General features: G+C 40.2%; 3 protein-coding genes, 1 long non-coding RNA gene and 1 pseudogene across 13 annotated transcripts; 4 read left to right on the top strand and 1 right to left on the bottom strand.

The window, feature by feature from the left end:
• The first annotated feature begins 24,975 nt into the window (after positions 1 to 24,975).
• Gpr173 (G protein-coupled receptor 173) lies at positions 24,976 to 48,548 on the top strand. Of its 10 annotated transcripts, XM_004873497.3 has the most exons (5): positions 24,976 to 25,911; positions 34,452 to 34,536; positions 38,152 to 38,248; positions 45,762 to 45,888; positions 46,190 to 48,548. In XM_004873497.3, exons 3-5 carry the CDS (start codon positions 38,201 to 38,203, stop codon positions 46,978 to 46,980), a joined length of 966 nt encoding a protein of 321 aa, XP_004873554.1. In that variant the 5' UTR covers positions 24,976 to 25,911; positions 34,452 to 34,536; positions 38,152 to 38,200; the 3' UTR covers positions 46,981 to 48,548. The 10 variants fall into 10 exon arrangements, with proteins under 10 accessions (XP_004873554.1, XP_021106885.1, XP_087045778.1 ...); XM_021251226.2 differs by lacking the exon at positions 38,152 to 38,248; XM_087189652.1 differs by lacking the exon at positions 38,152 to 38,248 and having other exon boundaries at positions 24,983 to 25,911; positions 40,159 to 45,888.
• A 2,147-nt stretch (positions 48,549 to 50,695) lies between these two features.
• On the top strand, positions 50,696 to 57,116 carry Tspyl2 (TSPY like 2). The gene is made up of 7 exons (XM_004873498.4): positions 50,696 to 51,636; positions 52,975 to 53,052; positions 53,156 to 53,267; positions 53,349 to 53,494; positions 53,620 to 53,714; positions 54,026 to 54,714; positions 56,407 to 57,116. Exons 1-7 carry the CDS (start codon positions 50,857 to 50,859, stop codon positions 56,532 to 56,534), a joined length of 2,028 nt encoding a protein of 675 aa, XP_004873555.1. The 5' UTR covers positions 50,696 to 50,856; the 3' UTR covers positions 56,535 to 57,116.
• Positions 57,117 to 61,839: 4,723 nt separating this feature from the next.
• Positions 61,840 to 105,800, top strand: LOC110347297 (uncharacterized). Its single transcript, XR_002391829.2, has 3 exons — positions 61,840 to 62,060; positions 62,179 to 62,253; positions 101,430 to 105,800. It is a non-coding gene; the product is annotated as an uncharacterized LOC110347297 (long non-coding RNA).
• Positions 84,325 to 85,260, bottom strand: LOC101709286 (protein sprouty homolog 4-like). The gene has a single exon (XM_004873499.3). It carries the CDS (start codon positions 85,222 to 85,224, stop codon positions 84,325 to 84,327), a length of 900 nt encoding a protein of 299 aa, XP_004873556.1. The 5' UTR covers positions 85,225 to 85,260.
• Positions 105,801 to 119,497: 13,697 nt separating the features above from the next.
• On the top strand, positions 119,498 to 121,511 carry LOC101725060 (ADP-ribosylation factor-like protein 2-binding protein pseudogene; annotated as a pseudogene).
• The last annotated feature ends 10,967 nt before the right edge of the window (positions 121,512 to 132,478 follow it).

Genomic DNA, 132,478 nt, shown 5'->3' with positions numbered 1-132,478 from the left:
GGTGTGTGTGTGTGTGTGTGCTGTTTAAATACAAAGAAATATGTTATATGTTTGAAAGAAAACAAGGAAATGCCCAGAATACACTGCAGTGGTAAGCTGGGACAGGAGCAAATGTGGAAGAGAACGGCCTGTGCAGTCCAAGTGCTGATGTACTAAAGGAGTCTTCTACATCCGGCCCATAGTCACATATTATGTGAGTAACTCTTTATAAAGCAAGATCTTGTGATGCAAACAATGCTACATCACAGAACATTTCTGATCAAGGGTATGTAGAGGTGTCGAGGAACAGGCTTCTCAAATTTACAAGCCCCAGGGACCAGACAGTTAATGTACGTAAGAGAACTCAAGTCATTTATAGCTGTGGAATGGGTATGATAAATGTTCTCTGCCAGTCAGACTCTGTCTTGGTTACTTTCTCATTGCTGAGACAAAATACCCAACACCCACAAGTTAAAGGAGGAAAGTTCAGAGATTTCAGTACATAATCAACTGCCTCCAAGACTGAATGGTATGGCACAGGGGCATCACAGAGGAGAAACAGTTCATGGCAGGTAGGCAGGAGGTAGCAAGATAGCAAGCAGTAGCCTGCTTTCTTTCTGTCCCTTTATATTCCATCCAGGCTATAAACCTATTGACTGGAGCCACCTACACCCAGGGTGGGGCTTCCATTATCCACACCCTTAATCCCACTATTACACCCTTATCCACATTCACACACTCTAATTCAGCCTTCGAAATCCCCCACCTATGGCCACATGACGCTTTGGGGGAACATCTAGATACAATCTATAACAGACTCCAAAGTGGGTGCTAATAAGAAGATGGGCCTGGTGCAGACTCCAGATTTGACACCCCATCTGAGGGACATCTAGAAGGTAACTATTGACAATTATCCTTATGCAGGAACAAGATCTCCATATGGTCAGAGTTACTGACTTTTCCTAGAGAATCTCAAAGACTGGGTTCTTGTCAATATCCCATTTTTAAAATATAATAGAAACAAATTAAATAGATGAAAATTGTGGTTCACTCCACCTCTGTATAAGTCATATGTCTGGGAATGGGATTGGGTCTGGGGGCTCTAGTGTGAGGCAAGAATTTCTGAAACTCTTTTGGAGCCCTTTTCGAACTGTGCAGGAGTTCAGGAAACGCCAGTGAGTGAATGAATGAATGAATCAATTGATCAATCAATTAATGAAATCAACAGATAATCATTCATACCTGGAGAAGGGTTCCTATTCTCAGCCAATGATGTCCCCTGTGATGCTCACCCCTGAGCCTTATTCTCTCCTGATCCTAGGGTCCTGGATCAGCCCTCCAATCCCCACCATCTAGTAGGCATAACCACTTGCCCTCTGACCCCTTTCTTCCTCTTGTTGTGTCTTCCCAGCACTCATGGTCCACAGCAAACTAATCTGATTCCTTGTCTTAGTTTTCAGCCCCAGTCAAGATCTCTGTGAAATGGACTTTTCCATGCCCTACCATTACTCCATCCCCAGAAATGGTCAGGAAATTGGGTTTTCCTGAATGCAAATCCCAGCTTGTCCTCTTCTTATCAGCTGTGTGACCCAAGACCATTTCCTACCCTCTCTGTTGCCTCTGTCTTCTCCACTATGAAATAGTGTTAATCTTACAGGTTGCAGTGAAGAGTAAATAAGATCTCAGTAAGACTTTTCACAGGGTTTGGCACAGAATAAATATGTGATAAACATTAGCCAGTATTATTACACTTGTGTCATTGTTATTGTTTCTACAGATGTTCTATTTTAACTGTCAACTTCTTTAATACTGATAACATTCCTGAGGGGTGGTTATTTTTATTAATTATTTTACAGGTAAGTAAACTGAAAGGTACTGTGTGTCAGCTATCTAACTTACTCAAGCCAGAGGAGAAATGCCAGTACTCACACCCAGATCTGTCTGGCCCCAGAGCTCCTGACGACGACCATTCCTTTACCTTCTCTGTGCCTCAGTCTTCTTCACTGCCCCTTATTCCAAAACAGTGTCCATAAAATCTTTTCTTACACCAATGTCTTCAAGACTTCTATCTAACCTCTGTTCCAGCTGATTCAGCGTTTCTATTTTAATATTTAGATCTTTAATCCATTTTGATTTTAGTTTAGCGCATGGTGAGAGATATAGGTCTAGTTTTAATCTTTGACAAGTTGAAACCCAATTTTTCCAACACCATTTATTAAAGAGGCTATCTTTCCTCCAGTGAGGGTGTTTGGCTCCTTTATCAAAGATGAAATGGCTGAGTGTGTCTGGAGTTGTTTCAGCATCTTCTAATCTGTTCCACTGGTCCTTGGGTCTGTTTCTTTGCCAGTACCAGGCTGTTTTTATCACAGTAGCTTTGTAGTATAGTTGCAAGTTGTGGATTGTGATACCCCCTACCATGTCTCTGTTACCTAGAATTACTTTTGCTATTCTGGGTCTCTTCTTGTTCCAAATGAATTTTTGGATTGTTTTCTCAATGTCTGTGAAGTATGCTGCTGGGATTTCAATTGGGATTGCACTGAATCTATATGGCACTTTTGGAAGTATGGCCATTTTTGCTATGTTGATCCTTCCTACCCAGGAGCAGGGGATGTCTGTCCATTTTCTGATATCATCTTCAATCTCTCTTTTCAAAGTGCCATAGTTTTCAGAGAAGAGGTCTTTGATTTCTTTTGTTAGGTTGATTCCTAGGTATTTCAGTTTTTGGATGCTATTGTGAAAAGAATTGTTTGCCCTACTTCTGTCTCGGTGAGTCTGTTGTTCATGCAGAGGAAAGCTATTGATTTTTGTGTGTTGACCTTGTATCCAGCTACTCTACTGAATTTGGTTAGTAAGTCTAGAAGACTTTTGGTGGAGTTCTTGGGGTTTTCTATATAGAGTATCACGTCATTTGCAAATAATGACAATTTGACTTCTTCATTTCCTATCTTTATTCCTTTTATTTCTTTCTCTTGTCTAATTGCTGTGGCTAACGTTTCCAAAACTATACTGAACAGGAGTGGTGATAGTGGACATCCTTGTCTTGTTCCCGATTTTAGTGTGAAGAACCTCAGTTGCCCATGAACTAGCACAAACAATCAACAAGTGTGATCTCTTCTTATTAAAAAGCTTCTGCACAACAAGAAAAACCACAAGCAGTGTGAAGAGACAACCCATAATGTGGGAAAAAATCTTCACCTGCTGTTCCTCAGACAAAGGTCTACTATCTAGAATACATAAAGAACTTCAAAAAATCAGACCTCCCAAATTTAAATACCCAGTCCAAAAATGAGCATCTGAAATGAACAGATATTTCTCAGACAAAGAAGTAGAAATAGCAAATAAACACATGAAAAAATGTTCAACATCACTGGTCATTCAAGAGATGCAAATGAAACAATGCTGAGATTCCACCTCACTCCAGAAAGGATGGCTGCTATCATGAAATCAACCAATAACAAATGCTGGCGGGGCCATGGGGAAAGAGGAACCCTGCTCCACTGCTGGTGGGAGTGTAGACTGGTGTAACCACTGTGGAAATCAGTATGGAGATACCTCAAAGAACTGGGACTGGAACTCCGATTTGACCTAGCTATTCCCCTGCTGGGTATCTTCCCCAAAGAATTAAAAGAATCCTACCACAGTGATATATGTGCACCCATGTTCATAGCAGCACAGTTTGTAATAGCTAAAACTTGGAAGCGGCCCAAATGCCCATCAACTGGAGACTGGATCAAGAAAATGTGGTTTTTTAATAAAATGGAGTACTACTCAGCCATAAAAAAATGAGAAATTAGAGACATTTATAGCTAAATGGATGCACATTGAGGCAATACTCTTTTTTTTTTTTTTGTACCAGGGATTGAACTTGGGTCCTTGCGCTTGCTCAGCAGGTGCCAGAACCACTGAGCTGAATCCCCAGCCCAGGCGATACTCTTAAGTGAAATAAATAGGACACACATGTGTTAATACTGAATAGTTTCTCTAGTGTGAGAAACTGAAAGTGTAAATAAGGACGAAAAGGTATAATAGATAATGTGAAACAGGAAGAAAAGGGGCAAAGGGGAAGGGGAATTGGGAGGGGTAGGGGAAAGGAAAGAAGGGAATGGGATTAATATGAGAAAATGAAAAAATGGAAACAAAGTCTTTGTAAATAGGAAGGGATGGAGGGGTTGAAGAGAGGGCATGGGAAGAGGGAAAAATAAGAACCAAGAGAGACTATGTAAAGGTGCAAATTTCCAAAGATGAATGTCATTATATTGTATACCTAAAATGTACCAATAAAATAAAATTTAAAAAAATAAACAGTGTCAGTGACAGCAGTAGCCACTGAGGTCACAGAGGTAGCCAAAACCAAACAAATACCCCATCTGCACAACCCCTGAAAAAAAATGTGGCCTCTACCACATTCTGAGAAAAAACTAGATATTGAGTACATTCAGTCTCAGTGAGTCATTCCTCTCTGTTAATGTCCTGGGGCTGAGGAACTCCATTCTGTAGGTCCTATCTTCCAGGGGCCTCTGTGGGATCAGCCACCTGTGGGATTATCTCCAAAGCTGACCTGAGCAAACCCACTTCTCCCTGCACTGCTCTGTGGGACATGCTGAGGCCTCCTGTTCTAGGGAACTTCTGCCCCTGGACCAGCTGATCCTTAATGACCTCCAGCAATTAATCATTGCAGAAGGAAAGAATGGTAAAATTGAAGACATAATAAGATTTTTTTAAGTATGCAAAATATAGACCGTACTAAAAAAAAAAAAAACTATACAAAATGAAGATCACAATGGGGAAAGAAGCGTAGTAGAAACTAAATGGAGCAATATGAGCTATAGGACAACTTCAAGTAGCCTAACATACACATTACTGGAGTTGCTGAAGGGAGGGAAGCACAAAAATATTTATATAAATAATAACTGAAAATTTTCAAAAATTGATCCAAATCATAAATCCACACATCCAAGAAACTCAAAAACCCCATGTATAAGAAACATAAGGAAAAATACACCAAGGCATATAATAATCAAAATGTTGGGCCGGGGATTTAGCCCAGTGGTTCCGTCGCCTGCCTCGCAAGCGCAAGGACCCGAGTTCGATCCCCGGTAACAAAAAAAAAAAAAAAAAAAAAAAATGTTTAAAAACAGCAAAAAAGAAAAGAAAATTCATTATGTAAAGTACAACAAAGACCAAAATCACAGCACACTTCTCTTCAGAAACAATAGTAACCCCAAAACGGTGGAACAACATCATTATTGTAAGTGAAAGAAACTATCAAATCAAAATTGAAAACCAACATAAAATAATTTTCAACAATGAAGACAAAATAATGACTTTTTAGCCAGAGACACCATTCTTACAATTAATGCACTGGGCTGTGTACATATGATATAGAGCCTTATTTTGCATTCAGCGCTCTCAATATTATCAAACTGTTTCATCCTAAGTAACCTAGTCTTACAAAAATTATTCAGTTTGATACTGATGTATAGAGAGAAGTTGTTTCCTGTAAAAAAAAATGTAATTTAGAAATCTCCAATTTTGCTCTGGGAAGATAGTTTCCTGGTGTACTAACTGACCATCTGTACTAATTTCATTTTTGCTAGAGATTTCCTTGTTTAGATTATTGTTATCAACACTCTTACTTCAAAGGAGTCAGTGACCCTCTTTGACATCCTCTTCTGAATATGGACAAAACTTTTTCTAGAAGTTTCTTTAGAATAACAGAGTTAGATATCCACACTCACAGTATTAAATTATCAGGGAAAATAGAGTTCAAAATGCCCTCTTTAATGGTATACTCACCCCAAAAGATGACTTTTTAGAGATATAAAGGTAAAAGTATTCAAGGGCAAATCTGCAGTATTAAAAAACTGTTTTAAAAGTCCAACAGCCAGAATTAAAATATCAGATGGAAATTCAGATGTGTATGAAGAAATGTGCACCAGAAATGATAAATATGTGTTAAATATAAAATACTCATTTTTTTATCTTTTAAAATAACTTAAAAAGTTAATTGACAGTTTAAAAAAAGTTAATGATAGTTTAAGGCAAAAATAATACATAGTGGAGTTTAAAGTATAAGTACAAGTAAAATGTCGTTGAGCATAGTGATGCACACCTATAATCTCAGCTACTTAGGAAGTTGAGATGGGAAGATTGCAAATTGGAGTACAGCTCAGGCAACATAATGAGACCCTATCTCCGAAAATAAAAGAAATAAAATGTATTATAACAGAGGCAAAAAGCATGGAAAAAGTGAAATGGAATAGCATAGTTGTAAAAGTCTTATGTTCTATCAAAAATGGTGTAAAACTAAAAAGTCAATTGTGATAAATAATAGATGTATGCTATAACTCCTGAATCAACTACTAAAAATCAAAGTACATCAAAGAAACCAACAAATCAACAAAGGAGATTAAAGGGAATCGTAAAAATACTACATTAATCAAAAACAAAGCATAGAAAGAGGATAGAGGAAGTAAAGACCAGATGAGACAAATAGAAAATAACAAAATGGAATATGTAAACTCAAACATACCAATAATCACATTAAATATAAAAGGCCTAAATGCCCCCATTTAAAACAATGATTGTCAGATTGGTTTAAAGAGCAGCACTCAACTATATGCTGCCTAAAAATAACCCAATTTGAATGTGAAGACACAAATACAAATAGGTTAAAGTAAAAGGATGGGCCATTCAAAGGTTTCTACTTCCAGAAGGGTGATACAAGGAGCTCTGTAGACTTATTTACCACTAAGACTAATAAAAATTGTTTTTAAAAAACAAAGCTCAGTGGGATTATGCTCAGTGGTTCCGTCGCCTGCCTAGCAAGCGCAAGGTACCAAAAAAAAAAAAAAAGCAATTAAAGTTTCCATTAAATCTCTTGAAGGCCTATGACAAACATTTATTCAAGAAAATCTAGTAAATCTCACTAAGAATAATGAGAGTCCATGACAGTTGAACTATGATCTACTCCATCTCCTAAACTCTCAGCTCAAGTTTTAGAGAATGTGAATAAAGAAAAAAGATGAGGCTCCCTATCAATTCAGCTTTCTGTCAAAAGATACATTATCTCACTGAAGGAGGTAAGATGCCAATATTGTGTGTCTGAAATTTCAAGGGCTCCCTTCCTTCACACAACCCTGACTCAGCCAGTGGAAACCTTATCCCAAGCATAACAGGCTGAGAAACTAAAGCACCAAGAGTCTTCACCCAAGGTCACTCAAAATGTGGTTTCTGTTGAGAAAACCAGAGGCTACCCAACCTCCTATCCCCATCCCATTCCCACCTCCATGCCTGGAGCAATGACTCAGAGATCTTACTCTGGGCCAGAGGCAGTCCACAAGAAGAGAAAGCTCCAAAATTATCCCCAAAGAAACCAATTTTATTTGAAACAGAGTATGAGGACACTCAAACTTAAGGGTACTCTAAAAAACAGTGACAATTTTGCTGGTAAGCAATTAATAGCCTAGTAGCTCTATGAAAGCAATAAGCAAAACGTAGTGGAGGTTCTAGCGACAGAAATTAAGCAAGGAAAGAAAATTAAAGCCACCTAGATAGGAAAAAAGAAGCAAAACAATCTGTATTTGCAGATGGCATGCTATGGTGTATAAAGAATTCCAAGGAGCCTGGCATGGAATCACAAGCCTACAATCCTACCACTCTGAGAGGCCTAGGCAGGATTTTTCCAAGTTTGAGCCTAACCTGGGCAACAAATTTAGTGAGATACTGTCTCAAAATAAAAAATCAAAAAGAGCTGGGAATGTGGCCTGGTACGAAAACCCTGGGTTCAAGCTCCACTATGAGAGGGAAGGAGGGAGGGAGGGAGAGAGAGAGGGAGAGAGAGACTCACATTATCTGTATCAAGAAAGACTACAGATGCCACAGACTTTAAAAAGATGAATATTATGAATAATGTTGTGCTTACAAATTTGACAACTCAAATGAAATGCATGTATTTCCTCGATACATAAACTACCAAAGCTCCATCAAAAAGAAATCAATAACGCAAATAAACATATATCTATTAACAATTGAATTTGTAGTTAAACCTCTTTCTTAATGAAAACCTCACGCCAAATGACTTCACTAATAAATTTTACCAAACGTTTTTGTTTGTTTGTTTGTTCATTTGTTTTGTGGTGGAGTCTTTCCTTTGTTGCCTAGGCTGGTCTCAAATGCTTGGGCTGAAGCATTTCTCTTGCCTCAGCCTCCCAAACACCTGGGACTATAGGCACACACCACAATGCCTGGCTCTCTGCCAATATTTAAAGAAATAAAGAATTTCTACACAATCTTTTTGAAAAAGTTTAAAGGGAAACAACATTACACAATCTATCCTAGGAGGCCAAAATTAAACTGACACCAAAATAAAAAAAAAAGAATTTACAAACCCTGGGTTCAAGCCCCAGCACCAGAAAAAAAAAAGATCAACATACCAAATCAACTGTATTTATATTCATTAGCATTACCAATCAGAATTTGAAATTTAAAATATCATTTACATTAGCATCACAATACATAAAATACCAAGGAATAAATTTGAGAAGAAATGTGCAAGACTCATGTAAAGAAAAATCATAAAACATTGCTAAGAACATTAAAGAAGATATTGTACGTTCACAGACAGGAAGTCTCAACATTGCTAAGACACATGAACTGAGAAGCTTATTCTGAAATTCATATGGAAATGCAAAGAGCCTAAAATAACCAAAACAATGTTTTGCAAAAGAACAAAGAGAATTTACACTACTTGATTTTCAGCTACAGTAATCAACATGAGGTGAAATTGGTGTAAAGATTTGTGACAACAAAAATCAATGAAATATCAAACTTGGATGCAACAGAAGCCAATTTGAACATTCTTCAACTTTGGTGCTTGGGAAGATTTTTTGACCCCATTGTGAAGAAGAGCCTTTGAAAAGGTCATAATATCACAGTTCAGAAGAAAGGAACAGAGTTAAGTAATGGAGAAAATGCCTTCTCTTGAAATGGATCTATTGGTCTCCATAGATTAGATGGTGAACATCTAATAAGACAGTTTATTAGTGGTGTGTGCTTAGTAAAACAGGTGATGTTAGAGGACATAGAATATTTCTTGGACTTTAGAAAGTTAAAGGAAGCATGTAAGTGTGGTCGGTCACAAAATAAAGTTGCTGAAGTAAGCAGAAAACAAGAGAAATTCTCAGAGAATGCAGAAGAAAAGGCCAAAGAAATTAAGATATGAAAAGAACAAAAGAGATGTAGAAGGCCATACAATCTATTCGTACTAGGAATTCCTTAAGCCACGGACAAAAATGCAAATGAAGTTGAAACAATAATTAAGGAACCAACTGAAGAATACTTTTCCGAGTTGAAGAACAAAGTAGGCCTGGTATTTTGAAGGCTCCCAGGGTACCTTTACAATTTAATGAAAAGAAACAACACTTAGACATATCATGGTGACTTATTTAAATTTCAAGAATAAAGAAAAAATTCTGTAAGTATCCAGGCAGAGAAAGCAGGTTACCTATAAAGGGACAAACATCAGACTCACCTCAGATTTTTCTCTTGCATTTCTAAATGCCAGAAGACAGTGGAACAACATCTACAGAGTTTTAAGGGTAAATAATTTTGAACCAAAAAATATATACTCTGCCAAGTTAGTATTTCTGTATAAAAGCAACTGGAAGACATTCTCAGATACCAAGGGATTAAGAGAGTATATCAACCAAGAACTTTCTCTATTGCAGGCAAATTAAAAAGAGTAGGGAAAAAAAATAAATAAAAAATAAAAAGAGTAGGGAGACAACTGCATGAAGAATTTGATTGTAATTATTAAAACTAGTTAAGAAGCATGAAGTCTAAAATTGTTACATAGAGTAATAAACCTAAATGCAAAATAGATTTGTAAGATAGATCCAAAATTTTCTGTTTATTTAGTTTTAAATTGTCAAAGAACATGCCATGTATTCACTGCACTGGGCAAATAAATACTGTTTTGTTTTTGCCATTAATATTATAGATAATGATGCATGTTGTTAGGCCAAATTCATGTTAGATAAAAGTGCTTTATCACTGTAGATAGGACAAATACAATAAAGACATTCTATTGTTAATCTGACAAAATTAGAAAATAGTATAATTTTGTTTCCTTTTTTAAAAACTAGCAAATTCATAATGTTAATACTAATAATGTAAGGAGAAAATACTCAAAGAACTGGTTGGAGAGGGATGGATATGTTTGAAATACCAAATTGGGAAAACCAGTAATTGTTCATATAAGTCAATTTGTCATTGAATTGTGGACAAAAATAGATTTACACATTTCAAGTTCCTGGAATAGAAAACAAGTGGAAAAGTAAGAAAAAGTAAAAGAAAACTACCAAGAAAGCATTAAAATATGCATAATATTGATAGATATTGATAGAAGTAGAGGTGAATTATATTCATAAACTTGTTAAATTGCCAATTAATAAGATTCAAATTGAGTTTAAAAAATCAACCTCTGGGCCCAGGATTTAGCTCAGGGGCACAGTGCCTGCCTGGCAAATGTGAGGTCGTCAGCACCTCACAGTCAGTACCAGTGCCCCCGCAAAAAATGAACCTCTGATCTGAGATAGTCACATTTGTATAAAACAAAGGTTAAAAGGGTTTGAAGGTAATAGAAATTCTCTAGGTCGTAGAAACAGAGAGCAACATTTTTATGAGGCAGAAATATGGATATTACAACATATTTCACATTTAAGAGACTTTTTGAGGCATTCATATGTAAAATTTTTGTTCAGTATCTTGTGGGGAGTAGTTTTAGTGTTGTAAACTGATATAGATGCACATATTTTAAAACGCATTTAAAATGAGTGCATTTTATGTGCCTAAAATTCATTGAGCAATCCTTCCATTGGCAAAAAAGAATATTGAAAGTATTAGCAGAAAAGAATAAAAAAAGAAATAGGTCCATATATATGTGGTTAATTGATTTTCAACAAAATTATAAGTGCAATTTAACAGGGAAAGAATAATCTTTGCAATAAGTGGTGCTAGAACAATTGAGGGGCCTTATGCAAAAAAAGAACCTTGTAATTACATGAAAATTAATGCAAAATGGATAATAGACCTACATGTAAACCTAAAACTATAAAATATTATTAAAGAAAACATAGGATGAAGTCTTAATTACCTTTGATGTGGTAAAGATTTCCTAAGGAGGACACAAAAGGCATAGATGTAAAAGAAAAATTAATAAACTTAGACTTCATCAAATTAGAATTTTTTCTTCAAAAAGAGGGTTATAAAAAGAAATAGGCAGGGAAAAAACCATTTGCAAAGCATATTTTTTAACATATCTTTACAATACATAACAATTACATTCATCTTGGAAAATTGGTGTATATATATATATATCTATATGTATCATCTTGATGGAGTTTACACCCCCTTCCCTTCTTGCTCTCCCTTCTCCCTCCTTCCCTAGATCCCCTTTCCATCTTTACAACCTGCTTCCCTGTTTCTTACCATCTCTCTTTTATTTTACTCTTTAAATTATTTGTATTTTGAATCTCTTATATTAGAGAAACCATTTAACCTTCTGCGTCTGATTTTTTTTTTTTTTTTTTTTTTTTTTTTGATACCGGGGATCAAACTCAGGACCTTGCGCTTGCGAGGCAGGCAGTGGAACCACTGAGCTAAATTCCCGGCCCTGTGTCTAATTTATTTTATTAGCACTATGCTCTTAATTGTTCGGTTTTTGTTTTTGTTTTTGTTTGGGTACCGGAAATTGAACTCAGGGCCTCGTGCTTGCCAGGCAGGCACTGTCCCACTGAGCTACATCCCTGGCAGCACTGTGCTCTTAAGATCCATCCATTTTCCTACAAATGACTCAAATTTATCCTTTTTATGTTTGATATATATATATCACATATATATATATTATATTTTCTTTACCCATTCATCTATCGATGGGCATATGGTCCCCTTCCATAATTTAGCTATTGTGAATTGTGCAGCTATGAACATGGATATGCATGTAGCACTCTTTTGGGTAGACAGGTTCCTTTTTCTCCACAACCTGGACAGCATTTTTTTTTTTTTTTTGGAGACAGGGTCTCACTATGTAGTTCAGACTAGCCTTGAACTTACTATGTAGCTCAGGCTGGCCTCAAACCCACAGCAATCCTGCCTCTGCCTCCCCAGTGCTGGGATTACAGGCGTGTGCCACCACACCTAGCTGAGCATTTGTTGTTTTTTGAATCTTTGATAATAGCCATTCTTACTGGAGTAAGAAGGAAGCTCAATGTTTTTTCATTTGCATTTCTCTAGTGGCCAAAGATGCTGATCATTTGTTCATGGGCTTTTTGGTCATTTGTACTTATGAGAAGAATCTACTCTTTTGCGAGGGGTGTGTGTGTGTGTGTGTGTGTGTGAATTGAGTTACGTAATCTTAGTTTGAAAGGCAGATTTTTGCATTTATTTTTTGTAGTTTTTCCTCATTTAAAAAAAACTCATTAGTTGGGCAAGTCAGATTTATGATTATTGTACAAATGCACAAAGTTGAATAAATTTATTAAAATACAAAGTACATTCCTTACATTCATTTTAATTGCCCATTTTTATTGTCTTTTATTTTGGAAGGGTCAAATTATTTTGAGTTCTTTATATATTCTAGATATTATTAGTTCTCTGTCCAGGAGTAGCTGGCAAAAACTTTTTCCATTCTGTAGATTGTCTCTTCACTCTGTTGGTTGTTTCCTTTGCTATGCAGAAACTTTTAAATTCAGAATAATACCATTTGTTGATTCTTAGTATTATATCTTGTGCAACTGGGATTTTGTTCAGGAAGTCCTAGCCTATGCCTATGTCTTCAAGAGTTTTACCATTTTTTTCTTCCATCAGGTTTATATTTATAACTGGGTCTTTGGTTCATTCTTATTTGACTTTAGTACAGGGTGAGAGATATAGATCTAAATTCATTCTTCTGCGTGTGGGTAACCAATTTTCTTAGCTTTATCTGCTAAAAAGGCTATCTTTTTTCCACCATATGTTATTGGCCCCTTTAAAAAAAATCAGATAGCTGAAGGTGCTTGGGATTGTTTCTTCATTTCCTATTCTATTTCATTGGTCTATATGTCTGTTTTTGTGCCAGTACTATGCTGGTTTTGGGGGGTTTTTTTAATCAGTGGATGGGCATTTGGGCTGTTTCCAAGGTTTAACTATTGCACACTGTACTGCTAAAAACATGTGTGTGCATGTATCCCTGTGGTATGATGCTTTTAATTCTTTTTTTTTTAATTCTTTTATTGGTACATTTTAGGTATACAATATGTTTACATTTATCATTGGGTGCTTGTACCTGTACATGATGTATCTTGGTTCTTATTTTTTCCCCCATTACCTGTGTGCCCTTCACCTCCTCCACCCTTCCCTATTTACACAGATTTCGTTTCCATTTTTTTTTCTTTTCTCATAATTTTTCCTTTCCCTTCTATGCTGTTTTTATTATTGTGTCTTTGTAATATAACTTGCAGTCTGGGATTATGTTTCCTGTTTTGCTCTTGTTATTCAGGATTGCTTTGGCTATTCTGGGTTTCTTCTGTTTCCACTGAATTTTACAGTTGTTTTTTCTAGTGCTGTAAAAAATGCTGTTAGTACTTTTTTTTGGTACTGGGGATCGAACTCGGCACCGTGCTCTTGTGAGGCAGGCGCGGAACCAAACTGATAGTATTTTGATTGGAATTGCAAAGCATATATCTAATGAAATACTTGCATAAAGAATATATAATCCTGAAAATCCAATAATAAGAAAATAATACAATTTTTCAAATGGGCAACAGATATGAAAAGATTTCACTAAAGAAAGTATACAATGACAATTTAAGCACATGGAATAATGCTCAATATTGTTTGGTCATTATAGAAATGCAAACTGAAACCATTGTTAAGTACCACCACAAACATTAAAATGCCTTAAATTAGAAAGATTGACTATACCAAGTTTTGACAAGAATGTGAATGAACTGGAATTCTCCTACACTGCTGGTGAGAGTGAAGTGGTAGGGCCACTTTGGAAAATAGCTTAGCAGCTTCTTACAAAGTTAAACATAAATCTACCATAGTGGAACCCAACCTTTACTCTCCTATGAATTTTTCCAATGAAACTGAAAGCATACATACATACAAGGACATATGCACAAATCTTCATAACAGATTTATCTATAATAGACAAAAGCTAGGAACAACCCAAATGTCCATCAACTGGTGAATGGTTAAAGACATTATAATATATAAATACAATGGAATTCCACTCAAGACTAAGAAGGAATTAACTATTGACACACAACTACAAGGCTAAATCTCAAACTAAATTTACTCAACAAAAGACACAGACTAAAAAGAAAGCATACTGTATTATTCCATGTCTGTAAACTCTAAAAAATGAAATGATAGGTTAATAGATCTGAGAACAGATAAAATATGGAATGTGAAAGATAGGAGTCAAGAATAATTCTAAAAATGTGACCTGGGAAACCACAAAGATGGTTTCCAACATGATAAGGCAAAGAATTCTGGAGGCACTGGTTTTAGGAGTAAGATCAGTTTTGGGGAACTCAGTTTTGGGTGAGCTGAGTTTGAGAAAACTTAATACACATTCAAGTGGAGATGTTAACTAGGAACTCGGAAATGAGAGTTTGGAGATCAGGAAAGAGAAATGGGCTGGAGACACGAATTTGGGAGCTTGATTCTAGAACTTTCACTTTTAACTATTAATATGTGTCACTTCTTGAATTTTCTATGGCTTCCTTACTGGTCTTCCTGCCTCCTGCTTTTATTCCCTCCTGTGCATCTCCCCTGCTTTTCCTGCTAGAGAGATCTTTCTCTATTGCAAAATAAGGTATTTGATGCCTTTGCTTAAAAAAAAAAAAGGTGGAGGAGGAGAGAGAAAATCCTTAGTTCTGACTTCCTAATTCAGCACCGTAGGACATATCTTTTGCCTCACTGTTATGTCTTGTACTAGAAGTCCCCACAAAGACTCATTCTGTCACAGGTGGGTCTTTTCAGAGGTGGTTGGATCTAGGGTGTGTGACTCAGGATTAAGGATGTGATGCAGGGATTAAAGGTGCGACGCTGGGATTAAGGGTGCCCCATCCTTCGTGTGAGTGCTACCTGCTCAAAAGGCGGGTAGCCAGGATGGAATATAAGGACAGAAAAAAGGCCTGCTGCTAATACTTCACTGCTTTGCTGCTTTCTGCCTGCCCTGCTTTGCCATGGACTGTTTCTCCTCTACAATGTCCCTCTGCCGTGCCACCCTGCCTTGGAGCCAGCTGAGTATGGACTGAAACCTCTACAAACTGTGAGCTGAAATAAACCTTTCTTCCTTTAACTTTGGGTGTTAGGCATTTTGTCTCAGCCAAGAGGAAAGTAACTAAGACACTCACCATCTGAGTCTTTGCCTTCCCAAAATGCTAGCAGTTCCTCATGTTCTCCCTGCTGTGCCTGAAATCTCTCTCTCTCTCTCTCTCTCTCTCTTCATATTTTACTTGGAGACTCACTATCTTGTGACCCTTCAAAATTCAGCTCAAATACCTCAGATTCATGTAGACACATAACTCCAGATGTGTAAATCTCAGTGAGAGCTTACACTGCAAATTTTTGCCTCATTTGTCTGTCTCACCTGTATCTTCAGATTACATCTTTCTTCTTTTACAAGCTATGTATGTACAACTCAAGTTCTCAATAATGCCAGTGAACCAAATTTTTTAAATGGTGGTATACTCACATGATGGAATGCTATGTCTCAATAAAAAGATCTGTTCAGTCAACAGAGTGGGTAAATCTCACAAACATAAAACTAAGTAAAAGAAGTATATATTCTATTAGTTTTCTATTTGTATAAAATGCAAAACCAGGCAAAACTAAACCATGCCCTTAGACATCAGACTAGTCAGATGAGGGAATGATAGTTCTCTGAGTATAATTTTTGTATAGTTTTTTTTTTTTTGAGACAAGGCCCTTCTATGTAGCTCAAACTGAGCTTGAACTCGCTATGTAGCCCATGCTGGTCTAGAACTCATGGTGATCTTCCTGCCTCAGCCTCCTAAATGCTGAGATTACAGGCATATGCTGCCATGCCTGGTTGTAATTTTTGTATAGTTTTGAATTTCAAAATCATGTTACTGTTTCACACAATCAACAAGGATGGAGGAAAACAAAATGAAAGGCAAATAGAAACAAAAAAGCCTATTTTAAATAAGTAATATTACTATAGTGAAAAGAAAAAAATCAAGAGTATGAACAGATATTAAGCTTTAGTCCCCGGCTTTATTTTTCACAGTGGTGTGAGTTGCCAATTCTGAAACTACTGAATGTGCATCATAGGACTGAACAAATAATTAAATATATCGTGGGTGATGGAAATAAATTTCTCACTATCAGAAAGAGGAGCTAAAAATATTCAATGTATTTAATATATTCAAAAAACAGGAAGGCTAAAATGAACTTTGTGTTTTAGAATTAGAATTAGAATATCAAGTTAAGCTCATTGTTTTTAAAATGCTGCATAGATTAGATATATAGATGACAGATGATAGGTGGATGGAATGATAGATAAATAGATGTATATATGTAGGCATATTCTAGCTCTGTTCACTGAGAAGACCTGGATACAATGACTGTCTAGTAGCAAGAGTGCACCCTGTGCCTGTGTCTTGGTATGTCTACCAAAAACAACCAAGCCTGAAATGCAAAGAAAGTCTGGAGCACCTCCCTGTTCCAGGAAAAAAATGAAGTGCTCAAAGAGTGCAGGAGCATAACAAAAAACACAGAAGCAAGTTCAAAAGCCTTCCCCAGAGCTGGAGGTGTAGCTCAGCAGTGGCGTGGTTGCCTAGTATACTGGGCACTCTGGGTTCCATCCTCAGCACTGCTAGAACAAAAAAGTAATTCTAAAGTAAAAATGAGGGCCAGGGATTTAGCTCAGTGGTTCCGCCGCCTGCCTCAAAAGTGCAAGGACCCGGGTTCAATTCCCAGTGCCACAAAAAAAGTAAAAATGAATGTAGCAGTCAGTGTATAACCTATTGAATAAAATGAGAATCCATAAATCCATCTAATAAAACTGGGTAAATGAATACATAAATGAACAAAACTTTTCCTGATTGTAGAATGTGAACTAATAAATGTAGAAGGAATAATAATGGAGTTTAAAAAGCACCATTTGGCACCCACCAAAGTAATCGTTTCAAGCATGTGCAGTGGAATTGTGAGAGAGTGAGGGGAAATTGTGTCTTTTTATTCCATACACTTCTGGGCTGTTCATGCATCTCTTAAGTCTCACAATGTGTGTGTGTTCTTATGCATTACTTGTGTAATTAAAATATGCATATTCTTTTGATATGCCAAGGGACAAGTGTTTGTTGTTGTCAGTGCTCGCTGCAAGATAGTAGAGATAAATAAATCACACTGAGGTGGCACCCAGGAACACTGTCTCCTGAGAGACAGAGATAAGAGAGGGAGCCCTAATTAACTGTGACACTGAAAATATACTGGAACAGGATGATAAGTAGGATCTTGCCTGACTACCTCAGTACAATGCTGGGAACATAATGAGTACTCAATAGACGCTTGCAGAAGGTATAAGGCATTACATCTAGTCTGATACTTGTCATAAGAAAAGAAGAATGCAAAGTATCTTATGTAAATATCTATTGGATATATAAGTATCAACATAGAGATAAACACTGGAAGGATAAACCAAAAATTAATAAAAGTAGTTACCTATAAGGGAGGGGGTATAACAAGGTATAAGGGCAAGACGGAAGTGACATCTCCGTAACTAAGCCTTATAGAGCTATATAGTTGAGACCTCGAAAAAAAAATATTTTGCATATTCAAAAATCAAAATTCAATTAAAGTTTTAAAAATTAACCTCTAAACATTGAGAATAAACTGGAATGAAGAAAACAAACTATATCACATTGGTGACATAGCTTCCAGAGATGATAGATGTACTATTTCCAGCAACTTTAGAACACAGTGTCTATCCTTAGTGCATATCCTTAGTGCAATGTATTTAAAAAACAAATAGAGGGCTGGGGATTTAGCTCAGTGGTTCTGCTGCCTGCCCTGAAAGTGGAAGGACCTGAGTTGATCCCCGGTACCAAAACAAACAAACAAACCAAACAAACAAAAAACAAATAGCACTACTAGGAAATCTTAGACTTCTTCCAAGAGTTTAACTGTTGGTAGCTGGGCGTGGTGGTGCATTCCTGCAATCCTAGCACTCGGGAGGCTGAGGCAGGAGGATCGCCACCAGTTAGAGGCCAGCCTGGGCTATATAGTGAGTTCAGGGCCAGCCTGAACTACAAAGGGATACCCTGCCTCAAAAAATTTTTAAAAAGTGTTTAACTGTTGGTAAAAATATTGGTTTTATTACTTTAATGCAAAGAAAGCATTTTTATGAACTGAGATTTTCAGTATAAAAGCATCATCTATGAATAATAAAAATTTTTAAATTATCTAAACATCTTGGAATATTTATTTTGAATTGGAACTATCAATATGATCCAATGACACTTCTGTTTCTCTCAGAAAAGATTTCCTTGTCCTGTTCATTGGAAAAACCCAGAAGCAATGTGACGTCTAGTATCAATGAGCACACTATATCTTGGTGCCTAGAAATATCTCGACTGAAAGAAACCAGAATTTCTTGGAGAAATGGCTGATTCAAGGTCTGGAGCAGGAAGTGTCCAACATGAGGCAGGGGTATCTTTTCATAACAGAAACCAAGAAAACTACCAAAACTACTAGTGTCATGTCAAAAATATACAGGAATAAACTTGAAAGGGTCCACAATGGCCAAATATGATGCATTTGAACAACAGAGTAATGATTGCAATGGATTGAAACACACCAAATATTTTTAAAAGACCAAACATAAATTCATAATGACACTAAAAACAAGAAGCAAAACAAACAAAAACTCTTCATTTGAATTACTGGTAAAAACTAAGGCTTCAACTGCTTGCTTGCTTGCTTGCTTGCTTGCTTTTTTAAAAGTTTTTTGAGACAGGGTCTCACCGTGTAGTCCAGACTGATCTTGAATTCACTATGTAGCCCAGGCTGGCCTCGAACTCATGGCGATCCTCTTGCCTCAGCCTCCAGAGTGCTGGGATTACAGGTATGTACTACCACACTCAGCTTCAACTGCTTCATCTGTTAATTAGCATTTATAATGACAGAATTACATAGTTAGCTTGTCTTTCCTGTATGAACTATATTTGGAGGTAGTAAAATAACCCAAGTTGAAGGAAAGCTTTATAGAAGAATGCCAGTTAATAAAAGTAGAAAAGAGATGGAAAGATCACAACTTTGCAAGTTGTAATTAAATAACTGATCCAGGCAACAATCACCAATAGAGGAAACCATTAGATGAAAGTTTGATGGGGAAATTTACCATGAAAGAATCAGGCTATTGACTCACTGATGAATCTTAATGTCATTAAAAGCAGGATCACCAGATACTATGTGCTACCTAATGTAATAGGAATTTCACAATACCATCTATGAAGTATTCTTGCAAAAATAAAATAATAAATAACCTGAATGCAACAGAGCCTAACTTGCATCTCCAGGAAAAATGGGGAGTGAAGAACATGTTCAATACCAGCATAAAATGGCAAACAGACAAATCAAGAAGCTGGATCCTTCCACAAGCTTCATCAATAAGTACTTGGCATAAAACAAAAAAATGGAAAGAGAAAACTTACTGTAGACTAGGAGGCATATTGAACAATTCAATTCAATTGAATTTATTTATAGTAATAGAGATTGAACCTTGGGCCTTGCACACACTAGGCAAGCACTGTATCATTGAGCTACACCCCAGCTCCCCACCTTTTTCACTTTGAGACAGAATCTTGCTAAGTTTCTGAGGCTGGCCCTTACATTTGCAATCTTTTTGGCTCAGCCTCTTGAATAGTTGGGATTACAGGTGTATGCCTCCATTAGAATAAGCCCACTATAAAAAGGCATTTAATTACGGTGATAAACAGGATCGTGGATTTACTGTTATTAGACATTAACAAAGAATTGTTGTGGTGCTTAAATGTAATAATGGCATAGTGGTTTTATTAAAATATACCATTTGTATAATTGCATATTAAAGTACACAGGAATGTGATGTAGTATTTGCAACTTGTTTTAAAAATATTTCAACAAAAGAAAAAATGTAAGAAATGAAACAAATATGATAGAATCTTATTCATTGTCCAATCTGGATAATGTGTGTAAGTGTGTGTGTAGTCATAATATTACTCTCTGTACATTTCAAATGTTCACAGTATTTAAAATTACAGTTCTTCAATAGGTGAGTGGGTACACTTTCTCTAAGAAATTTTTCAGAGTAAGTTGGAATGGAGCATTTTTTCAAGGCTCAGGTGAAAATCTTGTTTAGATTCAGTAACTAGCACAGTTAAAATGGATGAGAAATGTACAAACCATTCTCAAATGTTTATATACCAAGTAGGAAATTCCTTATGATAAGAATGTGTTCTTTAAATAAAAGAATCATTAATACTAAGAATCCTGGGTACCATTAATATTCTATTTCTTGAGCTAAGCAGTGGTTATATGGGTGTTCACTTTATAACTATTTGTTAGTCTGTATAAGTCTTAAGCACATTTCCATTTGTATAGTATATTTCACAATTTTAAAAGTTGAATTTTTTTTTGCAACAGGGTCTTGCTAAGTTGTCCAGGCTGGCCTCAAACTCAAGATCCTCCTGCCTCAACCTCCCAAACATCTAGGATTACAGGCATGTGCCACTTGGCTTAAAAAGTTGAATTTTTTTTAAAAGTAGTATTGCAGAGTAAATCATGACACTCTTTCTTCAACTCTGTGCAGACTGGACTGGTTAAGGAGAACACAGCAGCCCAACAGAGATACTTTGCCCTCCTGGTGGCAGAAAACAATCGTTTCAGGAAAGGAATAGAAGGAAATAAGCAATTTCTTAAATCCTCTAAAACAAATTTATCTCCCGGCCTGCTCAGAGTGCTAAACAGAAAGGCACAGGCAGAAAGGAACTGAGCTCTTCCATTTCTATAATGTTGGAATGGGTTCAAAGCAAAGGATTGTGGCTATAAGTGTATGACTCAATTTCCCCTGTCTTCTCCCCACTTTGCCTGTTGGCTTCTATGTGCTCTTCCATGGAGACAAGCCTTTTTAAAGAACCCTTTTCTTCCAAAGCCAGGGGAAGAAGGCTGCTCCAGGGGTGGGGGCGATGCTCATCTTGCCTCTCCTACCTCCTATGCAAGCCATTCCTTTTTCATCTCACTTTCTCACCACTGCCCACAACCTCACCAGAAGAATTCTTTCTCCTGAGAGTCTTGGAAGGTCACAGGTCTAGCCTAACTTGGAGCAAACAGAAATTCCAAGAATCCAGGTTACAATCTCTGTTTTTGTAACAAAGCCTGAGATCCTTAGCCTGGCATTTAGGGCCTGAGCCTTGCATGATAAACATGTCTCACTGGGTCACACAAAATTGCTTCCACATGCCTCAAACATATCTTGCCTTCTGGGACCCTTCAACCCTTTGTACAGGCTATTTCACCCCCGTAGGTACCTTTTTTATTTAATTAAGAGTTACTTGCTACTGATTATGTCTTGACACTGTTCTGAGCACTTTACAGATATCCTCTCCTTTACCCTTAAACCCCTAAGCACTATTACCACTCCAGTTATTATTACTCCAATTTATCAGATAAGGAACTTGATGCACAAGGAAAATAAGAGGTATGGATTTAAACCCAAGCAGTCTGGGCCACAGTCAGTGCTCCTAGCCCCTAAATGTACTGCCTCTCAAACCTCTGACTCTCTTCCACTTCTTCCCTACTTATCTTGCATATGAACACCTCACCTCACTCTGTCTCTGACATGTTATTTATTTCCTTCCTATTCATCTAGTCTTGCTTTTTTAAAAGAAAGTATCTCATTATGTAGTTCAAACTGGCCTTTAACTCATGACAATCCTCCTCCCTAACCCACCAAGTGCTTGGATTGCAGATGTATGCCACCACACCCAGTGGGTCCCTCCTTCTATTTATCTAATTTGCTCCTTTTCTGAAATTTTTGATAGATTTCTAGTCTTTTTTATAATATATGAATTTAAAGCTTCAAATTTCTCCCTAAACACAGCCATAGCAGCATCTCATGGGATTTCAGAAGTAATATTTTCATTATCAATCTAAAGTATTTTCTAAATTTCATTGTGAATTTATCTTTGATCCATGGGTTTTCTCCCTCTCCAAAGCATAGTACCCAAACTTTAATGGGCATAAAAATAACCACCTGAAGTTCTTGCCAAAATACAAGCTTTACAGCTCCAACTCAAGCCTACCAGATGAGTATTTCTGAAAATTGACCCTGAGGAATCTACATTTCACAAGCTCTGAACAGGATCCAAATACAGGTACATGTGTACCAAGCCCACAGTTTGATAAGAGCAGGGTTTCCTAGGAGCAGGGGAGCAAGTCTGATTCACCTGTATCATCAGTGCTGAATACTGCACCTACATAAAACTGTGTTTAACAAATGAATGGACCAATATATGAGGAAAGAAACAAAATAAAATAAAATTTCTTCCATCAAGAGAATTGGAAATGAACAGATATTTCTCAGACAAAGAAGTAAAAGCATCAAATAAACATATCAAATAATGTTCAATATCACTGATCATTGGAGAGATGCAGATGAAAACAGCATTGAGATTCTACCTCACCCCATCTGCTGCTATCAAGAAATCAACCATTAACAAATGCCAGCAGGGGTATGGGGAGAAAGGAACCCTTCTCCATTGTTGGTGGGAGTGCAGACTGGTGCAACCACTGTGGAAATCAGTATCAAGATTCCTTAAAGAACTAGGATTTGAGGTTCCATTTGACCCAGCCATTCCCCTGCTGGGTATCTTCCCAAAAGAATTAAAAGAATCCTACCACAGCGATATAGGTGCACCCATGTTTAGAGTGGCACAGTTTGTAATAGCTAAAGCTTGAAAACAGCCCAAGTACCCATCAACTGGAAACTGGATAAAGAAGATGTGGGGTTTTTTATAAAATGGAGTACTACTCAGCCATAAAGAATGAGAAACTAGGGACATTTACAGCTAAATGGATGCATATTGAGGCCATACTCTTAAGTGAAGTAAATAGGACACACATGTGTAAACACCAAATAGTTTCTCTGGTGTGAGAAACTGAAAGTGTAAATAAGGATTAAAATGATTAAAATGAGTAATTGATAATTTGAAATAGGAAGAAAAGGTCCAAAGGGATAGGGGAAGTGGGAGGGGCAGGAGAAAGGAAAGAAGGGAAAGGAAGGGCCGGGGATTTAGCTCAGTGGTTTTGCTGCCTGTTGCGCAAGTACAAGGACCCGAGTTCGATCTCAGGTACCAAAAAAAAACAAAAAAAGAAGGGAAAGGAAAAATTATGAGAAAAGGAAAAAACGGAAACAGTCTTTGTAAATAGGGAGGGGTGGAGGGCTTAAAGGGAGGGCAGGGGAATGGGGAAAAAATAAGAACCAAGATACGTCATGTACAGGTACAAGCACCCAATGATAAATGTAAATGTATTGTCTACTTAAGATGTACCAATAAAAAATTTAAGCAAATAAAAAGATAATTGAAATTTTTCATTGCTATAAATTAGAAGAACCACTGCAGCATCATTTGACCTCAATTTAATCCCATTTGGGTTTTTGTTGTTCTGGGTTTTGTTTTTTTTTTTTTTGCTTGTTTTTTCTGTTTTGGTTCAGACAGGGTCTCTCTATGTAGTATGGGCTCTCCTTGAACTTACTATGAAGCCCAGGCTGGCCTCAAACTCACTATTGATCCTAGGCTGGGCTCAAACTCATAGCAGTCCTCCTGCTTCAGCCTCCTGAGTGCTGGGATTATAGGTGTGTGCCCCCATGTCCAGTAAGGTTTTTTGTTTTTATTATTGTTTGGTTTTGGGTTTTTTGGGTTTTTTGGTTTTTTTGTTTGTTTGTTTGTTTTTTTGGTACCTGGGCTCGAACTCGGGTCCTTGCCCTTGCGCAGCAGGCAGGGAAACCACTGAGCTAAATCCCCAGCTGTTTTGTTTTTGGTATCCTGAGACAGGATCTCTCTATGAGGTTCAGGCTGCCCTTGAATTCACTATTTATCCCAGGCTGGCCTCAAACTCACAGTAGTCCTCCTGCCTCAACCTCCTGAGTGCTGAGATTACAGGCATGCACCACCATCCCTGGCTTAACCCCATTTAGAACTAATATTTTTTCCTTGTCTTCATATCTCTGCCCACCCTGTGTTCTCACTTATCCTATTATACTGTCTGGAAACATGGCCCTGAGCATAGGTTCAGACCTGTCCACTGGCCCAGAGAAAGTAAGGGTAGCACAGGAGAGATCTTGGTAGAGGCTGTTCAGAGCTGGGCACACTAGCTCCTCCCCACCCCCAGGCCCTGCCCATAGAACCCCATTCCAAATAAACTTAACCTATCCTACCTCTCAGAGCCCTAAGCACCCCTCCCATCCCAAAGCATCTGAGGAGCATTCACTGCATCTCTGTCCTGACCCAGACCCCAGAACACCCCTATGCCACACATCCTCTGCACTCCTTGGCCACTTCCTCTCCCTGCTTCCACACGTGCCATTCTCCAGCATTTCAGAAAGGCCTGAGCCTGATTCACCCAGCCAGGCAGCACAGCCGCCATACCAACACCCCCACCCCAGTCAGCCAGCTAGCTTGGCTCTGGGCCTCTCCAGCCTCCTTCTCTGCCCCGCCCCAGGGAGGACCAGGCTGGTGGGAGTCTCCCTGCCTGCCACTCTCTCTCTCTCCCCCTCCCTTCCTCCCTCCCCCTCCCCTCCCCCCCTCTCCCCCTTCCTCCCTCCCCCCCTCTCCCTCTCTCTCCCCCTCTCCCCCTCTCCCTCTCTCTCTCCCTCCCTCCCTGCCTCCCTCCCTCCTCAGCCCACCCCTGAGGCAGGGACCGTGCAAATCGAGAGGGGGGACAGCCAGGCCGGGTGGGGTCCAACTTAGGGTCCAGGACTCCCCGCTGACGCTCTATCTAGGCTGGGTGTCCCCAGCATCTTTGTATCTGAATTTGTGTGAGCCAGATGATACTCAGGCCCAGAGAAATTCTTCCGTCAGGCCCATGGTGCCCTCCTCTTGCATCAGGACCCCCCTCGAATGCTCTGAGCCACCCTCCTCAACCCGGATCTAAAACCCGGGACACATCTATCAGGCCAGCCTCTCTCCACCCCACCTCCTCTTTCTGGCATCCATCCCCTCCCCAACACCTCTGCTGCTGCCTCTGGCTGTGGACCGGTACCTCTTCCCATCCCCACCAAGCCTGGGGAGCCGGGGGAGCCTGGATGAGAGACACCCCCCCAACCTGGGGCTCCCCCAAGCAGTGGCCTGTGTGCTCCCAGGGAGGAGCCTCGGTCCCTGAGCATCTGCTAGAGGCTTGGCAGAGGCCCTGCGGGACCGGGACCGTGTCTTCTGAGGACAAAAGGCGGCAGCCCGCAGGCAGACGGGACCGGGTGGGGGTGGGAGGACCAGGCTGGCGGACCAGTGCTTGGGCCAGCCTTGGCCCCCCTCCCAGCTTGGCTGTGGCATGAAGATGGGGGTGGGAGTGTGTAGTGAGGAAAGCACCTGCTGGGGCTCCTACCTGCCAGCTAGTTGGCCACCCCAAGGCTGTGTGCTGCCCACTTGGTGTTCCTCAACACTCCCAGCCCTGCCCAGTGCACCCCTCCGGTGCCTGCTTCCCCTGATGCCTGCGGTTTAGACCAGTCCGGCTGTATCCAGGGCAACAGAAGCAGGAATGTGCAGGAGTGTCACTGGCGGCCAGATTACTGACGGTCCCACGATGTGGCCTGGGCTATGTTTTATCCTGGGTGAGACAGCTTGAACCCCTTTTCTGGATTCCAAGACAGCCAGATCTCAGGTAAGCAGTCAGCATCCCTCCACCGAGGAAGGGGTGGCTGGAGCTTCTTTTCTGTCTCTCCACACATATTTCAGTCTCCATCACTGCCATTCTCTCTCTCTCTCTCCCCCTCCCTCCCTCCCTTCCCTCCTTTTCTTTCTCTCATTTTGTTAGCTGCTCTTTCTCTTTCTGCTCCATCGCAAGGAGCTACTTGAACACCCAAGCCTAGAGACTTCTTATGTTTGCTCATCTTCCCCAATCCCAAATGTCCCATGAGAAAGGGAACCACCACCTGTTTACCTGCACAGGGTCTGGGTTTTTTAAAATTTAATCATTGTGGTCATGTTTGTGCACGAAGCTGTGTTAATATTTCTTGTGTGCTAGCAGTGGAGGGATGCTTGGGACCCCAGCTGTGGTGTTCCCCTCAAGATGCCTGCAGCTGCTTCCCCTCTCTCTTTCCCTCCCTCCTCCTTCACTCTCCTCCAGGTTCCTTGGCCTGTTTGCAGCCCGTGTGTGTGTGTGTGTGTGTGTGTGTGTACATACCTGCATAGTAAACAGATGGGTAGATATGACAGGGAAGCTGCCAGACTACCCCCACTCCTTTCTACCTTTCCTTCCTTCCTTCCTTCCCTCCCTCCCTCCCTCCCTCCTTCCTTCCTTCCTTCCTTCCTTCCTTCCTTCCTTCCTTCCTTCCTTCCCTCTCTTTCTCCCCACAGGTAGCACAGACTTTTGCTCCCTCACAAGGGAAAATATGCTGTGTTTCCCAGCTGGGGAAGTCACTGTAGGGCTAAAGGAAGGTGAGGTGGGATGGGGAACACTTAGACCCTGTGCTGCCTGATGGCTCTGAGGGGACAAGGACCAAATCACATGACAACCTGGGTCTGAGAGGGGCCAGGTACAGCATGGTTGTCCCCAAAGTGTGGGGCCCAGCTTCTATCACATGGATGTCTCTGTTTCAGATGCCCATGTTGTGTCTGGGACCTCCAGATCTTATGGCCTTGTGCATGGTGCCCAGAGGTCCCCTATACCTAGAAAGGCAGAAAAACCTGGTACATGGAGAACAAGGATTCTACAGGAACAAATCCCTCAACTACTAGCTCTGCAACTCTAATGGAAGCATGCCACTTATTGAACCTCAATTTTCCCGTCTGTCAAAGAGACTGGTCAATCTTCTTTCATTAGTGTGTGGGGAGATCAAATGAGTTGTTGCATGTAAATAAGGGATGTGCATAGAGGTGGCACTGAAAGAATGTCAGTAAAGCTCATGATCAATATTGTTATTAATTGTTTCTGATTAACATTGCTGTTGATCATTTGGGGGAGGGGCTCTCCAGGGTCTCAGCAGAGATCTGGGAAAGGCAGAAGGTGGGCAAATGGGGGGATGGAAAGTGGAGGAAGGCAGAAACAGCTCTGTGTTGTTACTTCTCATTTGTGGACTACGATAAGAAATAGATGTAGGCAGTCTCCCATCCCTACCCCACTCCAGGCTTCCTTCTCTGCACCTGCCTCTGTACACACACACACACACACACACACACACACACACACACACACACACACACACAAAGGCTTGAGCCCCTGTGAGCCATCAGAGGCCTGACTTGCATCCTGCTGCATTCCTGGCCCTGATAATGTATGTGTCTCTGTGTTGAGGGGAGATATGGCAAGAATTTGGCCTGTGGTCAGTGGTTGGCAGGGCCTAGAATCAAGCTGAAGCTTCTGAGATCATGGCTTCAGGTAGAGCTGGGGTGTGGCCCATGCAGCAGCCAGACCTGTGGGAGATGGATCCCAGGGAGTTGCTCACCTAGAGCCTCGGGTGGGGTAAGAGTGGGGCCTGCTGGCTGGCTTTTGGGTGTGGAGATGTGGTGGAACACTGAGTGAGGGGTCAGGAGCCAGGGGAAAAGCAGAGGAGGGGAAAGACTGAGTCCCAGAGACCCTTTCTATGAGAACAGGGAGGGCTAGGGCCTTGAAGCATAGACTTTTTTGAAGAGGCATTTGGTGTGGAAGGCAAAGGGCATACATAGCCTGTGGTCTGGGGCATCTGGGGCATCTGGGCCTGCATGTGGATGTATATGTGTGATTGAAAATGTATGGCTGTGTGTACAGTCTGTTTGTGTGTTATGTCTGTTCATGGGCATGTGAGTGTATATAAGTCTCTGTGTGTGAGTAGGCCATGTGATGGTGTGTGGGAGTGTGGGGGTGTGTGGGAGTGTGGGAGTGTCTGGGTAGGCTGGTGTATGTACAGAGGCGTAGGTATGACTTTGCATGTCTGTCTGGGTGAGCAAATGGACATGTTTGATTCTGACCCAAGGGTGAGTGGGTTTCTCTGAGCCTATAGGCCTGTTGAATGTCTGGTTGTATATGTGTGTCGTATCAATTTGCCTTCGAGTATATATGTCTTCTTATATGTGTATGAGGGTGTGGGTTTCAGAATGCTTAGGTATTCATGTCCAACTAAGTGACTGCCTATTTCTATTTGATTGTGCATGTACATGTATGCCCACATGTGCTTATGAATGTGTATGCATCTAAATGGTATGTTTGTGCATTTAAAGATATGTAAGTGCATGCTCATTTATGTAGGAGAGGGTGTATGTATATGAATATACTTGTATGGTATGTGGTGTGGGTGTGCCTGTCATGTATTTATGTGAGTAAGCCTGTGTGTGAATGTCTGTGTGAATTTTCTAGCATTTCAAATTATTTTATATGTCTGTGTGTACATGCTTTGAGTGCACACTGTGTCTATATCCAATTAGGGACATGTGAGTACAGGTGACACACTAGTATAAAGAGAACTAATTGTGTGGTTAGAGGAGGCTGTATGAATAAAAATACATTTTGTGAACATGCTAATGTATGCATATTTGACTATGTATATGAGTAGAGCTGTGATGGTCTGAGCTACCATATATTATACACACACATTCTCATAAGCCTATGTGCATAGATAAGTAGGTACATGTGTTTACATGTTTAACTCTGTGTATACACCATTTTGGGTGAGTGCATATCTAATTATGGTATGCATGAGTAATTACATTTCATAATACTTAGGTGCATGTGTCTCATTATGTGTTTTGTTTGGACTTCTGAGTGCGAGTGTGAATGTGTTTGAATGTGCCTGAGAATGACTGTGCATGCATATGTGGTTATATATGATAGTATATATGAACATTTGACTATGTGCATATAAACACATGCATATGCCTATGTATTATACGCATCTAATAGTGTGAGTGAATATCTGAATGAACAAGTGTGTGAATATATCTATTTATATAATTCTAATTATTTTTACTTGTGTGTTTGTATTTATCTTTATTCTGGATCATATGTTGCAGAACAATGTATGTACATATTACTCTCAGCTGATAAGAGTGAGTATGTGGGTATGTCTATATAAGGAGGTCTTTGCATGTGTCTGCAATGAGTGTGGCTCAATCCTGTGCAAATGAGTAGGTGTCTGTGGAATATGTGATTCTTCTTTCATTTGTGTGGTTTCTCATTATGGATGTGTGAATGTACATGGTGTGCATATCTGGATGTGGTAGTGTGTTTTGCAAGTATATTTATGTTTCCATATCCAAATATGTGCATATAAGAATGAATAATGTATACACCTATGTCATGGGAATATACTCATAGATGTACTTGCTCAGCTTTGCATACAAGTCTATGTGGTAGAATGTCTGTATATGTATACATCATCTCATTTACAAGAATGTGCCTGTCTGGCTGTTTGTATGTGAATACACCTATACAGGTGTGTGTATGTGTGTGTGCAAATATACTTGTATGGTCTAAGGATGTGTGCAGACATTTGGGAGCTTGACTTTCTGTGTCCATGCTTCTTCATCATCCCCTTAGGTGTGATTCAGAGTCTGCCTGTCGGTGGAAATGTGAAAGCATGTGTGTATACCTGCATTTGTGAGTGAATGTGTGTCATCCATGAGCATTATGCCATATGAATGTATGTTATGCACCTATGCCTGTGTTTAAGAGTAAATGGATGTATACATGTGTGACCAAGTACAATGCATGTGTGCGTTGCTATGAGTGTTCCTATGTGTATGGGTGACTGAAGGTATTTGTGCATGTGCCTGTCTGATGGTGATGAGAGAGACTTGGTCTTGTGCAGATGAGCCTTGTAACTGAGAGGGTGATAAGAAAAGGTTCTTATAAATTTTTGTGACTCTGTATGCACCTAAGGATGTATTTATATGCATGTCTGAGAGTCAGCGGTATTCTGATAGACTACATCTGTTTGTAACAACGTGTAGACATCCTACATATTGACAAGCTTTGACATCTGAACAGTCTATGACCCCTCTTCTGGGGCCTTTCTGACCTTGACCATGTGCTAGACTTTTGTGGGGTTTCTCAGGATAATTCCTGTCATTATTCATTTCCAAGAAGTATGGATCAGGCCGGGGATTTAGCTCAGTGGTTCCACCGCCTGCCTCCCAAGTGCAAGGTCCCGAGTTCAATCCCCGGTACCAAAAAAAAGGTATAGATCAATCATGGTTGATACCCTATTAAGGGAAGGGGGCCTACGACCTCTTTAGAAAAGGATTCATTGAAACACAAGGATCTCCCTTCCCTTCCCCTCACCATTAAATCCTCATGGAAAAATGGTATTGAATAGTCCCTAGGATTGGTAGTTTTCATAGAAAGCACCCAAATTATGCCATCCAATTTAGATGTGAATGCATATAAATAAATGAAGATTTTATATATATATATATATATATATATATATATATATATTCCATCCATCTTAGGAAAGGGGGGGTGGGGAGAGAGAGAGAGATCGATCCTGGGGAGAGATTAAGGGAGAATGAGTTGTGTGTGTGTAAGAGAGCATGGGTGTTTCTGGGTAGGATGTGCATTGAGATATTTGGTTTTATTTGGGGGGGGTGAATATGGGTGTATGTAAATCGATCTCTTTGGGTGGAGGGTGGTATGAATGACAGTTTGCATTGATTGGGGGGAATATGTATGAAGACATATATTTATATATATATTTGAGGGCCTATGGTATGGGTATATTTTGGTGGTGCAAGAGAGTATGAGGTTATTTGAATAGCATATGTGTTTGATAGTGTTGTGTGCTTAAGAGAGACTGTGGGGTCCAGGGATTTAGCTCAGTGGCAATGTTCCTGCCTCACAAGCTCAAGGTCCTGAGTTTGATCCCCAGTACTGGAAAAAAAATAGAGAGAGAGATTGTGGGTTTTTCTGGGTAGATCATGAATATGACAGAGTATGAGTGTATTGGTATATGGGATATTCAAGTGTGGTAGATGGTAGATGGTGCATATCCACATGTGTTAGAGCACAGTGTTTTCAGCAATGGAAGTGTGTGATTGGGTGATTCTAGATATGTGTAGGAGAGAAAATTTGGGCATGTGTTTAAGTGCATGTGTATAATTGGGTGTGTCCATGGATGGTGTGTGAATGATGGAGGGTGTATATTAAAGAGTATGAGTATATGGGGATTTTGTGTGTGGAGTGTAGGCAGATCTGAATGATGGTGATTAAGAGGAGGGATCTGGAGTATGTGTGTGTGTGCATGTGTGTGTGTGTAAGAGAAAAGATAGATGTTTCTGTGTGTGGTAGCAGTGTGAACAGGGATGTGTCTGATGGAAGGGGTGTGTATGTGTATCTAGCTGCAGTATGAGAGTTTGGGTTTAACTGGGTTGGGGAAAATGTGGGTATAGTGAAGGTGTGAGTATGTGTATTGGGATGATACATATGTATAAGATGTGGATATGTCTGGATGGTGTGTGAAATTGTGTGAATATACTTGGGCTGTGTGTGACAGTGTATGGGTATATGTGGGGTGGAGTAGGTTTGAATTTGGGTGTGTTTGGATGGTGAGCAGATGACAGCATGGGTATATTTGGGTAGCAAAGTATGTAATAAGGTGTATGTGAATGGTGTCATGGTGTGTTGTGAGAGCTTTTGTTGTATATCTGGGAGGAGAGTGTAAATATGTATGGACATAGGTGTGGATGTGGGCATATGTGAATGTGTGTGTAACTGGATGGAGTGTGTGAGTTTGGGGCACATCTGGGTGAGAAGTGATATGGACAGGATGACAGCATTTATGTATTTGGGGATAGGGTGTGTATGGTGTGGCGCACAGATTGGGTACATGACAGTTGGATGTATCTGGGTGGGAAGTGTGTGTGGATGTAGACTTATTTAGATGGTGTGTGTGGATTTAAGTGGATCTCAACGGTCTATATGGGATGAATCTGGAGAGTGGTATTGTATGAGAGGGTGGATGTATCTGAGGGGGGCTATGTTTAATGTGTATGTGTCAGAGTGAGAGACAGAGAGAGAAACAGAGAACATGAGAAAGTGTGGGTGTACGTATGGATAAAATTTGCATACAAGTGTGGGTTCTCTGAATGATGTGTAGGTAGATGTCCAAGTGATGCGTGTGTGCATGTATTTGGTTTGGGAATTTGAGAGTGTGAATAACTGGGTGGGGTGTGTCTAAGTGTAGCGTCTTGCAAGGTATGTGTTTGAGCTATTTGGGTGTGTCTTACTACTGTATAGGGATGCTTGGGACAGGTGTGAGGACTCTGAGTTGGGGGCATAAATTTGAATGTATCTGAGTATTGTATGTGAGAGTGTGGGTGTATTGAGTTGGAAATTTGTATAAGTGAGGCTGTATGTAGTTGGAGTGCCTGTGAGTGTAAGTGTATTTGAGGCACATGTATATGAGAGTAGGAGTATTATTTAGATGGGATGTGTGTGAGAGTGTGGGTGTATTGGTGTCGGGTATATGTATGAAAGTGGGTGTATCTAAATGGTGTATGTGAAGAGAGTATGTGTATACAGTGGTACCTCAGGTCATGAACACTTGTTTGAGAACAATTTGGTTCACAAACAAAAGCATTTGGCAAAATTTTGTTTTTGTTTGCAAACTGTACAGTGGGTGACAAACATGACCGCAGCCATCTTTCACACACAAACACAAATGTGGCCATCTTTTCCAAAATCGTGGAACAAATGAAGTTTGTGAACTGAGGCACCACTGTATCTGGGTTGGAGCATGTGAGAGTGTAGATATATTTAAGTAAGATGTGTGTTCTTCTCTCTGGACATTGTGTGACACAGAGAGAAAGGGTGTGTCCAAGTGGTGTAGGTATGAGAGAATATATAGGTAAGTGAGGGGTGTGAACAAGATGGTGAATGTATCTGAAAATGTGGGAGTATCTGTATGTGTGTGGATTTATCTGGATGCTTTGTGTGCTCAGTAATGTGGGTATGTCTGGGTTGCATTTGTGATTCTGGGGATGTGTATGAATGGGTATGTGTTTCCTTGGGCATATATATCTCAGGTGAAATGTCTGTAATGTGAACATGTCCATGTTTGCCCATGTATGTGACCGGGTGTGGGGAGGGACACTTGTACCTCAATGTGTCAGTAAATGGAGCTGGCTCATGTGTGCACATGCTTGTGCTATGTATTTCTACATGTGAGTAAATTAGATATACAAGGTCTCTCTGGAGACAGCCTTTGGATTTGAATCGTAGTTCTGCCATTTATAGCGAGGTGACATTGGGCAAGTCACCTAAACTCAGCAAAGTCACAATCAATATCTTATCTGTAATGTGGAGGTAACAATACTTTCTTACCTCATAGGGTGTATGTGTGTGTGAGCACCTGGTTTGCTTATTAAATGGTGTAAGTCTGTATGTGAATAAAAATTTAAACCTTCATGTACACACATGCCCATTTGCACCTGTCTCTGTGTGCTAGTGTTTCTATGCAATGTGACTAGCTGTGAATGTGTTAGAGCATTCACAATCCAGCATCCAAAGAAAGTGAAATCTTTGTATGGCACACTAGAGTAAAATGAAAATGATTTAAAGGTACTGGGGCTTGGTTACATTTTTTTCATATTATGCAACTGTGGAGAAAAAACAAAAATGCAGAGTTTTAGACATTAAATACTGAATTTGTATACAATTTTCTTTTTTTCTTTTTTTCGGTACCAGAGATTAAACTCGGGACCCTGCGCTTGCGAGGCAGGCACCGGAACCACTGAGCTAAATCCCCAGCCCTTGTGTACAATTTTCAAATAAAATCTTTTCAGAATTTTTTTCATGACACACTTATGCTCACTTCTAAGACCATAATTTTTTATTCACTAATACAAATTTGTAGGGGTCAACATTCATAGCCATTTCTTCTGAGCTTTTGGTCATGAGTGCCTAGGTTTATTTTATGGTCATTTCACTCATTTGTGATCATTTTAATCTTTTTTTTTTTTTTGGTACTGGGAATAGAATAGAACTCAGGACCTTGCACTTGCAAGGCAGGCTCGGCGCCACTGAGCTAAATCCGCAGCCCAATTTTAATTTTGATTTGGTAAGCTGGTTAGTGCTGAGCATAGATCTTCTACATCAAGGTATTGTACTTTTTGGTGAAAATGCAAACCAAATAAATGAAATAAATAACAACTGGTAGTTTCTTTCTTTCTTTCTTTCTTTCTTTTTTTGGTACTGGGGATCGAACTCGGATCCTTGTGCTTGTGATGCAGGCGGTGGACAACTGGTAGTTCTTGCACAATATAAATTTCCATTATGGTCTGCCACTTCCTGAACTTGAAAGCTATGTTGTTGAAGGTAAGACCCATTCCATGGAGGTTGTTCAAACACATTTTGGCCTGAGTCCTCTGTAATTAGCTTGAATGTGTGAAACATAGATGTCTGCTTCTACAGATCAGCAAAGTTCACCTCAAAAACATAAGTTAGGGGGGCATTGAATAGGACTGCTATATATGTGTGTGTCTTTCTGCCCAATAATCAGAATTTGAATAAATCAGTCTTTCAGTTTTATGCTTCAAAGGGAGGATTCTTCTTTAAATCTACCACCTCTTTCTTTTGTTTCAATCAAATGTAATGTTGAAATTCCTTCTAACACTCATGCATTTTTTTGGGGGGGGATACTGGGGATCGAACTCTGGTCCTTGCACTTGCGCAGCAGGCTGCGAAACCACTGAGCTAAATCCCCGGCCCTACTCATGCATTTTTAATCCAACAGAAAAATTTCATTTTGAATACTTCAAAATAATGATGGAGATTTTTCCTAAGTAGACACAAACATTGCTTAATACATCTTAGTAAATCTTCTTTTGCATTCAAATTGTAACACCAAGTAAATATCACTCAGGGAACCATACTCAACCTCACTTCTCCTAAATTGAAATTTTCCTTCAAATCTACAAACCTTGTCAGTACTGCATACTCCAAATGCAGTATTTTTAAATGTTTTTAAAATTTTCAATATAGCTTTATTCATGTGCTCAAAAAACCATTTGTTGACGCCAATAAGCATCAAATCTGCAAAGTAAGACTCATTCTCAAAGAAATGCTTAAATTTTTTTTAGCTCATAAATTGTTTATAAAATTCCCACACACTGGACTGGCAACATAAAGTTAGAAGTTTTCTGGTGATGGATGATATTTCAACTTAGGAGACTGGGATTTAAAATCTATGATCTAAAAGAGAAAGTAAGCTTCTGCTAAGAGTGAGGGTAAAGATTTGCAGACTTTCAGTAAAAGAAGACTTGTAATGACAAAGGTGGAAGAATGGAGTACAGTATATGAAAATCAAGAAATATGTTAAAGATAAATGAGAAAATACTGACAATGGCATGAATTAATGGAAAACCCCTAATACAAGGGTCTCTCCAAGTTGCTAAGTTGCCCAGCCTGGGTTCAATTTTGTGATCTTCCTTCCTCAGCTTCCCAAAGTTTGAGGATTATAGTATTATGTGTCACTATTTAGAACCAATAATTACTGTGTTCTCATGTATGAGTCACATGGATCCACATATTCCCTATCTTCCAGTGCGCCGGGGTCAATGGTTATGCACGGTTACAGAACAGACCAGTCTGGACATAGTTGGAGAGCTGGAATAAAGAAAAAACTGCAAAAAAAATTGAGTAGGGCCTTAAATGAGAAGAAAATAAACCTCCCAGAAGGGATGGGATCTCCTAAAGGTCTCAGAATCCAGCGAGAGGTGCTGTCCTTCCCTTGCCCCTCCTGCACCCCCAACCCTCAACCTTATCCCTTAGAATGACGTAATTAGAAGACCCTTACCAGATGCCAACACCTTGATGTTAGATTCCTAACCTCTGAAGCTGTGAGAAATAAGTTTCAAATTTCAAATGGAATATGTTTAGAGCAGTATAAATAGGATAAAGACAATATCCAATATATTTTTTTAAAGGATACATATGTAATGTCTCTCCATCAAGTCAGCATTTGTGAAATCTCAGGTTAAGCAATGGATTCGGAGTAGAGAAACCAAAGAAAAAAAACTTATAGATACCATTTGGGTTTTTTGAAAACTCTAGGGTAATAGACCTCACGTTATGAAATGCTTTTAAATGTTTGTTGATGTTTCATAAGGCTATTTAGTTCATTTGCTGATATTCACAATTATTTGTGTATTTGCTCACTTTCTCCCCCCCCCATTAAGTTTATTGGTACATTTTCGGTATAAAATACAGTTACATTCATCATTGGGATCTTGTACCTTTACATGAGTCTCTTGGTTCTTACTTTTTTTCCCCTTCCCTTACCCTCCCTTCACCCCCTCCACCCTTACCTATTTGCAAAGACCTTGCTTCCATTTTCTTTCCTCTTCTCATATTTTTTCCTTTCCCTTTTTTCCTTTCCCCTACCCCTCCCACTTCCCCTGCTCTTTTAGACCTTTTCTTCCTGTTACACAATATCAGTTATACATTTTTAAAATTACAATATTAAGATCTAGGAGACATTACCACAGATTTTACAGAATTTAAAAGGATATAGAAAGCATATTACAAAAATCTTTTTTGAAATAAATTCGACAACTTCTAAGAAGTACCTTGGAAGACAAATTAATGAAACTAATTCTGGAGGAAATATAAAATTTGAATAGCACCTATTAAAGAAAGTATATTCCTAGCTTGAAAACCTACTTATATGACAACAGCAGGCTCATAAACATTTTAACTGATAAATTATATCAAACATTTAAAGCAGAAAAAAAGAAGGAACACTTCTCCCCTCATTTTAGGAACTCAACATTGTGCTAATCCTAAAACTGGATAAAGATAATAGAAGAAAAAAGTATGAACATAGATAGAATTTTGTTTAACAAAACAAACTATTGGAAGTCAGATCTGGCAGGATGTAGAAAGTGGTTTTGTTATAGGGATGGCAGTGTTGGTTCAGCATTGGAAGATCCACCCCCAAAAGTCATCATTTTAACAGAGGAAAGGAAAAAGCCATATGATCCTGTCACTAGTTGGAGAAAAAGTATTGGACTAAATTCTACAGCTGTTCATGGTAAAAGCTATCAGGAGACTAGAAATAGAACAGAACCTTCTCAACAGATTAAAGACATGTACTCCATACTTCCAGCAAGAATGCCTTATATGAATGGAGAAGATACAATGCTTTCTCCTTAAGGTGGGGAACAAGGGCAGATATGCTTACTCTTTATCTGTCCATTAAACTTTGAAACCTAGTCCCCACCAAAATAGTCTGGCAATAAAATGACACAACTAGGATAGGATTGGCATGGCAGAAGCAAAATCTTTATATGTAGATGAAATGATCATCTACAGAGAAAATGCTAAGAAATCTCTAGGAGCCTCTAGAACTTGTACTTGAATTTTTGCTCACTTTCACATATGAAGCATTTGTTACCTGTTTGAAAACACAGTACAGAGAAAAATACAGATATGAATTATCTTCCTATTTACCTTTCAATTCTGAAGGATATTTATTTAAATAACAAGTTCTGTCTTGATTAGAGGACATTGATGATCATTAATTATTAAAAATATCTTACATTTCAAGTCTCATCAAGAAACCAAGCTCAACTTACTCTGTATTTCAGGAATGCATGCAAATTTTACTTCCTTTAAAAAAAAATTCCCACACACTTAGGCTTAAATAGCAGAGAAAGGTTTACAGATCCCAGTTCTTCACAGAAAGCTGAAACACAGGTGGGGATTATCTTAGATTTAGTTAAATACACCCAGCATTATTTTCTGTGAAAATTAGACCTACAGGTAAATTTTTACAGGTGAATAAATCTCTGTGTTATCAAAACAAACTTTCTGCCATCACAACAGGAGCATCAGACTTAGGCAGAGATTCCACAATTTTTCAAAATATTCATGAATCAATTTGCATATTTCAACCTTAGTTTATTTCGGTATTTCTTGCATTTCTCTTAGGGCTTCTAACTAGAACTGTGAAGTAAGCACAGTCAGAAAGCATCCACAGATGCATCAATATAAAAATGAAAGCTTTTTCCACTCAACAATCTTCCAGGTTAGTGTCTTCTCAGTATCCTTTAACTTATCATCAGAAATAATTGAAAGTGTCTCCTTTCCTATTTTCTTTACCTCACTGGTCCTAAATATAGTATGGATATTTTCTCCGAAAACTGCTAATATGTGAGATTTTACTGGGAAGGACATCTTAGATATGCTCATTAATTGTGCAACACTGTCACTAGCTGGTTGAGCTCCTTCTAAGAATGTTTTAATTATCTCATAAAACATATCTCTCTCTCTATCTCCCTCCTGCCTGGAACTGGGAGCCTTTTCATATTCTAAGCAAGCACTCTGCCAGAGATCTACACTCCCAACCCTGGAGTCTTTCTATTGAAGGGTACAGGAGAACTTTGTAACTTCTGAAAACTGATTTTTCTCTGCTTTAAGAAAGCAACACTCAGAAACAAAAGCATCAAAGCCTAAACTTGCCTTTTATGAATCAATTCAATTAAACTTTTGTCACTCTTCATTCATTTACTGACAAATATTTTTACCTAAAAACATCAGATTAATTATGAAATACTACTAAGAACCAGATTTGGCTAATTTTAAAAGCAGATGCAGGGGCCAGAGATTTAGCTCAGTGGCACCGTGCCTGCCTCACAAGTGCAAGGTCCTGAGTTTGATTCGCAGTACCACAAAAAAAAGAGAACAGATGCTAATGCAGGTAAATCAACAAACCAAGAAATAATAAAAATGATGTTTTTAAAGGAGTCTTTATTTTTTAGACACAGATGGTTTGAAGAAGAGAAACAACTTATGAATGAAATGATGTAATTAGATATGCTTTGGGATACTGGGAAATGAAGGAAATAGGCAGAGTTATATTCATAACAAGACTGGTTCTGAGTTGATAATTCGTGAATCTGAGCATTGGCTACACTGAAGTTCACTATAGTGTTCCTTCTACTTTTTTATGTTTTAAATACTCCATTTCAAGCATGTCTAACTCACAGCCCATAAGCTGGCTGTGTGTTTCCTGAGACAGCTAGTAATATAGCCCTACAAAATTGTAAAGTTTTAGCATTATTGTATGGTTTTTAATGATATATTTCATGACTCAATTGCATGGTGCTTACTCTTGTGTGACTTGGAGTGTAAAACACAGCATTTACCAATAATAGTATTTCAGCCTACCTACATGTGTAAGTCTCTGTGATGACAGGTGCTTATTGTTATTACGCAGGCATGTACGTTTTCTAATTCCATTGTTAGACTTGGATTTCTTGAGTTATTTAATAAAATAATTTAGTAAGTTAAAATGTAGAAAAAAAGAAAATTTTGGTACTTATATACATTAAGTATATTATATTATTATATTTTATATATGTCCTAAGACAATTCCTTTTCACTCAGTGCAGCCCAGGCAAGCCAAAATGTTGGATACACATGCTCTATAACAAAAAGTTATTTTTAAAAGGAAGCAATAATCAAGGAAATTAACAAAATATTTCTGTTAAAAATGCCTAATACTATATAATATAGATTAGGCATTCCTAATCCAAAAATCTGAAATCTGAAATGCTCCAAAACCTGAAAAGTTTTGAGCATATACCACAAGTGGAAAATTTCACATCTGACCTGTTGTGACAGGTTGCAGTCAAAACACAGGTGCGCTAAATATATTGTATAAAATTACCTTCAGGCTATGTGTCTAAGAGGTATACAAAAACACAAAGGAATTTCGTGTTTAGACTTGGGTCCTACCTCCAGGATATCTTGTTATATATGTGCAGATATTCCAAGAATTTAAGAAAATCCCAAATCTGGAGCACATTGGGTCCCAAACATTTTGGATAAAGGATACTGAAGCTGTATAACCTGTAGTCTGTAATAGTAATAATCATAACCTTTCCTCTTCCTCCTCTTCTTCTTGTTTGTGTGTGTGTTTGTTTGTTTTGATAGTGGTGATGAGGATCTAACTGAGGGCCTTTGCATGTTAGGCAAGTGCTCTACCACCTGAGCTACACTCTAGCCCCTAACCTTTCTATTTATGTGTAAAAAATTGTGGAAAAATAAGAACAAGATCAAATTAAAAGAAAAACATTGTACATGTAGGTGTAGCCCAAATCAGAAACCTCATTAATGATAAACAAGTAGCAAAGTAATAATCAGACTATCTGGGATGTTTCAATAGGAAGTGCTTAAAAAAATTTATAATCTCCATTTTTCCACAGCCATCTGGAGCTCTTCTTGCTCCATCCCTTGCTATGGCAAGTGCCCACCAGCTGGGCAGCTCTTCTCATGTTCTCACATATCCCTGCATAAGTTAGCTGGTCTGGGAAGATGAGTAGGTCTATCCCTGAGAGTACACCTGTTGCAGAACGGTTTATAGCAGTAAGTGTATGTGTGTGAGAAAATTGTTATGTGTACACATTTGCCTATATGCAAGTATCTGTCTGTGTGAGAGTGTCTGTATACACGGGCAGTGTTTATCTTTGTGTTTGGTTCTACTTGCATATTGCTAAAGTAAGTGACTGTGTGTGCGTATGTGTGTGTGTTAGAGAGAAACAGGAACAGAAACAGTGAACATACATCTGTGCGTGGGTGAGGGTTCATATGTGAATGGGCATGTGTGTATATGTGCCAGGATGTATATAACTGTTGGTGAGTATACCTGATTTATGAGAGAAGGTTTGGATCTTTCTCTATGTAAATATATTTGTAGGTAGGTATCTGAGGGGAATTCTGTGTGTACATATCTGTGTGTGTGTAGAGGGTGGTAGGTTTCAAGTGTGTGAGCCTGTTGGCATATGTAAGGTGACTTTGAATCTGAGTGTTAGTGTGTGTATATATGACAATATAGACATGCCACTGTGTACTCACTTGTGTTGTGAAACTTTGATTAGGTGAGATTATTTGAATAATCAGATATATTGGATCAATGGGTATATATGTGTCTGTGTGTGAATGACAGTGTGTGTGAATAGGCTTGCTCATGTGTATCTATTTGGCAGTGTTTAAGAGTTCATCCATGGGCCAGGGATTTAGCTCAGTGGTTCTACCGCCTGCCTCGGCAAGCGCAAGGTCCCGAATTTGATCCCCGGTACCAAAAAAAAAAGTTCATCCGTATGTGTGTGTGTGTGTGTGTGTGTGTGTGTGTGTTAAGGGAATTATAAATGTGGTTTTGTGGACCATTACATGTTTGTGAGAGTGTGAATCTCAGTGTGTTTGTGTGTATGAGCGATTTTCAGCCTTCTCAAACCCAATGTGCTTTTTTAACGTATTTATAATGTCTCTTTACTATCTGGAAATGGAGTTCTTTTTTTTTTTTTGTATTAAATTCTTTTGTTGGTACATTGTAGGTATACAACACAATTACATTTCTCATTGGGAATTGTACCTTTACATAATGCATCTTGGTTCTTATTTTTTCCCCATTCCTAGCCCTCCCTTCACACCCTCCACCCTTCCCTATTTACAAAGACTTTATTTCCATTTTTTCCATTTCTCATCATGTTTTCCTTTCCCTTCTTTCCTTTCCCCTGCCCCTCCCACTACCCCTACCCCTTTGGACCTTTTCTTCCTATTTTACATTATCGATTATTCATTCTAATAATTGGTACATTTTAGGTATACAATATAATGACATTCATCGTTGGAAATTTGCACCTTTACATAGTCTCTCTTGGTTCTTATTTTTCACCCTTGCGCAGCCCTCCCTTCAACCCCCCCAGTCCTCCCTATTTACAAAGATTTTGTTCCTATTTTGGAAATGGAGTTCTTAATCTCTCTGCACATGTAATTTTAAAAGAAAATCCATGTAGCATTTCATACAATATCCATGCTATAATAATTATTATATAAATAAGAAATTTTTAAAAAGTGATGTATAAGAAAATAATTTATATTTAAATACATAAATGCTCGAGTGTGGCACTCTCCAGATTTAAGAAAGTAATTAGAGGCTTATAAGGCCTTATAATAAATATGGATTTAGCAGAAGGGGGAAAATGAGACACAGGAAGTACACAGCCACATTCCTGAATAATTCAGGAGAAAAACTGGTGTTTATCTGTGAAATAGAGTTCGATTCTAGGTTCAATTTATTATAAGTTCAAAGTCCTAGGGGATTTGGGATATTTGTTAGTGGTGTGGGACTGCCCCACCTGTCACTGGGTGGCTAGCATCTCACCCTGGAAACCTAAATGTTAGGACACCCTACACCCACCCCAGCCTTGTGGCAATCAAAAATGTTCCTACAAATGTCCAAATTATCTCCTAGGGCACACCAATGCTTTTATTGAGGACAAAGCGCTGGTGCTTCAGCAGGGTACATTGTGTACTTTTGTGAAAAGGCAGAGTACAAGACCTACCTCCACCTCCGTTTGTGCGTGCAGGCACGCGCTCCCCATATATGAGCTAATTGATCCTGGGTCTCCATAGCAGTAGGCTATCTGAGAGGGTCTGTGAGTGTGCAGGTCTGTGCACAAGGGTATGGGCACTATCAGGTTTGCTCTGTCCATGCACACCCATCCTTACCCTGAGCTGGGCCCCAGCTGTGGCCGTCAGTTTGTGCTTAGGAACACAGACACGTACAGTCTCTTAGCTTTCCCAGCAACACCAGGGCTTTTGTTCATTTGCTATTATTTGAGGTGGGAGAAGTTGTTTTGTTTTGTTGTTTGTGGGCTTTTTTGTGCTTTTGTTTTCATAGAGACTCTGGGCTGCACATTATTCATCTTCTCCATCTTAGTGTGTCTCTGTCTTCATCTCTATCTCCATCTTTGTTTCTGTTTTTGCCTGTCTCTCTCCAGCTCCTTCTCTCTGTCTCTCACTCCCCAGCATTACCCTCATCTCCTCCCTCTCCCAGTCTTCTAGATCTTTCTAGTCTGAGTGTGTTTGTGTGTATGAGCAATTCATAGCCTTCTCAAACCCAGTGTGCTTTTTAAACATATTTATAACAGCTCTTTACTATCTGGAAATGGAGTTCCCTGTCCCTTTTTCTATCTTTCTCTTTCTGTCCCTGTCTCTATTCCTTTCCCTTCTCTGTTGTGTTATGTCTTTTTTCTCACTCTTCTTTCCCCTTTTGTCTCTATTTCTACCTCTTCGTCTCTCTTCTTTCTGTTTCTGTTTCTGTCTTTTCCCCTCCTCTCTCTCTCTCTCTCTCACACACACAAACACACACACACACACACACACACTTCTTTCCTTCTGTCACTGTCTGTGTGTCTCTCTGACTTTTTCTTACATTCAGTCTTCTATCCCTTTCCCCTTGCCTACCCTCAAAGCTAAAAAGTGTGTGTATGCCTGTGTGTATATGCATGCACGTTTACACATATGCCACTGAGAGCTGAAGGTGCCACCAGGCTTCAAGAAACTGAAAGAGGGCCCTCAGCCCCACTTTTCTCCTGCCTAGGACCTTCTCATGCCAGTAGGCTACTGGCTCTGAGACTTCACAGTACCATCAGCTCCAAGTGACTGTGCAGGCCAGGTTGGATTGGCCTGCAAAACAGTGCAGAGGGGACCCTTTCGACTAGAAGAATAAGGGCACGAAGACATCTACTCAAGCTCTAGCCCAGCAAGCCCTGGCCTCCACAATAATCCTGAGCTTCTCCGGCTTCTGCCCAAGTAGCCTGGCTGCCTTCCTTCTGGGACCTGCCTTGTCACCTTATCACATCCCCGAACTCCCAGACTGCACACACCAAGACTTCTGTTTCCCCCAAGCTTTGCTGTGCTGCTCTCACTGCACTGCAGACACACTCCTCAGGCCTCTCTTTCAACAAAGTCTGCCTGAAGTCTCCAGGGAGCCTTTGTTACCTACCAGTGCATTTAGTTCCTCAATCAATTAACTTGGGATCTTTTCATTGACAACCTACTACCTGCTCTGTCCTGCTCTTTTAGAGGAAAGTGAGTGAGTCTACAATACCTGCCCTTATGAAGCTTTCTTTCTAATAACACAAGGCAGGCAAGAATCAAAACTTTTAAAGTAAATTATATAGAGTGTTAGAAGAGAGAAATTCTAGAAAGAAAAATGAGAGAAAGGGGCGTGGAGGTGCTATGACTTTTCACCTAGACTATTGCAGGAGCCTCCTGATAGTCCCTCTACTTCTACCTTTGCCTGATATGATCTCTTTTCACAGTAGCAAGTGGAATCCTGTTCAGTTCTAAATCATATAATGTCTTGCCTCTCCTCAGAATCCTCCCAAGACTCTCATCTCATTCCAAGTCAAAGTCTTCACTATGGCCTCTGAGATCTGTCCTTGCCACATTTCGGACCTCACCTCTCAGCACTTGCCCCTTGCTCACTCTGTTTGCTCTCTGTGGCCTCCTTGCTCTTCTTCAGATGTGCCATGCATAGTCCTACCTAAGGGGTTTTGCTCTGGCTGTTCCCCCTGCCTGGACTTGTCTTCTCCCAAATAGCCACATGACTCACTCTTTCACCTCCTTCAGGTTTCTGCTCAGATACTAATCCTCCATGAAGTCTTCCCTGTCTACTGCAGTGAAAACTGCAACACCTTCCCCATACCTAGCCCTCCCTATCCCCTTTCCCACTTTTATGTTTATTCTAAGAGCTTGTCATCATCTGACATACTAACTTCACCTATGTCTCTTATTATCTAGAATGTCAGCTTCACTAGGGCAGGATCTTTATCTATCTGGCCCACAGATGGATTCTCAGTGCCTAGAACAATACCTAGCACACAGTGGATGCTCAATAAATATTTTTTTCAGTGAACAAATGAGCACATACAAACATACATACATCTTTATACTCACATATACTCCCTATCTCACTCAAATAAAAACCAGCATCCTAGTCATGGCCCACAGTCTGGCTCTGGACACCTCTGACCTCACCTACCATTGTCCTCCTTGCTCATGCCATTCCAGTAACACTAATCTTCTCACTGTTCCTTGAATATGGGAAGCACATTCCTGATCATGAATTGAAAAATCAATTCAAGGAGTGGCTGCCAGAATTTGGGTACATTACACATAGGATCAGTGCTATTTCTAAAATTTTTGACTGAGGTATGTGTGCGTGTGTGTGTGTGTGTGTGTGTGTGCATATGTGTACTGAGTTGTGATGTAAAATGTCTTAGGGATTTGCAAAGGGGGAGAGGAGCTGCACCAACATCCCCAGCCCATGTAATTCACCAACGGAGGAAATAGGTAACCAAAGACATCCAGAGAGATGAAGCATCCATACTCAGCAAGGAGGAAGTAGGATCAAGAATAGACCAGGCTCAGGGTCTGACCCTAGCTGGGGAGTCAGTGGGAGGGGCTATAGACACAATAACCCCACCCTTTCTCTTTCTTACTCACTTTCCTTTCCATTTGTTTCTCATTGTCTGTTAATGCTCTCTGTCTCTCATCACTCTCTTAATCTTGCTCATCCTGTCCATTTGTATTATTTTCTGTCCATTACATCTTTGTTGCCATTTTTCTGTCTTTTTTTCCCACTCTGTCTCTGCCTGTCTGTGTTTATTTTTCTCTTTGTCTCTCTCTCCTGCCCTCATCTCTCTGTCTCTCTGTGTCTGTATTTTTCCCCTTGTCCACATTTGCAGGTACAGCCCAGCAGGACAACTGATGGAGTCCCTCAGGACCCATCGAGTACCAGACTGGCTCACCCTGTAGGGTTGGGAGTAGTCCTTACCCCTCAGTATGGCCAACACCACCGGAGAGCCAGAGGAGGTGAGCAGCGCATTGTCCCCACCGTCAGCATCAGCTTATGTGAAGCTGGTGCTGTTGGGACTGATCATGTGTGTGAGCCTGGGGGGCAATGCCATCTTGTCCCTGCTAGTGCTCAAGGAGCGTGCCCTGCACAAAGCTCCTTATTACTTTTTGCTGGACCTGTGCCTAGCTGATGGCATACGCTCTGCCGTCTGCTTCCCCTTTGTGCTGGCTTCTGTGCGCCACGGCTCCTCATGGACATTCAGTGCACTCAGCTGTAAGATTGTGGCCTTTATGGCCGTGCTGTTTTGCTTCCATGCAGCCTTCATGCTCTTCTGCATCAGCGTCACCCGCTACATGGCCATCGCACACCACCGCTTCTACACCAAGCGCATGACACTCTGGACATGCGCAGCTGTTATCTGCATGGCCTGGACCCTGTCTGTGGCCATGGCCTTCCCACCTGTCTTTGATGTGGGCACCTACAAGTTTATCCGGGAGGAGGACCAGTGCATCTTTGAGCATCGATACTTCAAGGCCAATGACACTCTGGGCTTCATGCTTATGTTGGCTGTGCTCATGGTAGCCACACATGCTGTCTATGGCAAGCTGCTCCTCTTTGAGTACCGTCACCGCAAGATGAAGCCAGTGCAGATGGTGCCAGCCATCAGCCAGAACTGGACATTCCATGGTCCTGGGGCTACCGGCCAGGCTGCTGCCAACTGGATCGCTGGCTTTGGCCGCGGGCCCATGCCACCAACCCTGCTGGGTATCCGGCAGAATGGGCACACGGGCAGCCGGAGGCTGCTGGGCATGGATGAGGTCAAGGGTGAAAAGCAGCTGGGCCGCATGTTCTACGCAATCACACTGCTCTTCCTGCTCCTCTGGTCACCGTACATTGTGGCCTGTTACTGGCGAGTGTTTGTGAAAGCCTGTGCTGTGCCCCACCGCTACTTGGCCACCGCTGTTTGGATGAGCTTCGCCCAGGCTGCTGTCAACCCCATCGTCTGCTTCCTGCTCAACAAGGACCTCAAGAAGTGCCTGAGGACTCATACCCCCTGCTGGGGCACAGGAGGTGCCCCAGCTCCCAGAGAACCCTACTGTGTCATGTGAAGCAGGCGGTAGGCAGATAAGCAGGGAAATGGTCACAGCCTCCATGATGGGGCCAAAAGCAAGGGAAGGGTGGGGCCCCATACAGAAGCCTTTTTTTCTGAGCTCCAGCCTCAGCTTTCAAACCAACTGTAATCTAGGGACTTTTGTCAACACCTCCCCAGGCTGGGGGACTGCATAGAAAACTGGGAAAGAGGCATTTCTAGTTTTGTGGGGCCTGTCTCCACAGCCTCCTTCTCCACTTCTACACTCTCGTATTCTCTCTCCCTTCCTCCCCACTTCCTCCCTTCCCCCTCCTCTCTCAAATGACTTCAGAAAAAAAACCCTCAAAATGCAAGTTTTTCTACTAACTTCTGAGGAGACAGGCTTTCCTTGATTTATGTCTCTCCTTCTCAGTTTGTCCAGAGGAGGAAGTTTGTCCTGTAAAATAGACTGCCATAGGTCTTATTGCTCCCTCTGCTCCCAGGCCCCTTCCCTTTCCAAGTCCTTTAAGCAAAGCCTGGATGGATGTTTAAGGATAAATTGATTCTGCTGAAAACAGGGACAAAAGAGAGGACTGGGTCCCTCCCCACCATGTCCAGGCCTTCCAAGTGTTTCTTGAGGATCCATTTGAGAAGCCAAGAGGGTAGGGAGAAGGCCCCCCAGTATGGGCCCAGGCTAGGTGAAGAGCAGGATGTGAGCTGAACTGCTCAAGCTAAAGAGACCAATCTTGTCTACATTCTCTCACACTGCCTCCTGAACCCCCAGCTGCTACCTCTCCTTCTTGAGGATGGAAATCCACTCCAGCCCTACTTGGGCTGATGTGGGTGTTCTGCAGGCAGGAGATACCCTGCAAGGAAGTGTAAGGAGGAAGCTGAACCCCAGAGCCTGGGATCAGAGCTAAATTCAATCCAAGAATTGTCTCCTGGGTTCACACTGATTTTCTGAAGATTAAAATTCTTTTGGGGCCTTGATAACTGATCATGGTACAGATTCCAAGGCACTGTGGACTTGAGTCCATTCCTATCTGACCTCTTTTTGTCCCCCTCAAACCTCAGGGGCCTCAAGCCCTTCCTTGATAGCCCATGGCCTCCTAGGCTCTCAATCCCCAACACCCTTCCTCCCTCTAACCTTACCTGCACTCAAAGTGGAACAGATTGCAGCCAGATTCCCGAGGTGAAAGGTCCCAGGCCTCCCTTCCAGGGGCAGAATCTGCTCTAGTCTTACTTCAAGGCCAGTTCTGAGGATGGGTGAGCCAAGCTGACACTCTTTTTGCCTGGATTTGCCCAGGCTCTCTGCCCCTTTCTCATTTCTTCCGGGAACAGGACTTATCTGTATTTACCTACATCCCCCTTTCTCTTCCTTGTAGAAGCCCCTGTCCTAAGATCCCTCCCTGACCCAAGACAGCTCCCTAACTGGGGAAGCCTTGACCCAAAGGGATTGAGGAGGGCACTCTAGGCAGGAGAGAATTAAGGAGCCTGGCTGTGGAGTGGCCCTGAAAAGGCAGGCCAGAGTGGCTGAGAGGCCAGGGTTGGGGTATATGTTCTCTCAGTGATAGTGATGGGGGTGCCTTTCTGAGGGGATAGGGTGGGGAGACCAAAGGGTGGGTGGGTGGGGTTAAATAAGGTACACTCAGGAGGGTTTTCCTCCATGTCTTTTTTCTAACTGCCTGGATTCACCATTGGATTTTGTAAATGGAAAAACTAAAATGACAGATGCTATTTTGGATGTTTTCTTTTCTGTGTGTGTGTGTGTGTATGTGCGCACATGCACATCTCTGTGTCCTATCTGTGTGACTACGTGAGAAAGTATGATTGAGTGAGATAGTATGTGTCTGTGAGACTTTGTGTGGTGAGACATGCTTAAGGAAAACTTATCTGGTGCACACATATAAGCAAATGCCTGTATGTGGAGACATATAGCATGCACACACACACACACACACACACACATATCTTGTTGAGAGGAGACAAACTAGAGTTTGTGCTGGTGCAGGCAGTAGGGTATTCAGGAGATAGAGTTTGGAAATTGTATTATGTATGTATGTACAAGAGGATTGACTCCCATCGCATAAGATTGTCTTCCCTTGGTTCAGGCACTGAATACGGGGAAAGGAAGTCAGGATATTTGAGAACCTCATCTCTTTCATCTCCCCAAAACTCAAACAATGTGTTCTTGAAATTGGACCACCATGGAGAATGGGGACTAATTGAGGTTCAAACCTTGTGGGAACTGATACAGCTGGGATTTTGGTCAGCTTTGACTAAATTCAGAGAAAGTGATGTCATGGCATAAAAACCCAAATCTGGGAACATACCCAGTCTTCCTACTCCCTGGGCACTCAATTTACTGTTTGTTTACTTAATTCTCTAGGGTGCACAGAACTGAGTTGACCATACTCCTCAGTTCTTAACACATTATATCATCATTGGTCCATGCCCTTTTATTCTTTTTGTTTCATTTTGTACCCTTCATTACCCAACCCTGATTCCATCCTCCCACACCCCACATACGCACCTGCTCTTTCGTATTTGACCTGTCTTTCCAATCCACTGTTCGTGTGTTTATTTACACATGTGTATCTGTGAAAAATATACGGTATTGTATGTTTTAATTTACATAAACAGTATTGTACTATAAATCTTGTTTGTTTTTTCACTCAATATTCTGTTTTTGAGAGATCCAGCCATGTTGCCGTATATAGACCTAATTCATTCTAGTGATCCATCCTAAAACATGTCACATTTTTATTATCCATTCCCCTGGTGATGAATTCCTAGGTTCCCTCTAATTCTCTGCTATAACAAGGCTGCAATGGGCAGTTACCTACACCTCTCTTTAGGGACACCTAATATAGGAAACAAGCTCACAGAGGAGCAGTGATTTGGTTAGGGTTAGGAGCACACCCATTGATGTGAATTCCAGAGCCAAAGCCAGACCTCCACCATCATGCCTTACCCAGGACCATACATCTCTAGTCACACACACAAAATTTAAGATACAATTAAAAGCAAGATAAATTTAATAAATATTTAGTAGACGGAGATAGAAAGCCCTAGAAAAAGCTAGATGAGCTGAATGAATCAATCATTTTATGATGCAAAAGAAGTGTGTGAGTGTGTGTGTGATTATCTTTAGAGCCATTTTTGTAGAGATAGAAAACGCCACCTTAAAATCTGGCCCGAATACCAAAGACCCAGGGTGCCTAAATTGCAGGCGCCAGGTCAGCCCGGGTTCTGAGACTAAATAGCAGAGTTCACCCCTGGGGCAGAAACAGGGAGTGGGGGAAGGGGCAGATTTAAGAAGTGCGTAGTTGCTTAGGAGAAGGGGGGGGGGACGACAGCGAGGCTCCTCGGTTTTGAGCACAACCTCCTCAGTGCCTGCGTTTGTTTTTCGTCTTCTTTTCTGGTCTTCAGAACGTCTAGTACTTTCCCCATTGGATAAAACGTTGCAAGAATGAGAAAGAAAGCTTCTCTCCCTAGCTTTCCTCGCAGCCAATTGCCTGGCAGTTTTCCTCTCGTCGCTGGGGGTGGGGGTGGGGTGTCCAATCCTACGATTGGCAGGTGCGAGGGGAACCAATCGGAAAGTGATGACGTGTAGTGTTGGCAAGCAGATTGCGTGAGAGAAGGAAGGGGTCGGAGGAGCGCAAGAGCCGCAGCGGCGGCCGGCAGCCAATAGTGAGGCAGAGCAAGGCCCCTTGCGTTAACAGTGGGTGGGGCTTTGGCGATTGGCGCGGAGGGAGTAGGGCAGGCGCTGTGGGAGGGATCGCCAGAGCGAGGCGGTGGGGCGAGCTGCTCCTGTGAGGGTAGACAGCTGCACTTCAGGTGTGACTGGTAGCGACGTCTGGATTGAAAGCGAAGGAGCGAGTGCAATCCCCTGAGCTTTGTGAGCGCGGTAACCATGGACCGCCCGGATGAAGGTCCTCCTGCCAAGACCCTCCGCCTGAGCAGTTTGGGGCCTTCTCAGCGCCACCAGCCGCCGCCGCCGCCGCTCCTGAGATTGCCCCTGCCTCCACCTCAGCAGCGTCCGAGGCTCCGGGAGGAAACCGAGGCGGCACAGGTCCTGGCTGACATGAGGGGGGTGGGACTGGGCCCGGCGCTGCCCCCACCGCCTCCCTATGTCATTCTAGAGGAGGGAGGGATCCGCGCATACTTCACCCTGGGGGCAGGGGGGCCCGGCTGGGATCCTGCGATTGAGTCAGGGTATGGGGAGGTGCCCCCTCCCACAGGGAGCCTGGAAACAACCCCCTTCTCCGAAACCTCTGGGGAAAGCCTAGAAATTGATATTCAGGTTGCAGAGCCCAGCAGCCTTGCTGAAGAGAAGGCCCTAGAAACCTGTAGCTCAGGGGTGTGGGGGCCCCAGATATTAGTGGGTCCAAAGAGGAATGAAGAGGCTGTCATCATAGTGGAAGATGAGGATGAGGATGAAAAGGAAAGTGTGAGGAGGAGGCGGAGACGGAGGAGGAGGAAGGTGAAGAAGGAAAGCAAAGAAGGGAATGCTGAGAGGATGGAAAGTATCCTGCAGGCACTGGAGAGCATTCAGATGGACCTGGAAGCCGTCAACATCAAGGCAGGCAAGGCCTTCCTGCGTCTCAAGCGCAAGTTCATCCAGATGCGAAGACCCTTCCTGGAGCGCAGAGATCTCATCATCCAGCATATCCCAGGCTTCTGGGTCAAAGCAGTATCCTTCTCATCGATACTCATGGGCCACAAACCCATGACAGAAAGGGAGAGGTGGGGGGAGGGACAGTGAGAATGAAAGGGTGTTGGGGAGGAGCAAAGATGGGGCGAGCCCTCCCTGGGATGATGGACTAGATTGGGTGGAAGAGGGATGGAAGGAGGAGGGCAAAACAGCAGAGAAGCTGGACTGGAGATGATGAAGGGGGAAGGGTGCACACAGCAGAAAAATCTGACCTCAGATGGGAAAGGTGAGAAGAGCATAACAAAAAAATGCATCACAATGAAAAGGAGGAGGGTAATAGAGGGGGCACACAGCAGAAGAGTTGGACCAGAGATGGTGAAAGAAGGAAAGGAAGGGCATACAGAAGATAAATTGACTCAGAGATAGTGAAGTGGGAGGAGAAAAGCATACAGCAAAGAAACTGCCCAACTGTGTGCTTAAGCTACACAGGGCTCTGCAAGCCTAGGGCTCTTCATAGGCACTAGGAGATCTCAGTCCTGATTGAAGTGCACTCCATTAGAGGAGAGGGGCCTAGAGGAGTGCTGGAGCACCTGAAGGGTCAAGAGAAAAAATACCTTGGGCCAGGAATTTAGCTCAGTGGCACTGCACCCGCCTCACAAGTGCAGGGTCCTGAGTTCAATCCCCGGTACCAAAAAAAAAAAGAGAGAGAAAGAATACCTAGGTACGAAGATCAAGAAGTTAAATGGAGGAAAGAGAACAGGAAAAATCCCATTCACTATTGGTGATTGTTAAGCACATCCCAGAGGAGTATACCTAAATCCATGTAACATGTTAAGAACACATAGGTTTAACATCTCAACAGAATTACATGGATTCCCTGGTATAAGTAGCATATGATCACAGGCCCTCAGCACACAGGCACAAAGTATCATGTAGATACAAGACTTAGGCAGACACAGTATTATATGACCATAGGTCCTTAGCACACCTTCAGAGCTATTCACTCAACACCCACATATATAATATGTGACTACAGGCCCTCAGCAGCATATGCAGCAGCATTTAAACACAGGGCCTTCAGTTCTCAGCCACACTAAAGTGAATATAAACCATCAGCACCTAGAAACAAAAATCACATGGACATAGACACAGCAAATATGAACCATCTAACAGAGGTTTAATGTTGCATGAACAATCTGACCACATAGATATATCATGGTAATACAAGTATAAGTCATGTCCCATAACCCACTTGCTCCATATACATTAACACAGAAGGAATCCTCCTGTTCCAGCCTCTCTTGCTCTGCCCTGCCTGGCCTTCCCTCCCTTCTCATTGAACAGTTAATCCTTGACCTAAACTGCTCCACTCATCAGTTCCTCAACCACCCCAGAATTTCAATTTTGATCAACCAACGTGATGAAGACATTTTCCGCTACTTGACCAATCTTCAGGTCAGGCCAAAGAGGAAGGCCAAAGAATCTGGTTCTTTGAGGTGAGGAGGGTAGGAGGGGCCATGGTGGAGGCAGATTCCATCATTACCTCCATTTTGAGCAGGTACAGGATCTCAGACATATCTCCATGGGCTACAAAATGAAGCTATACTTCCAGACAAATCCCTACTTTACAAACATGGTGATTGTCAAGGAGTTCCAACGCAACCGCTCTGGTAAGTGGCAGTCCAGGATAAATCCATGTCTCTCCATCTATCATTAGCCAGTCTCCTCTTCATGGCTTCCTCTCTCCCTAGGCCGGCTAGTGTCTCACTCCACTCCAATCCGCTGGCATCGGGGCCAGGAACCCCAGGCCCACGGTCGCAGGAACCAGGACACCAACCATAGCTTCTTTAGCTGGTTCTCAAACCACAGCCTTCCAGAAGCTGACAGGATTGCTGAGGTGAGGCTACTTTCTGTTATTACCAGAAAAGGCCTTGTTAGGCTTCCCCTGGGGTGCCTGGGGAATTGGGAATAGGGTCTGGGACTTATATTCATGGCTCTGTTCTTCCTTTTCTTTTTCAACAGATTATCAAGAATGACTTGTGGGTTAACCCTCTACGCTACTACATGAGAGAAGGGAGCATCAGGGCAACCAGAAAGAAGCAAGAAGAGAAAGAAAGGTGATGGGGGAATTGGTAGCTGAGAAGTAGTTTGTTGGAGATGGGGCAAAGACTAGGCTGGTATCACAGGATTCATAGAGCCACAAGGGACCTTTGAGATAATCGAGTGCAATGTTTTACAAGTGAGGAATAATGCCCAGAAATGGCTTGAGGTTACAAGCGTAGGCCAGAGGCAAAAATGGAACTCTCTCCACCCTAGCCTCATCCCTAAGGACCCTTGTAGACTGCAGCCTCCCCAGTTACTTACCATCTATCAGTGTATTCCCTGGGCCTCCTACTAACCTCATACTCAGCTATAAACTTCCCCACAGTAAAGCCAAGGATGATCATGAGATGCTGATCATGGAAGATGCTTATGACCATTATGCCATGGAAGACATTCTCAGCGAGATCTCAGACATTGACCAGACTGCTGACAATGAGACCATTCATGATGTCAAGATCTCTGATTTCATGGAGACCACTGACTACTTCGAGTCCAGTGACAATGAGATAACTGACGTCAATGAGAGCCTGTGTGACAGAAAGAGTCCTGACTACAATGAGCGCCCCAGCAACGTGATCACTGCCACTGAGAGTGCTGATGACAATGAGAGCCCTGATAACAACAGTGAGAACCCAGAAGACAATAACAAGTATACCTATGACAATGAATATCCCAACAATAATCCTGGTGGTGACAACAATAGCCTGGGAGATGGCAACCAGGGCAGCAGTGGTAATAACCAAGACAGCATTGAGAGTGACAGTGGAGATGAGAGCAGTGATGATGAAGGTAATGATGGCAGTGAAGGTGACAATGAGGGCAGTGATGATGATGGCAATGAGGGTGACAATGAGGGAAGCGATGATGATGACAGAGACATTGAATACTACAAGAATGACTTTGTAGTCTTTGATAAGGATCAAGATAATAGCACCAACCAGGAAAACTATGAGAATGAGGTAGAGATCATCTCTGAAGAACCAATGGAGGAAGAGGAAGAGGGCAATGAGGAAGGTGAGCAAGACCCCTCTTTACCTTCCTTCATTCTCTTTTTTCAGAAAAAACCTGGTGTAGGTTATTCAGACATGAACACAGTCTATTCTTATGGAGGTAAGAGAAAGCATCTTTTTAAACAGTGGAAGGCCAGAAAACATTTAACTTAAAAATGGTTCAGTTCTAAGTGATGGGTGGACAGGAGATAGGACACAGTGGGTGGAAAACTAAAAAGGATACATATATACAGGGGGAAAAGTGACACATTCAACATACAGTGTACCCAGCCCTGGCCTTCTAGGAACTCCCAGGCTTATTTGGGCTACTAGCAATGATGTAACATTATGCTCTGTGAGCCCAGAGGATAGACGGAGCAACTAATTCTGCATCAACAGTGGGGAAGGTGAGGAGAGAGCTAGAGCAAGGGGGTAAACTTTGAATTAGAAGCTGCATTCTCACTGAGAAGTACTATAGGCAATTCTCTATGGAATGGAAAATGTGGCAAGGACCTGGAAGGGTGAAAATGCATAGAATGTTGGACAAGATTTCCAACATTGTCTCCTGAGGATGCTTCACCAGTTCTGAAAGCTGCTTTTCACAAAAGAGTGTGGTGGTCAAAAACATTTGCAGAAATACTGCATGTAATAATACTTCTTGTAGCTGGGTGCGGTGGTGTATGCCTATAATCCTAGCACTTAGGAGGCTGAAGTAGGAGGATCCACCATGAGTTCAAGGCCAGCCTGGGCTACATAGTTCAAGACCAGCCTGAACTATACAGTAAGACCCTGTCTCAAAGAATAATAATAACAACAATAATACCTCTTGTAGAATCACATGTATATTGACACCTTAAAGGCTTTGAGAAGTCTTGCTCTAAAAACCCTATTTCAATTTGTAGAACCCAGCATTTCCTAAACTTCTTGACCACAAGCCAGTGTTCACTGCCCACCAAAGAATTCACTTTGGGAAATGCAAAGGAAGGATTGCATGCAGAGGTTTGAGGGAGAAAGCAGTATTTAAGGGGATTCCCAGGTTTGGATCTGGCCCAGAAGACTTGTTATAGGCAGACAGGGGTGAGGTGGGCCCATTAGGGATGTGGAAGGGACAGAAACATCAGCCACTCCTGGAGTTTTGGGCATGGGGTCCCTAACAGACTTCTAATGAGGGCAGGGACAGGCTACCAAGGATGAAGCCATTGAATGAATGAGTTGCATCAATCTAGACATTTTCAGATGGGGCAGGAAAACTGAGTTGTCAATCATTTTTCTTTCCCACCTGATGGCATCTCTTCTGTCCAAGAATGGGAAGCAGAACTGTCTGCCCAGCCCATGGGTGGGAGTAGATATTGTGCTTAAAAAGACAGAGGGGGCCTGTTTGGATCAGATTGGGGGGAAGAAGTGAGGGGGCTGCCTGGGGGTGAACAGAAGTTCAGCTGAGGTTTGAGCTCGGGAAGAAACACACATTGAGGAATACAGTGAGGAAAAAAGCTACTTCCAGAGTGGTATCAATTTTGATAGAACAAAGGCAGGGAGCCTACCCTGCCTTCCTGCCTCCCTTCCACTCATCCTCACCCTGGAGGCCTTGTTCCAAGCAGAGGCCCTTGGTAAGTGGTCCCAGGCCCTCAAAAGCCCTGGCTATGTGTTCTGTTCCCTTTTAGAGTCCCATCTAATGCCCTCCACCATTTTTCCTTCTTTGCTTCTCTGCCCTACACAGGCAGTGAGCAAGGTGAGAGCAGCTACCAGGAGGGAAGTGAAGTGGACTCAGAAGACACTGACATGGAGCAGGTGCTTCAGGTTCCAAACGCTTGGTCCAACATGAGGAAGATGGGGGAAACTGGATAAACATCTTAGTCTTCCCCAGGCCATCTCCTCTCTGTATCCCTCTTTTCCCTTGCCCTGTTTGCCCTTCCTCTCAGCCCCCCCCCCCCGAATTGTACTTCTGGGGTGTAACTGACTTCGTACACGGGTTTAAAGTTTATTTTTATGGTTTAGTAATTGCAGAGTTCTCATGGGGGGGGGGAGATATCCCCTCTCTTTTGGCCCTCCTCCCCCACAGGCTTCTGTGTGCTGCTATTTATTGTGATGCCTTGGTCAGGGCCCCTTTAGCCCTCTTCTCTTTGGTGTTGGCCCCAGCCTCTTTCCCCATGCTGTATAGAGTGGACACCCTGATCCTGAAGCGGGCAGGGCTATTGTGGCCTTCATCGCAGTCTCGCAGTGGCCTTGGAGGCTCTGCCTCCATCCTGTTCGCCCAAGTTTTTCCCTTCCTCAGTCCTCTCTTTTACCGCCCGTGCCTGCTAGCTTGCCAGGCCTTGGTGTCTACTACACAAGGCTGCTTAGCCTTTGCTGTATCCCTGCCCCCTCCCGCAGAAGTCCTGCCTCTCCCTGTGAATCTTGATGACCCTAATAAAACTGAGCAAATTCAAAGTGCCGCTTCGAGTCTTTAATCTGTCCCAGTGCTGACCTAGTGCGCCGTCCCCAGTGGCCAGTCTCCCCACGGTCCAGCCCAAAGCTACCTGCCCCACGCCCCACGCGGGTCCCTGCAAGATGGTAGTAGCTCCAGGGTTTGACCTGAGGGGAGCAAGCTCAGCCTGGCAATGGAGAAGCGTTGCATCAGACCATTGCGGACTGCACTAGCCAATCGTTGAGCGAAGTTGAGAAAGCCCCTCCTACTTGCAGCGGCCAAGGACCCAGCCAGGTAGCAAAGAGCTTCCCACGCCTTTTCCTCTGGCGCAAGCCTAGAGAGATGTTCTGTGCCCTAGAACATCAATTTATTTGGTGATTCATCTTTTCATTTAGAGTGCGTCAAACCTTTCTTCGGGCCTAGTGTGAGTTGGGCGTAGGAGAGCCAGAGGAGTCCATTTTTCTCGTTGGCATGTTTCTTACTGAAACAAAAAGCACGAATAGTACCATAGCCCAGTAGAGCTAGAGTGCTCTCTTTGGGAGGTGGTGCAAGGTCCTGCTGCAGCTGGGCCTGGCGGAGGGGCGGAGGGGCGGAGGGGCGGCGGGGGGGGCAGGAAAAAAGATGGCTAAGCCGAGGAGTTTGTATACAGATAAAGGGAAAACCTCCAGCTGTGCAATGGAGTGGGGAGGTTGGGAGTTGGAGCTCCGAAAAGCAGACTTTACCTGGGAGACCTTGGAAAAGCTGAGCTGTGTTAAATTTTGGATACAGGAATTTTATTTCAGTGGACAGCAGAAATATTTCCCAGATTCATTCTGGATCATAATGGTAACTATCACAGACTCTGGTTTCTGGTCTTTTAGGATACAGTGTATCTCCGGAACATTCTATCCAGGGCTTTTATTTTGCACTAAGTCTTCAGATGTGGTCAGATTTGTATTTTCAAGAGTGCCCTCTACTGGCTCCCAGGAGAACTGGGGAGAGGGAGGGAGAGCAGTGGGGAAATTGACACTAAAGCTTATAAGACAGTGGCACAGAGACGTGGGAGCCCCCCCCCCTTAATTTTAAATTTCAGAACAGTTGTAGTTTTAATGAATTGGGCCAGGGATGTAGCTCCACGGTGCAGTGCCTGCCTGGCAAGCACAAGGACCTGAGTTCAATTCCCAGTACTGAGAAAAAAAAATAGATTTAATGAATTATTACAAAGATAATACAGAGAAATCCTTCATACCTTACTAACAGTTTCCTTATTAGAATTTTACATTAGTGTGGAATATTTGTTAAAATTAAAGAACCAATATCAGCTCATAAAGATTAACCAAAGTCCATACTTTATTCAGATTTCCTTAGTTTTAACCTATCGTCCCATTTTGTTCCAGGATCTCATCCAGAATACCACCCTACATTTTAGTCATCATATCTCTTTAGGCTCTTCTTTGGCTGTGACACTTTCTCACACTTTTCTTGTTTTTGATGACCCGAACTCACCATTTGAGGAGTACTGGTCAGGTATTTTGTAGAATTTTCCTTGCCTGGGATTTGTCTGATGTTTCTTCTCATGACTAAAGAAGGTTATGGGTTTGGGGAGGAAGACCACTGAAATAAAATGCTATTTTCATTATATCAAGTATACATAACTATCAGTATGACTTGACCTGGCTGAGGTAGAATCTGTTGGGTTTCTCCACTCTAAAGTTATTTGTTTCTCTGTTTTCTGTGGTACACACACTCTTTGGAAAGAAGCCACTAAGTGCAGCCCATGCTTAAGGAATTAGAGAGTTATGATTCATTTCCTTGAAAGTATCTACGTAAATTAATTGGATTTGTTCCACATGAGAAATCTGTCCATTCCATGAGAGCTTTTAAAATACTAAAATTGACAGGCTTTAGATATGGGAGGAGACAGGATGACTGCTAGGTTGCTGCGGAGCCTTTGGCAAGACCGCTTCCCTGTCTGGGCCTCTTCTTTCAAATGACTGAACACCAAATCATGGAAATAACTCTTGATGCTTCTGATAAATGTTTTGGGAAGAGGATGGAGATTTTGATGTTTCTGGTTCTGACCTTGATTCACTTTGTTAGAGATGGATAGAAAAGACTGAATCTTAGAAAAGGGGAACATCTTAGCTGGGTGTGGTGATACACACCTGTAGTCCCAGCTACTCAGGAGCCCCAGGCAGGAGGATTAATTCCCAGAAGTTCTAGACTAGCCTGGACAACATATGAGACTCTATCTCAAAAGAAAAAAACTACAAAAAAAGGAAGGATACATCTTGTCCACAGTAATACAATACCCCCGGGATAGAGCTGAGAATGCAGAATCCTAAGTCAAGGCATCTTGTGCAGAGTAAATAGACATCCCCCGGAACTATCTGGAACCAGTCTCAGTGGGCACATGTGATAAAGGGGGAAAGGGAGGTATTAGGCTGAAAGGCCCTAGAATGGGCCAGGAAGAGGTCAGCCTGGCAAGAGGATCTTAGCTAGTCCCAGAGGTAGCCAACTTGGCTCCTCTTTTTTTCCCCCTGATACAGAGGATTGAACTCAGGGCCTTGTGCACCCTAGACAAACACTCTACCACTGAGCTATCTCCCCAGCTCCAGCCTGGTTCCTCTTGCCTCAATCTGCTTTACTACACAACAGTTTTCCTATCTATAACCTTAGGCTAATCATGTTGGGGTATCAGCCCAGGAAAAGCAACCTGCTCAAGATCCCAAGATGGAGTCTAGCCCTGAAGCTAGTCTGAAGTCTAGCCTTTATCATACTCATCCCTGATTACTTTCTGCCCCCTCTCCAATCAAATCTCTAGCACTTCATCCTGGCATTTGAGTTTCCTCTTCATCCACTTGGTCAGAGAGAACCTCTGGACTTCAGAGCCGCCGTTAGGAGCTAGTTATGGGATTCTATTGTAGTTGGCAAGGGTGCTCATGTCCTGGCCTGAGGCACAGAAGGAGAAGATGTTCTTTGCCCAGAGCAACATCTTGTTCTCTGTGCCCTCACTTCTCAGTTTGTGCCTCCAAAAAAAGGGGGGAGGGCTCTTCTAGAAGGTTTTTATGATCACATCTAGCTTCAAAATACAGTCTTTACTGAAGATCAGAGAAGTCAGGCGCTATTTCCTGGGACCTTAAACAGAAACCAGGAGAAGGATGAATAGCCACAGTCCCAATGCACCCTGTTCCTGTGCCTGTTCCCATGCCGAAACTACTTGTCTTCATATCCTTTATAACTTACTCCCTCTGCAGCAAAGGGCACTGCTCCTAGGTGTAATGGTTCCCACAATCTCCTGGGGCCAGACCATTAAAGTACTGTCCATCTCTGTGAACAGAATCAAATTGCCAACAACAAAACTAGATTCAAGAACATGTCTCCTTCTTAGGTGACCAAAAGCCAGCTCTGGTTTCTTCAGTTGGGAGTGTAGAGGATGGTTGAAGAGGAATCCTATTATCCATTCAATAAACACTTGTTGAACACTGATTGTATGTGCCATACTAGAATGGATGATAGGGACACAGCAAAGACACAAGAGAAACCAAGTCTTTGTCCTCCTGGAGCCCAGAGTTCAGGTTTAATTTTTTGTGCCACGATCTCTTTGGCGACCTAGCAAAGCCTACAAACCTTTCCTCAGAAAAAAAAATTAAGTCCATAAAATACTTAGAATTTCAGAGGAAACTGATTATGTTGAAATACTATATAAGTGGTTACTAAAATATGGAAAAAGCAAATATGTGCTATAGTAATATATATGCTCCCCATTAGTCCATTAAATCCTACAATTTTATGGAGAGCCTAAGGACAGTGATGAGATTATATATTTTAAGAGATCTGCAAAATCTATAATGTGATGTGAAAATCTCTGTGATTTCTATTGGTGACAGTTAGCAATACTATTACCAATATGGTTAGTTGCATTCTTTATTCAAAAGTACTGTACTAAACTTTAGTTAGCAGAGAGGGAAATAAAAGATGTAAATCTTTTCCCCATCCAGGTTGATGAGCCCCTCCCCCTCCAAACCCTGCCCCCAGATTCAACTGGAGGTCTGTGAAACCCAAATTAAAACCCCTGTTAATAGGAGGGTCCTTCCTGTCTTCATTCCTTCCTAAATAGCTTTTCTTTGGAAAACAGAAGCCTGGGTTTTATTCTGGGCAGTGGCTGTGTGATTTCAAGCCAATTAGTTTGGCCCTCCTGGCTGTAGTTTCCTCTGCCTGAACATTGGGAGAAGAGACCTTAATTATTTATTCCTCAAGGAATTATTTTATGTTCTTATTTAATCCGTACAACACTGTGGGGAGGATTAAATATCTTTCCATTTCACGGATGGTTAAACTAAGGCACCTGGCAGGGCTGCCACTTGACCAATGTTTCAGTAAGAAGCAGAGGCTGGTGAGTTGATACACTATATCCACCTACCCTCCATGGATGGAATTAGGAACTCTGTAAACCACAAGACAGAGAGAAAAACCTGTCTCAGAAACGTGGTTGTGCAGCTGTGGAAAACTGGGGACAGAGTTATGTCTCTTAGCAGAGCTGTCGAAATGCAGCGTAGTTTATGGAGGGGAAACTTGAGGGTCTGGCGCGGGCCAGGCTTTGGCCTCTTTTGCATGTTCCCAATTAAACCTCTGAAGCCCTAATAGGCGGGCAATACACAGTAAAGAGAGCTCCTTTCCCGGCCAATCCTATTAAAGAGTGGGCTTGGATCGTAAACCAATCAGAGACCCCCAAAGGGGCGGAGTTTTCTTCTGCTTGGATCCTGGCCTAGGGGGTAAAAATAAAGTGTTTCTATCTCCGCCAATTCCGGGGAAGGCTGGAGGCACTCCTCCAATGGGAACCTTGAAGCCTTCGGTAGAGGTGGAGACTGGTGACCCCGCTCCAGCTCGAGCCAGAGGGAGGGAAGCATCCAGTGTATTCGCGAGATCCTGCTGCGGGCCCCTGGCGTCACTTGGCCTACTGGCAGAGCAGAAGGCCCGGGTGTCGGGTGAGAAGCCGTGAAATGGGGCGGGGGCGGGGGAATGGCAGGTGGAAGAGGCGGGGTTGGAGCGCAGGAAGGGGTGGGGGCTGAGGGAGCTTTTACCTAGGCGGCCTCTCAACCCTAGGCCAGCGGGTGCCAGAGGATCCTGCAGGTGGCAAAGGGAGGGCGAATGCTCCAGCGGCCCCTAGAGGGCAACCAGGTGAGTACACTGCGGAGCTCACCGCCTGCGCCCTCCTTCCACTCCCTCCCCACAGTCTCCTAGGTAATGATTCTGTGCCAGTCTGCCACTCATGTGATCTCCTGTGTGCCTGTCGGTCTCCATCTCTCCCCCACCTCACAGTCACTGCCGCTCTCTCCTGGGTCACACTAGGCAACCCAGACCTTGGAGGCGTAGATCCTACCTCGGCCAGTTACAACTACGTATGAGACCTTGAGCTGTCTACTTCACCTGTCTGGGCCTTAGTTTCATCATCTGTGAAATGGGGCTGCATCACTTTGCCCAGTTACTGACCCCTAGAAATTTGTCAATAATTAGTGACTGTCGTAATTGAAGAGTATTGTTTCTCTTGGACTGTATTTTTGTTTTGTCCCTGTCTCTGATCCTTCCCCTGATGTATCTTTCTTCAGAATGCTTTCATTCTCTGTTATTTTTCCTCTTTCAACCTCTTTCCCATCCCTAAAGAGGCTAGAATTGCACTGTTTATATGAGCATGGCCTTAGGTCAGGGTGAAAAATGATGCCTGCCCTTGGGCTACTTCTGGTTTTATTGAGGAGAGACAACCCCCCCCCCCTCCATCCCCAGGCTATTCTTTTAAACAGGTAGAGACACCCAGGATGGGGAGCAACATCCTATATAATGTTAATCACCACGAGAAGCCCAGGGATCTCTTGGTTAAAGGCAGCCCTGGACATCCTCTTTTTTTCCACACACATGCCTCACTTTCTTTTCGGCTCTGGAGATTGAACACAGACAGGGTCTTCATTCACACTTGAGCTACATCCTCAGGCCTTTTTATTTTGAGATAGTCTTGCTGAGCGTGGTGGTGCCTGCCTGTGATCTCAGCACTCACCTGTGATCCCAGCACTTGGGAGGCTGAGGCAAGAGGATCAAAGAGAATTCAAGGCCTGAGCCACATAGTGAGTTCAAGGTCAGCCTGAGCCACAAAGTGAAACCCTGTCTCAAGAAAAGGGGCGGGGGGGACTCTAAGTTGTCCAGGCTGGGCTCAAACTTGTGATCCTCTTGCCTCAGCCTCCCAGAGTGCTAGGATTGCTGGTGAACATCCTCTTTTTGGTCCTCATCTTGAATGCCTTCTACTAGGTCTTCTGAAACTCACCTTCAGGGATTACCTTTCTCATCCTAACTTTTGAATACTTCCTTCAGGCCTCTACTAAGATATCACTTTCTCAATGACGGCTACATTGACTTTCCTGTTTAAAATTTCAGTTCTCCCCTAGCACTAACCCTGCTGTTACTCTGTGGTATTCTTTGCCTTCTTACATAATACAGTCATGTGTCTGTCATTTAACAATGGGCATATGTTCTGAGAAATGTGTTGTAGGTGATTTTGTCATTGTGTGCACATTTTATGCAAATTATCACTGCTATACCCTCTCTAGGTGTTATAGTTTGAATCTGAAATGTCCCTCAAAGGTTCATATGTTGAAGTTTTGGTCCCCATGCTGTTGGGAGATGGTGGAAACATTAAGGAGTGAGGCCTAGTTGGAGAAAGTAGGTCATTGGGAGTATGTCCTTGAGGGGGATATCTTGTCCCCAGGCCCTTTCCTTGTTCTCTCTCTCTGCTTCCCAGCCACCATGAGCTGAACATATTTGTTTTACCACATATTCCCCACTATGATGTTCTGCCTCACCACAGGCCTCAAAGCCAGCCAACCAACCATGAACTGAAACCTCTGAAATCAAGAGGAAAAATAAATCTTTTCTTCTTTTAAGCTGATTTGCTCAGGTATCATCATATAAATGGAAAGCTGAGTAACACACTAGGCAGTTTAATCTTATGGGATCATTGTCATATATGCAGTCTGAAATATCCTGCAACACATGACTATATGACTTACCTCTCTGAAGTTTGTTTATTGGCAGACTCTATTGTACATTCCAGAAGCACAGGGATTTTTGTTTTTTTGTTCCCTGATATATCTCTGTTACCTAAAACAGTGCTTGGTACATAGTAGGCTTTCTCAGTAAATGTTAAATGAATAATGAACAGACTTTTCATATACATGATGGTCTGGTGTGATATTCTAAAGTTGTATGGGATATAGTACAATTCTTTGTTATGTGGAGCTATCTCTTGCACTGCAGGATGCTGAGCATTTGTGGTCCCTGCCTACTAAATGTCACTAATTATTGTGATACTCAAAAGTGCCTCAAAACATTCCTGAACTGCCCACACTGAGAACCACTGCTTGAGTAATGGTCTGGCTTCTCCTTTAACAATTTTTTCCTTCAGCAGCTCCTTCATACCTCTCTTATCAGGAGACTGGGAGGTAGGGGTAGGTGTCATCATTCCTGATTGTGCTTTGCAGACATTTTCTTTCCATCCTCCTTAACCATTTTCTGTTTGATTGTTTTTAGTTTTAGTTTTTTGTTTTTGAAGTGCGGGCATCAAGCCCAGGGCTTGGCACACGCTAGGCAAGTGTTCTACATTAAGCTATATCCCTAGTCTTGTTTTTAGAGTCTTTAAATGTTCAAATTTTTAAATAATTTCAGAAGAGTTCCTATATAGCCTTACTCAGATTCCCTAAATATTAAGAAATTATATATATATATATATAGTTTAAACATCAAAAATTAAGAAAATTAGCTAGGCGTGATGGTGCATGCCTATAATTCCAGCACTCTGGGAAGCTGAGGCAGGAGGACCACAAGTTTGAGCCCAGCCCACTCATCTTAGCAACTTAGTGAGATCCTATCACAAAATAAAATATAAAAAAGGCCTGGGGATGTAGCTCATTGTGAAGGTCCTGGGTTCAATCCCCAGTACTACCAAAAATATTAGAAAATTAACATTGGTATAATACTAATAAAAGTACAGAACTTACTTGGATTTCATCAATTTTTTCTACTAATACTATTTTTTTTCTTCTAGGATTCAATTCAGGATCTCATGTTACATTTAGTCATCATGTATTCGTAGGCTCTTCTAATCTGGAAGAGTTCTTTAATCTTTGTATTTTATGACTTTAATACTTTTGAAGAATCCAGTTATTTTATAGAATTTAGGTTTGTTTAAAGTTTCATTGTCATTATATTCAAGTTATGTTATTTTGGTAAGAACTCCACAAAAGAGATGTGTCTTCAGTGTATCATATTAGGAGGCTCATGATATCATTTTGTCCCAATACTAATTTTGTTTTCTTTGACTACTTATTTAAGGTGATGTCTGCCAGGTTTATCTACTGTAGTTGTCGTCATGTGCCACATAATGATGTTTTGGTCAGTGGTGCAACAGTGGTCCATAAGGCTTTATTGGCTAGTGACACTGTTACCATCTTAGTGTCTTACTTACAAGACAGTGTACTCTGTTATGTTTGCATAACCATAAGGTCACCTAACAACACATTTCTTAGAATATATCCTTCTTGTTAGGTAATACATAACTGTACTGTTTTTGTTGTCATTGGGAGTTTTTTGTTTCTTTTTTGTATTTTGTTTTTTGTGGGGTATGTTGTTGTTTTATGCATGCTGGGCAAATATTCTACTACTGAGTTACATCCCCAGCCCTGTACTCTTTTTTTCTTCTGTAAGTAATAATTGATTTATAGTGAGATACTGTGAGATTATGTAAATATTAACCACCCCGTTCCAAACCTTAAATCATCATACTACCATCCACTGCCTCTCTGTGTTGTCCTATACAGACATACACATACCTGCCCCACCACTCCTCATTCCTAGTTTGGCTTTGAGCTCACTGTCACTCTCTTTAGCACTGCTCCAGTCCTAACTGGGTGATTTTAATACCCTCATAGATGGTCCTTCTCAGATTTTCACCTCTCAGCTCTGTCACCCACTCTCGTACAAATATTCTACCTTTCAGCCCCACATCAGCCACCCAGTTGAACAGTGTTACCCTTCTTCTTAGCAAAATCTATGACTGTATTGTCTCCATAAGCTCAGTTATTGACATCTGCTTTCCAAACAGTACTTCCTACCCTTCCAGCTCACTACTACTAGTACCCTACTTCTAGAAATCTTTCAACTCCACTGGGACTGAACAACTTTTTACCCTTAACTTCTCTCATGCTTCCAATCTCCTTGTTTAAGACATTCACAATGGGACCATAATTCATGTCTCGCCACAGGGTGGCTTGAACCACCAGTGGTACATGCATGACTATCCCATCAGGTGGCTTGTACTACTGTTGGTACAAATGGATCTAAACATTTTTATCAGTCTTTTTACTAATAAAATTAATAAAAAGCCACCTGATGGGACAGTCATGCATGTACCATTAGTTGTTGAAGCTAGTGGGAATGTGTTAATTAGCTTAGATTCCATGGCTCTTCATTAATTATAATCATTCCCTTGCATATACCTTCATTTCCCTTTGTCCTTCTCTCACTAAAGTTTAGCATACTTAATAGGCAAAACCCCAATTCTGGTCAACTCCAACTCTGCCTATTCCCCAACATCTCCCTAGGCCTTCACTCTTCTACCCACTGACATGACTATTTCATACCTTATCTCTCCTCATATCTCTACCATATAACTCTCATCATCATGCTAAGGCATCCTTCTTAATTAAAAATCCATCAGAAGAATATGTCTATATATCCCCACCACCTCAGCCAACCACTATACAGCCTCTGTACTATGGTACCTTGCCTCCTTCTCTATTATTATGGGTAACCATTGCTATTGTCATCAAAATCAGTCCTTCTACTTTGGCACCAGACCCCATCCTCTCTTACCTACGTGAGGACAATGCTCCACCAGTTTTCTCCTCTCTACAAGGTCATTTTTGTGGCACACAGACATAATGTTATTGCTGCCGTCTTTTCGTCTTCTTTTTTTTTTTTGGTGTTGGGAAATGAACTTAGGGCCTCACACATGCTTAAGCACACACTTCACCAATGAGCTACATCCCTTAACCTGCTTTCATCTTTTTGTTAGAACTTTATTGAGATACATTTTACATGCCATAAAATTTATCCTTTCAAAGGTGTTGGTCAGTGGTTTGTAGTATATTCATAGAATTGTGCAAACATCACCACGATCAGTTTATTTCCCCCCTCCCCTGCCAAAGAAGCTTCATATCATTAAGGTTGCTCCCCTATTAATTTCCTATCTCCAGCTCTAAATGACCACTAACATTCTTTCTGTCTCTATCTATAAATTTGCCTGTTCTACCATTCCATATAATTGAACTCATGTAACATATTGGTCTTTATGACTGGCTTTTTCCATTTACCATAATGTTTGGGGTGGTCATCCACGTTGTTGCATATATCATTTCTTTTTATTGCCAGATAATGTTCTGTTGTATGGATATGTCACATTTTGTTTATCCATTGGTCAGTCAGTAGACATTTCAGTTGTTTCCATGTTTGGCTTATGAATAGTGTATCTCTGAACATTTGTTTGCAAGTATTTATGAGTATGTATGTTTTCTTTTCTCTTGGGTAGAATTGCTGTGTCATATGGCAACTCTCTGATTAACTTTTTGAGGAACTTCCAAACTGTTTGCAAAAGTACCTACACCATTTTACCTTCCCATCAGCAATGTATGAGGGCCTCAACATCTTGGCATCCACACCAACACTTTTTATTGTCTGTCTTTTATTATGGCCATCCTAAAGAGTATGAAATAGTATCTCATTATAGTTTTGATTTTTATTTCCCTAATAACTTGTAGTTTTAAATTTCTTTTAATGTATTTATTACTTATTTGTATATAATCTTTGGCGAAATGTCTATTCAGACCCTTAGCCCATTTTTTTTCCAATGCTAGGGATGGAACCCAGGGCTTCATCCATTCTAGGCAAATGCTCTACCACTGAGCAACATCCCTAGCCCCTTGCTTGTTTTAATTTGATTGTCTTTTTATTCTTTTCTGGGTTTTTTTTATGGTGATGGGGATTTAGATTACAGTATTTGTCTTTTTATTATTGAATTTTAAGAGGTCTTTCTATATCTAGATGAAAGTTTCTTGTCAAATATATGAATTGCAGATATTTTCTCCCATCCTATGGGTTGTCCATTTTCCTTCCCTTCCCTTCCCTTTCCCTTCCTTTCCCTTTCCTTCCCTTCTCTTCTTTTCCCTTTCCCTTTCCCCTTCCCCTTCCCCTTCTCCCTTTCCCTTTTCCTTTCCTTTCCTTTCCTTTCCTTCCCTTGTTCTATTGGAAATTGACCCCAGGCCCTTGCCCTGAGCTTCATCCCCAGCACCTTTTTTGTTTTTTTTATTTTGAGACAGGGTCTCAGTAAATCATTAAGTTGCCCAGGCTAGACTCAAACTTGCAATCTTCCTGCCTCATCCTTCCAAACTTGTGGGATTACAGGCAATCACTACCATGCCTGGCTCATCTTTTCACCTTCTTGATGGTATCCTTTGATAGACAGAACTTTTTAATTTTGGTGAAGCCCAATTTATTTTTTTATTTCTCACTTGGACTTTTGGTGTCGTATTCAAGAAACCATTGCTTAACTCAAGGTCACAAAGATTTATTACTATGTTTTCTTCTAAGAATTCTATAGTTTTAGCTCTTATATTTAGGTTGATGATCTAGTTTGAGTTAATTTTTCTATATTACAGAAAAGGGGAGGGGTATTACAGGGAGTGATCTGTATTAACTCTGTTTCGTATTGCTACAACAGAATACCTGAGACTAAGTAATCTATAAAGATGAGAAAGTTTACAGTGCTGGAGTCTGGGAAGTCTGCTAGAGATTCCTGCAGTAGGTCTCTAGTCCCCACCTGCCCAGTATATAATACAGGCCTGAGAAATAAATACACTAAGAGACAGAACTAAGAGAGAGAAAGTGGGGTGCCAGGAAGACCAATGCTGGTGCAACCGACAAAGGTGCTGGCCAGTCCCAGGCACTGACTTTTATTGGCAATCAATTGGGGTAAAGGCAAGCTGTGTGCAGTTTCTATGGAAATTAATGTAAACAAGGCTCATAAAGGACAAGACAAAGCATTCTCAAATTAGGAACAGAATAGACAAATATATGGTTGTAATTAGAACCTTGTCCTTCTAGTTAGAAGGTTTTAGTTATGGGAATGGAATTTGAGTGCAAGTTACTCTGACTTTGGCACAGAGGCTCTGACCAGACTCACTTCTATAAACAAGCCAACTGTGAGGTTAACTCTTCACAGCCTGCTTTGGCCATAATCAGTATTACGGTCCTTTGCAGAAGTCTAACAACAGGGTCCGCATTTGGTGAGAGCTGCATTATAACATGGCAGAAGATATCCCATGGTGAGAGTGAGAGCATGCAAACTGAGGTTTCTCTTTCTCTCTTAAGAAGGCACTAATCTTATAATGGGACCTTCTACTCTCAGACCTCATCTAACCCTAATTGCCTCTCAGACCCCACCTCCACATGCTATTAGCATATGAACTTGAGGATTAAGTTTCCAACATTTAAACTTTTGTGGGACACATCCAAACCATATCAGGGTCCACATTCATTCTTCTGGTATAGATATCTTATTCCCCCAGGACCTTTTGTTGAAAAAATGTATTCTTTTCCCCATTGGAGTATCTTGGCAACATTGTCAAAAATCACTTGAAATCAGGCATGGTGGTGCATGCCTATAACCCCAGCACTCGGGAGGCTGAGGCAGGAGGATCACCTTGAGTTCAAGGTCAGCCTGGGCTACATAGTTCAAAGACAGTTTAAACTACATATCTCAAAAATACAAAAAAATCACTCGACCATATATAATAAATATAAAGGTTAATTTTATATACCATTACATGTACATTATGTTGCAATTTTCTCTTCTAGTCTTATATTCCAAAGGTTCTATTGAGTTATATGTCTGTCACTACACCAGGCCACACTGTCTTGACTACTGTAGTTGTATAATACATTTTGAAATCAGAAAGTGGAAGTCTTCTAACTTGTTTTGGTTATGCTAAGGTCCTTGCATTTCTATACAAAAGTTAGGATTATTTTGTCAATTTTTTTTTTAAGTTGAATTTATTTTTTGGTACTGGGGATTGAAACCAGGGAACACTGAGTTACTTACATCCCAGTCCTTAAAAAAAATTTTTTTTCACTGAGTTGCCCAGGGTGGCCTCAAACTTGTGATCCTCCTGCCTCAGCCTCTTGAGTAGCTAGGATTACAGGTATGTGCCACTGCACCTGGAGAAAAGCTGAAATTCTGGTAAGGATTGTGTTAAATCTATATATCAGTTTGGAGAATGTTCCCATTTAATTATTGTATTCCAATCTGTGAACATGGAATGTCCTTCTGTTTATTTAGATCTTTGATTTCTTTCAGGAACTTTTGTAGTTTTCAGCATACAAGTCTTGCACTTCTTTTGTCAAATGTATTCTTCAGGATTGTATTCTTTTTGATGCTCTTATAAGTGAGATTTTTCCCTTAATTTTGCCTTCTGATTGTTCATTGCTAATGTATACAAATGTAATTTGTTTTTGTTTCTTTTGTTTGTTGTAATTAATTTTGTTTGTCTATTGTGCTGCATTGCTACACTTGTTTATTAGTTCAAATAGTTTTCTGGTGGATTCTTTAGGATTTTTCATAGATGAAATCATGTCATTCTCATACATTTGTGGAAACTAGGCGGTCTCATAGAAGAATAGAGTGGAATAATGATCACTTAGAAGCAAGGCACAGGGTGGGGCAAATGGAAAGAAGTTAAATAAGGGACACTAAGACAGAAAGGAGGAATTAGTTATGATTTTCTATAACACAGTAGTAATTTTTTTTTTGGTACCAGGGATCGAACTCGGGTCCTTCTGCTTGCGAGGCAGGCGGTGGAACCACTGAGCTAAATCCCCAGCCCAGTAATTATTGATTAAAACAGTCTATGCCATGTTTCAAAATGACTAGAAGAATAGAAAATACTCAGCACATGAAATGATTAAGGTTTAAAGAGATAGAAATGGTTATTGCCCTAATTTGATTATTACACATTGCATATATGCATCAAATTACCATAATGTACCCCATAAAGATATACAAATATTATATCTCACTTAAAAGAAAGATCATGTCATCTATAAATAGAAATAATTTTACTTTTTTCTTTCCTATCTGAATGCCTTCTCTTTCCTTGCCTCATTTCTCTGGTTAGATTTTCCAATACAGCATTGACTAGAAATGATGAGAGCAGACAACCTTGTCTTGTTTCTGATCTTAGGCGGAAATTACTACAATGCTGTTAGCTGTGGGTTGTATATCAGTACCCTTTATCAGATAGAAGAAGTCTTTTTACTCTTAATTTCTCAGGCGTTTTCTTTTTTTTACCATGAGTGGATGTTGTATTTTGTCAAATGCTTTTTCTGAAGCTATTGAGTTGATCTTGTGGAGTTTGTGCTTTATTGTATTAGTATGGTGTATAATATTATTTCTCAGATGAAAACCAACTTCACATTCCTGAGATAAATATCACTTGATCATGTTAAATAAGACTTTTTATACGCTACTGGACTTGGTTTGCTACTCATTGGTTGAGATTTTTATATCTGTATTATATTGTGCAGCATATAGATCCATAGTTTTCTTACAGTGGCTTTATCTGGTTTTAATATCAGAGTCATGGGCTGGGGATTTAGCTCAGTGGTTCCACTGCCTGCCTCGCAAGCACAAGGTCCTGAGTTCAATCCCCGGTACCAAAAAAGAAAAAAGAAGTATTTCTTTTTTTTTTTTTTTTTTTTTTTTGGTACCGGGGATTGAACTTGGGTCCTTGCGCTTGCGCAGCAGGCAGCGAAACCACTGAGCTAAATCCCCAGCCCAAAGAAGTATTTCTTAATATCAGAGTCATATTGGCTGCCTAGAGTGAACTCCTTTGTTTGGGAGAAGGGTTTGTAAAAGATTGGTGTTTGCTTTGTGCATGTTTTATATTGTTTTTGTTCTTTTGCTCCTCAGTTCCTCTCTTCTTTTGTATTAAATAGGTATTATCTACTGTACTTTTATGAGGGGTTTTTTTTTTTTTGGTACCGGGGATCAAACTCAGGATCTTGTGCTTGCAAGGCAGGCAGTGGAACCACTGAGCTAAATCCCTGGCTATCTACTGTACTTTTAAAATTTCCTTTTTAACTATGCTTTTAACCTAAGTTCTTAGTGATTACTTTGGGTATTATAATTAACACTGTAACTTGACAACCTACTTTGTATTAAATTTAATAATAAATTTCAAATAGCATATAAAAACTTTACTCCCTCCTACTTCTGTTGTAATATTACCATAAATTACCTTACATTATAAGCCCATCAACAGTCTTATCATTATTCCTTTATATAGTTGCCTTTTAAAACAGAAAGGAAAATAAAAATTACAAAGAAAACTACTTTCTTTTATGATACTATTTAGTTACCTTCAAGTTAACATTTAATTCTTTAATTTTAACCTGAAATTAGTATTTCTTATAGGATAGGGCTGCTAGAAACAGATTCTCTCAGTTTTTGTTTATCTTAAATACATTCATTTTCAAATGACAGTATTGCTAGATAAAGAATTCTCAGTTGACAATCACTTTCACCCGTTTGAAGATGTCTTTGCACCATCTTCTGGCCTCTAGGGAGATCCTTTATCTCTGTAAGATAAGATCCTTTATCTCTTATCTTTATAAGTCATTTTCTGTTACTGCTTTCCATATTTTCTTTTATCTTTGACATTCATCAGTTTCACCATGATATTTCTAGGATGAAACTCTTTGAGTCTTGAAGTTTTCAGTTTTTTCTCTGCCTCATTCCCTTTTCAGGTTCCATTGGCAATACATTGTTATATTTAATAATGACCCACAAGTCTATGAGGATCTTTTTTCTCTTTTCTTCCTTCTTTTATCTTTCTGATTCTCAGAATGGATAATCTCTTTTTTATCCTTTCTTTCTCCTGCCATCTCAAATCTATCACTAAGCTGCTCTAGTGAAGTTTTCATTTTGGTTATTGTACTTTTCAACTCCAGATTTTCTATTTGATTTTTAAAATAAATTATCATTTTATTGATATTCCCCATTTGGGGAGACATCATTATCATATTCTCCTTTAATTCTTAAGATATGATTTTCTTTAGTTCTTTGAAAGTATTTGCAATAGCTAATGTAAAATCTTTGTCTATTAAGTTTAAAATACCAGCCCTTTTAGGGACATCTTCTGTTGGCTGCTTTTTTTCTTGTGTGTGTGGCATACTTTCCTGTTCTTTTGTATGTCTCATAATTTTCAGTCAAAAAATGGACATTTTAGCCAGGCATAATGGCACAAACCTGCTATCCCAGCTCTCTGAGAGGCTGAGGCAGGATGATCACAAGTTTGAAGCCAGCCTGAGCAACCTGGTGACACATTGTCAGAAAAAAACTGAACATTTTAGATACTCTATTCTAATAATTCTGATGTCAGAATATTTTGCTCTCAAGCTTTGTTATTCTTTTTTATTATTAAATTTATTTTTAAATGACTAAAATTATATATTTTTTCAAACTATAAATTATGTAATGGTTAAATCATGCTAATTAATATATATAGCTATTATTTCATATACTTTTCATTTTTTGTGATGTAAGTATTTAAAATTCACTCTTTTAGCAATTTTCAAGAATACAATACATTGTTACTACCTGTAGCCGATGCTTTTTGTGCAACTGTGGAGATGATCATATGCTTTTTGTCCATTCTGTTAGTGTGGTGTATCATATTTATAGATGTGCATGTGTTGAAATATCCTGCATCCCTGGGATAAATCCTACTTGATCATCATGAATAATCCTTTTAATATGCTGTTAAATTTGAGTTGGTAATATTTCATTGAGGAGTTTTACCTATATGTTCATCAGAGATATTGGCTTGTAATTTTCTTTTCTTGTAATATCTGTGTTTGGCTTTGGTATCAAGGTAGTGCTGACTTCATAAAATGAGTTTAGAAGTATTCCTTCTTCCATGTTTGGAAGAGTTTGAGAGTTTGAGAAAGATCTTATTAGTTCTTTATATGTTTGATAAGTTAATTGGGGCTATTAGATTCCTGTAATAGCAGATCTTTGTTCTTTTTATTTCCCCTTCCCCTCCTCCTCACCCTTTGCCTTTGTTCTCTTGGACCACTTCCCTATTGCAAGAAATCTGTTCATCTGTCCCTTTCTATCCATCCTATATCATTTCCTTTGTACTTTGCCTCACTCAAATGAGAGATACCGTACAGTATTCAGGCTTCTGTGTCTGTTTTATTTCATTCAACTTTATATTTTTCTACAAATGTCTCAAATTTGTCATTCTTTATAGCCAAGTAGTATTCCATTATATATAGATACCACATTTTCTTTATCCAATCATCTGTATATGTAACCATTCCCAAGATGATTGTAAACTGCATGAATTGCAAACATGTACTAATAAAAAATAAATACATTTAAAAAAAATGTTCAGTAGAATTCAGCAGTGAATCTATCAGATCCTGGGCTTTTCTTTTCTTTTTCTTCTTCTTTTTCTTTTTCTTTTTTTCAATAGTAGGGATTGAACCTAGGGCCTTCACACTGAACTACATCCCAGTCCTTTTTTTTTTTTTTTTGGTACTGGGGATCCAACTCAGGACCTTCCACTTGCGAAGCAGGCGCTGGAACCACTGAGCTAAATCCCTGGCCCATCCCAGTCCTTTTTAAAAATTTTTTGAGACAGGGTCTTGCTAAGTCACTAAGGTGGGGTTTGAATTTGTGATCCTCCTTCCTCTGCTTGCCAGACAGGAGCCTAGACCTGGGGTTTTCTTTCATGGGAGTCTATTTTTCACTGAGTCAATCTTTTTTTCATTATTGGTTTGTTCAGATTTTCTGTTTCTTCATGGTCTCATCTTTCTGAATTCATTTATTTAAATCCTGTATTTTTCTTAATCTCTTTTTATTCCTTTTTTGAATTTTTAACCTATTTGTAAGGATATAGTTTTCTCTTTTCTTTTCCTTTTTTCTTTTTGTTTGTTTTGTTTGGAACATATAGGGTCTCACTATATGTTGCCCAGCCTGACCTGGAACTTGTAACCCTCCTGTCTCAGTGTCTGGAGTAGCTGGGATTATAGGCATGTGCCACCAACCTGACTTCTCTTTTTCTTTTCTTTTTTTCTTAGTGTAGCTAAGGATTTGTTGGGTTTATTTTCTCTTTTAAAAACCAACTTAGTTTCATTGATCTTTTCTATTTTTAAACCTCTACTTAATTTATTAATACTGTGATCTTTATTATTTTCTTCCTTCTGTTAACTTCTTTTTCAAGGTACTTGAGCTGCAATATTAGGTTATTTAATGTCTTTCTTCTTTTATGACATGGGCGTTCATTGCTATAAACTTTTCTTAGAATTGCCTTTGCTGCATTTCATAAATTTTGGTACGTTGTATGTCATCTATTTTCACTTGTCACAAGACATTTAAAATTTTCCCTTTTGATTTCTTCTTTGAGCCAGGAATATGTTCTTTAATTATCATGTATTTCTAAATTTTCTGGAATCCCTTTTGTTTCTGATTTCTGTTTCATATCATTGTGGTTAAAAAAGAAACTTGATATGATTTCAGTCTTCTTTAATTTCTTAAGACTGTGTCCTAGCATATGATATATCTTGGAGAAAGTTCCATATGTGCTTGAGAGGAATACATATTGTGCTGCTGTTCAAGAGAATGTTCTGCATATATTGATTAGGTCCATTCCATCTAAAGTAGAGCTTAAGGCCAGTGCTTCTTTATTGATTTTGTCTGGATGATCTGTCCATTAGAAAGTAAGATATTGATGTCTGCCATTATTATTATGTTATATTCTCTTCAAAACAATTGATAGGTTTGCTTTATGTATTTGGGTGTTCCAATGTTGGGTATACATGTTTACACTTGTTACATTCTGATGAATTGAATCCTTTGATATAACATTATATAATGACCTGGTTTATATCCTTTTGGTTTTTTTTGGTACCGGACGATCGAACTCGGGACCTTGTGCTTGCGAGGCAGGTGGCAGAACCACTGAGCTAAATCCCCGGCCCATGCTTTATATCTTTTTATACTGTATGTCTTTTTGTATTTGGTATTGGATATTGAACCCAGGACCTTTGCATAGAGCGATATCCCTAGCCCTTTCTATTTATTTATTTTTAAATTTTGACAGAGGGTCTCACTAAGTCTGAGTTGCCCAGGCTGGGGTGTAACTTGTGATTCTTCTATTTCAGCTTCCCAGAGTACTGGGATTACAGGTATGCACACCACACCTGGCTTTTTAAAAAAAATTTATTCTTCTTGGTATATCCTTGCAGTATATAATGATTATATTCATCATGGAGAGTTGGTACATATATGTAACCCATTTTAATACTTTTTTTCACCTCATTCTCTTCCCCACCCTTCCAGTCCCCCTCCATTTCTTGGTAACCCTTCCTTTTGTAAAAGATCTGTCTCCCTGATTCCTATTAACTATCTTTTATTTTGCCCTTCAATTTATTTATATTTGGGTTTCTCTTATAAAAGGAATTATGCAATATTTAAGATTGTGTGTTTGACTTATTTCACTAAACATTATGATCTCAAGATACATTCATTTTCCTACAAATGACTCAAGATTATCCTTATTTTCTTTATCCATTCACCTGTTGATGGACATATAGGTCACTTACAAGATTTAGCTATTATGAGTTGTACTGCTATAAACATGGGTATGCATGTACCATTGTAATATAATGCCTTTAACTCTTTCAGGAAAATTGCTTGATAAAGACTAATTGGGTCGAGTAGAATTTCTATTTTTTTTTTCTTTTTTTTTTTTTTTTTTGATACCAGGGATCGAACTCGGGTCCTTGCGCTATTGCGCTTGCAAGGCAGGCGGCGGAACCACTGAGCTAAATCCCCGGCCCAGAATTTCTATTTTTGAGGAATCTCCATATTGACTTTCACAGTAGTTATAATAGTTTACACTTGGGGCTGGGGATTTATCTCAGTGGTTCTGCGGCCTGCCTTGCAAGGACAAGGACCTGAGTTCGATTCCCGGTACTGAAAAAAAAAAAAAAGTTTACACTCGCACCAACAATGTAGAAAGGTTCCTTTTTCCCTGACAGCCTTACTAGTGTTTTTTTTTCTTTTTTGGTACCAGGAATCGAACTCAGGGCCTCATGCTTTCCAGGCAGGCATTGTGCTGCTGAGCTACATCCCATTTGTTATTATTTGATTTCTTGATGATAGCCATTCTTTCTGAAGTAAAATAGAATCTCAGTATTGTTTTAATTTGCATTTCTCTAACGGCCAGAGATGTTGAACATTTTCGTGTATTTATTGACCACTCGGACTTCTTCTGAGAAGTGTCTGTTTATTTCAGTTGCCCATATTTTGACTGAGTCTTTTATTATTTGGGAGGGGTCTAATTTTTTTAGTTCTTTATATGTTCTACTTATTACTCCTCTGTCCAAGGAACCGCTGGCAAATTTTTTTTCCCATTCTGCAGGTTGTCTCTTCACTCTGTTAGTTGTTTCCTTTACTGTACATAAGTTATTACTTTTATGTAATCCCACTTATCGATTCTTGATGTTTTTTCTTGTGCAACTGGAGTTCTGTTCAGAAAGTCCTTGCCTATGCCTATAGCTTCAAGAGTTTTACCTATTTTATCTTCCAGAAAATTAAGTGTTTCTGTTTTACTATTTAGATCTTTGATCCACTTTCACTCCAGTTTAGTACATGGTGGCAGATATGGGTCTAGAGTCAATCTTTGGTATGTGTGCAGCCAGTTTTCCCACCACCATTTGTTAAAGAGGCTATCTGTCCTCCATTGTATGGTTTTGGCCCCTTTGTCAAAGATCAGATGTTCAAATGTGCCTGGGGTTCTTTTTCTGCATCCTCTGTGCTGTTCCATTGACCCATGTGTCTGTTTCTGCGCTAGTAGTATGCTGTTTTTGTCACTGTAGATTTGTAATATAACTTGAAGTCTGAAATTGTGATGCCTCCTGCTTTGCTATTGTTGCCCAGGATTGCTTTTGCTATTCTGCTTCTCTTCTGATTCTGTATGAGTGTTGGAATTGTTTTCTCTAGTTCTATGAGGAATGCTGCGGGTATTTTGATTGGGATTGCATTAAATCTATATATCTTTTGTTTGTTTGTTTTTTTTGGTACCGGGGATCAAACTCAGGTCCTTGCGCTTGCGAGGCAGGTGACAGAGCCACTGAGCTAAATCCCTGGCCCCATATATCATTTTTGGTAGTATGGCCATTTTGACAATATTACTTTGCCTGTCTAGGAACTAGGGATAGCTTTCTGTTTGTTTGTTTGTTTGTTTTTTGAGACAGGGCCTCAATATGTAGTTCAGGCTGGTTGCAAACTCACAGCGATCCTCCTGCCTCAGTCTCCCCAGTACTGGGATTAAATTGAGATTGCATTAAATCTGTATATCTGTTTGGGTAGTATGGCCATTTTTACAATATTGGTTATACCTACTATCCAGGAACAGGGGATATCTTCCCATTTTCTGATATTCTCTTTGATCTCCCTTTATGGAGCTCTGTAGTTTTCATTATAAAGGTCTTTCATTTTCTTAGTTAGGTTAATTCCTAAGTACAGCTGTTCTTTCTCCCCACCCCACCCCACCCTTCCCTCCTTATCCCCTCCTCCTTCTGTATTTCTCTTTGTAGTTATTTTTAGCCTGTTTGCTTCCCAGGATTCAGGCAGACTTGTTTAGCAGTTACCTCTTTATCCCAGAATTTTATCTTTGTTATGAGTCTTTGTACAGCCTGCGTGTCCTTGTCCACTAGTTGACCAAGCTAAGTCTAAGAATGAGGACTTATTAGAGTGGTTAATGAAATATGTACCAAGTAAAAATATTTGATCTCTTACACTTGTCTGATTTTGGAATCAGGATATTGCTAGCTTCCAGAATTGACTTTGGGAGGAGTGCTTCCCTTTCAATTTCATTAAAGAGTTTGACGAGTGTTGGCATTAGATCCTCCCTAAAGTTCATATAGAATTTGACAGGTCCCTCAAGTCGGACCCCCGCCCAAGCAGACCCACTACCCACATCCACAGGAGCACAGAGATAACAAGAAGCCAGCAGCTGCCCTGCTGCTCTCACCACCCCCCTGTTTATCAGCCAGCTCCAGGCCCATCACCCAGGGGACTCTAACATTTTCCACCCTCTTGAGCAGTGCCTCCTCCCCTACCTAAAATGCCCTATATTAACCACAAGCACCCTCCTCTCAGTGCCAACAGCCTCCTCGCCCTTGGCCCATCTGCACCCAGATGGCAATAAACTCATTGCGTGTTGCTTAGACTTTGCCTGCCTCGGTGGTCTCAATTGTGCCTTGGTCTGACCTTACAGAATTCAGCAGTGAATCCACTGAGTCTGCATTTTTCTTAGATGGTAGGGTTTTGTTTTGTTTTGTTTTTTGGTATTAGGGATGGAACTCTGGACCTTGTGCCTGCAATGCAGGCACCGGAACCACTGAGCTAAAATCCCCGGCCCTGGTAGGGTATTTTTAAAATTACTTTTCCAATTGTATTGGCTGTTCTTGGATTATTTAGGTTTTTTATATCTGCTTGATTAGTTGCAGAATTCCAAGAGACAGGAGAGACCAAATGGGAGTCAGAAGAATTTTATTTAAGGTTATACACCAGCTCAGCGAACTCTGTGCCTAAGATGGCTATGCCAAAGCACAAAGACAAGAAGGTACCTTATATACAATCTTTGGTATGTAGCAAGCAAGTTACAGAAACAAGAAATAGAGGCAGTTACTTATTCCCAAGTCACTTTCTTATCTTAGCCTTAAAGAGAAACAGTGCCCTATGTTCCCAGGATGTCAGGATGTAATAAAACTAGTTTACAGCCTTTAGCTGTGAATTGTGTCAGTCACAGGATAGGTTGCTATCTCCTCAAAGGAGGAGACATCCAGAGATAGACTGCCTAGACTATCCCTTCCATTACCTGGGAAGAACATGGAGTCACATTCCTGAGGAAGAGGGGGTGTCAGGAGGAGAGTCACTCAGGGTCAGGCAGATTCTTGGAGCAGAAGCTTGTATTTTTCTGAATTTCTGCCTCATTTCCAGTTTTGGTAATTCATGTATATCTAGGAATCAATCCATTTCTTCTGAATTCTGCAATTTATAGGAGTACAGTTTTTCAAAGTAGTTTCTATAATCTTCTGGATTCTGGCAATGTTCATATGATTTTACATTCTTAATTTCTAATTGCTTTGGTTTAGGTCTTTTCTTTCCTTCTTTTGGTAAGATCTGCTAGGGGGTTGTCTATTTTGCTTATTTGGGCCAGGGATTTAGCTCAGTGGTTCCGCCGCCTGCCTCAAAAGCTCAAGGTCCCGAATTCAATCCCCGGTACCAAAAAAAAATTGGTTTCTACAAAAGAATAACCAAAGTATCATCCGTTTTTTTTTTTTTTTTTTTGGTACCAGGGATCGAATTCAGGACCTTGCGCTTGCGAGGCAGACGAGAAACCAATTTTTTGATTCATTAATTCTTTGTATTTTTTTTTAAGCCTAAATTTCATTACTTTCTTTTCTTTTTTTTTTTTTTTTGGTACCGGGGATTGAACTCAGGTCCTTGCACTTGCAAGGCAGGTGGCGAAACCACTGAGCTAAATCCCCAGCCCTTCATTACTTTCTTTTCTAATCTTTATAATTGCCTTCCTTGTTACTAGCTTTGGATTTGAATTGTTCTTGTTTTTCTAGGACCTTGAGGTGCACTGTTAGGTTATTTATTTGGGCTTTCTCTGTTTTTCTGATGTGGGCATTCACAGCTATAAACTTTTCCTCTTAGAACTGTTTTCATTGTGTCCCATAGGTTCTGGTATGTTGTACTAGCATTATTGTTTGATTTTAGGAACTAATTTCTCCTGTGACCCATTGATTATTCAAGAACATAGTGTTTAATTTCCATGTGTTTGTATAATTTCTGTGGTTTCTTTTGCCATTGGTTTCTAGTTTCATTGCACTATGATCTGATAATACTCATGGGATAATTTGGGGTTTTTTTGTATTAAGCATGCCTTATGGGCTAGTGTGTAGTATACTTTGAAGAAATTTACATGTGCTGCTGAGAAGAATGTGTATTCTGTTGTTGGGTAGAACACTTTGTAGATGTCTATTAAGTCCATTTGTTCTATGAGTTGGTTCAACTTTGATATTTCTTTGTTAATTTTTTGTGTAGTTGATCTGTCTTTTTTGTGAAAGTGAGGTATTGAGGTCTCCCACTATAATTGCACTCATGTTTATCTGATCTTTTATGTCCAGTTATGTTTCTTTCATGAATTTGGGAACACTGGTGTTTGGTACATATGTGTTTATAACTGTTATCTCTTCCTATTGAAATTTTCCTTTAACCATTACATAGTGACCTTCTTTGCCTCTTCTGATCAGTTTTGGCTTGAAATCCACTTTGTCTGAAAATAGGATAGTGACTCCTGCTTTTTTTCAGGTTTTTGTTGCATGGGATGTTGTTTCCCATCCTTTGACTTTTTAGCCTATGAATTTCTTTTTTTGGATTAAATGTGTTTCTTGTATACATCATATTGTTGGGTTTTGTTTTTTGATCCATTCAGCCAGTCTGTGTGTTTTGATTATGGAATTGAGACCATTCACATTGCAACTTATTACTAAAAAGTATTGACTTATTCCAGTCATTGCATTATTTTCCTATTGCTAATTCCATTTTTTTCTCCTTTTGCTTAACTGCTCACCTTGCCTGGTGTATTCATTCTATTAGATTTTTTGGCATCATTGGCATCATTCTCTCTTGCTCTCTCTTTCTTTCTCTCCCTCTCCCTCTCTCTCTCCTCTTCTCTCTCCCTCCCTCCCTCCCTGAGATAGGTCTCATAATGTATTTCAGGATGGCATTGAACTCACCATGTTGCCTAGGCTGGCCTTGAACTCACAACAATTCTCCTTCCTCACCCTCCTGAGAGCTGGTATTATAGGTGTGGCCACCACACCTGGCTTCATTGTCTCTTTCTAAAATATCCTTGAGAATTTGTTTGTAATGCTGGTTTAGTAGTCATGAATTTCTTAAGGTGCTCTGTTATGAGGGAGGTGGCAGAACCACTGAGCTAAACCCCTGGCCCTCTTTGTTATAGAAAGTCTTTATTTCTCTATTAATTTTGAAAGATGGTTTTATAGGATATATCAGTCTGGGTTGGAAGTTGTTTTCTTTTAGGACTGGAAACACTTCAAGCTCTCCTGGCCTTTAAGATTTGTGGTAAGAAATCTGCTGTAATTCTAATGGGTTTACTTTTATTTTTTTGAAGATGCAATATTTTATACTTGCCTTTTACAAGCCAGCAAATGTTACATAAATAAAGCCGAAAATAATAAGACCCTCCCTTCCTCCAATCAATAAATACCTATGGTTATAAGTAACTTATTCTAAATCATAAGATGTTGCTACTAGTTTCCGAAGGGAGGTGGGCCTTGAAAGTATCAGGTATACAGGCCACTCCAGCTACCTGCCTCCTTCCTGGAGGCAGCTGTTTCCACAGAATGAGCTGGAAATGCTACAGATGCTCTGCCTAATGCTCTTCCAATGTCACCTGGGGCCTTTCTTCTGACCCAGGCTACTTCCTCTAGTGGAGGGAGAAGGGGACAAAATACCACACAAAGCAAAAACCCCAAACAGCTGGGGTGAGGGGAGGACCAGAACACTGCAGCTTTTGCATGCAACAAGTACCTACCCACTGGACATGCTGCACTTTCTGAGTCCTTTAGTACCTTGGGAGAAAGAGTTGCTATGTCTTTGGGGACTGTCAGGAGAGAGTTGCACTGTGCACAAAAGCAGGGCTCACTCACAGTGGCCCCTGGGGAATCTTCCCCACCCTCTCTGAGCTCTTCTGACTCCCCCACTGGGGCTTCCTAACACTAAAATAGACTCTCTTTTTGCCATCTATTTATATACAGATACAGTCGTATCACATCACTATACACAAAAGGCTATGACAGCAAGCAGCAGAATCAGAAGAGAGGAAACCCAACCCCAGCGAGGCTCAACTGTCATTCTGCCAATGGGAGGTGCTGCCTCTTTGCTGATAAAATCCTCTTCTTGGTGGGCAGGGAAATTGTGCTCCTTGGGGTTGCTTGCCCCTAGATTTTGAAATCAGCCCTTCCTGGGGGTGGCCCAAAAGGAAGCAAGTTGTTTTGTTATTGTTATTTAAAACACCGTTAGCATCTGGTTTAATTATTCTATAAAAACATCACGACTGGATTAAGAGACTACATCCTCAGGCTCATTGGCAAAATGATATTTAGTCTCGCATCTTCCATTCTGGTCTTCTCTACCCATCAAGTTTCTGGAAAGGATCTGAGTAGAGTGAAAACTCAGGACATAGCAGGCAGGCGAGTCTGTAACTCATAAGAACTGGAGCGGAGGATGGTGTAAGATGAGTGGAACACCCTCAAGAGTTACTGACAAGGTTGGGAGAGAGGAATGCATTGCACAGTGACTCCTAAACCATCCTGTGGCTCCCGGCGGGCTTCGGCTCTTTGGCTGTCCTCTGTTCTCAGCACTCAAAGTATACACTGTTGAGATCCCTGGTATTCTCCACCTTCCCCAAGATCCCTGGGCCAACTGGTGTGGGGAAGGAGAAGAAAGCAGAAGTCAGGACTCCAAGTTCTTCTCTGAAGGCATTCAGTTAACAATTCCTTCCAGGCAGCTAGCTCCCAAGAGAGCCAGAGACAATGGCCAAATGGGAGGGAGAGAGAGAGAAGGAGGAACTAGGCAGGGCATTGAGCAGCTGCATCTTCTGGGTATGTGTCCACATCTGTTTTGTCTTCTGAAAAATTCCCGGGCCGGGGATTTAGCTCAGTGGTTTCACTGCCTGCTGCGCAAGCGCAAAGACCCGAGTTCGATCCCCGGTACCAAAAAAAACCAAAAAAAAAAAAACAACAAAAAAAAAATTTCCCCCCGACCACACCTTGCTCATCTGCTTGACAAAAGTTCCAAAACCCTAAGTATTCCCCAAAGTGTTTCTTCTTCCTTTGGGGGGAATAGAGTGGGTGGTGGCGATCTCTGCCTGTTTCTTCCCAAGCTAGGGGCAGGGAGATGACAGATGAGCAAGGTCAGCTTCCAGAGGCTGGCAGGAGGCACCCTCGTTTCTAGGGGTAGCACTTGGGGTTCAACCCAAAGTGTCAGAAAGGCTTGTCGGGTCTGCTGGCCTTGGCGTCCCCACTGACTGCCTTGCAGATGACACTGTTCGTGTGCTTGCAGCGGCAACCAGGACGGTGCAGGCGGTCGTAGCCACGCTGGGCCAGCTTCACATAGCCGGTGGTGGGCAGGTAGCAGAGCAGGCAGGGCAGCACCATGGAGAGGGCACCCATGAAAGACCAGCAGGACCAGCAGTTGGAAGGGGAACAGGAACAGGGGTGGTCGGCACAGGAGCTCTTATCGTCCTCATTGGTGCAATGGTAGAAGATGCCCTGCACCAGGCACATGCATGTGCCGTAGTTGACCAGGGTCTGGGCTGAGCACAGGCACTCCTGGTTGCAGACCCAGCAGGAAGGCAACGGCTGGGGGGGCGCACACTCCTTACATTTGCATTTCCCACAGGCCTCGCACAGCAAGAAGTGCTTGTCCAGCTCTGGTGGGGCCTCTGGGCTCTTGAGGTCTAGTGGCTTACAGTGGACCAGCTTAGGCTGAAGGCTCACAGCCCTGGGCGAGGACTGCTCAGCCACAGGCGGTGGGGCTGTGTGGTCCAGGAGCCGCCGGTCAGAGGAGGTGCTACTGCTGCTGCTCATAGAGCTGGGGCATCCTCTGAAGGAGAGCCAGTGGTGGGTGACATCCTGGTAACAGCGGGCCGGTGTCAGGGCCAGCTCTGGAGCCCCACCCTGGGTCTGCTTAGGGCCGGTTGGGGGAGTCAGGCCAGGGTTGTCTATGTAGTTATTCTCCGCGTGGCTGGTCTTCATCTGGTCGATGGACAGGATGGTGAGAGGGTGCTGGAGCCGGCTGTGGGGCATCTGGCAGTCCAGAAGGGGCTGCACCATGATTGAGTTGGGAGTCAAAGGGACGCTCTGTGGAATCGGGGCCTCCATGGGGCTGGAGGTCCCGGACTGCGCCGAGAAACAGGCTTCTAGAGACCTTGAGGAGCCGCAGAGTCACAAGTATTGCTCTGAGTCTGTGTAAATCCCTGAAGCGGAGCTGTTCAGCCGCCACTGTACTCGCAGATGCCAGCCCAGTCCGAGAAACCCGCAAGGCTCCCAGAGTCCCCCAGCACCCCCTCTGCCCTGTCAGCTCTGCTCACTGCCTGGGGGCGGCAGTGTTGCAACTCTGGGTTTACTTTTATAAGTGATTTATTGCTTTTTCCTAACAGCTTTTAAGTTTCTGTCCTTGTGCTGGACTTCTGGGATTTTGACTATGATGTTGTGGGAAACATCTTTTCTTATCGTGACTCTTTGGGTTGTATATGATTCACTTATCTGTATGTTAAATTCTTTCCCCATATTTGGAAAGTATTCTGGCAGTATTTCTGTTATCAGGTTTTTTATTCTTTGGGGGCTGTCTTCTGACTTTTCACTAATTCTAGTTAATCTTAAGATTAGTCTTTGCATCATCTAGCAGCTGTTGGATCAGTTTTCTATGTTCTCTTATTTATTTTTTAAGGTAACTAAGTATACGGTCACTGGCATCAACACTATCTTTAGCCTCCCCTTTATCTGACACTGTCCTCACGTTGATCACTTCTTTTGCCCATACTTTCAAGAGAATTTTTAAATGCCTCAATTTCTGTTTGGTATATTTTCATGGACTCCAGTTCTTTCTTAAACTGATCATGCATGTTTTGTATCATTTTGTTTACCTCAGCTAGCTTTTTAATAATGTATTCTGTAAGCTCACTGATCATTTTGTTTATTAAGTCTATTATCTGTTTAGTTATATCTTTTTGAGCTTACTGTGCACTTTATTGATCTGTTTTTTATCTCCTCTTTTTTCATTTCAGATAATTTGGCTGTGTGGTTTTTGCTTTCCTCCCCATAGATACCCCATGGATCAGCTTTGAGAGAATTGGGAGTTTGGGAATTCATTTTATTGACTTATCTTCTCATGTTTCTTCTTTTCTTTTCTTTCTTTTTTTAATCCAACCACCTCCATTAACTTGGTGTTTTTGTTTCTGTTTTTGTTTTTGTTTTGGTACCAGGGATCAAACTCAGGACCTTGCGCTTTCGCTTTCGAGGCAGGCAAGGGAACCGCTGAGCTAAATCCCCGGCCCAACCTCAATTGATTTGGAAAGGGAAGATGCAATGTAATTAGCCCATCACTCATTTCAGTGGGAATGGACTGCAGTATTGTTAATGACACAAAGGCAAACTGCATATTTCTATACTGTAAGAACCAATAATGTACCACCCTTAATCATAGAAAAGAGATCTATAATTATAGTGTAAACACAAAGACACACCAAATATTGACATAAAGTAAATATCCACTAAATGCAAAAACTATACCTCCACTAACATTAGAAAAGAATTCAACAGTAATAGCATACAGTTAAATATCTAAAGATTAATGAAACTTTAAGGTTATACTAGTGAAGTTAGAGGAATGGGGAACAGAATGAAAGAAGGAAGATTTGAAACATAACAAAAAGAAAAATAAGAGGGAAAAGTGAGATAAGGGATCCTATTCAGGGAATTAATAGTATTAGATAAAAGTAACAGAAAAGCACACATGAGAAAAAGAAAAACAAAAAAACAGAGAGCAAAATAAAGGGAAAAAAAGAAAACATGAGAGAGAAAAAAACCCAAACCCCAAAGAACCAATAGGGGGAAAAATGAGTCTACAAAAAATTCTTCTGTTTTTGAATGAATAGTTTCTTTCCAAGGTCTACAGTTTCGGAATTCAGAAGTTTTGGGGGAAGGATAGTGAGTCACTGCTAAGACTCAGATTTTTGTGTGCGGATGCTGAATCCTGCCCCGCCTTTCCCACTGGGCATGGTCAGAAGATGGTGTCCCACCCTATGGCCCTAGTCACTCTGGCAACTCCACTTTCTATGTCCCTCTGGTCATCCCAAGTGATAGTTTTCCCTGCCTAGTTTTACTGCCCGTGGGTTTGTGAGGTGTCCTCCTATCCCAGAGTCCCCTCTGTCTCTATGGTGCAGGCTGTGGCAACCATCCAAGCAGAGCTGTAGTCTTATTCACATTGGTGGATGGGGAAAAGAAACAGAAAATTGAATTCTGTGCTGATGTAAGCAGTGGGGAAGGGGTGGGATTGTCAGGCAGTCTGCTGGACTTAATACCAGCACTTTCATACCTAGCCCTCTCTGGAAACTGTGCATATCCAATCTGACTTCTCACCATGGAGGGCAGGGCCCCCTGCATCCTTCCTGACCTGAGCTCCAACTTCTCAGGAGGTCTATCTAGCCTGCACCCTCTCCATGACTGTCTCTTATGGCCATCTCCCACCCAGCCACTGTGATAGAGTGACACCAGAAACTCTGAGGCATATTCTGTAGTTGTTCAGTGGTTCAGTCTTAAAACAATTAACCCCTTCTCAAAATGGCTCCTGATTAAACCCTCGCAAATATGGCAGGCACACACTGGATTTCTTCTCTGACTCTATTCTTCCTTGTGGCACTTTCAGAGTAAACTGTCACATTTTTGCAGTTTATAATGGCCATGAGCTTTTCTTGGGACTAGTGGTGGTGGGCCAATTGGTTATTTCTTTCTAAAGCTGCCAGCCCTCTCTAGGCTTCCCTTGTGTCAGTGGAGATAGGTTTCCCCTCCCTGCGAGCTTTCCAGACTGCTTTGTTCTTTGCTCTACACGATGCTCTGTTTCTCCATCTTCTCTTTAATTTCTAGTTTTCCTGTCAGCTCTCCCAATTCCTGGAGGTCTACTTTCTTTTTCTTCTCCAAATTGTTTTTCAGATGTTTCAATTCCAGGTCCTGGAACACCTCTATTTTCCTGCTGATCTCTACTCCACTATTTTGGTCTCCTGGCTTCTTTTTAGCCTTCTAAACTTAAAGATCATTTTTTTTCTTAATAAATATGGCTACCCTTACTCTCTTGGTTTTCTCTTTACATGGACTATTTTCCTCATCTTTTCACTTTCAATTTGTGTGTTCTCTTAAAGGTAATCTTAGTCTCTTGTAGGCAGCACGTAGTTGGGTCTTTTTAAAAAAAATCCATTCAGCTACTCAGTGCCTTTTGATTGGAGAACTTAGTCCATTTACGCTCAGGGTAATCATTGATAGTGTCAGACCCCTGCCCAGAAGAGAAAACACTTCCCAGGCACCGCAGTTACACATCCTGCAAGACGCAAAGGATAACAGAAAGCCAAGGACCAGGTTTGAGATAAACAGCTTGCCCCACTCAGCAACATCCGCCGGTACAGATACCCCTTGAGACCACAAGACTTCCTCTGCCCCAGAACAAAAGAATTCCTTCACACCAAGGCAAAATTTCTCAATCCTCCTGGCACTACCCCTCCCCTACCCAAACTCCCCTGTAAAGTTTCCCCTTGCCCAAGCTCCCAGGGTCAACGGCTTTGTTGCCCTTGACCAGCCTGCACCCAGGCTGAAAATAAAACCTGGTTTATTGCTTCATTTTTGCCTACTGTGGTCTGGATCATGCCTCGGTTTACCCTAACAGATAGGTAGGGACTTATTATTCTTTTTTTTTTGGACCGGCGATTGAACTCAGATCCTTCTGCTTGTGGACTTACTGTCATTCTGTTATTTTTTTGTAAGTCTTTTGATCCATGCTTTCTCACCATCTTCCTCTCTGAATTGCTGGTTTTCTCTAGTGGCATCCTTTGATTTCTTACTTTTTATATATTTTTTTACACTTACCCTGGGTTTTTGTTTTGTGGCTACCATGAGGTCTACATACAAAAAGACGTAAGAGGTATTTTAAGCAGATAGCAAATTCGATTGTATTAAGGAACTCCACACTTTTACTTCACCTCCATTACATTTTATTTATGATGTCACTGTTTCATTGTCTTATACTGTTGCGGAAATCTCGGAGAGAAATACACAGAGACACAGAATTCGGATAAAATAATAAAATTTCTTCTCGCAAGCGGGCGGGAACGCCAGAAACCAGTCTGGTCAGTATCTCCCCCTTTGTTCAGCGTTTCCCTTTTTATATCCTTTTTAGCCATTATCTCATCCCTAGTGGTCCTTGATATGTAAATACAATTCCAGTTCCTATGTACAAATCACAGACACAAGATAGGCCATATACATTGTAAATTCACACTGGCATGGTAACTTTGTTAGGTTAATGAAGTTACGGGTTAGAATCAGATAATCCTCACCTTAAACAAGGAGTTATGGGAAAAGCAAATCTTAAAAGAACACATTACTTATTTTGCTTCTACAATTACCTTAATATTCAATCTATTAAGTTATCTAAAACTTTTCCGTATCAATATTGTGCACCACTTAACAAATTATTATTTCTATTATAATTTTAGATATTTTTGTCTTTTAACCTTTGTACTAAAGACATAAGTGATTTACATACCTCCATAATAATATTAGGATATTCTGAATTGGACTGTGTATTGACTTACCAGTCAGTTTTATACTTTCTTACTCGTCATGTTGCTTAACATCCTTTTCTTTCAGCTTAAAGAGATCCCATTAGCATTTCTTTTAAGACAGGTCTGATGGTGATAAACTTTCCTCAATAGAAAAATATGCAGCATTCAATAGACATTTCACAAAAGAGTCCCTGAATGCCAGTAATAATATGAAAAGGAGGCCAGGTGTGGTGGTGCAGGAGTGTAATCTACTAGCAGGGAGCTGAGGCAGGAGGATTGCTGTGAATATGAGGTTAGCTTGAGGTACATAATGAATTCAAGGCCAACCTGAACTACATATTGAGGCCCTGTCTCAAAAAACAAACAAACAAACAAACAGAAAGCTATCCCTAGTTCCTAGACAGGCAAAGTAATATTGTCAAAATGGCCATACTACCAAAAATGATATATGGGGCCAGGGATTTAGCTCAGTGGCTCTGTCACCTGCCTCGCAAGCGCAAGGACCTGAGTTTGATCCCCGGTACCAAAAAAAACAAACAAACAAAAGATATATAGATTTAATGCAATCCCAATCAAAATACCCGCAGCATTCCTCATAGAACTAGAGAAAACAATTCCAACACTCATACAGAATCAGAAGAGAAGCAGAATAGCAAAAGCAATCCTGGGCAACAATAGCAAAGCAGGAGGCATCACAATTTCAGACTTCAAGTTATATTACAAATCTACAGTGACAAAAACAGCATACTACTAGCGCAGAAACAGACACATGGGTCAATGGAACAGCACAGAGGATGCAGAAAAAGAACCCCAGGCACATTTGAACATCTGATCTTTGACAAAGGGGCCAAAACCATACAATGGAGGACAGATAGCCTCTTTAACAAATGGTGGTGGGAAAACTGGCTGCACACATACCAAAGATTGACTCTAGACCCATATCTGCCACCATGTACTAAACTGGAGTGAAAGTGGATCAAAGATCTAAATAGTAAAACAGAAACACTTAATTTTCTGGAAGATAAAATAGGTAAAACTCTTGAAGCTATAGGCATAGGCAAGGACTTTCTGAACAGAATTCCAGTTGCACAAGAAAAAACATCAAGAATCGACAAATGGGATTACATAAAAGTAAAAACTTATGTACAGTAAAGGAAACAACTAACAGAGTGAAGAGACAACCTGCAGAATGGGAAAAAAAATTTGCCAGCAGTTCCTTGGACAGAGGAGTAATAAGTAGAACATATAAAGAACTAAAAAAATTAGACCCCTCCCAAATAATAAAAGACTCAGTCAAAATATGGACAACTGAAATAAACAGACACTTCTCAGAAGAAGTCCGAGTGGTCAATAAATACATGAAAATGTTCAACATCTCTGGCCGTTAGAGAAATGCAAATTAAAACAATACTGAGATTCTATCTTACTTCAGAAAGAATGGCTATCGTCAAGAAATCAAATAATAACAAATGCTGGAGAGGCTATAGGGAAATCGGAACCCTTCTACATTGTTTGTGGGAGTATAAACTAGTATAACCACTATGGAAATCAGTATGGCAATTCCTCAGAAAACTAAAAATAGAAATTCTATTCAACCCAGCTATTCTTCTGTGTATCTTTCTGGAAAGAGTTACAGACATCATATTAGTGATATATGCATAACCATGTTTATACCAGTGCAACTCATAATAGCTGAAACTTGTAAAGGCCAGGGAATTAGCTCAGTGGTTCCACCACCTGCCTCGCAAGCACAAGGTCCTGAGTTCGATCCCCGGTAGCAAAAAAAAAAACACACAAAAAAAGACTCATACACTTATTTTTGGGCCAGGGATTTAGCTCAGTGGTTCCACCGCTTGTCTCACAAGCACAAGGTTCCAAATTCGATCCCCAGTACCAAAAAAAAGAGTGCTAAATCTTGTAAGTGAACTACATGTCCATCAACAGATGAATGAATAAAGAAAATGTGGTATTTATACACAATAGAGTACTACTCTGCTATAAAGAAGGATAAATTTGAGTCATTGGTAGGAAAATGGAACCACTTTGAGATCATATTAAGTGAAATAAATCAGACATAGAAGCTTAAATATCAAATGGTTTCTCTTTTGTGAAAAACCTAAATTATAAATAAATTAAAGGCTAAAACAAAAGGTAGTCAATCAGAAACAGGTAGATCAATCTTTTGCAAATGAGAAGGAAACCAAGAGATGGAGTGATGGGGGAAGGAGAAGAGGGGGAAAGGACTTAAAAATAATTAAAATATGTACGTGTACCTACGCCTCAATGTATGTAATCATGTACTATAAACATGTTCTAATAAAAATAAAAGTTTAAAAAGCCAATTACTGGCCTGGGGATTTAGCTCAGTGGTTCTGGTGCCTGCCTCGCAAGCGCAAGGTCCTGAGTTCAATCTCCAGTACCCCCAAAAAAGCCAATTTTTTTTATTAAATTCTTTTATTGGTACATTGTAGGTATACAACACAATTACATTTCTCATTGGGAATTATACCTTTACATAATGCATCTTGGTTCTTATTTTTTCCCCATTCCTAGCCCTCCCTTCACGCCCTCCAACCTTCCCTATTTACAAAGACTTTATTTCCATTTTTTCCATTTCTCATCATTTTTCCTTTCCCCTGCTCCTCCCACTACCCCTACCCCTTTGGACCTTTTCTTCCTATTTTACATTATCGATTATTCATTCTAATCATTGGTACATTTTAGGTATACAATATAATGACATTCATCATTGGAAATTTGCACCTTTACATAGTCTCTCTTGGTTCTTATTTTTCACCCTTGCCCAGCCCTCCCTTCAACCCCTCCATTCCTCCCTATTTACAAAGATTTTTTTCTTCTTTTTCCATTTTCTCATATTAATCCCATTCCCTTCTATCCTTTCCCCTAGCCCTCCCACTTCCTTCCCCTTTGCCCCTTTATGGCTGCTATCATGAAATCAACCAATAACAAATGCTGGCAGGGCTGTGGGGAAAGAGGAACCCTGCTCCACTGCTGGTAGGAGTGTAGACTGATGCAAGCACTGTGGAAATCAGTATGGAGATACCTCAAAGAACTAGGACTGGAAGTCCCATTTGATCCAGCTATTCCACTGCTGGGGATCTTCCCCAAAGAATTAAAAGAATCATACCACAGTGATATATGTGCACCCATGTTCATAGCAGCACAGTTTGTAATAGCTAAAACTTGGAAACAGCCCAAATGCCCATCAACTGGAGACTGGATAAAGAAAATGTGTTTTTTTTATAAAATGGAGTACTACTCAGCCATAAAAAATGAGAAATTAGAGACATTTATAGCTAAGTAGATGCACATTGAGGCAATACTCTTAAGTGAAATAAATAGGACACACATGTGTAAATACTGAATAGTTTCTCTGGTGTGAGAAACTGAAAGTGTAAACAAGGACTAAATGTATAATAGGTAATGTGAAATAGGAAGAAAAGGGCCAGTTATTTTTAATTCTTTTTCAGGTAATCCCTGAATACTAGGCCTGTGAGGGCTATTGTGGTATTAGGGTGGACCTGAAGTTTGGGGCCCAGCGTCACATTTAGAGTCCATTAACTAGTGCTTTATTTTGTTCCTTTGGTGATGTTTTTCCCTGATTGTTGATCTTTGTGGCTGTGTTTTGGTATCTGCACATTTGAAGAAGTGGGGACTTATTCCAGTGTTTGCAAAAGTGGCTTTGTCTGTGAAAGTCTTTCACTAGTCAGTGGTGTCTGTGGGCAGGCTTTGTGTGGAGTCCTTGGTCAGGTTGTCCTGGTTCCTAGGTTACCAGATGGGTAGGCCTGGTGTGTTGATCCACAAGGGTGTGCCTGGACCCTGTATCCGTAGTGGCCAGCCTGAGATCTAGGTCCACAAGGGCTGACCCTGTACTGGGGTGACCCTTGAGCCTGAGTCTGCAGGGGCTAGCCAGGCTTCAGAGTTGGCCTAGTTCCTGGATCCACTATCTTGTCATTAAAGCCTGAGTTCACATAAGTTGGCCTGGCACTGGGACAGGCCTGGAGGCTGAATCCATGGGTTAAGACCTGGATCCATAGAATCTAGCCTACATCTGTCAAGGTGATCCTTGGTCTGTGAAGGCTGGTCAGGCACCAGTTTGTAATGAGGTGGGGCTGGACCCTCTGTGTACTGGATCAGGCTTGGACTCTGAGTTTAGTGGAACCTGGGGCCATAGTGAACAGCCTAGAGCCTAAATAAGCCTTGTGCTGGGGCAAGTATGGAGCCTGGGGCAATGGGGACTGGTCCAATATTGTGGTCTACTGGGGTGGACCTGGACCTCGGGTCTGCTGGTCCAGACCTAGACTGTGGATCTGCTGGAATGTGGGGTTACAGGGACCAGCCTGTCGCTGGACAGGCATAAGTCTATGTCTACAGTTGTCTGTATGGTACTTAGCCCAGGAGGGCTGACCTTATGTTGGTGTAGACCTGCACCCTGGGCTTTATGGGACAACCTAGCTTTATGGTGGTCTTGAACCTGTGGTGGGTCTAGAGCCTGAGACCACAGAGGCAGGCCTGGTCCTGGGAGTGCATGGGGCCTACATCTCCACGGTTTGCCCTGAAGCTGAGTCTGCAGAATCTGTCCTGCTAACTAGTGCTACGAGGACTATTGTGGTATTGGGGTAGACCTGAAGCCCGGGTTCCAGGCTACTGTCACAGGCTTGGCCATATAGCAGGCCTATAGTATAAGTATGTGGAGGTTGGCCTGGTGCTTGGTCATATTAGGCCAGTCTGGAGCTGGAGCCACTGGGGCTGGGACGGGCTCAAAGACTAAATCTGCCAAGCAGGCCTGGAGCTTGCTGCTGTGGAGATCTGGCCTGGCACCAGGGTGGGTCTTTATGCTTAGTTTGAAGGTACTGGTCTGCAGTCTGGAATCATGGGTGGTTGCCCAGCACTGGGTTTTATGAATAGGCCCAGTTTTGTAATCTTAAAACAAAGTCCAGTTCTCAGTTCCCTCTTCTTCTCCCTCATAGGTGGATTATCTCTCTATATACTGTGCTTCCTGAGTTTGGGGGAGGAGTGAATGGATAATATAGACCTGTCTTTCCTGTCCTTTTCAATATGTCTTTTCCTATTTCTGTGCTACATCCAGGTGCTGTAATCTCTTACCTGGTTTCCTTAGCTCTAGTGAAGGTATTTTCATGTATGGATTATTAGATTAATGTGTCTGAAAGATGCCTAGTGCTGGAAAGCCCTATTCTGCCAGATTGTTAATGTCTACATTCCCAAGAATTGTTCTGATTTTATTTGTGTTTTATTTCATTTTGTTTTTGTTGCTTTTTTTTTTGAGACAGGATCTCACTATGGAGCCCAGGCTGGCCTTGAGCTCGCAGTAATCCTCCTGCCTTAGCCTCCTGAGTGCTGGAATTACAGGCATGTGGCACCATGCCCAACTGTTGCTGTTATTATAGTTGTGATTATTTTTCTTGTTTCTGGGTATTTGTTTATTGATTTTTTTTCTGGACTAAATCTATGGATTCTGTATTCCATGCATTGTATTATGTGGCCCCTAAATTTTCTGCTAGCTGTTTTTCCTAAGTTTTTAAATTTTAGTTTCAAGCTTGGATTCCTAAGGGTCAAACCTGGGTAAACATATTTGACACTTAGCCTATGATTGCTCAAATCTCCTTAAACCTTGCCTGTATGTCTTCCACCCTTTGCCATGAATATCTGGGTGAGAAAATGGACCTTTAAATTTCAGCCAGTTCATAAGACCACTTGAACTTTCCCTTTCTGCTTGTACAAAGTTTCACAGTCAGTCAGTCAAAAGTGAGTGACTTGGGTCCTCTCCTTTCCCAAGTTTTTCCTGGTTTTAGCCTTAAGTGTGTGCCTGAGTATGTATATAGCTCTTTAGGGCACTAAGAAGATGTCAGAGCTTTTCAAAGGTCCCTGTGGTTATCTCATACTCCAGAATTTTCTTTTAAATTCCTGAAGTGGTTAGATCTCTCTTGTCTGGAATTTGGTCACCTTTGGACCAGTGCACCACTGAGCTTGCAGGGGCTGAGGCAGAAAAGGACTAGCCACAAGTAAAATGTCACAAACCCTGCTGTATTACCAAAACTCACTAGTTTGTCTTGGCTATATGATTTTGACGTTATTTTGTGGCTTTGGTTAATTGTCAGATTTCCAAAACTATTGATTTTTGTTGATTTTTCCCATTTTGTGCTGTTTTAAAGGGAAAGTGAGCTCACTAAAGTCCTTGCTGTGCCATCCCTTTGATCTCCTATTGCTCTTATCTTTAAAAAAGTTTAAAAACCCTCTCCATCCCGTATTCCCTTGCAATTATAACTTTATTTCTTAATTTCCCTGATAGCAATGCTCTCTGAGTTTTCATTCTCACTTCCTCTTACTCTTTTCTCATTCTTTTTTCATTTAAAGTATAATAGCTATATGATAAAAATGCATACATTTTACACATGTTATAAAAATAATATAATGAAAACCCAAGAACTTGCCACCCCACCCAAAAACAGCATTAATGATAAGATCTACCCATGTGTCATCTGAAGCTTCTACCCACCCCCTGCCAAAATCACCACTCTCTTAAGTCTTGTGTTTAGTATTCCCTTGCTGTTTTTAATATGTGGGATTTTTTTATATATTTGTGGGGATGTGTAAACCAATACATTTATTTGGTTGTGAGCTTTCTAAAAATAGTATCATAAATATTTGGTCTTCTGTGGTTTCTGTTTTTACTCAGTATTATGTTTCCAAGATTTGTCTGTGTTGTTGCATGTAACTGTCCTTTGTTCATTATCAGTGATGTATAATATTCTTTTGATGATCATAAAATAAATCATAAGTTTATCTCTTGGTGGACATTTAGGTCATTTCCAGCTTTTTGTTCTTCTGAACAATGTTGTTGTGAACATTGTCTACATCTGCTACACATGCACATCCATTGTTTTAGGTATATACACGTACAAGTAGAATTGCTAGCTAATAGAACATGTAAAAGTTCAGCTTGACAGCATTTTGTCACACTGTATCCCAGCCTTATGATACTACCTTACACTCTCCTTAACAATGTACAGGACAGGGCCAGGGATTTAGCTCAGTGGTTCTGGCGCCTGCCTTGTAAGCACAAGGTCCCGAGTTTGATCCCCGGTACCAAAAAAAAAAAAACAATGTACAGGACATTCATACCCTCATATACTTGACCTTGTCCCACTTATTTTTTGTTACCATAATGAGTGTAAAATGGTATTCCACTGTGGACTTAATTAGGATTTTTCCAGTTATTAATGTAATTGAGCATCTTTTCTTGGTTATTGGCCACATGTTTCATCTTCCTATAGTATCTCTTGCACATTTAAAAAATTTTAGTGATTTCTAGGAGTTTCTTTTTTCTTTTTTTTTTCTGTATTGTTGGTTGAAACAGCCTTCACACTGAGCTACATCTCTAGCATTTTTTTTAACAAGGCATGATCAAAATATGCAGTGAATTATTTAAATTTGTTTGTTTTTGTTTCTTTTTTCCTATCTTTTGCTTTGTTTTTATCCTTTTTTCTTTCATGTTTGTCTTTTCCTGTTAGTTTTACCTAATTCTATTAACTTTATTTTATTCTTTAATTGGATATTTTATCTTACTCTTCTCTCATCTTCCCTAACCTTAACCCTAATTCTATTCTTTCTTTTTCAATTTTTATTTCTTTGATTTTCCCTTCCCCACCTCTCCATTATTATTATTATTACTATTAAATGTTACTTTCTGAAGCAGTTCTAGTTCTTTTATGAGTGTCTTTATGAGGTGTGATAAAAAATATAGGGTATGCTGCTGCTGAATGTCATTCAATGGAAAGGCAGATTCATGGAAACCTTAGTGTGTCTTCCTCTACCTTATTCACTGCGTCTTCCCCAAAGTTAAAATGATCATGAAAGGTAGATGTCTTGAATAGATTCAGTAGAGGCAGCCACAACAGCACAACTAAAGACACTCACGAAAAAGGACCTTCAGAAAGTGGCAAGAACAACAGGATTACTGTGTTCAAAGCAAGTGAGAGTATTTTGAGGGAGACTAATGGCAGTGTGCCTTTTACTGTAATAAATCTTTTTTTAAAGTTCACTGTATTTTTATTAGACCTAATGTTTTTTATTTTGAGATAGGGTCAAAGTCACTATGTTTCCCAGTCTCGGTTTGAATTTGTGATTCTCCTGCTTGATCCTCCCAGAGTGCTAGGATTACAGGCCTATGCTTCCATGCCCAGCTTGTAGAAGTTCTTTATTTTGGATACTCATCACTTATCAGTGAAATGTGTCAAATATCTTCTCAGTTTGTGGTTTGTTTTTCTTTATCTTTGTACAAGCAGAAATTCTTTCTCTTTTTTTTTTTTTTTGAGACAGGGTCTCATTATGTAGTTCAGGTTACCCTCAAACTTGTGGCAGTCCTTCTGCCTCAGCCTTCCAAGTGCTGGGACTACAGCGATGTGCCACTATGCCCAGCTGTAAATTCTAATTTTTAATTGAATTGAATACATCAGTCTTTTCTCTATTATAGCCTTTATGATAGTCTTGTCTTCCTTAAACTATGATCATGTACATATTTGTTATTTTTTCTAATAAAAGTTGACCTTTTATGTTTAAGTCCTTAATCCAACTGGACTTGATTTCTGTCTAGTATAAGGTAGGGAGCTTGTTTCATTATTGTCTACATGGCTAACTTAATGATCAAAAGTGCCATGTCTGGCATCCGTTGAAGTTCCTTATCTGTGCAAGTCTGTTTCTGGGCACCTTTTGGTACTGACCAACTTCTTGTCCCTGAGCCAGTAACACACAACCTTAATTACTTTAGCTTCCTAGTAAATCTTGACATTTGATAGAGCAAAATCTCTCCATCTTATTTTTCTTCAGGCATATTATGTATTCTTGGTCCTTTCTTATTTCAAACATATTTGAAGAATCAGCTTGTCATGTTCTATAAAAAATTTAGAATTACAATGAATCTATAGACCAATTCAAAGAGAATTTATGTATTTATGATGTTAGGGCCTCCTAGCTCTGAACATCATATATCCCTCTATTTTAAATAAATTATTAAATGTCTTTTGTCAGAACTTTTCCATAGTCTTGTCCTAAATTTATCCATTCATACATTTTGCTGCTGCTATAAGTGGGATCTTTTTATTTAATGTGTTTTTGTCTCTTTTGCAGGTATATAGAAATGACGTTACATTTTGTTTATTGATACTATAACCATTTGCCTATGAAGTCTCATTGTGTTTGTTTATTTGTTTGTTTTCTGAGAGAGGGTCTCACTATATAGTCCAGGGTGGCCTTGAACTTGCAGCAATCTTCCTGCCTCAGTCTCCTGAGTGCTGGGATTACATACGTGCACCACCATGCCCAGTTCAAGATTCATTATTTTTAAGCAAGATTCTCATTTTGGAATAATTTTATTAGTGCTTTTTTTTTTTTGGTACTGCGGATCGAACTCGGGACCTAGCGATTGAGAGGCAGGTGGCAGAACCACTGAGCTAAATCCCTGGCCCTAAGGAATAATTTTAGATTTACAGAAAAGTTAGTAAAGAGATAGTACGGAGTTTGTACATACCCTTCACTGTAGTACATTTATCAAAACTAAGAAAGCAACATCAGACTTTAAATGGATTTATCAGTTTTTTCACTAATGTCCTTTCTTTTCCAGGATCCAATTCAAAGTACCACATTTTATTTAGTTGTTATGTCGCAGTAATGTTCTATGACAATTTCTTTGTCCTTGTTTTTCATGTACTTAACAGATTTGAGGAGTACTATAAAATGTTCCTCAATTTGGAGTAATATGACATTTTTCTCATGATTAGACTGAAGTTGTTTTTGGAGAGAACACCACAGGGAATACATAGTATCCATGTGACACCCTTGGTGATGTGAACCTTCATCCCTTGGTTAAGGTGCTGTTTCCCAGGTTTCTCTATAGGAAAGCCACTGTTTTTCCTTTTTAATATTCTGCTCTTTGGATAAATATAGCCCACCCTTAAGGAGAGAAGGATGAACTAAGCTCCAACTCGTAGAAGAGTGTATATCTATATCTATCTATGAATTCTGTAAAGGTTTATCTCACCCTTTATTTGTTTAATCACTTGTTTATAGTAGTATGAACTCATGCATATTTATTTAATAATTTGAGTTATAAATCTAATACTCTTTTCCTTGGTTTGTTGGTCAGATTGTTCTAGAATTGCTCACTGGAGGATCTTTCTAGGATGGTTCCTGTGTCCCTTTGACATGGCTCTGTCCTTTATTATTTGATCATTTCCTTTCTAGCACTAGAAGATGCTCCAAACTCATCTTATATTTTTCTGCCCCAGTCCTTGAATCAACCATTTCTCCAAGGAACCCTGATTTCTTCTAAGTTGGCTGATTATTATTTTGTGTTTTCTGTGTTGCCGACCATATCAGCTATAGATAATGAAAGTTTTATTTTTTCTTTTATAATTTTTATGCCTTTCATTTACTTTTTCTTATATTATTGGGATGGCCAGGACATACAGTAAAGTGTCGTCTAAAGAAGATGATAGTTGGTATCTCTGTCTTGTAGTGTACTTTAGAGAACATACCACTTACATTTCACTATTATTAAGAATAATAGAGGCCTGGGGATTTAGCTCAGTGGTTTTGGCGCCTGCCGTGCAAGCACAAGGTCCCGAGTTCGATCCCTGGTACCAAAAAAAAATAAAAATAATAGAGCTGGGCATGGTGGCACGCCCCTGTAAGCCTAGCATTCAGGAGGCTGAGGCAGGAGGATTGGCAGGAGTTCAAGGCCAACCTGGGCTACATAGTGAGTTCAATGCCAGCCTGGGCTACATACAAACACCCTGTCTCAAAAGACAAAACAAAAATTACTATACTTTCCTATAGGTTTTATTCCATCCTAGTTTTCTATGCTGTTTTTTTAAAAATCATGACAAGGTGTCGAGTTTTTTTTCAAATGACTTTTAATGGTTATGGTTTATTCTCCAAGAATCTGATAATGTGGTAAATTACATTTATATATTTTCCTCATACTTAGAACAACTTTGCATTTCTGGTATAAACAGAATTTGGCTATTGTGTTTTTGGTTTTAGATAGTACTTTAGATAGTACTTGATTTGGTTTGCTAATATTTTGTTTAGAATTTTTGCATCTGTGTCCATGAGTAAAAAAAAAGATCTTTAATTTTCTTTCTCATGCTGTCCTGATTTGCTTTAGGCATTATGGGTTTGCTAGGTCATAGAATGAGTCATTGTTGCCTCTTTTACGATATTCTGGAAGATATTGTATGACTTTGGAAAGATCTGTTGGATAGTACTCTCATAAAACCATTTTGATCTGGTGTTTTCCTTTTAATATTGAGTTGGTATTAAACTTATAAACTAAAATCTTACTAAAATTTTAAAAAGAAAATTGAAATCTGCTTTCATACCCTATTTATTGTATATAGAGTTTTATGTTTGAAATGACAAACTCAAGATTTTGTAATATTTTAAAATTCTTTTTTGTTTGTTTGTTTTCAAATTCTTAACAGTCACAGTCACCACCAACAAAAAATAACTTTATGCAAGTAGGTGGTAAGATATTTAAAACCAGTTTTTACATTGTTCAAGAATGTTTAACAATTGAAATTACACATACAAGCTTTTATTTTTGTTTCGTTAACAAATGCATTGTTAAAATTTTATAATGTGAGTAGATTTCAAATCCAATTGATTGCTTTCTTATTGACTATTTCAAAATAATGATGAAGCTCTTATTTGCAGAACATACATCATTATTAGAACCATCAAGCTGCAGCTAGCTTGGACATCATTAAAAGGGCTCATCAGCTACAAATGGATACAAGTATCTGACATTTATGAAGACAGAGTTTCAGGACTTCTACCTGGAGCTACACCCTCTAGAAGTCCCCGGTTGGCCTCCCCGCACCCAATCCCATCCCAACCAGTCACAACTTGGGCTGTGCATGGTGTTTCTTGGAAACTGGAACACAGACTCTTCCAGCAGCTCCACAGTTCCCTTGTCCTCAATAAGCAGAAGATTGCAGAAGCTGACTGCTGAAGAGGTCTTCCAAGCAATAGAACACCTCCTTGGCCCTGCCTAGCACATTTATCACAGAGCAGTAACTGAGTGCTGAGTGTTACTCATTTGTGCTTACCACCTGCAGGGACTGCAAGGGATTTGTCACACCCACTTCACTAAGGGCCACCCTCTAAGGATTTCTAGAAGAGGTTTACTTTAGAAAGGTGGTCTTCTTAGTGTCTCCATTGCCTCAGATCCTACTTGAACACCTCTAGGGCCAAGGGGATCCATATCTCTTCACCTACCTGTAGCCCACATACTAACTGGAAAACTGCTTGCTATTTTTTGTTTATCTCTTTGTTCTTTTAGTGTGAAGAGTTTTAACTATTGACTCAATTCCTCAATGGGACTATTGAGGATTTCTTTTTCTTCTTGAGTCAATTTTGGTAAGATATCATTTCCTAGGAATTAGTCCATTTTGTCTATGTTTTCAAAGTCATTGGCATAAATTTCCTTTATTTATTCTCTGCTGTATAAAATCTGTAGCAATGTTTCCTTTTTCATTGCTAATATTGGTTATGTGTGCCTTCTCACTTTTTTTCTTGATCAATCTCTCCAGAGGTTTGTCTATTTTATTAGTCTTTTCAAAGAACCAACTTTTGGCTTTGTTGCTCCTCTCTATTGTGTCTTTGTTTTCTATTTCTTTAATTTCTGCTCTTATCTTTTTTGATCTCCTCCCTTCCACATTTTTTGGGTTTATTCTGTTGTTCTTTTTCTGATTTCTTAAATTGGAAATGAGCTCATTAACTTTTAGTCTTTTTGTTTTCTAATTTATACATTTAAAGATGTAAATTTCCCACTAAATACTGCTTTTATACTAGTTCAGATAAGTAGTATTTCATTACTGTTCAGTTGTTTCAAATGTTTCAACATTTTCATTATAGTTACTTCTTTGACCCATGAGTTATATAAAAATATGTTTAAATTTACAAATGTTTAGGGATTTTAAATTCTGTCTCTTTGTTATTGAAATCTACCTTACTTCATTATGGTCAGATAATGTGATTCATGTGATAACAACTCTTTGAAATTTAATGAAACTTGTCTTATGGCTTAGTACATGATCAATATTTTTGAATGTTTCCTATGTGCTTTATAAAAATGTGTGTTCTCTAATTGTTGGATACAAAGTTCTGCATGTATCTATTATCAAGTTTATTAGCTGTGTTCAAATTTTATTTATCTAAACCTGTTCTTTGGTCATGATCTACCAGTAATTTTAAGAAGTATGGTAATCTTCAACTATGATGGTGGATTTATCAATTTCTCTCTATAGTTCTATCACTTTTTTTGCCTTATGTATTAACTACGTCCAAATTTTATTTAAACTGGTTCTTTGGTCATGATCTACCAGTAACTTTAAAAGGTATAGTGATATTTAACTATGATGGTGGATTTGTCCATTTCTCTTTGTAGTTCTATCATTTTTTGCCTTATATATTGTGAGGATATTTTATTAGGAATATTAAAATGAATAATGTTATATATTCCTGGTAAATATGTAATACCCCTCTATTCCTGATAATACCCTTTTCTCTGTTAATGTAGCAGCACAAGCTTGTTGTTAGGATTTGTATGATATATAATTTTACATTCTTTTACTTTTTAGAATTCACATGCTTTTATTCTTTTTTAACTTTATTCTTTTATTAGTACATATTTGTCATACATATTGATCACATTCATCATAGGGAATTTGTACCTGTAAAAACTAGAACTAAAGGTTACTTTCTTATGTTTCTTGAAAATGCAGTGGCGTATAGCTGGACCTTTAAAAATGTACAATCTGGTGACCTCTGTCTTTTAATTGGCAGGTTTAGTCTGTTTATATTTACTGTGATTTAAAATTTTTTTACCACCACATTTTCTTATTTTAGTTATTAACCATGAACTTTTGTATTCTTCATTTTTTTTTGACAGTCTTCCTAAGTCCCTAAATTGCCCAAGGTGAGCTGGAACTTGTAGTCCTCCTGCCTCAGCCTCCCAGAGTATTGGGATTACAGGTACATGCCACCTCATCCAGCTTTGTTTTCTTGTTCTGTTTTTTTCCTTTTGTTTGAGTTTCATTTTTTATTCTTTCTGAGGTTGTTCTTGAAATTTTACCTTGTATGTTTAACTTACAAGTTTAAAGTTAAACAATGTTTAATCCCCTCTTGAAGAATGCAGGAAGCCTGGAAATCTTCAACTTTAGTCATTCCTTTCCTAACCACATACTGTTGTTTTTCAAGTATGTTAGTTTTGTTTTTTCCTTTTTTCCTAACTTCACATTTACACATAATCATCAGTACTATTTTATATAGGCAGGATTTGTTTGACTTTACATGCATACATTCTTGCATCTCAGATTATCATTCTTGGATTGTTTTCTTTCATTATGAATACAGTGTTTAAATGTTCTTTTTGTGTAGGTCTCTTGGTGTTAAATTCTTCAAGTCTGTGTTATATGTAAATGTCTTTTCATTTCTTTCTTTTTTTTTTTTTTTTTTTTGGTACCGGGGATCAAACTTGGGACCTTGCGCTTGAGAGGGAGGCAGCGGAACCACTGAGCTAAATCCCTGGCCCTATATGTAAATGTCTTTATCCTCCTCCTTAAAAAGATAATATTTTGTGGGTATTGTCACTCAACCCTTAGAATATATGATCTAATTCTCTTTTGGCTTTGGGAAGTCTGCTTTGTTGCCATTTAAAAGTGTATTATGAGTTATATTGCTGTTGTTGTTGTTGGGGTGGAATGTGCAGGGGGTCTTGCAGTTTCTTACATGTTTGAGAATGATGGTTCAGAAAATTCAGTTTTTAATAATTTCTGGAAAATTCTCAACCATTACTTCCTTAAATATTGCCTCTCTTTCATTCTATTTTTTCTTTCTCAGAATCCAGTTAGTCATATTTTAAACTCCTTTATTCTATCTTTTGTATGTCATAACGTCTTTGATGTTTTCTATCATCTTGTCTTCTTGTACTTCATTTGGGGCAATTCCTTCTGATATATCATTCAGTTTACCAATTCTCTCTTCACCTATGTCTAATCTGTTGTTTAATCTTTCCATTGAATTTTTTTTACAAAAATTGCACTTTCATTTGCACAAGCTTTCTAATGTGATTATTCAGCCCTGATAGTCTCCTGTTGCTTGCTGTTCTTTGTGATTTTATCTATTACTTCTTTATTTTGTATAATTTCTGTTCAACCAGTTCTCACTCTTTGACACTGTAAATATTGTTCACATCTAGGCCACAAAATACACTCTGAGTACATATTCTTCATTGCATACATTTTTGTTTTCCTAGGAGCTGATAATTGTGTTTTGTTTTCTTCTAACTAGTGTTATGTAATAATACCCATTACTAATTCTTCTCTGAAATTCTTTTTTTTTTTTTTTTTTTTTTTTTGGTACCGGGAATTGAACTCAGGTCCTCGCACTTGCGCAGCAGGCACCAAAACCACTGAGCTAAATCCCTGGCCCTGAAATTCTTTTTAAAATCCAAATCAGATTGTGTCCCTCTTCTACTCAAAATTATCCCATGGCTTCTAGCTCCCTCAGAACAAAAGCCAGAACTTTCACCATAGCCCAAATGTTCCTTCATAATCTGGTTCCCTTCACCTCTCTGACCTCATCTCCTGTCACTTTCCCTATCACTCACTCTTCTCCAGCCACCCAGCCTCCTTCCTGCCCCTCAAGCATGCTGGTACCTTCCCTCTTCAGGGCCTTTGTTCTTGGTATTCTTCCTGCCCGGAACATCTTTCCTCCCACATAATCTGATGACTTGCTGAAGTATTTCCATTATCTTCAAATGTCACCTCCCTGATCAACATACATAAAGTAGCCCCCTTCACCTCCATTCTCTATCTCCTTACCCTGTTGTATATGTGATATTTTTCTATAGCTCTGATCACCACCTGATTGATTGATTGATTATTGTGGTTAGTGTTTGTCTGTCCCCAATAGACTGTAAGCTCCTCAAAGCAGGGATTTCTGTTTTGTTCACTGCTGTATCCCCAGTGCCAAAAAGAATAGTGCATAGCAATTCAATAAATATTTGTGGAATAAACTGAATGAATGCGTGAATGCCTTAATTGATGTGAAGGATAAAGAGAGAAATGCCTCGAAAAGTAGGGCAGGCTGGAAGACTTTTAATGCCATGCTAAGGAGCTTGGATGCCATTGTTCAGAAGAGTAGGGGCTGAGAAGAAACAGTGAGGACTGCTCCTGGGCTCTTTTCGGAAACAAGTTCTCAGGTGGTAAAACAGTGACAAAGCCCCATGTTCTCTGTGACTGACTCTGTACTCATAGGCTTGTGAAAATGGGCTTGTTGTCTTACCAGCCTGTTACTTAGTGAAAAACAAGGCCTACCTCTCACTGGGATCGCTTCTCTTGGAGTGTGAGGAACTGTTTCTTAGCCCCCAGGCCAAGCAGATAGCTCCCATTAGACTTTTATCTGTGCACTTGAGGGGAAGGGATAGTATAAAGCTGTTATAATGTGTGGTACATAGTAAATGCTGTTAAAATGATGAAGACCACAGGAAGGTAAGTTTTGATCAAAAGGACTTTTTTCCATTTTCAGAGTGGGATTTTTAGTCCTGACTTTGCTCCTAACCCCCTTGGGGACTAGCCTGGGTCCAGTGTTATTCCTTTCTGTGACTTTGGATACTAATTCTGTTTTCTAACATGTGACCTACTTTTTTTGCACTCATTAATTTCATCAGAGTGCCATCTGTATACACACAGCCTTGTGGCATGCCTCAAGAGACTTCCCTCTCCGGGCCAACATCAGTTCATTAATCATTTTCACCTTGGGTTTAACCATCCAACTAGTTACAAGCTCAGCTGAACATTGTTTGACTGACCACTTGCTATGTTTTAGACCTTCTGCTCCACACTGAAGACACAGGGCTGAGCCAGGTGTGTTCCCAGACACAGCACCATAATTTCAGGACAGTGAGGTCCATGCAGTAACAGTGGTCATTGCAGTAAGCTGTGAGAGCCCCTAAGGACCACACAGCCAGATCAGGAGGCCAGGAAGCTTTCTTGGAAGAGATGGCATGTGAACTAAGTCTTAAAAGATAAGTAGAAATCATCCAGTTGATTAACAAGGGATGAAATGGTAATCTAGGCAAAGGCTACACCATGGGCAGTGACCCAAGGACAGGAAGTGACATGGTATGGACTACCCTGCCTCATTACATTCACAGCTCACCTGACTTTCACAAGACCATCATAAGACACTTTTTAAAAATTTTTTGTTGAGACAAGGTCTTAGTGAGTTGCCCACACTGGCCTTGAATTCATGATCCTCCTGCCTCAGCCTCCCAAGTTGCTGGAATGACAGATGTGGGCCACTGTACCCAGTGTAGGAGACTTTGAGACATACCAAAATCCAGACATGAGTTTGTGGGGCCTCCCCAATATGCCTATCTAGCAGTTATTCAGAAAATTATTGAAGAGCTGGTCTGACATGACTATCCGTGAAGTTGTCTATACTAGTTTCTGGCATCCCTGGCTTTCTTTTCTAGAAGGAAGTATTCTGGGATTCCAGTCACTCCCATTGTCCAGGAAGTTATAGGGTCTCCCTCAGCCCCTGTGTGTGGAGAGGAGTTTTCTGATTTGAAATTTTACTATACAGATTTAACCTGAAATCTAAAGCTAAACATTATCATAATCCTCACCAAACATGAGGACTTTATAAAACTTTGATGTCTCCCAACTTACACATTCTTGTGACTATTTTATTTACTGTTTTAAGGAAAACATTAACACCAAAAAATATTAACAGCCTCATTATTTTATGCAGACAGTATTCTTTTAGTTTTAAATATTAGTCATTTTATTTGCCCATGTGTCTTCTTAAACCTCAGACTTCCCTTTTGTGGATGAATTTTCTTCTGGAAATGTATACCTTAGACGATCCTATAGCACAATCACTTAATAAGAAACTCTCAGTGTGTATTTATCTATAAATGCCTTTTGAAACTTTATTTTTCTTAAGACAGATTTGTTGGATACCCAATTCTAAACTACCTCTTTTCCTCCTTAACACTTATTACACTGTCTTCTGGTTTCCATTATTACCAGTGCAAAGGTTTATTAGTCTAATTGTCTTTGTAGATGTCCTTTTATCTCCAGCTGCTTTGAAGAGTATTTAATTATTGCTTAACTCTAAGAATTTTTTCTTTCTTCTCTGCATGTTCCTTTTTGTAGCTTCCTGAGCTTGCTTTATGAATGTAATATTTTTTCCTGGTTACTAAGAACATTAAATAAAAGTGTCTTCTTTTTCAAGTGCTCTTCTCTCTGCATAGTTTTTTTTTTCAAATACATATATTTGGGTGTCAGCTGCAGTGGAAAAACCCACTGATGCCAGATTTGACCAAAGGTACCACCAATGCCAAAGACATGACATATTAGAGAGAGTTTATATAGATAATAGGAATAGAAGCACCTCTACTAGAGTACAAACATGAATCATTACCACAGTTCTGTGACTTAAAAGCATGGTACTGCAGTGGGCTTTGGAGTTAGACTGCCTGGGTTCAAATTCAGATCTGCCATTTAATAACTTGTCAAGTCCCTTAACCTCTGTCTATGTTAGTTTTTTCTTCAATAAAAATGGGGATAAAGATAGTGCTTACTTCATAGAGTTATTGAAGGTATTAAATAAATTAATATACATAAAGTGTTTAGTGCCTGACATATAGTATGTGCTGTAATATGTTTGCTGTTATTACCATTATTACTTTTGTGCCAAGGGGATTGAAGGGAGAAGAGCTTCTGTAGTGCCATGGGGAAAATAGCATATCTGGTCTGTGTGTTCCCCCAGTGTCTTGGAAACAAAAGCCATCCACAAAAGCACAAGGTCAGGAATTTAAATGGTTATTTGGGCACCTTAGGGTGTGGGACGTCAAGCTAATTATGTAGTCAGAATGGGATAGAATTCAATGGGAAAATGGGAAGCATCCCTTAAAGGTTAATCCTCTAGAGGTGACCTATGCTGGCTATTTCCTCATTGAAGCAAAGCACTATCAAATGGGGAAGCAGTGACAGAAGGATGGGGATTTCCTAAACATTTAATAATGCTTTTTTCTTAGCAACTAACCTGTCATATACTATAACTCTTCAAGTTGGGAACACACTTGTTAAAGAGGCAAGGCTGCTGCCCGGAGTTAATTCACATTCTCAGGGGTAGGACTGACCACATAAAAATGCTTTCAAGTATCTGTTCTAAATTCTCATGGGCCCTCTCAACTTTGGGGAAAGTCTTAGCCTCAGTAACCACTCCATACACAGTCTAGAGGATATGAGCATGAGGAGTCGGTCATACTGAAAATAAGTGCTTGGTGGGGAGGCAAATTCGAGGAAACGTTAGGGTTAAAAGTAAAAGTTTAAGAGATATAAAAATTCGAAATAAATTTTATTTAATCTAGTAATGTATTAAGAGAATAACACACAATGTACAGTGTTTACCCCATGAATGTACAGTGGGTTTAACTTTAGAAAATCAATCAGTACAATTCATCGTATTAACAGACCAAAAAGAAAAGTCATATATACTCATTGCCATAAATGCTGAAAGAGCAGTTGATGGACTCCAACATCCATTCCTGATTTTAAAAAACCTTTAGGAATAGAAGAAAATTAGTTCAGCCTGATGTAGGGCATCTACAAACACACACACACACACACACACACACACAGCTAACGTCATATTCAATGGTGAAAGACTGAATATTTTCTGCCCAAGATCAGGAATAAGATAAGGATGTTCCTTCCTACTTCTGTTCAGCATCATACTAGAGGTTCTCACAAATACAGTCAGGCAAGATAAGTAAAACGCATCCAGATTGAAAGAAAATGAAGAAGTAAAACTCTCTTTACAGCCAATATGATTGTCTGTGTAGCAAATACAGTGGAATCTACTGAAAGAAAAAAACTACCAGGACTAATAAGTGAGCCCAGCAAGATGGAGAATATAAGGTCAAATTCCAACCCTAATTGTGTACCTGTATTCACATTCTCACAAATACTGGAGGCAATTGATAAAGAGAAAGTTTTCAGGAAGCTGAGGCAGGAGGATAGAAATTTCAAGGCCAGCCTGCCTACATAGCAAGACCCTGGTGGGGTGGGTGGTTAACTCACAGTTCTGGAGGTTCCACTCCAAGATCAGGTGGCCCTATTTCTTTAGACTTCTGTGAGGGTACTGGATGGCAATAGTGGGGGCTCACTGAAGCATACCACTTGGAGGTCTCCAGACAGACCACCGACCACACTGAGCGGGAGCAAAATCAGCTTTATTGCCGGCGGCTTCAAGGGATTTAAATTGCCTCAAAAGTGTCAAACAGGAGTTTACTCTCATTCTTATATCTTTAAGTTTCTACGGGAGGGGAAACAGCAACCGTAGTCAATGGAGAAACACCCATCAATCTAAGCATAATTACAGAAGCAGAGGGGCAATGAAGGGGGAGCAGGAGGTTTGGCAGGGCTTTCTGAGATCGCCTTGCTCTAGTGAGTTTGCATTACAGTAGTGACTATAGTTACAATATATCTTTCTCAGCAAGCATAGTTACACAGTTAACCCATAGTCGCCCATTTTTACACCGGGAGACAGTTTTCGCCCTCAGTGTCAGAGCAAAGCATTCACATTGTAAGCCAGGAAGGACAAGACTGTCAGAGTCCTGTTGCTGGATGTAGTAGAGCACACCTGTAATCATAGTGCTCAGGAGGCTGAGGCAGGAGGATCTCTGTGAGTTCAAGGCCAGCCTGGGCTACATAGTGAGTTCAAGGCCAGCTTGGACTATACACCAATACCCTGTCTCAAAAAACTAAAAAAAGAAAAAAAAGATTGTCAGAGTCTGTGTATCTCTTTTGACGGCATACCCTCAATGACCATAAAGTTCCACTTCTTAAAGGTCCCCAGGCCTTCCCAATAGCACATCCTGGGAACCCAGCCTGTAATACATGGACCTTTAGGGGACGCTCATCCAAACCATAGCAATATCTACATCCTAGCAATAAATAATTGGGCATAAAAATTTTAAACAATTTATAGTATTTTCTAAAATGTAACTTAGAAATAAATCTGACCAGAAACTAGAAGGTGGACTTTGGAAGGAGGAAGGGGCCTAAGGAGAAGAGGGTAATAGGATTGAAAATGATCAAGATATGTTAAAACATCTACCAATTTCCCAAAATGAACCTCATCGTTCTGTTTTATTAATATGCTTTAAAAAGAACAATACCAAAGAAAACTTTTAAGATTAATAAATAAATCTGACTGCCCATCTTGGTAGTCCAAGCGACTTAGGAAGCTGAGACAGGAGGATCACTCGAGAAAGCCTGAGCAACGTAAGAGACCCCATCTCAAAGAAAAAAAGGGTAGGATAAATCTGACAAAAGACGTGAAAGACCTGCACACCTGTGTGTTAGTTTTCCTTCACCATAACAATACCTGAGGCAATTAATTTATAAAGAGAAAAGTGTTATTTTTGGCTCATGATTCTGGGTAGTCCAATCCAGTTTGCTTTGGGCCCCAGGCTAGCATAGCCCAACAGGGTAGGATCATATTGCAGAGCTTGTCACATCACAAGCCACGAAGGAAAGAGAGCAACAAGAGACCGTGGTCCCACAATCACCTTTGAAGGCATAACCCCAATGACATAAGGACCTCCCATAAGTCCCTATCTCCCAATAGCACTACCCTGGAGACCAAGCCTTTAAGCATGAACCTTTCCAGGACACTGTCATCTAAACCATATTGGATGACGCCTGTATTACTGAAAGAAAAAAGTGTAAAATAGATGGGAAATTTAACATCTATAGATCAAAAATCTTTGTATGTTACAATGTTAGTTTCCTCCAAATTGATCTATAGATTCAATATGATCCCTATAGAAATCTCAGGCCAATCCTTCCATAAAGAGAAAAACAGCCACACCATGTATCCTCTGTTAACCTAAGCCAGAATGCACAGGTGAGTCTGGCTCAGACAGGCTGTACAGGGCTGGTCATGACCAGTCTTGACCATATGCTGCCACAGTTCCAGCATGCCTCCCCACTAGCACTGCAGCTGCCTGGAGCAGGTGTGGACACGCTTTGCACCTCAGAGTAGTTACCTGCTGTGATCTACTGATGGTAGGGGATGGTCATGGGGAGATCAGAAACAGAAAAATCAGGGCAGCCCATACCTCATCCGACCCTATGGTTACCAGAAAGCTAACTGCTGGTCCACACAACAGCCCTGCTGAAGCCTTGACTGTGCTGAGCTATGGGTTTATTTCTCCACACTCATTCACGACCTTGCACTCTGATTTCCCCAGAAGCAGCTCTTATATACTCTAAGGAAGCCCAAAGCCAGACAGTGACCCAGAGACTCACTTTAGCTTATCCTCCCGGGCAGTTCAGCATCTGACCTCACCAATAGCCCCTATGTAATCTGAGAAGGGTGTGTTTGCCATTTAAAGTCTTCAAAATGATACAATATTTTACCTAGGGATATATACATGGGAGGTCAAACTTTCATGAAAAGCAAAGGGAATGAGAACATAAAGGTCAAGTGTAGGGAACAGGGAAAGGGGACGTTACTAGGACCTCTGCAGTAAGTCCTAGTCTCTTTTGAGCCACGGCAGCACATGGCGAATTAACTTACTATACAAGAAAGGTAGAAAAAAATGAGACTTTGAGAAGAAGCTGAGCTTTGAGTCTGATCAGTGCTGCTCTGGGTGGCAAAGGCGAAAGCCCACAGCTTACCGCACCTTTTATTCAGTAGATCAGGAGAAACAAATATAACAAATGACTTGCAGAGAGTTTAGTACATTCAGATAAACAAGGTGTAACAAATGACTTGCAGAGAGTTCAGTACATCTGCATAAACAAAGTGTAACAATCCAAGAACAATGAGGAACTGAGTAGATGAAGATGTTGTTCCTCCCAGGATGTCTTCAGCTGGTGTAATCTTGTCCTGGAGCATCACAGCATCACCTGGTCATTGAGGTCTCAGTTGTGACCGGGGTGTGGGGCTGTGTGTGGGGGGGTGCAAAGTGAAATTGTGTCTCAAAATCCCATAGCTGGCCTGTAGGCAGGAGAACTAGGCCTAATCAAATGATTTTTCCCTAAAATTATGGAGCATTGCTCCCGACAGTCAAGACAGTCAAGTGGTTTACTCTGGGGCAAGGGAAGGAGTACGGTATATGAAAGGATCCACAAGAGGCTTCTAAACGCTGGAATGTTGTAGTTCTTTAGCTAATTGGTGGGTGTTTTATTATACTTCTGTACTTTCTGGATTTGCAATGTTCCTCAAAGGCCCATGTGTTAAACTCGGTCCTCAGCCTGGCACTATTGGAAGGTTAGAGTTTAGTGGGAGGTCTTAGGTCACCGGGGGCATGCCCTCAAAGGAGATATTGGGACCCTGATCCGCTACTCTTCCTCTTTCACTTCCTGGCCACCATAAGGTGATTAGCTTCCTCCATCATGTGCTCCCACCACAAACAGGCAATGGACAGAAACTTCCAAAACTGTGAGCCAAAAATAAACATAGTTCCTCTTCAAATTGATTATCTCAGATATTTTGTTATAGTTAAAGTTGACTAACACAAGCCCTATCCTCCTAGTAAAAATATCAGTAAAATTTATTTCTGAGAGCAGACAGGTCTACCACCATGATCAGGACCCACACACTACATTAATGAATACCTGTCTCCCTTGTTTATCCCAGAGCTTGGAACTCACCATCATCCTCTCCATGATTCTAGTTCAGGCTTCTTTGATGTTGACCTTACCAACATTGTTTCTTTGTCTCAGGATACCCCAGTTCAAAAACTCTGCCTTCGCCCAACCATCAGCAACAGATACTTTGAACTATCCCTTTCCACATTAAACTGACTCTTCTACACTGAGCAGACAAGGCCTCAAAAGGATTCTCAACTTACATGACTCTGCCTTCAAAAGAGTCTGACCTTCTAGGGTATTGGATGACTTAGGAGGTGTCTCTGAGGATAATGAGTCTCATACACACACCCTTTGTTTACTTAGGGAACTAGACCATCGTGGCCTCGGGGTGTCTCACTCAAACTGGGTCAGCTCACAGAGCAGTATTCATGCCCCACCATCTCTAAGGGAACTAGACAGGGTACTGCTGGTTCTTCGTATACCTCAGTATCACCCAAGGACGGTTAAGTCTCAGCTCATCACACTCAATGTTCTCTTTACCATCCTGAAATGGAATTCAGTAGTAATAAAATCCACCTACACACATGGTTGTTAAACATTAATATAATGTACTAACTTTAACATAAAGTGATAAATGCTTTTCTCTGCATCAACAAAAATAATCTTATGGCTCTTCTCCTTCGGACAATTTATGTGGTGAATGATAGTATATTTTTTGATGCTGAGCCATAACAACTCTTAGATTCATAGAGTATATTCTACCCCGTGATCTGTATTTTTTAATACTCTGTTGATGTCTATTAGTTAACTTTTGGGAGAGGTTTTTGTTTCATAATAAAATGGCTCTTAAGGTTTTCTTTTCTTTTCTTTTTTTTGGTACCGGGGATCGAACTCGGGACCTTGCGCTTGCAAGGCAGGCGCCGGAACCACTGAGCTAAATCCCCGGCCCAAGGTTTTCTTTTCTTGGCTTCTCCTCATCTGGTTTTCCAGTACTAGACCTAAAATTGGAATGGATGAGTTTTGCTCTGCTGTTATTATGCATAAGATTGAAATTATCTATTCCTTGAAAATTTGCTGCACCTCACCTAACAAACCAACTGGGGTTTATTCTTTGACAACCACGTCAGTTTCTTCAATATTCATTGGACTATTGAAGAGCTCTCTTTTGTGACAATTTTGGCGTGTTATATTTTCCTAAAAATGTATCTTTTTCATCTAGATTTTTTTAATTCATTGGCATATAATTCATAATTCTTTATTTTTAAAAAGGTTTATTTTGTCCATATATATATATTTGGGGGGGTACTGGGGATCGAACTCAGGACCATGCGCTTGCCAGGCAGGCGTGGTGCCACTGAGCTAAATCCCTGGCCCATGTCCATAATTATTGGCCTCTTTTCATTCTATATGTTAGTTTTTAACTTTTTCTTTTTTTTCTTGGTCACTTTGTTTTTAATTAAATTTATTGGTACATTTTAGATATACATAATGATCACATTCATCATAGGGAATTTGTACCTGTACATGATATATCTTGATTCTTCTTTTTTCCCATTCCTCTCCCCTCCCTTCAACCCCTCTTCCCTTCCTTATTTACAAAAGCTTTTTTCCATTTTTCCTTCTTTCCCCATTTTTTCCTTTTTCCTTCCTCTCTTTCCCCCTCCTCCCTCCCTAGTTCCCCTTCCAATTTGAACATTTTCTTCCTATGTCACAATATCTATTATACATTTTGGTCTTTCTTTACACTTTCAGTTTCTCACACCAGAGAGACAATGTGATATTTACACATGTATGACTGATTTATTTCACTTAAGAGTATGGTCTCAAGGTGCATTTTAGGAATGTCTCAAGTTTATCCTTCTTTATGGCTGAGGCAGAGTAGTACTCCATTGTATTAAAAAACCACATCTTCTTTATCTATTCATCAGTTGATGGTCATTTGGGCTGTTTCCAAGCTTTAGCTATTACAAACTGTGCTGCTAGAAACATGGGTGCACATATATTGCTGTGGTATGATTCTTTTAATTCTTTTGGGAAGATACCAAGAGACTAGATGGGTCAAATGGAACCTCTAGTTTTAGTTTTTTGAGGAATCTCCACACTGATTTCCACAGTGGTTGCATCAGTCTACACTCCTACCAACAGTGGAGAAGGGCCCCCCCCACAGCCCCACCAGCATTTGTTATTAGTTGATTTCTTGATAATTGCCATTCTTTCTGGAGTGAGATAGAATCTCAGCATTCGTCTGTTTTTTGAGACAGGGTCTTGCTATGTAGTTCAGGCTGGCCTGAAACTCACTATGTAGCCCAGGCTAGTTTTGAACTCATGGTGATCCTCTTGCCTCAGCCTCCTGAGTGCTGGGTCTTGATCACTCTTGACAGAGGTCTGCCTTTGTCTTTCAAAGAACCAGTTTTTGTTTGGTTAATTTTTACTGTTGTCTTTTGTTTTTATTTCATTTATTTCTGCCCTTTCATCATTAATTCTTTCTTCTTTCTTTGTTTGAATTTAGTATTATAAACAATGTGTCATTGACACAAAACAAAAGTCCACCAATAGAACAGCACAGATACAGACATATAAAGAAACCTAAAATATAAAAAAATCAGTGGAGAAAGAACAGTTGTTTAGTTGATGGTATTGTGAAAACTGATTCATGACATGAAGAACAATAAAACTGAATCCTTACACTATGTAATAAAAAAAAGATTCTGGATAGATTGAGAGCCTATATGTAAAAGATAAAATGATAATAGGAGAAATTGTAAGAGGATAGCCTTGTGACTTAGGGGCTGAACAAAACTTCAAGGCAGGTATGGTAAAGAGATAGTTATTTTTATTACATCACAGTTAAGAATTTGCACTTCAGCCGGGGATTTAGCTCAGTGGTGCTGCCGCCTGCCTCGAAAGCACAAGGTCCCGAGTTTGATCCCTGGTACCAAAAAAAAAAGAATTTGCACTCAATGAGAAACACTATAGACAAAGATAAGAAATTGGGAGAGGATATTTGTACTGCCTAAACCACCAAGCAACTTAATACCTAGAATATACAAAGACCTCCTGTTAATCAACAAGAAGAGAACAGTTGGGAATGGAACTCAGTGATAGAGCTCTTGCCTAGCATGCTCTAGGCTTTGGGTTTGATCCCCAGCACTGCAAAAAAAAGGAGAAGGAGAGAAAGATGGACAGGGAGAGGGAGAAGGAAAGAGCAATACCAATGGAAAATTGGGCAAAGTATAGAACAGACCATTTACAGCAGAAATATGAAAAGCCAACAGCATATGATGAAGGGCTCAAGATCCTTGGAAATCTGAGGAATTAAAATGAGTGAGAAAAAATAACTGAGATACCACTTTGCATCTACTAGATCCACAAAATTACAAAGCAGAATAATGCCAAGTAGTAATGAGGATGTGAAGACCTATAGACCCTCTTGTGTAGCTGATGGGAATGTGGACTGGGCAGCCATTTTGAAGAACTGTTGGAAGTTCCTTGTCACCTTAGACATGCATATACTCTACGACCCATTAGTTCTGCTCATGGGTATATTAACCCCAAGGAAATACATAGATATATAAGGAGACAGGCCTGAAGGTGTTTATCACAGCGTTAAACACAAAAATAAATGATGAAACTAAATGTATGTCCCTCTGTTATGATTTGGATCTGAAATGCCCCCCCAAAACTCCTGTGCTTAGAGGCTGGGCTTTAGGAAGGTGATTGGGTCATGGGAGCACAATACTCATCAGTGGATGAATCCACTGATTCATCCTCTTAGGAGGTGAGGCCTGATTAGAGGCTGGTTACTAGAGCTAACCTGCCCGCCCCTGCTCTGCCTTCCAGTTCTGTTTCCTGGCTGCCAATGACAGAGCAGCTTTTCTCCATTGTAGGCCCTCCCATCACGCCATTTCTGCCTTGGAGCCTGCCAACTATGGACTGAAACTTCTGAAACTGTGAGCCAAAATAAACCTCTTTTTCTTTAAGTTTTGAGTGTCAGGTATTTTATCCCAGCAGTGAGAAAGGAACTAAGACACCTTCCAAGTTAGAAGCTTCCAAGGACAAAAACACAAGGTTCCTCATTAAAGTGGAGTTTCCCTAGCTTGTGTGGCCAGGTACCCTACAGTGCGGCAGATGGGCTCCAAGGATGGAAGTTATTAATATTTGTAAATTTTTAAGTAATAATAAATGTTTTTATAACGTGTCTAACAAGGATTCACAACTTTTTTCCTAATTTTTAGTTTGAAATTATATTTTAACACTATTTCACATGATTCCCTCTTTGAACTTCCAGATACAGTGATTATTATGCTGACACAACAGATTTAAGGTGCGGCTCCCACCACTGGAGAGGAGTGGTGAGGGGCTTTTACTATATGGGGCTTCTCTGCCCTTCCCTGGGAATCATTCTGCATAATCTGATTTTTACTTTGCCTCTACTCACCAATATGCTTTCTTTTGTGTGTATATGTATAGTATTTAAATTTTTTTATTAGATTTGGTCTGCTCTCTTTAAAATTAATTAACTTATATTTTTATTTTGAGTCAGGATCTCACTAAGGTGTCCAGGCTGGGCTCAAACTTTTAGTCCTCCTGCTTCAGCCTCCCAAGTAGCTGAGGTTACAAGTGTACACCCTGAAGCCTGGATGATCTGCTATTTTCCAATTTTTTTCCTATAATATTAAAGCTATATCTTCATAATCAGAACCATCAGCATCTATTAATAGGAACATAATTGATTTTGTTTTCTCAGTATGTAACTTCCCCCGATTCTCTCGGTCCACTTTCTCTCTCTCTCTCTTTTTTTTTTTTTTGTACTGGGGATTGAACTTGGGTCCTTGCGCTTGTGAAGCAGGCGGCGAAACCACTGAGCTAAATCCCTGGCCCCTCTCTGTCCACTTTCTTTGGCCCTCCCTTTCTTCCTTCCTCCTTTATCTTTTTTTTCCCTCTGTCCTTCATTCTTTCTTTTTCTCACTCTCCCTCCTCAATTTCTCTTTCTCGCTGTACCCCACCCCCCCATCTATCTACATTATTGGTTTGGGATGATAGCAACCAGCTAAATGCTGATTTTTTTTAATGGAAACTTATTCTGAATTATTTCCTCTTAGGAAAAAAGGAAATGTATAGCAGTAGAATTACTTAAATTGATTCATTAGAATGGGCTGATTTTGGCTACCTGCAGCTTCAAAGAATCTGTCATTCAAAATATGTTCATACATGAGTGTAATATTTAGTTTGTGAATTTTTAGAATTGTTATTATTAAATCAACCAAAAATATTTCATTTTCCACGAATGGATTTTTAAAAATTTTAATGCTGGGTCCTGATGGTGCACACCTAATATCCCAGCACTTGGAATCCTGAGGAGGGATGATCATAAGTTCATTAAAATAAAAAAAAATTCAATGCAAGCCAGGCCTGGTGGCACACACGTATAATTGCAGCACTCTAAGAGGCTAAGGCAGGAGGATCACAAGTTGAAGTCCAGCCTGGGCAACTGAGTAACTTGCTGAGACCCTGCCTCAAAATAAATAAATAAATAAACAAATAAACACTGTGGTTATAGCTCAGTGTGGGTTAAATCTAAGATCCTGGAAGAAAAAGTTTTTTCAGTGCCATTCCTTTTAGAGCACTCATTGCATTTTAATATTTAAAAATAATTTTTGACCCATGTGTGGTGGTGCACAGCTGTAATCCCAGCAGTTGGGAGGGTGAGTCAAGAGAATTGGCATGAGTTCAAGGCCAGTCTGCACTACATAGTGAGGCCCTGTCTCAAAAAAAAACTTTTTGAAAACTTATCATACAATAAATCTAATTTATTCAAATAATTATTATCAAGACTGTATAAAGGTTTTACAGAAAGAATAAATAGCATATATATATATATATATATATATATATATATATATATACACACACACACACACACACATACACATAACCTAACCCTAACCGAGGCTGGGCCCAGGCCAGTAGCCTGGTAAGACACTAGGAGCCTGTGCATCCTTGCAGATAGATGCAGCTCAGCTACAATGAATACCCTAGGAGAACTTGGCACTGTCCTTCTCTGCCTCTAATGCAGAATTTGATGCTGTGGTTGGATATTTAGAGGACATTAGCATGGATGATTAGTTCTAGTTATTACAGAGAAATTTAACAAACAAGTACTACTTGGAGTTGGAAGACACAGAGAAAATAAACTCACATACCCATATTTAATGAATATATTTCTCTAGTGGGAAAGTACATTGAGGAACAGCTGCTGGAGCAGATCCCAAGATTCAACATAGTAGCCTTTATGACTATGTTTTAGCACCATAAAGATGAAGTGGCTCGTAATATCTTCAGCATATTGCTCACATTTACGGATTTTATGGCTTTTAAGGAAATGTTTCTGGACTACAAAGCAGAAAAAGAAGGCCAGGAACTGGATTGAAGCACTGGCTTACTGATGACATCGTTGTGCAAATCATCTAATATGCCAGCTTCCCAGAACAATCTGCAGCACTAGATAATGAATGCGATCATTGTGGATGTTACCAGCCCAATGGGCGCAGAGAGACATCCACTGATGACAACAGTAAAGTACATCTTGGAAAGACCGACTGTTCTGCAGTCCTTCATTCATGTTAAGTACTAATGGGTCAAAAAGGACCTGCCTCTTCCAGACCCCTTTCTCCTGAAATACCTTGTATTCAGTAACCCTAGTGCTCCTCCTGTGCTCAGGTGCTTCTGAGTCAGGCTCCTCTGGAGCAAACCCACACCAGCCATTCCATCCAGGTCTTCACCATCATGCATGCTGATGTGTCTGTCTGCAGTGTGCCCACTAACACTAATCCTCTGTCCCAGCAGGTTTTGCATGAGTGCTTTGTATGTTCACAGCTCTTTTTTACACACGTCAGAGTTTCAGTCCTTCTGCTTCAATGGGCTTTCTGTTAGGGAGTATTAATCCAGGGCTAGTGGCCTGGCTTGAGATTTGAAACCTCTTTTGACCTTTGTCCTGGATGAAGTAACTGAGAGAGACATCCTTTACCTGACAGCTCCATTGAAAATCAACTACCACTCTTATATCTGCAGTCTTCCTAACACTGTCTTCTGCTGGTCCTAATATAGTCTCCCTGTTTCTGTCTCTTTTAACCATCTTCAGTCCTTTTTTTGTTTTTTATTTTCAGAATCTCCCTAAAGTGCGCAGGTGGCCCAAACTCATAATCATCTTGCCTCAGCCTTCCCAGTGTTTGGATTACAGGTGTACACCACCAAACCCAGCTTGAGAATTCTCTTGTATAAAGCCACTATTCCTATCTATGAGGACTCTGCCCTTGTGAACTCATCACCTCCCCACAGCCTCACATTCAGATACATTCATATTGGAGATTAGGTTTCAACATATTGAGAGAGGGAGACATTCAGTCTATAGAAAAAGAAGTAGAGTCAAAGAAAAGAATTATCATTTAAAAACCATTAAAATAGGTCTGCGGGTTTTGTCTTAATGGTACAGCACTTGCCTTGCATATGCAAGGCCCTGGTTCAATCCCAAGCACACACCAAAAAACTATTAAAATGTTTGCTATAGTTTGGATGTTGAATGTCCTCCAAAGACCTATGTGTTTAGAACTTGCTTCCCAGCATGGCACCACTAGGAGGTGTTGGGGACTGTGGGACTCTGGTGTGTGAGTCAGTCTCTCTCCCACTCCCCTTCCTCTCCCTCTTCTGGCTTGAGATATAAGCAGTTTGCTCTGCCACAAGCTCCTACCATGATGTGCCACATTTGCTAGGACCCCAAAGCAGTGGGTCACCCAACCTTGGCCTGGGACTTCCAGAACCATGAACCAAAATAAATCTTTTCTCTTTACAAGTTTAACTGCCTTGAGTATTTTGTTATAGTAATGCAAAGCTGACTAATACAATGTTCAACTAGACTTAAATGATTTCAAGAATGAAAAATTCTAGCTAACAGAGGGGGAAAACTTACATTTTCCTTTTCCAGTTACCACCACCTAATTAAACAAAAAGCATTTTTCATTGATAGCAACAACCAAAAATTTGAATAAATCATCAGTAAAAAGTTTTGATTAGGAATTGTATATAGCTGTTTCCAGTGTAAGACCTCATGCAAAATGTATAGGCACAAATGCTCAAGTATGTTATTAAAATATGAAAAGAGTTTATTTAGATGTTTGTATGCATTAAAGATTTACTATCTTCTAATACTGTATATTTTCTTTTTTTTTAATCCTAACTACATAACATAAATACAAAGTTTTCACCAAACTCCTTTTCATCTCTTTTTGAGCACCTCCATATCCTCTCCAAATCAGAACTAGAGGCACAGTCAGAGTGATGTTTCCTCTGAGATGTAGGGAGAAACAGTTAGGCAGCCCCTGGGCATCCCATCTGACGGTCCTTCAGTGTGCCCATTCCTCCTGGCCTCTTTTCTTCTCCCTTGACAACTTCAGTCTTTGATCTGCAATGGCTGGTTGTGTAGGGGTCAGTATTCAGGATGCTCCAGGCCAAGTTGCAAATTAGCAGGTGACCATACAGGCCACACAGCACAATAGGTTCAGCCAGGGACTCTGATGTCTGCAGTTAGGAGAGGCAGGAAGTAATAGATCCACCTGGCACTGGTTCAGCCTAACTCTAAGCCCTAGTCTAGGGGAAGGACCTGGCTGTTTACTTAGTCTCCTCCCTGGAGCTGATCACAGGACAAAATGGAAGATGACAGCAAAGGGACAGGGAGGTATTAGAAAGGAGGTCCTGGGCCAGGGATTTAGCTCAGTGGTTTTGTGGCCTGCTGCGCAAGTGCAAGGACCTGAGTTCAATCCCTGGTACCAAAAAAAAAAGAGAAAGGAGGTCCTCAGAAGAGAATGAGGCCTTGATACCAGGTAAAGGGCAGGAAGGGACACTATCCCTGAAGGACTTCCTGTCAGTAATTGAGGGGATGAAGTGGACAGAGAGGAGACTACTCCTGATAGCATCTCCAGAACCTGATTCCCTCCTTAGCCCACCTCAATGGCCAAGCCCCTCTAGACCAGGTCTCTTTTTCTACTTACTTTCTCAAAGAAAGAAGAGAGATCTGGGAAGTGCCCCGAGGGAAAAGAAATAGACCTGGATCATGAAGTGGAGTTGGGGGGGGGCGGTGTCTCTTCACCTCTAAGGGCTGAGTGTCCTCCAACATTGCCTTGAGCTTGCCGTCTTTTCAAGAAGACACAATCGGCAGAGGCTATAAGTCAAAGTACTCTTCACCATCTTCAGTGACCCTGGTTCTATAAAGTATAAAACCCTGTACTTCCTCATCTTATCTCCCTCCTATTCCACTACCAGTTCCTCAGCCACTCCTAGCAGGACAAGTTGGGCCCTGCTATCTACTCTCAGGCTTAACTATTGCTGAACACTTAGGTGGAATCGTCTCACAAACTGACAAGCCCCTACTCAGCTGTCCAGACTGCTCATAAGCATTCTCTGTGGGCTCTTCCCTCAAGCATAGAAAAGTTCACATATTAATTATGAAAAAGATGTACTTGAAGTAAAGAACATAATAGGTAGGATAAATAGTAGGTTGACTACAGTTGTAGTATGAGTTGGGAGATCAGATTGAGAAACTCTCAAAAAGCAGTAGAAAAGAATAAAATGAAAATATTAATTAAAAATAAAAGAAATGGGAGAGATTCAACATAGCTGAAAGGAGGAGTCACTTTGGACCTCCTCAGAGAAAAATCAACTAAAAACACAGGTAACTGGAAAAAAGGAGAGGCATACATCCTGATGCCAAAACCAATCTGAAATAAGAGGCAAGTAGATCAAATAAAACATAGGCTCGGGACTTCATAAAACAGCACATCAGCCCACAGGGCTACCTGTGGTGCGGGCAGCCCTGAGCAAGAATCGCCGTACTGGGAAGCCCCCAAGAAACTGATGGACTGAACAGGTGCAGCTAACTCAAGCCACACAGGATAGATCTGGGAAAGAAGGCCTCTTGTCTCTTTAGCTGTCTTCTACATAAAGGACACTGCAGCCTGGCAGCAGATTTCGCTGTCACTGGCAAACACAGAGCTGACCAGAACTCTGCTCCCTCCCCGCTGGGAGGATTACCAGCCTCCCCACCCCCTTTTTCTTTTTTCTTTCTCTGTTGTGCACTCCAAAGTTGGGACCACAGTGCAGTCAGGACAGGATAGAGAAGTGCCAGTGGGGATGAAACAGAGGAGGCTGTGCAAAGACCGAGTGACGGAGTGGAGCCAAAGGTACACAAGACTGAGAGCAGCCTTGGGCTGTCCCTGCCTGAGGGCGCCACAGTAACCCACGGTAAGGGGGCATGGGTGGGCCAGAGGGAGACATCCAAAAAGATGCTGGCTGAAGACTGGACCCAGCTCCCACAAGATCAGACTCTACCCAGACTTGGTGGGGGTACACAGCAATTGTGGGACACCACCTGCCTTGGACACTACCATAGAAATGTGGACTCTAGAGGAATTTTATTTTTAATTTTTATTTATTTTTTCTTTCTTTGCTGGTTTTGTTTCTTCTTTCTGTTGGTGGGTTGTTTTGTTTTGTTTTGGTTTGGTTTTTTTATTTGTTTATTTTTTAGGTTTATACCTTTTTGTTTATCATGCTCTACTCATCTTATTTCTCTCTTTCCTTGACTATCTCTCTTTGAGTTTATGATATGTGAGTGAAAATCATCTCTTGTCTTTCTGGTTCACTTTGATATTCTTTTGCTTTATCCTTCACACTTTCTCTCCTGCCCTCTTCTCCAGTTACCCAAACCTTGGGTGAATATCTGTTGTCCTCCAATGTTGCCTCTACTATATTTCTCTTCATTTATCTCTCTGTTTTGCCCCTTATCTCTCTCAAATTTGCCCCAAGAGGGTAAAAATCACCCCACTAAGGGGAAACTCATTGCACACAAATGCATGGTTTATGTTGGATTGTGTTATATAATTAGGTCTTGCTCCTGAGGTTAAAGGTACCAAGTTAATAGTTACCACAATTTGTCAGTTTCTAGGTTGTGCTTGAGGTTATTGAAATTGCTAATTGTACTAGTTTAGCCTGTTGTAATTGGTTGTTCTCCCTTGTATGACAACATTGAGATTGTCTGGGGCCATAACCATCACCATAGTCCAGTACCAAAGGACTGGGTACTGAGGCAAATAAATAGCAACTTCTCATCCTTAATAAATTGGGAAGGTAGGATCTTGGGACAAGCACAAAGACCAAGAACCACATATGCCTAGAAGAAATCTCTGAGAAATAAACATTTCCTAGGGAAGTCTTGATACTAGTGATAAAGCTATCTGCCATAAGGGATTTACAAGCATCAACACAGAAAACAAAATTTAAAAATTTAAAAAATAGAAAATGACAAGACATAGACGCAAAATGCAATCGCAGACCTCCAGCCCACCTAGGACAAGTCTAGGAGACAACAAGATAGAGGAAATCAGAAGACACCCACCTGAATTTTCTGAGATGATAGAAGGAAAAGTAAGAAAACAGATGCATGAAGTTATAGAGAAAACAATCTCTCAGGTTAAAAAAAAAAGGATCACAATGCTTAATGAATCTAAAGGTGACACAGATTAAAAAAAATAGAGGGGCTTAGGAAAATGATGGAAACCATGAATGCCCAACATAGGAAAGAAATGGAATTCATGAAACAAATTCAGATATCCAGGAGATTTAAAATTCTATTGAAAGTATACACAATAGATTGAACAAAGGTGAGGACAGAATTTCTGAATTAGACAGGAATGCAGTTAACGACCATGAAAAGAAAGATATCTTAAAAATGGCAAGGAACCATGAAAAAGACGATGCAAAGAAGAACAACATAAGATTGATTGGGGTCAATGAGAGAGTTGGAGATAGTGCAGATGCCATACAAAGCCTGTTCAAAGAAGTAACGGCAGAAAACTTCCCAAACATAGAAAAATTTGAGACACAAATAAGTGATTAACACACTTAATTCAAAAAGAAACTCATAGACTGAAAGTTAAAGGGTGGAAAACAATACTTGATGTGACAGGAACCTGAAGAAAAGCAGGAGTAGCTATCCTCTTTGCAGATCAAGTGGATTTCAAACCAACACTGATTAAGAGAGACAAAGAAGGACACTACATCCTTGTAAAGGGAGCGATCCAAAAGGAAGAGATAACAATCATAAATATATATGCCCCAAACACTAGTGTGCCCAACTATATAAAACAAATACTAACGGATATGAAAAATCAAATAAGCATTAATACAGTTGTAATGGGGGACCTCAATACCTCATTGTCACAAATAGATCAACTAGACAAAAAATCAACAAAGAAATATCAGAACTGAACCAAACCTGTGAACAAATGGACTTAGTGAATGTCTACAGAGTGTTCTACCCCACAACATCAGAATACATATTCTTCTCAGCTGGGCATGGGATAATCTCCAGAATAGACCAATACTAGCCCATAGAACATGGTTAAGTAAATCCAAAGGAATTGAAATTATCCCATGCATATTATCTGACCATAGTACAATGAAACCGGAAATCAACTGCAAACGAAACCTCAAAAACTGCATAAACACATGGAAATTAAATAACACCCTCCTGAACAACCAAGGGGTCACAGATGAAATTAAAGAAGAAATTAAAAAGTATATACAATTAAATGATAATGCCAATACCACATACCAGAACCTATGGGACACAATGAAAGCAGTCCTAAGAGGAAAATTTATCGCCGTAAATTTTAACATCAGGAAAACAGAACGAACTCAAATAAACAGCCTAATGTTGAACCTCAAATGTCTAGAAAAAGAAGAATAAGTCAAGCCCAAAGCTCATACAAGGGAAGAAATTATAATGATCAGAGCAGAAATGAATGGAGTGGAGACTAAGAAAACAATACAAAGAATCAATGAATCGAAGAGTTGGTTTTTTGAAAGATTAAATAAAATAGACAAACTCATAGCCAACCCTATCAAAGAAAGGAAACAATGACTCCAATTCATGCAATTAGGAATGAAAAGGGTAAAATCACAATGGATCCTATAGAAATCCATAAGATCATCAATACCTACTTCAAGAAACTGTACTCTAATAAAACGGAAAACACAGAAGAAATGGACAGATTCATAGATACATATGAATTACCAAAGCTGAATCAAGAAGATATAAAAATTCTAAATAACCCTATACCAGTCAATGAAATTAAAAATGTAAGTTAAAAACTTACCAACAAAGAAAAGCCCAGGTGCCAATGGATTCTCTGCTGTATCCTACAAGAAATTTAGAGATCTAATGCCACTACTCTTCAAACTCTTCATTGAAATTGAAAGGGAAACAATACTCCTAAAATCATTCCTGGAAGCAAAACCTCATCTTATTAAAAAGCTTTTGCCTAGCAAAAGAAATCACCCACAGAGTGGAAAAAAATCTTAGCCTCAGACAAAGGTTAAGTTCTAGAACATATGAAGGAGTGAAAAAACTCACCCCCCCAAATTTAAAGATCTAATCCAAAAATGGGCATCTGAGATAAATAAACACTTCTCAGATTAAAAAGTAGAAATGGCAAATAAATACATGAAAAAATGTTAACGTCACTGGTCACTTGAGTGATGCAAATTAGGACAATGCCGAGATTCTATCTCACTCAAGAAAGAATGGCTATTATCAAGAAATCAACCAACAACAAATGCTGGTGGTGCTATGGGGAAAAAGGAGCCCTGCTCCACTATTGCTGGGAGTATAGACTGGTGCAGCTGCTGTGGAAATCAGGGTGGAGATTCCTCAAAATACTAGGATTAGAGGTCCCATTTGACCCAGCTATTCCCCTTCTAGGTATCTTCCCAAAATAATTAAAAGCATCATACCACAGCAATATATGGGCACCCATGTTTATATTGGCACAGTCTGTAATAGCTAAATCTTGGAAACAACCCAAATGCCCATCAACTTATGAATGGATAAAAAAGATGTGGGTTTTTAAAAATTATGGAGTGCTATTCAGCCATAAAGAAGGTTAAACGAGACATTTCTAGGTAAATGGATGCACCTTGAGAACATACTCTTAAGTGAAATAAATCAAATACACATGTAAATATCACATTGTCTCTCTGGTGTGAGAAACTGAAAGTGTAAATAAGGACCAAAAAGTATAACAGATAATGTGAAATAGGAAGAAATTATTCAAAATTATACCGAGTGTGAGATACTTTGTTAACAATTACAATGTTTTATGCCTGAGAAAAGGTATAGTATTATTAGGAAATGAGCTGAGATGTAGATTAGCAAATGAAAATATATTCTTTCAAGATTATAATACACAATGTATTTACCCTTGTTATTCTCTAATAATTTTGTTTTGAAAAATTATTTTTTCAGGGCCAGGAATTTAGCTCAGTGGTTCCACCACCTGCCTCTCAAATGCAAGGACCCGAGTTTGATCCCCGGTACCAAAAAAGAAACAAAAAAAATTATTTTTTCACAAAACAGCTTTTATTATTTTTTATTCTTTTATTGGTACATTTTAGGTATACAATTTGTTTACATTTATCATTGGGTGTTTGTACCTGTACATGATGTATCTTGGTTCTTATTTTTTTCCCCATTACCTGTGCACCCTTCACCCGCTCCACCCTTCCCTATTAGAACACCTTTTATATTTTCTTTATTAATATCTACTTGTATTACATTAAAATAAAATTTTTTTTAAATAAAAGAAATTAAGAATAGAAGTTTTAGCATCTTGGTAATAGCCTTAGAGAATGTGTAAGAATAAATAGGAGAAAATATTTGAAGAATGGAGATAAATATGCCAGAATTAAAGTCTGCAATTTACAAACATCAATTTTGTTTCTATATTTAAGTAGATACAGTTAGAAAACAATAATTTTATCATTAAAATACCTTTTAGTGGACATCAGACTCCAGATTCTTCAGTCTTTCAACACAGATTCACACCAGTGACTCTCCAGGCAGCTTCCAGGCCTTCAGTCTCGGACTAGCACTGTACCCCTAACCCTCTTGTTCTCAGGCTTTCAGAGTCTCGGACTGAGCACCTGTTGGATCCTCTGGCTGTCCAGGTTGCAGACGGCCATTGTGAACTATCCTCCCTTTGATCTTGTAAGCATATCTAATAAATTACCTTGAATAATTATATATTTTTTATTAGAACCTTTTATTCACCCAAAGCATTTACTACTTGGGAATACAAAAAGATTGTCAAGATGAGCCCAGTATTGGACAGAACACTAAACACAGGTACAAAAACATGGTAAATACAACCTAAGAAGGTAGCAACAGGGTACGTTACACATAGAATATAAACAAAACAGACTTGAGGCATGCTGTAGTGAGGATTCTGTTTGAATGATAAAGGCTAAGGCTGTTTATAATTTGCTTATTAGTCCCCTTAAAAGGGTCTAGGGAAACTAGCCTACGCCTCATTCCAAACCCACCGCTTTTCCCTCTTCTGACCAGGTGAGGATAATGCATGTACTGTACCTCTGATGGAGAGCAACAAGGCATCATCTCTGAAGCAGGGGACTAGAACTTCACCAGACACCAAATCTGCCAGCACTTTGTTCTTCCAGAACTGCAAACATTTAAGCTTCTATTGTTGGAGAGATTAAATAAAAGGGGGTGGGTTGTGGTATTGTGTTGCGAACATGCACCAACTTCCCACGAGGACTGTAATCTTTATGTACTACAAAAACATGTTCTAATAATAAATTAAACAAAATCTCTAGTGTTTACATATTTCCCAAGGGTTTCAAGAAATAGTCAAAGCAATTCAGAACTAGAACATACATAAGGGTGCTTTAAATAATTTATTTAACTGAAATGCCATATACTGACTTCCATTTATTTTGATACATCTTGTCCCCAAGGTGATTTAGAGGCTCTTCAAGCCAATATAAATATTTAATAAATATTTGGCCATTTGGGTATACATCTGCACAGTACCTCACATCTTTCAACAAGAAAAACACTGAAGAGTAAAGACCTGACACAATTAACTGGGTATAATGAGAATCTGCTCCAAATATTTGTTTCTCTGAGGTAAAGGCACACACACCTATTCAATTAAGAAAACCATCCTTACAACACAGGATGATTTTTTATTTTGAAGTAGGGATTAGGGCATTCAGCCACTAATTGGGTGCTGCATGGCAGAGCTACACCCCTAGCTCATACCATGAATTCATAGGGAATAGGTTCCAACAACTCAGGCTCCTTCCCATTGGTTCTCACAAAGTGTGCTTCTCTGGGTGGGGCAGGCTGGCGCTTCAGTTGAACCCAGGTACCTTTCTCTTTGGCTTCCTTCTTTTTCTGATCATTTTCCTTGACCCGTTTCAGGAAGCTATCTCCACTCTTTGAGTGTTTAATATGCTCAATATGCACATTAATCCTCTTGGCAAGTATCTTGGCCTTAACTTGCTTGTTTACAACAATGCCAACAGCATGCTGGGTAACATTGTAGACTCTTCCAGTTTTGCCATGGTAACATTTGTGTGGCATTCCTTTTTGAACAGTACCCATTCCCTTGATGTCTACAATATCACCCTTTTTGTAGATTCGCATGTATGTGGCCAAAGGAACAACTCCATGTTTTCTAAAAAGGCCTAGAGAACATATACTGGGTTCCCCTCCTCTTTCCCTTGGTGTTCGTCATTTTGGCAAATTATTGGAAGATGGTGGTTCCAGGCGAAAGGAGAATAATTATATTTTTGAAAATAGCCTTTAAAATAAATCACCTAAAATTGCTACAAATAAATCTAACAGGAATAAGTCCTTTATATTTACACTATAAGTATAGAACAACTGTACTTACAGAACTTATAGTTTTGTAAATCATAGAACTTTTAAAGAGAGATTAAAGGAGTAAATTCAGTGATAAACTATATTATTAGACTTATGGTTTCAATATTACAAAGATGTCAGTTCTCCCCAAAATGATCTATAGATTCAATGTGATGCCAGTTGAAACTGATGTGGCCCTATAAAGATGCACATACCTGTAAATTCCAGCTATTTGAGACGCTAAGACAGGAGACCACAAGTTTGAACCCATCTTAAAACTCAGTGAGACCTTGTTTCAAAATTTAAAAAAAAAATTAAAAGTGCTGGACAGTGATAGTGCACCCCTGGGTTCAATCCCCAGTAAAGGGCTGGGAGGGCGGCTGTTAAAAGTAAAACAATGCCAGGCATGATGATGCACATCTGTAATCCCAGCTGCTGGGGAGGCTAAGGAAGAAGAACTTCAAATTTGAGGGCACACTGGGCAATGTAGTGAGACCTTAGCTCAAAATAAAAATGGCTGAAGATGTTCCTCAGTGGTAGAGCACCTCTGGGGTTTGTTCCTTAATACCAAAAACAAAAATTAAAAAAAATTTGATGGAGTTTATTGGATTCCAAAATGTATCTAGAAATGGAAAAAATCAATAGCTATGATTCCTAAAGAACCATGGGAAGTTTTGCCCTATCAGATATCAGGGGTTTAAATAAATTAAGGCTGTAGTATTGGAGAAAGAATGGAATAACAGTCCAGTGAAACACACATCTTAGAAGAAGATATCCACCCATAATTACACATCTGAATTCACAAAAATGTAGCCCAATAGAGTAGCAGAAGCTGCAAGTCTTTTTGACAAATGGCATTGGAACAGTTGGGTGACCAAATTAAAAAAACAAAAACAAAAACAAAACACCACCGTGAAACTAAATTTCATGTCTATCTCAAATCATACATTTTTTTTAAACTCACACAATTCCCAGGTAGATTATAGACCTAAAAATGTAAAACAAAGAAGGAAACATAGAATATTATTGACATTGGAATGATAAAACAATTCTAAAACAAGACATCAAGGTAAATGTGATGGTGGACTCCTGTAATACCAGCACTTGGGAGGCTGAAGCAAGAAGATTGCCTTGAGTTCAAGGCCAGCCTGGGCTATATAGTGAATTCAAGACAAGCATGAACTACACAGCTAGACCCTGTCTAAAAAGACAGGGGGAAGAAAGGCAACTGAAATGAATAGACACTTCTCAGAAGAAGTACAAATGGACAATAAATATATGAAAAAATGTTCAACATCTCTGGCCAGTAAAGTAAATTAAGAAAAAAAAAGATTTCATGTTACTTCAGAAAAAAATGGCTATCCACAATAAATCAAATAATAACAAATGCTAGCAAGGCTGTGGGAGAAAAGGGACACATCCATCGTTAGTGGAAATATAAACTAGTACAACTTATTATGGAAATCAGTGTGGCGATTCCTCAACAAACTAAAAATAGAAATTCCATTTGACCCAGCTATTCCCTTTGTAGATATCTGCCCCAAAGAATTAATGACACCATATTACAGTGATACATGCATGCCTATGTTTATAGCAGCAAAATTCATAATAATGAAATCTTGGAAGTAGCCTATATGTCCATCAACAGATGAATAGATGAAGAACATGTGGTATTTATACACAACAGAGTACTACTTTGCAATAAAGAAGGACAAACTTTTGAGTCATTTGTAGGAAAATGGGTGTACCTTGTGACCATAGTTTTAAGTGAAATAAATCAGACATATAAGCTTAAGTATCACAAGGTTTCTCCTATGTGAGAAACTAAAAATATAAGAGCAAAATAAAAGATAGATAATAGGAAATAGGGAGATAGATCTTTTGCAATTGGGAGGGAGACCAAGAGATGGAGGGAGGGGGGAGTGAAGGGAGAAGGGGATGAAAAAATAACTGAGATGTGTTATGTACATGTACCAGCTCCCCATGAGAGATGCAATCATTACATTCTGCAAACATGTACTAATAAAAATCTATAAATTGGAAAAAATAAAGACACCAAAATTACAAGCCATAAAAAAGTATTGACAAAATTGACATTAAAAATAATAACTTTCTTTTCATCCAAAGACACCATAAGCAGTACAAAAGCAAATTACAAATGGGAAAATATATTGCAGTACTTAAAACCATCAAAGATTTCATATCCAGATTGTAAAATGAAGTCCTACAATGCAACAAGTGAAAGATAAGCAATAGAATAACATGCAGAATTCAACAGGCATTTCACACGAGAGTGTCAAATGCCA

Source organism: Heterocephalus glaber, unplaced genomic scaffold (genome assembly GCF_053883595.1).
Source record: "Heterocephalus glaber isolate CG9 unplaced genomic scaffold, H.glaber_assembly_v1.0 deba00001545, whole genome shotgun sequence".
Lineage (NCBI taxonomy): Eukaryota > Metazoa > Chordata > Mammalia > Rodentia > Bathyergidae > Heterocephalus > Heterocephalus glaber.
This window is presented reverse-complemented; position numbering and strand designations above follow the sequence as displayed.

Coding starts and splice junctions, on each gene's coding strand:
- LOC101709286 (XM_004873499.3), bottom strand. CDS start 85,224: ATGGAGGCCCCGATTCCACAGAGCGTCCCTTTGACTCCCAACTCAATC.
- Tspyl2 (XM_004873498.4), top strand. CDS start 50,857: ATGGACCGCCCGGATGAAGGTCCTCCTGCCAAGACCCTCCGCCTGAGC. Junction 53,053..53,155: donor GCTACTTGACCAATCTTCAG/GTCAGGCCAAAG, acceptor CATTTTGAGCAG/GTACAGGATCTCAGACATAT. Junction 53,495..53,619: donor AAGCTGACAGGATTGCTGAG/GTGAGGCTACTT, acceptor CTTTTTCAACAG/ATTATCAAGAATGACTTGTG.
- Gpr173 (XM_087189652.1), top strand. CDS start 45,552: ATGCTCTCTGTCTCTCATCACTCTCTTAATCTTGCTCATCCTGTCCAT. Junction 45,889..46,189: donor CCACCGGAGAGCCAGAGGAG/GTGAGCAGCGCA, acceptor GCTTCCATGCAG/CCTTCATGCTCTTCTGCATC.